At 45.6% G+C, this 109,262-nt stretch overlaps 1 protein-coding gene across 1 annotated transcript; it reads left to right on the top strand.

The window, feature by feature from the left end:
- The first annotated feature begins 2,515 nt into the window (after nucleotides 1-2,515).
- LOC145335783 (mucin-5AC) lies at nucleotides 2,516-61,025 on the top strand. The gene is made up of 15 exons (XM_080181513.1): nucleotides 2,516-2,538; nucleotides 16,165-16,195; nucleotides 20,263-20,296; nucleotides 20,395-20,415; nucleotides 24,129-24,303; nucleotides 24,409-24,506; nucleotides 28,721-28,895; nucleotides 30,856-30,953; nucleotides 34,099-34,273; nucleotides 36,280-36,377; nucleotides 41,075-41,249; nucleotides 41,345-41,442; nucleotides 58,986-59,160; nucleotides 59,246-59,343; nucleotides 60,787-61,025. Exons 2-15 carry the CDS (start codon nucleotides 16,187-16,189, stop codon nucleotides 60,798-60,800), a joined length of 1,443 nt encoding a protein of 480 aa, XP_080037639.1. The 5' UTR covers nucleotides 2,516-2,538; nucleotides 16,165-16,186; the 3' UTR covers nucleotides 60,801-61,025.
- Nucleotides 61,026-109,262: the final 48,237 nt, after the last annotated feature.

Genomic DNA, 109,262 nt, shown 5'->3' with positions numbered 1-109,262 from the left:
CTCCCTCGCCTTGGGTAGGGAGGGATTATTCTGGAGGGCATTTCTGTCCAAAATCTAACGGAAATTATCAGTAATGATCCACTCTGTGACTGCCCAAACAGTGGGATTTAGGGGGGAGTCTGCACTGAACTCCACAGCAGCTGGTGGGCAGCTCTGATCCACTGAATGCAGCAACTGGCCTTTCCTACTGGATAACTGGAGCTGGAAATGGGAGGAAGCTGGACACAGAATCAATTCTGTAATCACACAGCAATAAACACTGAAATATTCCACAATCAGCAGCTCTGCGGGCTGGGCTGGGCTGGCTAGGCTCTCCCTGCCCCTTGCCCTCTGCCCCTTGCCCCCTGGCCCCTTGCCCCTTGCCCCCTGCCCCTCACTGACCGGCCCCCGCTCCTCCGCTCCGGCATCAACGAGCAGCCAGCCGGCACCCACACTCAAACCACTTCCGGCCGCCTGGACCTCTGAACCGGAACCACCTCCTTCCGCAGTCACCACACCAATCCGGCAGCTCACTCTCAGTGCGCAAGCTCAATGCCGGCAGCTCTCTCTCAGTGCGCAAGCTCAATGCCGGCAGCTCTCTCTCAGTGCGCAAGCTCAATGCCGGCAGCTCGGTCTCAATACACACGCTCAGTACCGCCAGCTCGGTCATGCAGTGCACAGGTGAAATGCTGGCAGCTCGGTTATAGTGCGCAGGCTCATTCTTGGCCGTTCAGTCACAGTGCGCAGGCTCATTCTTGGCCGTTCAGCCGCAGTGTGCAGGCTCAGTGCCGGCAGCTCCGTGTCAGTGCGCAGGCTCAGTGCCGGCAGCTCGGTTTCAGTGCGCCGGCTCAGTGCCGGCAGCTCGCTCTCAGTGCGCCGGAAGCAGTCTCCCAGCACCAGGTTAAAGTCCAACCAGTTTATTTGATATTAAACGCAGAAGCTTTCGGAAACTCTGTTCCTTCGTCAAATGTGTAGAAGGTTCTGATCAGAGAAGGGTATATCAGGTCACACACAGTTTACAGAATATTGATTAGAATGTGAGTCTTTCCAGCTGACCTGCTATTCGAGTCTTAAAGGTACAGACAATGTGAGTGGAGAGAGGCTTAAGCACAGGTTAAAGAGATGGGTATTGTCTCCAGACAGGACAGTTAGTGCGATTTTGCAAACCCAGGCAAGTCACGGGGGTTACAGATAGTGCGACAGGAACCCAAGATCCCGGTTGAGGCCGTCCTCATGTGTGCGGAACTTGGCTATCAGTCTCTGCTCAGCGACTCTGCGCTGTCACGTGTCATAAGAACATAAGAAATAGGAGCAGGAGTCGGCCATCTAGCCCTTCGAGCCTGCCCCGCCATTCAATAAGATCATGGCTGATCTGAAGTGGATCAGTTCCACATTCCCGCTTTCTCCCCATAACCCTTAATTCCCCTGTCTATCAGAAACCTATCTACCCGTGACTTAAATATATTCAGCGAGGCAGCCTCCACCACTTCAACGGGCAGAGAATTCCAGAGATTCGCCACCCTTTGAGTGAAGAAGTTCCTCCTCAACTCCATTCTAAACTGCCCGCCCCTTATCTTGAGGCTGTGCCCTCTAGTCCTGCTATCTTTTCTAATCGGGAAGAATCTCTCTACCTCATTCCCTATCCATCCCTTTCATTATCTTATACGTCTCTATAAGATCCCCCCTCATCCTTCTAAACTCCAACGAGTACAGACCTAGTCTATTTAGTCTCTCTTCATAGTCCAACCTCCTCATCCCCGGTATCAGCCTAGTGAACCTTCTCTGCACTCCCTCCAAGGCCAAAATATCCTTGCGCAAGTGCAGCGACCAAAACTGCACACAGTACTCTAGCTGCGGCCTCACCAGTGCCCTGTACAGTTGCAGCAAGACCTCCCTGCTTTTATATTCTATCCCCCTCGCTATAAATGTCGTGAAGGCCACCTTCAAAACACACGCCAACACAGAGTCGCCAGGCAAAAACTGATAGCCAAGCTCCGCATACGTGAGGACGGCCTCAACCAAGATGTTGAGTTCATGTCACACTATCTATAACCCCCACAACTTGCAAAATCTCACTAATTGTCCTGGCTTGAGACAATTCACACTTCTCTAACCTGTCCTTAATCTTATCTCCATTTGCATTGTCTGCACCTGTAAAGACTTGATTACCAAAGACTTGCATTCTAACCATTATCTTGTGAATTGAGTTTGTGTCTATATATGCCTTGTTTGTAAATCCAATCCTCCACTCACCTGATGAAGGGGCAGAGCTTTGAAAGCTCATGCTACTAAATAAACCTGTTGGACTTTAACCTGGTGTTGTAAGACTGCTTACTGTGCCTATCCCAGTCCAACACCAGTATCTCCATATCATTTATTAACCTCATAAGTGGCTTATTAAGTCTCTTTGAAAACATTTAATGCATCTTTGATTTGATTTATTAATGTCACATGTATTAGCATGTGGCGAAAAGTATTGTTACTTTCGTGTCCGAGGTGGACTGGGAGCAGCTACTATTCAGAAAACCTACGGAAGAGCAGCGGGGGACATTTGGAAAGGTAATGGAGAAAGTGCAAGCCCAGCATGTTCCCACTTGGTTGATAAGAGTAACAAACCCAGAGAACCATGGGTGACCAGAGAAATTCAGGATATGGTGAGAAGGGAAAAAAAGGCTTTTAACAAGTTAAAGAGGAGCAAATCAGTGGAGACATTAGTGAGGTATAGAATGTGCAGGGTGAAGCTTAAGCTAATTAGGAAAGCAAAAAAGGATATGAGAAAACCCTCACTGGTAAAAGTAGGGAAAATCCCAAGCTATTCTCGAGCATATCAATGAGAAGTGGAGAACCAGGGAAAGAGTGGAGCCCATTTGGGACTAAGGGGACAATCTGTGGGTGGAACCAGAGGACATTAGTAGTATGTTGAATGAATACTTCACATTTGTTTTTAGCCAAGAGAATGAGGATGAAGATATGGAATTTAGAGACAGAGACTGTAAGGTTCTTGAGCAAATTGATATCAGGAAGGACAAGATATTGGAGGCTTAGAAGTGGACAAACCTCCAGGTCAGGATGATTTGTGCCCGAGGCTATTGCGAGAGGCAGGGGAGGAGATTGCAGGGACTTTGACCCAAATTTTCAGTTCCTCTCTGGCCACAGGGGAGGTCATGATGTGGAGATGCTGGCGTTAGACTGGGGTAAGCACAGTAAGAAGTCTCAAACGCCAAGTTAAAGTCCCTGCAGCACAAGCTTTCGGAGTCTCAGGCTTCTTCATCAGGTGAGTGAGGACAATACAGGAGTTGGGACATCTTGTTGAAGTTGTACAATGATGTGGGTATGCCGGCGTTGGACTGGGGTAAACACAGTAAAAAGTCTGACAATACCAGGTTTTAGTCCAACCGATTTATTTGATAGTAAACTCACAAGCTTTCGAGGGGACTTTTTACGAAGTTGTACAAGACATTGGTAAGGCCACACTTGGAATACTGTGTGCAATTCTGGTCACCCTATTATAGAAAGGATATTATTAAACTAGAAAAAGTGCAGCAAAGATTTACCACGATATTACCATGACTTGATGGATTGAGTTAGAAGGAGAGGCTGAATACACTGGGACTTTTTTCTCTGGAGCGTAGGAGGCTGACGGGTGATCTTATAGAGATCTATAAAATAATGAGGGACATAGACAAGGTAGGTAGTCAATACCTTTTCCCAAAGGTAGCAGAGTATAAAACTAGAGGGTTTAAGGTGAGACTGGAGAGATACAAAAGTGTCCAGAAGGGCAATTTTTTTACACAGAGGGTGGTGAGTGTCTGGAACAAGCTGCTAGTAGTAGAGGCGGGTACAATTTTATCTTTTAAAAAGCATGTAGATAGTTACATGGGTACGATGGGTATAGAGGGGTATGAGCCAAATGCGGGCAATTGGGATTAGCTTAGGGGTTTTAAAAAAAGGGCGGCATGGACAAATTGGGCCAAAGGGTCTGTTTCCATGCTGTAAACCTCTATGACAAACAGGTCATATACAGACACAAACTCAATTTACAAGATAATAGTTGGAATGTGAGTCTTTACAGGTAATCAAGTCTTAAAGGTACAGACAATGAGAGTGGAGAGAGCATTAAGCACAGATTAAAGAGATGTGTATTGTCTCCAGACAGGACAGTTAGTGAGATTTTGCAAGCCCAGGCAAGTCGTGGGGGTTACAGATAGTGTGACATGAACCCAAGATCCCGGTTGAGGCCGTCCTCATGTGTGCGGAACTTGGCTATCAGTCTCTGCTCAGTGACTCTGCGCTGTCGTGTGTCGTGAAAGCCACCTTGGAGAACGTTTACCCGAAGGTCAGAGGCCGAATGCCCGTGACCGCTGAAGTGTTCCCCGACTGGAAAGGAATGCTTCTGCCTGGTGATTGTCGTTCAATTGTTGTCGTAGCGTCTGTATGGTCTCCCAGGTGTACCATTCCTCGGGACATCCCTTCCTGCAGTGTATCAGGTAGACAATGTTGGCCGAGACGCAAGAGTATGTACCGTGTACCTGGTGGATAGTGTTGTCATGTGAAATGATGGCATCCGTGTCGATGTTCTGGCAAGTCTTGCAGAGGTTGCTGTGACAGGGTTGTGTGGTGTTGTGGTCACTGTTCTCCCGAGGGCTGGGTAGTTTGCAGTGAACAATGGTCTGTTTGAGGTTGAGTGGTTGTTTGAAGACAAGAAGTGGGGGTGTGGGGATGGCCTTGGCGAGATGTTCGTGTTCATCAATGACGTGTTGAAGGCTCCGGAGGAGATGTCGTAGCTTTTCTGCTCCGGGGAAGTACTGGACAGTGAAGGGTACTCTGTCCACCGTGTCCCCTGTCGTCTTCTGAGGAGGTCGGTGCGGTTTTTCGTGGTGGCACATTGGAACTGTCGATTGATGAGTCGAGCACCATATCCTGTTCTTATAAGGGCGTCTTTCAGCATTCGTAGGTGTCCGTTGCAATCCTCCTCATCTGAGCAGATCCTGTGGAAATGGAGGGCTTGTCCGTAGGGGATGGCTTCTTTAACGTGTTTAGGGTGGAACCTAGAGAAGTGGAGCATTGTGAGGTTATCCGTGGGCTTGCGGTACAGCGGAGTACTTCAGAGGGTGGTCATGACCAACAAATTTGATTGAATTTTTTGAGGAGGTGACCAGGTGTGTAGATAAGGGTAGTGTAGTTGATGTAGTTTATCTGGATTTCAGCCAAACCTTTGACAAGGTCCCACATGGAGACTTGTAAAGAAAGCAAATGAACATGGGATACACAGTAACTTGATAAAGTAGATTTAAAATTAGCTCAGTTGTAGAGATAGAGGGTGATGACAGAATGCCGCTTTCGTGACTGGGAGCCAGTGTCCGGTGGTGTACCACAGGGATCAGTGTTGGGTCCCCTATCATTCATCATTTATATAAACGCCATTAATGACTATGTGGGCTGTAGAATCAGTAAGTTTGTGGATGATATAAAGATTGGATGGGTGATAAACAGTGGAGGTTGAGTTTCTTGGCCTACAAGAAGATATAGCATGGGCAAATGGGCAGATAAGTGGCTGGTGGAATTTAATCCTGAGAAATATGAGGTGATACACTTAGGAAGGAGTAATTTGATAATTCCTACCCTATTGGGTGTTGAACGCTGCTTTTGGGCAGGGTTCAAAGGCACTCAGTATATGATCGAGGACCCTGGCATCAGGAAGGGGAGGAGAATGCTGAGAGCCACCAATGTGCTCTTGCAACCTCCATCTCCCTTTGCAATCTACATCCCACAATCATTCGCTTGTGGCCTGTGTTCATTTCGTGATCCTGCACCTTTTGTGGGTACATTACCGGCAGCTACCACCACACTCCCAGTAGCACTGCTGAGCAATGCAGAGCTACTAGCCTCTGATTGGCTGGTAGCCCTCTAGAGTGGGATTTTGCACCTGATCTCCTTGATCCAGCTCCAACCGTCTGAGAGGTAATCAATTTGGTGTACTTTCCGAAAAAGAGGAGAAAGGGGCTGGTGGATGAGACTCCTGTCACCTCCAATAAATGTCATGATGTGGAGATGCCGGCGTTGGACTGGGGTAAACACAGTAAGAAGTCTGACAACACCAGGTTTAAGTCCAACCGATTTATTTGATAGTAAGCTCACAAGCTTTCGGGGTTTCCCTCTTCATCAGGTGAATGAAGAGTTCTGGCCTCGGACAGAGCATATAACAGCACAGACAGTTTACAGATTACTGATTAGAATGCGAATCTTTACACCTAACCTGCTGTTCAAGTCTTAAAGTAGCTAACAACATGAGTGGAAGGAGCACTGAGCACAGGTTAAAGAGATGTGTATTGTCTCCAGACAGGACAGTTAGTGAGGTTTTGCAAACCCAGGCAAGTCACGGGGGTTACAGAGAGTGCAACATGAACCCAAGATCCCTGTTGAGACCGTCCTCATGTGTGCGGAACTTGGCTATCAGTCTCTGCTCAGCGACTCTGCGCTGTCGTGTGTCGTGAAGGCCACCTTGGAGAATGCTTACCCGAAGGTCAGAGGCCGAATGCCTGTGACCGCTGACGACACACGACAGCACAGAGTCGCTGAGCAGAGACTGATAGCTAAGTTTCGTACACATGAGGACGGCCTCAACCGGGACCTTGGGTTCATGTCACACTATCTGTAACCCCCACGATTTGCCTGGGTTTGCAAAACCTCACTTACTGTCCTGTCTGGAGACAATACACATCTCTTTAACCTGCACCTCCAATAAATACCACCCACTGATTCATTTCTATTCCATAATTGAGTTACAGTTTTAATAGACATTGGACGTCAGAACACTACGAAGGAGTTGATCTTTATTTGTCCTTTGGATGTAGGCGTAACTGACTCAGCCAGCCATTTCATTGCCCATCCCTATTTGCCCTTGAGAAGATAGTGGTGAGCTGCTTTCCTGAACGGCTGCAGACCCTGAGGTGTAGGTATGCCCACAGTGCAGTTAGTTCATCATATAAAACCCTTAAACACTACTAAAAAAAGCAATATATTCCTGAGCTGCACTTCTATGTGTTTCTGATATGTGCTCCCACTGGGTTAGATTTCATTCTGCAATATGAACACAAAGCTTATCCTGGGATTTATTGGAGTCCAGTGTTAAAGACAGCAGACAAGAGGAAAGGCTGAGTTTAATTGTTAAGACCCCCCACCCCCAGCTGTAAAGCTATTGCTTCATGCATCGTTCCTCCAACAGTTCTGAGGTATTTTTTACTGATTTGTGGGACATGGGTGTCGCTAGCATTTATCCCTAGTTGCCCGAGCACATTGAGACTCAACCACATTGCTGTGTCTCTGGAGTCACATGAAGGCCAGACCAGATAAGGACAGCAGACTTCCTTCCCTAAAGGACATTAATGACGATCAACGATGGTTTCATCAGTAGATGCAAAATTCCAGTCTTTTCTTATTGAATTCAAATTCCACCATCTGCTGTGGTGGGATTCGAACCCGGGTCCCCTGAACATTAGCTGAGTTTCTGGGTTAATAGTTGAGTGATAATACCACGAGCATGCCAGCGAGATCATCAGGACCCTACTGGTCAAAATGCTGCTTACGTCAACAAGGCTGTTGTGTTAAGAAATAAACAAATGAAGCAATGAAGTTTTGCAAGGCAAAGAAATCGAGGTTAAATAGCAGTAGGAAACATGTAGTAACATACAAATTACTATTGCTGCGTCTGCCACACAGTTTGATTTAACCCTTATATGGTGGACAAAGAATTGCGAGTAGGCTTCTTGTTAGAACATAGAACACTACAGCACAAACAGGCCCTTCGGCCCACAAGTTGCGCCGATCACATCCATACCTACCAAGCCATAGAACTATCTGTAACTCCCAATCCTATTAGATCCCATATACTCATCCAGAAGTCTTTTAAAAGACCCCAGCGAGTTCGCCTCTACCACCACCGATGGCAGCCGATTCCACTCACTGTTGTAACACCAATATTTATTACACACAATTAATAATCACCCCCCCCCCCACCAATCAAAAATAAGTTATTGTACAGAATACTAAAGTTCAAGTCCAATACTAGACTTTGACTTAACTGTTGCAAGTAGCTAAAAGATATTGGCCTTTATCCATGTGTTGGTCTCTAGTCCTCGGCGTAGTCTCATTCTTTGGTCTGGCTCTGGTCTTCCTTCCTTCTCCGGTATGGTGGCTCTCCTCGTGCTGGTCGTTGCTGGTGATGGTCACTGTTGTTGTTGCTCGATCATGCGTCAGAGAGAGAAAGGGAGCTTCTCCTATTGTTCAGCACCTTTTATCCCTCCTTGCTTTCGTGTTCTTTTGGACGGTCTCCTGATTCTTGCCAACCAGTCGATCAGGGCCTGATCCCCCTGATCAATAAGAGTTCAATCAGGTGCTGCTCACACCGATTTCTGGCTGTGTACCCAACGGCCATGCCTGTAGGTGCTGGAGGCACGTAGGTCACTTACCCCCTCCTCCGAGATAAAGGACTAAGTGCCCCCTTTATCTGGTAAACAAGTATGTTTGACCAGAGAGTGTCCATTGTCTTTGGGATGGCCTATTTCCTGTGTATTCAGTTATCTGAGCGGCAGCCTTCTCTCTGTTTCTCTCTGTCCTTTTCTTTTGAGGTTGCACCCTGCCTGTTTCAGTGCTTGTCCAATTATCCCAGCATGCTCCGTAAATCATCATTTTAGGTGGTCCGTTTTGCCACAATATCAATAATGGAATCTGAAACCAAAGATAGCCTCTGAAAAGGTCTTTGCATCTTTAAGGATCCGTCTTCAGTTGCCACTCGTCCATAGATTAAGTTGCAGTTTGCAAGAGGAACAACATTGGAAAACTGGTGTGAGAACAAGATGCTTTTGTGTTAAGACTAAAATAAAACTTGGGCTGTGTTGGCACCTAGGAGGGGTGGTATTAAATGCACCCCAGGACTGCGCATTTATCTTTTCATTAAAGGAGATTAGCTCTGATGGTTCAGCATTTCCTTAATACTACACTGAGATATGTACTTAAGTCAGTGGAGTAGAATTGAATCTATAAAATCTGACCCAGAAACGAGGGTGTTGCCACTGACCCACGGCTAAACTGGTTCTTTGCACATATTAGTTTATTTCTTTCCGTAATGTTAGCACTGGAATGCCGTCACTGTTTATTGTCCTCCGATTGCAAAGCTATTTCATCAATTTGCAAACAGTTCACTTTCCCAACCAATCTGTTTGCTCTGACGTGGTGATATTTATAAGGAATTTGCTCCTTTCCACCTGCCACCCACTTTCCACCGAGGCAGTTCACAAAACTGCAGCTTTGCGGAAGGAGCAGAAATCACAATTTGCAAAGAAAACTAAAAGAAGATTAAGGGAAAGCGTTTGGAGTCTCCGGGAGGTTTCCAGGAGCTGTAACAGTGTATGCCTGTGTAAGGTGTGTACTATAGACACTAAAGGTGACTATCCAGTGATTAACAACCAGGACTTAAATCTGAACTGTTTTGTAAAGCTAAATAGCGCTTTATCAAATTTTGATGATCATTGTGTTGTATTCTTAGTATAATTTTCTGAACACAATAACTAAGAAAATGATGCTGCTTATTGACTGGAACATTGGTCTACTAAACCTTCCTATTTAACCTTTACAACAATCGTGGTAATTTACAGTAAAATGTTTACATAACTAGAACTCTTTGAACACCTCCTATTCCACTTTTGGTCTCAATCTTGAAGAGAGAAACAAAGTTAACTTTTCAGGTCTGTGACCGGGAGATATAAAGGTGTTTTAGAATAATAAAGGAAAGGGTCACAGGTGCAGTATACCTGTCCAGTTTAGTAGGATCTGATCTGCATGGCTTGTTGTGAGTAATACGGCACGCTGGTTAGCACTGCTGCTTCACAGCTCCAGGGATCCGGGTTTGATTCCTGGCTCGGGTCACTGTTTGTGCGGAGTTTGCATGTTCTCCCCGTGTCTGCGTGGGTTTGCTCTAGGCGCTCCGGTTTCCTCCAAAGATGTGCAGATTCGGTGGATTGACCATGCTAAATTGCCCCCTTAACATTCTAACATAGCCAATGCGTGGGGTTACAGGGATAGGGTGGTGGGGTACCCCTGAATAATATAATGAGTCAGTGCAGGATCAATGGGCTGAATGACCTCCTTCTGCACTGTACGGGTTTGATGGATTAATAATTAATGGGTAGGACTGTAGTTTTAGAGGTAAGTTATAAAATTGTGTGTTGTATATTATATTAATCCTGTCCAATAGCATTATTTATTTGCCAGGGAAAAGAATCCTATTTATTAAGAAATGTTAGCAAGGTTCTTTAAATAGAAACTGGAAGCAGGAGCCGATCGTTCAGCCCTTCGATGCTGCTCCACGATTCATTTTGACCATAGTTGATCATCAAATTCAATATCCTGATCTCGCCTTCCTCCCATTTCCCTCGATCCCTTCAGCCCCAAGAGGTATATCTAATTTCTTCCTGAAATCAGACAATGTTTTGATCTCGTAGGAGAGAATGAACGAACTGAGTCTCCCAAGACCATGTAGAATTTCAACAAAATCGGCTTCATTCAACATACATGAGGGAAAGCAGGACTCACGGCTGTAACTATAGCTTGCTTCCGAGCTGCTGTACTGGGCATAGGCTGTTACAGATTCTTACACCCCTTTCTGTTATATTACAAAAGCATTATATTTACATCAGGTTATCATATTGTTACTTTGAATTGGTTCTGTTTTTGATAACATTATACTGTTCCATTGTCCTGTGTGCTTCAGTTTTTAATCATTTTTTGGCCATCTCCTGTCTACCTGTTTACAATATCAAAGCGTTGTTTATGTCAAACTGATTTTGACGAAGTGTTAACTGCCCTGGACAAATGATTAAGATTTCAGAGGCACAATGGTTCCTCTAGATCTTTTGGAGCATTGATTAGTGATATCAATTCTCATATAGTTCCTGTAACCTGGAAGTGATACCACCTGGGGTGTAGCTGTTTTGGTGCCGTCCGAGATATAGTTATTTGTATTTTGCCCTGTCTGCCTGCAGTGGTGTGGATGCCGCAGTGCCGTCCGTTTAACCCTTCCCATACATCTCTCTCCTGCTGCAGCCCACACTCCCTGGGTTTGCCCAACTGTTTCCTTAGCTACTTTCTGTGGGAGTGAATTCCACACATTCACCACTCTATGGGTGAAGAAACTTCTCCTCACCTCAGTTCTAAAAGGCGTACCCCTTATCCTCAAACTATGACCGCTAGTTCTGAACTCCCCCACCATTGGGAACATTCTTTCTGAATCTACCCTGTCTAACCCCGTTAGAATTTGATAAGCTTCTATGAAATTCCCTCTCACTCTTCTAACCTCCAGTGAATACAATCCCAACTAACTTCGTCTCTCCTGTTATGACAGACTTGCCATCCCAGGAATTAGCCAGTAAACCTTCACTACATTCACTCTGTAGCAAGGACACCCTTCCTCAGATAAGGACACCAAAACTGTACACAATACTCAGATGTGGCCTCACCAACATCCTATACAATTGCAGCAAAGTATCCTCCTCCCTATTCTCAAATCCTCTTGCTATGAAAGCCAAGTGTGTTAAATGTTATAAATGTGTTAATGACTCAATACAATCCAAGACTAAAAAGCATTTAATGAGTTCTTCATATGTAAAAAGGATCTGGAAGCTCGGTTCCTGTATGGGAGCTAACCCTGAACTCTGTAAAAAAAAAAAAAAAAATTTATTGTACAGGTAAATTCTATCTTGCAGTAACTCTTGATATTTATTCCTCCAAATGACAGCTACAGTCCTTCGAATAGTTGTCTTTGAGTCTCACCCAGAGAATGGAGCCTGTAATCCAGGCTGATATTGCTATCGTCATATCCACTGAGAAACAGCTCAGTGTGCAATATGAAATGTTTCAGCCAGTTAGCAGCTTCCTCACTGGCCTGGTGTAGGGGCAGCGAGACAGCCACTGAAGCATAGCTCAGGCACTTGTTGATTATATGTACATGGTTTACACTTCTCGACAGTTGTGCAGGGGTTGAGTCAGCGTCCCCAGTTGAAGAGAGTGTTACAGTGGGTCCGACCCCAGCACGCGGGAGGTCAGAGCCTAGGGTTTCCAATGTGGGATCATCAAGCAGGTGCTGATTTTGGGCTGTGTTGTTGGTGTCGTGCTACAGATCCTTCCACAGGTCTGCAGCAGAACCGCCTGGCTCGGGCAGAACAAAGAACAAAATCAGCCTGGGAAACAGACCCTTCGGCCCAACGAGCCCACGCCGCCATCTCAACACCACCAGTCCACCTCTCCACCCACGACCCCTGTCTAATGTTTTATGGCCATCCAGATTGAGGGAAACTGATTTAGGGACAATTTATTCCTGCCAATCAGCCTAACGGCACATCTTTGGGGTGTGGGAGGAAACCGGAGCACCCGGAGAAAACCCACGCAAGCACGGGGAGAATGCGCAAACTCCCACAGACACCGGCCCAAATCCATGTGTCTGCACAGCAATCAGCGATAGTCACTGAGCTGTCGTCTGGCCCAGTATCTTGTCCAGTTTAGGCACACACTAACGATGTGAAGCACGAGGCCAATCTCAAACAACTAAGAGCAGCCCCAGTACGACCCATCGCGTGTATGCCCCTCATTGGACACGAGGTGGACCGACTTAAAACCTGTGAATGAAAAGAGAAAAAAAAACATTATTATCATACTATATCCATTTACCTTACCAGGGACGCCCCAATGCTAATGAACCTTATTTAAACAATCTCCTATATCCACCCATCTCCAACCCACTCATGTTCCTGTCTAAGTTACTCTTAAAGGACTCTAGCGTGTTTGTCTCCACCACCGTACTTGGCAGAGCATTCCATACCCCCACTACCCTCTGTGTGAAAAACCTCCCTCTAATATCTGTGTTGTACCTCCCCCCTCACCTTAAGTCTATGACCCCTTGTCCTACGTGTCTCTATTATAGAAAATAGCTTACCTCTGTTTACTCTATCTATACCCTTCATAATCTTATATACCTCTATTAGATCCCCCCTCAGTCGCCGTCTTTCAAGGGAAAAGAGCCCCAATTTCTTCAATCTTTCCTCATACCCCAGTCCTTCCATACCAGGCAACATCCTGGTAAACCTCGTCTGCACTCTCTCCAGAGTCTCCACGTCCTTCCGGTAGTAAGGTGACCAGAACTGGACGCAGTACTCCAAATGCGGCCTAACCAACGTTCTGTACAGGTTGGCCCTTTGCCGCTGTTTCGCTCCTGAAGGAGCGGCGCTCCGAAAGCTTGTGATACCAAATAAACCTGTTGGTCTTTAACCTGGTGTTGTGAGACTTCTTGTTGTGAACACCCTACTAAGATGCCCTTCAGTCTTCAGAGATCTTTGGACAAACAGATCCCCTGCTCCACAGAACCTCCTAGTGCCATGCTGTTCATTGAGTTCTTCCTTGTCGAATTACTTCTTCCAATCACCTTTCACTTTTCAGGGTTAAATTCTATCTGTCATTTATCCGCCCATTTGACCATTCCGACTATATCTTTTTGTACTCCAAGATACTTCGCCTCGTTATTAACCACCCGGCTTATCCTTCTGACACCCACAATCTTACTAATCCTACCCCACCCTCTCCCCCACATTATCACTTATGTCATTCATATATATAGTGAACAGTAGTTAGCACTGCTGCCTCAGTGCTAGGGGCTGGAGTTCGATTCCAGCCTTGAGATACTACCTGAATGGAGTTTGCATATTCTCCCTGTGCCTGCGTGGTTTTCCTCTGGGTGTTCCGGTTTTCTCCCACAGTCCAACGATGTGCAGATTAAATGGATGGGCCATACTAAATTGCCCCTTAATGTCCAAAATTTTGTAGGTTAGAATCATAGAATGCTACAGTACAGAAAGAGGCCCATCGAGTCTGCACTGACCACAATCCTATCCAGGCCCTACACCCATATCCCTCCATATTTTACCCGCTAACCCCTCTAACCTAAGCATCTCAGGACACTAAGGAGCAATTTCAGCATAACCAATCAACCTAACCCGCACATCTTTGGACTGTGGGAGGAAACCGGAGCACCCGGAGAAAACCCACGCAGACACGAGGAGAATGTGCAAGCTCCACACAGACAGTGACCCGAGCCGGGAATCGAACCCAGGTCCCTGGAGTTGTGAAGCAGCAGTGCTAACCACTGTGCTACCATGCCGCCCCTAGGTTAAATCCACAAGGATATGGTATGATACTCTGAGAGTCAGTGCAGATTCAATGGGCTGAATGGCATCCTTCTGCACTGTAGGGATTCTATGATTCTATGTAGAGGGGACCCAGCACTAAACCCGTGATACGCCACCTGTCACTGGCTGCCATTCACTAAATCAACCTTCTGTAATCACCCTCTGTCTCCTACAACTAAGGCAATTTTGAAACAATTTATCAAGTTACCTATTTCCTATGTGAAGTTACCTTCTTTGTAAGTCTCCCATGTGGGACATTGTCAAAAGCTTTTCAGAAATCCATATAAGTTACATCGACTGCACTACCCTCATCTACACACCTCAAAAAATTCAATCAAATTTGTTAAGCATGACCTCTCTCTGCTGAAGCCATGGTGATTATCCCTGATCAAGCCATGCCTCGTCAAGTGGGAATAGGTGCGCTCTTTCAGAATTTTCTCTAATAGTTTCCCTACCACTGATGTGAGACTCACTGATCTGTTGTTCCCTGGCTTATCTCTACGACCCTTCTTAAATAGTGAAACCACATTTAGCTGTTCTCCAGCCTGGCACGTCCTCCATTAACTGAGAGGAGTTGAAGATGTGTTTCAGTCCCTGCAATTTCTCCCCTTGCCCCCGCACAGCAGCTTGGAACACAATTCTTGGGATTTTCCCTACTTTTACCAGCCAGAGCTGTCTCATTGCTTTCCCAATTGCTTTCTTAAGCTCCACCCTGGACTTCCTGCACCTCACTACTTCCCAATCTATCAGCATTTAAATAATACTCGGCTTCTCCTTCTGAAGTGGATAACTTCACACTTAACTATCATTCATTTGGCCTCTCACTCAACTTGTCTAAATCACCATTCTCTTTATTTCCTCCTCACTTTTTTAATCTTGTTTTGAGTCATCAGCAAACTCAGAAATATTAGTTCCCTCATCTTTCAGAGAGTGGGTACAGACTTGATGGACTGAATGGTCTCCTTCTGCACTGTAGGAATTCTGCTGGGCGAATGGGCCAGGAACTGGCAAATGGAATTTAATGTTGGCAAGTGTGAGGTGGTCCACTTTGGTAGGAATAATGGTAGGAAGGACTATTACTTACGGGGCGAAAAACTGCAGCAGGCGACGGTGCAGAGGGACCTCGGGGTCCTTGTGCATGAGTCGCAAAAACCCAGCTTGCAGGTGCAGCAGGTGGTCAGGAAGGCGAATGGGATGCTGGCCTTCATAGCGAGGGGGATTGAATATAAAAGTAGGGAGGTCTTGCTGCGGCTGTATAGGGCATTGGTGAGGCCACAGCTGGAGTACTGTGTGCAGTTTTGGGCGCCGCACCTGCGCAAAGATATTTTGGCCTTGGAGGGAGTGCAGAGGAGGTTTACTAGGCTGATACCGGAGTTGAGGGGGTTGAGCTATGAGGAGAGGCTGAATAAACTAGGCTTGTACTCGTTAGAGTTTAGAAGAATGAGGGGAGATCTCGTTGAGACGTATAAGATGATGAATGGGATGGATAGGATAGAGGTGGAGAGACTCTTCCCGCTCAAAAAAGACAGTAGGACTAGGGGGCACAGCCTCAAGATAAAGGGGGGGCGGTTTAGAACGGAGTTGAGGAGGAACTTCTTCACTCAAAGGGTGGTGAATCTCTGGAATTCTCTGCCCGTTGAAGTGGTGGAGGCTGCCTCGCTAAATATTTTTAAGACGCGGGTTGATGGGTTTTTGATAAGAGAGGGGAATTAAGGGTTATGGGGAGAGGGCGGGAAGGTGGAACTGAGACACGACAGATCAGCCATGATCTTATTGAATGGCGGGGCAGGCTCGAAGGGCTGGATGGCCTACTCCTGCTCCTATTTCTCATGAGTCTTATTTCTTACATTGTGATATTGACCATCCATACCAAATCCACGCGGGGATGTATTCTCACAATGTTTATGCCACATTTTTATTTTCATGGATTGTGTTAATGAATTTTGTTTTCCAGAATTGGAGGGGAAATTGTCAGAATGATTTTGGTAAGTTCACCAACATCCAACTTAGATAAACAAACTGTTCCCTCTTCACTGTGAGTATAGGTTACAGAAGAATTTTCTGTGAATCTGTTTGAAGGTGTGAATGTTATAACTGGTTCAGTTTTCTGTGTGACTTGAATTTATATCTTGCTGCAGTGTTGTCACGTTTGGAAAGCGTAAGAACATAAGAACATAAGAAATAGGAGCAGGAGTAGGCCATCTAGCCCTTCGAGCTTGCCCCGCCATTCAATTCGAGAGATTTAGGTGCCTGAGAACTTCACATCGGGGAGTAAAAAGACAACATCGAACCATAGAATTATAGAATGCTTATAGCATACATAAGGAGGCCATTTAACACATTGGGGGCAATTTTACCATCAAATTGCGCCCGTTTTTGGGCGTGACGCGAGTAGCACGATCCGTGCCCGCGTCTGTGCCAATTCCCACTTTACCAAGGCCTGAAAATGGCCACAATCGGCATCCCGCTCAAAATGGGCACAATGTCCATTTAAATATATTTCCGATATCCAATTTGCACTGATCTTGAGTCTTGTAGATGCTGCTGGGTCCTTGTCCACATATCACTCTTCCAGCTGAAGGGTGTGCGTAAAGCCCTTGGAAATTACACTGCTGCAGCTGCAGAACTTTTCAAGGAGCTTTGTTGCTGGGGGGGGCATCTGGGTGGGGAATGGGGGATCTGTGTTGCTAAGGGGCCTATGGAGGGCAGTGTGTGTTGCTGGGCTAGGGGCAAAAAACGTTCCTTAACCTCTCCATGTGTCTCTCCCCTTCTCCAAATCCCCTTCACGTTGGCAAGCTGGCTTTTGCATTGAAACTGATTGATTTTGCCGTTCTTTCGGAGCTGAGGAGGAGGAGCAGGAGGAAGAATTGTGGGCACAGGAGGCCTGGGCCTTATCATTCACAGGAGTAGAGGAGGATGGCCACCAGAGGCAGCAGGTGGCAGCCATTTGCCCAAAGTGCAGGGTGAAGGAAGAGAGAGCGGAGACCCTGGCAGTTCTGCACACGAGTGTCATTTGAATAGATGTTGGACACCATGTGCTTCTGAAGGCTCCGGCTCCAAAATAAGTACATAAGAAATAGGGGCAGGAGTAGGCCATCTAGCCCTTCGAGCCTGCCCCGCCATTCAATAAGATCATGGCTGATCTGAAGTGGATCAGTTCCACTTTCTCCCCATAACCCTCAATTCCCTTGTCTATCAGAACCCTATCTACGGGTTAGGTGGATTGGCCATGCTAAATTTTCCCTTAGTGTCAGAGGAGCTGGCTATGGTAAACGCATGGGGTTATGGGGATAGGGCCTAGGTGGGATGGTGGTCAGTGCAGACTCGATGGGCTGAATGGCCTCCTGCACAGTAGGATTCTATGATTCTAAGTGAAACCCCCAGCGCAGGAAACAGGCTGAAAAGATGTAAGCAAACTCACATCTGTAAGTAAGGGTCTGCTGTTTTTAACACTCTATGCTCCTTAACATCACTCTCCAATATACAGCAGGCTTCTTTACTTTAAATCAAAGAATCGCAAGGTTTGTTAATGCCAATGAGCGAATGGTGTCAGATTCAGTGTTGTGATAGCTGGGTGTGTTGTGGCTGTTAATAATGTCACACCTCGTGATCAGACCCACCCTGTGCCAATGTCCTGATCGCCCCAGGACACCTCGTTTTGTTCTGAAGTTAGTTATACAAAGCTCACAGCAAAGCTCAAGAATTCTCTGCTCATTCTCATTTATTTTTCCCAGGCTGGGATTTCTGAGGCAGGAGGCCTTGGCTTCATGTTCTGTGACCACTCCGACGTTGAAATCCCCCAGTAGGGAAAAATATTCTGCTTTAGGGATTCTGCTGAAAGCAGCATCAAGCTCTTCACTGAACTGAGCTTTTATGTAGTGGGGCGCAGCGTTGGAGTATCGATGAGGTGAACTGGCCCTGTTTGAATTGAGAATAGGATGGAGAGAGAACACATTCTGAAACATTTGTGCGAGTTGGGGTTAGATACTCACCCTTACTGCCGTGCTGAGGTCAGTGGCCTTTTCATTGTCCTGTGGGCCAGTGCCAAGGCACTAACCAAAGGGTCTTATCATTGAGTAGTTGACATCTTCTTTCCTTTTTGTTTGACTGGTCTGATTCCGTCAATTTTCATCGAAATGCCGACTGAAGCCAATGGAACAACAGGACAGCACCTTACCAAGTGTGGGTCTGTCTGATTTAAGAGGTGTTGGCTGACCAATGGAACACAGTGGGACATCGTCTGAGATATGCTTGCTTCAGCAGCACGTATAATAAAATTGGAATGAGACGGAGAAGATTCGCATGTCAAAGAACAAAGAACAAAATCAGCCCGGGAAACAGGCCCTTCGGCCCAACGAGCCCGTGCCGCCATCTCAACACCACCAGTCCCCCTCTCTACCCACGACCCCTGTCTAATGTAATGTCCCCTGCGCAAAGCATCCTATTATCTAAGGCATTCCGTAGCACCTGATCTCTTTGCCAGTTGGGTGGAGTTTTTCCCTCTTAACTGCTGTTGGCTGAGTTGTGTTAACACCATGAAGTGAAACTGGAGTTTCCTCTCCTGGGCATCATTTATGGAGATCCTGTTCAGGTTCCTCTCTCAACCTCCCTTACCTGGGTCCAGAGGGATGCAAAGAATGTCATTTGGCATTGGTTTGTTGTCAGACTTGTCTGAAAGGTGAGTTCACCTCTGGGCTCCACTCCAGATTTTTTATCAGGGCTTACTCCCTTAACCATCAACTCTCCCGAGGCACCCATAAGATGGAGGAATGACTCCCTCATATCTGTGAGGCAGCAGTGCTAATCACAGTGCCACAGAGCCTGAATGCTGCTTGTCTGGGATCGACCAACCTCCAGATTCCTCAGAAGGTTTAGCCTGAGGTTGTGAGTGACCCATTTTGTGTTTGTCAGGAGGCAGATCGGAGAACTTGCTGATGCAGACATTGTGTATTAACAAAGAGAGATTGAAACATTTTTTTTGCATTGCTGCTTTCCAATGGTGTAAGCTGGAAGTGAGAAACAAACTAGCACATAAAGAGTGGGAAGCACATTAACTCCCTTCACCTTCACATTGACCTGTTGCTCTCGCTGTGCAAATCTTTCACAGCTTCTCATATAAATGCTACTATATAAATGCAAAATATTGTTGAGAATTTTGCAAGTATGCAACTAATGAACTGTACAAATGAGAGTCCTCTGTCTTTAATCAATGGGGAAATATTTCAGTTGAAATATAGGGAGGTAATGCCGCAACTTTATAAGACCCTTGTCAGATCCCACTTGGTCTGTATAGTTCTGGTCGCCTCACTACAGGAAGCTATTGAAAGGGTGCAGAGGAGATTTACAAGGATGTTGCCTGGATTGGGAGGCATGCCTTATGAAGATAGGTCAAGGGAGCTGGGACTCTTCTCCCTGGAGAGACAAAGGCTGAGAGGCGACCTGATAGAGGTTTATAAAACGTTGAGAGGAATAGATAGGGTGGATTCTCGGAGGCTATTTCCCAGGGCTGAAATGGTCACTACGAGAGGACACAGGTTTAAGGTGCTGGGGAGCAGATACAGAGGAGATGTCAGGGGTAAGCTTTTCACTCAGAGGGTGGTGGGTGAGTGGAATCGGCTGCCGTTGGTGGTGGTGGAGGCAAACTCACTGGGGACTTTTAAAAGACTTCTGGATGAGTATATGGGATTTAATGGGATTGGGAGTTACAGATAGCTCTATGGCCAGGTAGGTATGGATATGATCGGCGCAACTTATGGGCCGAAGGGCCTGTTTGTGCTGTAGTGTTCTATGATACATGTTGGTTTGCTGATGTAGTGAATAATAATTACTTGTCTACAGAGATCCTTTGTGGAACCTCCTCTGTGTGAGTTTGTTAATTATAGTAATGTGGATATTCTGTCAGATCTTATAGAAAGAGATCTGTATATCCGTTATGCACATTGCAAGTTGTGTTTCATTGGTTTAACTATCACTCTCCACAATGAATATTTATTAGTCAGTAATATTTATTATTACCTGAAATGTTTAACTGAATGTTTATATCTAATTCTAGATATTCATAATTACTTCCATACTTTGCACCAGCAGTAAGTGTTATTATTTATGTTTTGATTTTAAGATCTTTTTATTCATTTTGGATAATGTTTAAATGGCATTTAACTGAGCTTTTTGTTTCCATTTCCAGGTGATGCTTTTGAATGCCGAGGTATCTCTCCAAATAATTTGCTTTTTGATCCATTCTAGTTTATATAAAAATTGACAGCAATATCCAAGGTACAATCTTCAATCCTTCATCCAGTAATTTAAGTTCTGCTGCAAGTTAGTTCATATATTGGCAGCGCTCAGTGCCGCCTGGCTCTGGTATCACATTTTCGTTAACATGTTCATTGGTGTAGAATTCTGATCAGGGCCAAGATGGAGAGTTGGTGGATCTCCATCGAGCTTTCATCGCTCAAAGTACACTCGGATTGGCTGACTTCTTTGTGGAACGCCTCCATCATGTCCCTGAACTATGTATTGCTCTCCATATTAATTGGCCAGCTTGCTCTCACACTGATATTTTTGTCCTCCGTCGACTTCCATCTTCGAGTGAAGCTCCAAACAAATTCAAGGAATAGCACCGACCCTTTCGATTAGGCACTTTGCAACCTTCCCTACTTACTGAATTCAACAATTTCCGACCGTAATCACCTCTGTGAGGGTTAATCGGAAGTAGCTGTTCCCCTCAGTTGAGGGAGTCAATCACGAGGGGGCATAATTTTAGGGTACGGAGCAGGAGAATCAGAGGCGATTTGAGGGAACTATTTTTTTTACTCAGAGGGTGCTGGGAATCTGGAATGCACTGCCCGAGAAGGTAATGGGAGCCAGAGACCATACAAACTTAAAAAAGTATTTGTATGAGCACTTGAAACATCAGAGCATTCAAGGGTATGGGGAAGTGCTGGAAAATGGGATTAGAGCTACTTTAGTCGTTATTGTCAGTGCAGACTCGATGGGCCGAATTTTCCGCACTGTATGACTCTATAACTCAGTGAGTGCGATGGCGCTTTCCGTTAATGGAAAATTATTGAAATGATGAGAACAAGATCACCCATCCTTAAAACAATTGTTAGCACAACTGCCTCACAGCGCCAGGGACCCAGGTTCGTTTCCCGGCTTGGGTAACTGTCTGTCTGGAGTTTGCACATTCTCCCCATGTCTGCATGGGTTTCTTCCAGATGCTCCGGTTTCTTCCCACAATCCAAAGATGTGCAGGTTAGGTGGATTGGTCATGCTAAATTGCCCCTTAGTGTTATGGGGACTAGCTAGGGTAAATGCATGGGGTTGTGGGAATAGGGCCTGGGTGGGATTGTACTCGTGCAGACTCAATGGGCCGAATGGCCTTCTTCTGCACTGTAGGCATTCTATTCAATGAAAGAATCTACAATCTACCTGCCCCTTCATTCTACATGTTCTTAAAAGCTTGCTTCCAATAGTCATCAGCGTTGAGGTGAGATAGTGGTAATATCATAGACTCTGAATCCAGAGACCCAGGCTAATGCTGAGAAAAAGATTCTGACTGTCAATCCTATCTATGCCTCTCATAATCTTTACAGACTTCTATCAGGTCTTCCCTCAATGTCCTCCAGAGAAAATAACCCTAGTTTGTCCAGCCTCTCCTTATAACACATACCTTCTAATCCAGGCAGCATCCTGGTAAACCTCTTGTGCACCGTATCCAATGCCTCTACATCCTTCCTTTAATGTGGTGATCAGAATTGAATGCAATACTCTGAGTGCAGCCTAACTGAAGTTTTATAAAGCTGCAACATGATATCCTGACTCTTGTACTCAAAGCCCCAACCAATAAATGCAAGCATGCCGTATGCCTTCATTACCATCCTATCTACTTGTGTGGTCACTTACAGGGAGCTGTGGACTTGAACTCCAAGACCCCTCTGCACATCAGCGCTGTTCGGGGTCCTGCTATTAACTGTATACTTACCCCGAACATTTAATCTCTCAAAGTGCAGCACCTCACACATGCCCAGATTAAACTCCACCCATCATTTCTCCATCCATATCTGCAGCTGATCTATATCCTGCTGTATCGTTTGACAACTTTCTATACTATCCACAATTCCAGCTATCTTTGTGGTGTCTGCTGATGGGAATCACTAATTGACCTCCCTGTGGGACTTGTTGAATACAAGCTACCTTGGGATTGGTAATTAACCAACAAGGTGGAGCTCGTATACTGAGCCTGTATAAAGCAGGACCCGAGTGGTTCCTTTTGTCTTGGTTGGGACCAATTATGTTCACCACAGAATTGTGGTTTTGTTTTACTTTATTTTGTGCAATAAAAGTACTGTTCGTACACAGCTGATTCCTGGAGTTATTATATCTCCAAATTTACTAACCCACCCATCTATGTTTTCATCCATTTATATCTACCACAAACAACAGAGGTCCCAGTATGGATCCTTGTGGATTACCATTATCACAACCTCCAGCCAGAAAAACACCATTCCCACCACTACTCTCTGAATTCTTTGGGCCAGCTCATTCTGAATCTAAGCAGCCAAGTCATTGCAGATCCCATACATCTTAATCTCCTGGATGAACCTACCTTGAGGGACACTGTTGAAAGCCTTACTAAAATCCACGCAGGAAACATCCGTTACTCTACCCTCACCTTCATAACCTCCTCCAAACAAATCAATCAAATTCGTAAAACATGATCTGTCCCACACAAAGCCACGCTGACTTTCCCTAATTTGGCCACGCTTTTCCAAATGTGTATAAACCCTATCCCTACAAGTCCTCTCCAATAGTTTCCCAATCAGTAATGTGAAACACACTGTTCTCTAATTTCCTGGATTATCCCTATTTCCTTTCTTGAACAGAGGAACAACTCTGCTACTGGCCAGTCCTCCAGGACCTCTCTGGTGGCTAATAAGGATACAGTGGTCTTTTGTCAGGGTCCCGGCAATCTCCTCTCTTGCCTCTCTCAATAAACTGGGGTAGGTTCCATCAGGCCCTGTGGACTTATCCAGCTTAATGCTCTTCAAGAGACCAGATCACTAATAACCTTCCCTGGTCCCTCCATACCGACACTATATAGTTAAGAAAGCCCATATCAACATCTTTACTTTCTCAGGAGGTTAAGGAAATTTGGCATGTCCGCTATGACCCTCACCAACTTTTACAGATGCACCATAGAAGGTATTCCTTCTGGTTGTATCACAGCTTGGTATGGACTCCTGCTCTGACTAAGAATGCAAGAAACTACAAAGGACCATGAATGAAGCCCAGTCCATCACGCAAACCAGCCTCCCAACCATAATCTCTGTCTACACTTCCCGCTGCCTCAGAAAAGCAGCCAGTATAATTAAGGACCCCATGTACCCTGAGCATACTCTCTTCCACCTTCTTCTATTGGGAAGAAGATACAAAAGTCTGAGGTCACATACCAACCCTCAGAAGAACAGCATCTTCCCTGCTGCCAGCAGACTGTTGAACTGACCTACCTTGCATTAAGTTGATCTTTCTCTGCACCCAGGCGATGACTGTAACACTACATTCTACACTGTCTCCTTTCCTTCTCTATGAACAGTTTGCTTTGTCTGTATACAGCGCAAGAAACAATACTTTTCACTGTATACTAATATATATGACAATAATAAATCAAATCAAAATTCCATTTCTTCCTTAATCTCAAAATACCCTTGCATAGTAGCGTGCTCCACACTAATCTCCCTAAGCTCTATGTTCTCCTTGGTGAATACCGATGTAAAGTACTCATTTAGGATCTTGTCCCCATCTTCTGCCTCAAACCACATATTACCTCCTTTACCCTTGAGTAGTCCTACCCTCTCCCTAGTTATCCTCTTGTTTGAAATGCAATTTTATCACTAAATTTGTTACTACTTTATCCAGGCACTTACAAAACTGACTGGTTTGACCGTGACAACCCATCAGGGAAAGGGGATTACGAAAATCTTGTGAATCTCCGGAATGAATATCCCGGTCAGATCTGCAGCAACCCGATTGCCTGCGAAGTGGAGACAACATCAGGAGTTCCTGCCTCTGACACCGGAGACAACATCCCTCAGTTAGTAATGATTCGTCTCCGCTTCTTTTGATGCTATGACTTGATTTCAGATCATAAGAGTTGTTTTAACAATGACATTACCAGTGCCTCTGCTTTATTAATCAGGTGTACCATTTCTGGGGGGTTTGCTTGCGTGAATGCACAGCAAACTGACAGGATTTGTCACGACTACAGAATTCGATTTACCTGCCCCGAGTCTATCTGTAAGTATTTTAAAAAGTCGATGAATTGAATTTTAATGCTGCAGGTTTTTATATTCTTCTTGCACTATTTTTTTGGCTTCTCTTTCAGCGAGTCAAAATCCAAAAACCTTTGGGAAATTTGCATAATTTTTTTTGTGTGTTGAACCTTCTTGTGGAAGATCAGAACAACCCCAAATTTTAACTTTTTTCTGCGTTGTTACATTCCTTCACGCAAGGCCAATTATGATGAATCTTTGCACATACGAACAAAGAGCAGGAGTAGGTCATTTAGCCTCTCGATCCTGCTCCATCCTTTTAATAGAACTATGGCTGATCAGATAGTACCTTCAAATCTGCATCCCATCCGCCCCCGATAACCTATCGACCTCTTGCTTCCTAGGAATCTATCCACCTCTGCATTAAAAATATTCAGAGACTCTGCTTCCACTGCCTTTTCAGGAAGAGAATTCCAACTCTCTGAGAGACAAAAAAAATGCTTCACCTGCATTGTCAACGGGAGACCGTTTATTCTTAAACAGTGACCCATAATTCTAGATTCTCTCACAAGAGGAAACATCCTCTCCACATTTATCCTGTCATGACCCCTCAGGATTCGTTATAGAACATAGAACATAGAACATTACAGCGCAGAACAGGCCCTTCGGCCCACGATGTTGCGGCGACCAGTTAAAAAGCAATGACCCTCTAACCTAAACCAATCCCTTTCCATCCATAAACCTATCCACGGATCTCTTAAACGCCCCCAAACTAGGCGCATTTACAACTGCAGCAGGCAGGGCATTCCAATCCCTCACCACCCTTCACCTGTTTCAATCAAGTTGCCTCTTACTCTACTGAGCTCCTGTGACTACAAGCCCAGTTTGTCCAACCTTTCCTCAAAAGACAACCCACCCATCCCAGGTGTTATCTTCTCCGAACTCCTTCTAGCAGATTTATATCCTTACGCAAATATGGCCTCACCTGTACAACTAAAGCAGAATCTCCCTACTTTTCTATTCAATTTCCTCACAGTAAATGTTAACATTCTCTTCACTTTCCTAATTACTGGCTGTACCTGCGTACTGACTTTTTTTGATTCATGCAATAGGACACCCAGATCCTTCTGCTTCTCAGAGCTGTACAATTTCTCACCATTTTAATAATATGTGTTTTTAGGTTTCATGGACTATTTCACATTTTCCCACTTATGCTGCATTTGCCAGATCTTTGTTGGCACGGTAGTACAGTGGTTAACACAGCTGTTTCACAGCTCCAAGGACCTGGGTTCAATTCCCGGCTCGGGTCACTGTCTGTGTGGTGTTTGCACATTCTCCTCATGTCTGTGTGGGTTTCCTCTGGGTGCTCCAGTTTCCTCCCACTGTCCAAAGATGTGCAGGTTAGGTTGATTGGCCATGCTAAGAAATTGCCCCTTAGTGTCCAGGGATGTGTAGGTTAGAGGGATAAGTGGGTATAATATGTAGGGATATGGGGGTAGGGCCTGGGTGGGATTGTGTTCAGTGCAGACTCGATGGGCCGAAGGGCCTCTTTCTGCATTGTAGGGATCTATGATTCCATTATTCTATTTTATCAAATACCTTCTGGAAATCTAAGTGCAGTACAATCACTGGTCCCCCTTATCCACAACACAAGTTACTCCTCAAACAACTCCAATAATTTGGTTAAACATGATTTCTCTTTCACAAAACCATGTTGATTTTGCCGGATGAACTTGAATTTAGCCAAGCAGCCTGCGGAAACTTCTTTTGATAATACTTACATTTTCCCGACATTAACACAGACATTAAGCCACTGCCAGCAAGGGGAATTTTCACTTTGAGATCATTAATTCCTCTAATCTGATAGCCCGGTACCAGGTCTAGTGTAGCCTGTTCTCTGACTGGCCCAGGACACACTGTTCTAAGAAACTATCTGGAAACAGTCTGAGATATTCCTCTTCTAGGCTACCTTTGCCTGTCTGACTTTTTCTGTCTGCGTATAAATTAAAATCTCCCACAATTATCACCATATCTCTCTGACAAGCTCCAATTATTTCTTTCTTTATGCTCCACCATACAGCGGGATTACTATTAGATTTTAGAAAAATAAAGCAGGATCTGGCCAAAGTTGACTGGGAACAGATACTTTGCGGGAAAGTCTGCAATGGAGCACTGGGTGGGGGGGGAACGTTGAAAAATGGTATGGGGAGAGTGCAGCTCAAGCATGTTCCCTACATGGAGAACAAGAAGTTCAGGGAACCCGGGATGTCGAGGATAATTCGGGACTGGGTGAGGAAGAAGAGAAACATTTTTGGCAAGTTCAAAGGGAGCAAATCAGCTGTGGCCCTAGAGGAATATAAGAAGTGCAAGAGGTAACTTAAGAAAACAATTAGAAGGGGATATGAAAAATGGTTTGTGAACAAGATTAGGGAGAATTATAAGATATTCTGTAACTATATTATGGGGAAGAGGTTAACCAGAGGAAGAATAGGGCCCATTAGAGACCAAGGGGAAATCTGTGTGTAATGCCACAGGACATTGGGAGGATGTTTAATGAACATTTCTCATAGGTCTTCTTGAGGAAAAGGAGGATGCAAGTACAGAATTCAGGAAAGGGGGACATGAGGAACTTGCACAGTTTGGCATAGAGGATGTCAAGATGTTAGAGGCCTTAAAAATGGACAAATCCCCAGGCCCAGATGAATGTCATTCGAGGCTACTGTGGGAGGTGAGGCAGGAAATTGCAGTGACCCTGACACAAACTTTTACTTCCTCTCTGTCCACAGGGGAAGTACAGTAAGAAGTCTCACAAGTCTCACAGGTTAAAGTCCAACAGGTTTATTTGTAGCAAACACCACTGGCTTTTGGAACTGGCTGTTCCTGCGTCAGGTGGATGAGAGTCCGTATCAGAACCAGTTCCAAAAGCTAGTGGCACTTGCTACAAATAAACTGTTGGACCTGTTCTGTCAAGTATATGTAAATAGTAATGTACAGTTAGCTCCTTCAATCTGTATGTGACAGAGTGGTTTGTACAGAGTTTCTGCTTGCACACGTTACACTTTCACATCTCACGTGTCAGGAGCGTGCGAGCTCTCCCCGGGGAGTGTGTGAACAGAGTATAAGCAGGAAGTAGCTGCTCATCAACTGAACAAAGTATTGTTTGCGATAAGTCATAGAAACTTTACAGTACAGAAAGAGGCCATTCGGCCCATCGAGTCTGCATTGACCACAATCCCACCCAGGCCCTACCCCCATATCGCTACATATTTTACCCACTAATCCTCTAACCTATGCCTCTACGGTCAATTTAGCATGGCCAATCAACCTAACCCACACATCTTTGGACTGTGGGAGGAAACCGGAGCACCCGGAGGAAACCCCCACAGACCCGAGGAGAATGTGCAAACTCCACACAGACAGTGTCCCAAGCCAGGAATCAAACCCAGGTCCCTGGAGCTGTGAAGCAGCAGTGCTAACCACTGTGCTACCGTGCCACCCAGATCAGTATCCAGTCTGGTTCTCACTTGTATTATCAATCTGTTGTGTGCCCCTATTTTCAGCTGCATCTTATTCTCTGTCTTTTCTGTCATCCGGAGCGCTCTGGCTGTTTGTCCTACCTTTCAGTCTCGGAGCACATCCCAGTGTTCCCTTCCAGTTTTGTCTGCCTATTACCAATTCCAATTTACCCGCGCAGACACGAGGAGAATGTGCAAACTCCACACAGACAGTGACCCGAGCCGGGAATCGAACCCAGGACCCTGGAGCTGTGAAGCAGCAGTGCTAACCACTGTGCCGCCCCTTGTTGTCAGTGTTTGGGAACCCAGCACATGTACAATTATTATTAACTTCTTAACTGGAATTGGGGAAAATCGAAAGGAAGAACCCAACAGAAAGCAGTGTTGCTTTTGGGCAAAGAAGCAATGACCAAATTTCCCAGAAACAACCAAACCCGAAGGTTTTGTTATAGAATTACACACAGCTATCAATTTCACTTATCATCAAAGATCATAATCTGCAGATCATTGTACACACCCAATATTACTGTCAGTAATAACATTCATCGGAATTCAATGTTTTGAGCTCACGATTCTTTTCACAGAGTCATTCAGCAGAATTTATTCCAATTTGATACAGATTGGTTTTCCAGTCTCATTGTCCTGCAAGGGATATGGTTATATACTTGTTATTCGCCCTTAAAGTATTCTTTACATTTTGTATTTTATTTGCTCCTTTCACCAGGTAATTGTAAAACCCAGTGGTTTGACCGTGATAATCCGTCAGGCAATGGGGATTATGAAGATCTGGAGAATCTCCGCAGACAATATCCTGAGCAGATCTGCATCAACCCAACTGCCTGTGAAGTGGAGACAACATCTGGGACTCCAGCTTCAGAGACTGGAGACAACATCCCTGAGTAAATAGATTCCCCTCAACATATTTTCCAGTTGTCACTTTATTCCAAAGATCACAAGTTGTTTTGCAAACGATATCACAGACAGGATTCTTCAGCACTGACACAGCCCCAGAGCAATGGGAATATCTGTGGCGTGGTGACATAGCGGTTTAGCAATACTGCCTCACAGCGCCAGGGACTCGGGTTCGATTCCAGCCTCGGGTGACTGTGTGGAGTTTGCATGTTCTCCCCATGTGTGCATGGATTTCCTCCAGGTGCTCCAGTTTCCCACAGTCCAGAGATGTACAGGTTACATTGATTGACAATGCTAAGTTACTCCTTAGTGTCAGGGAGGCTCGGGTAAATGCACGGGGTTATGGGGATAAGGCGTGGGTGGGATTGCTGTCAGTCCTGGCTCCATGAACCGAATGGCCACCTCCTGCACTGTAGGGTTTCTATGATTTCGATGATATGGGGAGCTGTAATGCAGACCCCCCACTGTCAGGGTCAGTATAATAATTGCTCAGAGATGGAAGTCCCTTCACCAAAATTCCTTTATTTCCAAGATCCAACAACATTCTCCAGAGTGCTCTCTGCATGCACTCTCCATCCAGAGTGCCAGAGGAACTGACTGAAATATCAATTTGACCTTTGATTAAGGGCATCTTTTTGTGGCCTTTAATCAGGGAGTTCATGTTAAAGCAGACCAACCTCAATTGCCTGATTAAAATCGTTTAACTCAGAAAATCTCACCTTATGTTTCCTGTATCACAATAGTGAGTACAGTAAGAAGTCTCACAACACCAGGTTAAAGTCCAACAGGTTTATTTGGTAGCAAAAGCCACCAGCTTTCGGAGTGCTGCTCCTTCATCAGGTGAGTGGGAGTTCTGTTCACAAACAGGGCATATAAAAACACAAACTCAATTTACAGAATACTGATTGGAATGCGAGTCTTTACAGCTAATCAAGTCTTAAAAGTACAGACAATGTGAGTGGAGAGAGGGTAAAGCACAGGTTAAAGAGATGTGTATTGTCTTCAGACAGGACAGTAAGTGAGATGTTGCCAGCCCAGGCAAGTCACGGGGGTTACAGATAGTGTGACATGAACCCAAGATCCCGGTTGAGGCCGTCGTCATGTGTGCGGAACTTGGTTATCAGTCTCTGCTCAGCGACTCTGCGCTGTTGTGTGTCGTGAAGGCTGCCTTGGAGAATGTTTACCCGAAGATCAGAGGCTGAATGCCCGTGACCGCTGAAGTGTTCAGTGGTCATCCATTGTCGTAGCGTCTGCATTGTCTGCATGGATGAATGAACACCGCTTGACAATCACCAGGCAAGACTGTTCCCTTCCTGTTGGTGAACACTTCAGCGGTCACGGGCATTCGGCCTCTGATCTTCGGGTAAGCGTTCTCCAAGGCTGCCTTCACGACACACGACAGCGCAGAGTCGCTGAGCAGAGACTGATAGCCAAGTTCCGCACACATGAGGACGGTCTCAACCGGGAGCTTGGGTTCCTGTCACACTATCTGTAACCCCCGTGACTTGCCTGGGCTTGCAACATCTCACTTACTGTCCTGTCTGGAGACAATACACATCTCTTTAACCTGTGCTTAATGCTATCTCCACTCACGTTGTCTGTACCTTTAAGACTTGATTAGCTGTAAAGACTCACATTCCAACATTATTCTGTAAATTGAGTTTGTGTCTTTATTTGCCCTGTTTGTGAACAGAATCCCACTCATCTGATGAAGGGGCAGCGCTCTGAAAGCTAGTGGCTTTTGCTACCAAATAAACCTGTTGGACTTTAACCTGGTGTTGTGAGACTTCTTACTGTGTTTAACCCAGTCCAACGCCGGCATCTCCACATCATCACAATAGTGAGAATCGCTCGGAAAAGTTCGTCATTGGCACTTTGAAAAATGTGGTGCTTGTAAAAAGTGTGATGAAAATACAAATCTTCTTTTCTTTATTATCTGTTAAACAGCTGCAGCATTTCGGGTGGATTTGTTTGTGTCAATTCAAAGCAGGATGACGGGAGATGTGAAGATTACAGAATACGATTCACCTGTCCTGAATCTTTTTGTAAGTACTGGACATCTGTAAGAGTGATTTATTGAACTTTACAAGATCACTTTGGAAAGAGTGACCCTGTTGTGAATGCAATGGGAAGAAATCTCACAACACCAGGTTACAGCCCAACAGGTTTATTTGGAATCACGAGCTTTCGGAGCACTGTTCCTTCATCAGATGAGTAACTCCTTCTACCAATCACCTTAAATCTAGGTCCCTTGTAACTGGCCTCTCAGCTGGGGGAAAACAGGTCTTTCCTATCTATCGAGGTCCCTCATAATTTGTACCCCTCCATTTGGTAACCCCTTAGCCTCCTCTGATCCAGGAGTGTGGCGACGAGGGCATTTTCACAATAACTTGATTGCAGCGTTAATGTAAGCCTACTTGTGACTCTAATAAATAAACTTTAAACTTTAGAACAAGAGGTCACAAGTATAAATTGCGAGGCAGTAGACTTAGAACTGAGATAAGGAGGAACTACTTCTCACAGAGGGTGGTGAATTTGTGGAACTCGCTGCCCCAAAGCGCGGTGGAATCTGAATCATTAAATAGTTTCAAGAAGGAGATAGATATATTTCTGATGAAAAAAAAACATGTTAAAGGAATATGGGGAACAGGCAGAGAGGTGGATTTGAGACCAGGGAGAGATCAGCCATGACCTGATTGAATAGTGGAACAAGTACAAAGGGCTGAATTTATCTATTTCTGCTCCTAATTCCCATCGGTTTCAATAAGATGGAATGATTTTGGTCTTTGAGATGGCACAGTGGTTCGCACTGTTGCCTCACAGCACCAGGGACCCGGGTTCAATTCCTAGCTTGTCTGTGAGGAGTGAGCACCTACCCTCCGTATCTGCGTGTGTTTCCTCCGGTTTCCCCTCCACAAGTTTAGTGAAGACATTGGCATGGGCTTGGAGGGCCAGAACGCCTGTTCCTGTGATGTACTTTTCTGTGTTGAATGGTTTCATGGTCGTCAGTAGATGTTTAATTCCAGATTTTTTTTATTGAATTGAAATTCCGCCGTCTGCCGTGGCGGGATTTGATCCTAGGTTTCCAGAACATAGCTGAGTCTCTGGATTAATAGTCTAGGTCATCACCTCCCCTCTGGCCTGGCAGGTTACAGCATTTCACTTATAGATCCAACTACCTCTTAAATGGGCTGAGCATTTCAGTCTCAACCAATAACTGAGGCAGTGAATTCCAGACACTCACCACCCTCTGGATGGAACAGATTTCCCTCATGTCCCCTCTACTCCTTCCACCAATCGCCTTAAATCCAGGCTCCCTGGTGACTGACCTCTCAGTGAGGGGAAAACAGGCCTTTCTTATCTATTGAGCTCCATCATAATTTTGTACACTGCAATTTATTCACCCCTTAGCCTCCTCTGTTCTAAGGGTAACAACCCCAACCTATCCAATCTCTCCCCAAAGCTGCAATTTTCATGCCCCAGTAACATTCTTGGAAATCTCTACACTCTCTCCAGAGCAATTTAGTCCTTCCTGTAACGCGCCAACCAGAACTGCACACAGAATTGAAGCGAGGCCTCACCCACATTTTATACAGTTCCATCGTTACATCCCTGCTTTTGTATCCAATATCTTGTCCAATCACGGAAAGTTGGTGGAGGGGAATCTGAGAGACATGATGCATTTGGAAAGGCAGGAACTGATTAGGGATAAACAGCACGGTTTTGTGTGTGGGAGATCGTGTATTAGAAGAAAACAGATGAAAGGAGTGCAGTACATATTACGTACATGGACTTTAGCAAGGCCTTTGACAAGGTACCGTATGGTAGACTGGTCTGTAAGGTTAGATCACATGGGATCCAGAGAGAACTAACTAATTGGATACAAAATTGGCTTGTAGAAGACAGAGGGTGGTGGTAGAGGGTGTTTTTCAAGCTGGAGGCTTGTGACCAGCGATATGCCACAGCGATCAGTGTTGGGGCCACTATTGTGTGTTATTTTGGCTTGGGTCATTGCCAGTGCGGAGTCTGCATGTTCTCCCTGTGTCTGCGTGGGTTTCTTCCGGGTACTCCAGTTTCCTCCTACAGCCCAACGATATCTGCCTGTTATATTTCCTTTTTCACTTCTGAATCATAGAAACCCTACAGTAAAGAAAGAGACCACTCGGCCCATCGACAACCACAATCCCACGCAGGCCCCACCCCCATATCCCGACATATTTTACCCACTAATCCCCTAACCTATGCCTCTACAGTCAATTTAGCATGGCCAATCAACCTAACTCGCACATCTTTGGACTCTGGGAGGAAACCGGAGCACCCAAAGGAAACCCACGCAGACACAAGGAGAATGTGCAAAGTCCACACAGACAGTGTCCCAAGCCAGGAATCGAACCTGGGTCCCTGGAGCTGTGAAACAGCAGTGCTAACCACTGTGCTACTGTGCCACCCAGATCTGTATCCAGCCTGGTTCTCACTTTTATTATCAATCTGTTGTGTGCCCCTATTTTCAGCTGCATCTTATTCTCTGTCTTTTCTGTCATCCGGAGCGCTCTGGCTGTTTGTCCTGCCTTTCAGTCTCGGAGTGCATCCCAGTGTTCCCTTCCAGTTTTGTCTGCCAATCACCAATTCCAATTTACCCGCGCAGACACGAGGAGAATGTGCAAACTCCACACAGACAGTGACCCGAGCCGGGAATCGAACCCAGGACCCTGGAGCTGTGAAGCAGCAGTGCTAACCACTGTGCCGCCCCTTGTTGTCAGTGTTTGGGAACCCAGCACATGTACAATTATAATTAACTACTTAACTGGAATTGGGGAAAATCGAAAGGAAGAACCCAACAGAAAGCAGTGTTGCTTTTGGGCAAAGAAGCAATGACCAAATTTCCCAGAAACAACCAAACCCGAAGGTTTTGTTATAGAATTACACACAGCTATCAATTTCACTTATTATCAAAGATCATAATCTGTAGATCATTGTACACGCCCAATATTACTGTCAGTAATAACATTCATCGGAATTCAATGTTTTGAGCTCACGATTCTTTTCACAGAGTCATTCAGCAGAATTTATTCCAATTTGATACAGATTGGTTTTCCAGTCTCATTGTCCTGCAAGGGATATGGTTATATACTTGTTATTCGCCCTTAAAGTATTCTTTACGTTTTGTATTTTATTTGCTCCTTTCACCAGGTAATTGTAAAACCCAGTGGTTTGACCGTGATAATCCGTCAGGCAATGGGGATTATGAAGATCTTGAGAATCTCCGCAGACAATATCCTGAGCAGATCTGCATCAACCCAACTGCCTGTGAAGTGGAGACAACATCTGGGACTCCAGCTTCAGAGACCGGAGACAACATCCCTGAGTAAATAGATTCCCCTCAACATATTTTCCAGTTGTCACTTTATTCCAAAGATCACAAGTTGTTTTGCAAACGATATCAAAGACAGGATTCTTCAGCACTGACACAGCCCCGGAGCAATGGGAATATCTGTGGCGTGGTGACATAGCGGTTTAGCAATACTGCCTCACAGCGCCAGGGACTCGGGTTCGATTCCAGCCTCGGGTGACTGTGTGGAGTTTGCATGTTCTCCCCATGTGTGCATGGATTTCCTCCAGGTGCTCCAGTTTCCCACAGTCCAGAGATGTACAGGTTACATTGATTGACAATGCTAAGTTACTCCTTAGTGTCAGGGAGGCTCGGGTAAATGCACGGGGTTATGGGGATAAGGCGTGGGTGGGATTGCTGTCAGTCCTGGCTCCATGAACCGAATGGCCACCTCCTGCACTGTAGGGTTTCTATGATTTCGATGATATGGGGAGCTGTAATGCAGACCCCCCACTGTCAGGGTCAGTATAATAATTCCTCGGAGATAGAAGTCCCTTCACCAAAATTCCTTTATTTCCAAGATCCAACAACATTCTCCAGAGTGCTCTCTGCATGCACTCTCCATCCAGAGTGCCAGAGGAACTGACTGAAATATCAATTTGACCTTTGATTAAGGGCATCTTTTTGTGGCCTTTAATCATGGAGTTCATGTTAAAGCAGACCAACCTCAATTGCCTGATTAAAATCATTTAACTCAGAAAATCTCACCTTATGTTTCCTGCATCACAATAGTGAGTACAGTAAGAAGTCTCACAACACCAGGTTAAAGTCCAACAGGTTTATTTGGTAGCAAGCGCCACCAGCTTTCGGAGTGCTGCTCCTTCATCAGGTGAGTGGGAGTTCTGTTCACAAACAGGGCATATAAAAACACAAACTCAGTTTACAGAATACTGATTGGAATGCGAGTTTTTACAGCTAATCAAGTCTTAAAAGTACAGACAATGTGAGTGGAGAGAGGGTTAAGCACAGGTTAAAGAGATGTGTATGGTCTCCAGACAGGACAGTTAGTGAGATGTTGCCAGCCCAGGCAAGTCATGGGGGTTACAGATAGTGTGACATGAACCCAAGATCCCGGTTGAGGCTGTCCTCATGTGTGCGGAACTTGGCTATCAGTCTCTGCTCAGTGACTCTGCGCTGTTGTGTGTCGTGAAGGCCGCCTTGGAGAATGTTTACCCGAAGATCAGAGGCTGAATGCCCGTGACCACTGAAGTGTTCACCAACAGGAAGAGAATAGTCTTGCCTGGTGATTGTCGAGCGATGTTCATTCATCCATTGTCTTAGCATCTGCATGGTCTGCATGGATGAATGATCACCGCTTGACAATCACCAGGCAAGACTGTTCCCTTCCTGATGGTGAACACTTCAGCGGTCACGGGCATTCGGCCTCTGATCTTCAGGTAAGCATTCTCCAAGGCTGCCTTCACGACACACGACAGCGCAGAGTCGCTGAGCAGAGACTGATAGCCAAGTTCTGCACACATGAGGACGGCCTCAACCGGGTTCTTGGGTTCATGTCACACTATCTGTAACCCCCGTGACTTGCCTGGGCTGGCAAAATCTCACTAACTGTCCTGTCTGGAGACAATACACATCTCTTTAACCTGTGCTTAATGCTATTTCCACTCACGTTGTCTGTACCTTTAAGACTTGATTAGCTATAAAGACTCACATTCTAATCATTATTCTGTAAATTGAGTTTGTGTCTTTATTTGCCCTGTTTGTGAACAGAATCCCACTCATCTGACGAAGGGGCAGCGCTCTGAAAGCTAGTGGCTTTTGCTACCAAATAAACCTGTTGAACTTTAACCTGGTGTTGTGAGACTTCTTACTGTGTTTAACCCACTCCAACGCTGGCATCTCCACATCATCACAATAGTGAGAATCGCTCTAAAAAGTTTGTCATTGGCATTTTGAAAAATGTGGTGCTTGTAAAAAGTGTGATGAAAATACAAATCTTCTTTTCTTTATTATCTGTTAAACAGCTGCAGCATTTCGAGTGGATTTGTTTGTGTCAATTCAAAGCAGGATGACGGGAGATGTGAAGATTACAGAATACGATTCACCTGTCCTGAATCTTTTTGTAAGTACTGGACATCTGTAAGAGTGATTTATTGAACTTTACAAGATCACTTTGGAAAGAGTGACTCTGTTGTGAATGCAATGGGAAGAAATCTCACAACACCAGGTTACAGCCCAACAGGTTTATTTGGAATCACGAGCTTTCGGAGCACTGTTCCTTCATCAGATGAGTAACTCCTTCTACCAATCACCTTAAATCTAGGTCCCTTGGTAACTGGCCTCTCAGCTGGGGGAAAACACGTCTTTCCTATCTATCGAGGTCCCTCAGAATTTGTACCCCTCAATTTGGTAACCCCTTAGCCTTCTCTGATCCAGGAGTGTGGCGACGAGGGCATTTTCACAATAACTTGATTGCAGCGTTAATGTAAGCCTACTTGTGACTCTAATAAATAAACTTTAAACTTTAGAACAAGAGGTCACAAGTATAAATTGCGAGGCAGTAGATTTAGAACTGAGATAAGGAGGAACTACTTCTCACAGAGGGTGGTGGATTTGTGGAACTCGCTGCCCCAAAGCGCGGTGGAATCTGAATCATTAAATAGTTTCAAGAAGGAGATAGATATATTTCTGATGAAAAATAACAGGTTAAAGGAATATGGGGAACAGGCAGGGAGGTGGATTTGAGACCAGGGAGAGATCAGCCATGACCTGATTGAATAGTGGAACAAGTACAAAGGGCTGAATTTGTCTATTTCTGCTCCTAATTCCCATCAGTTTCAATAAGATGGAATGATTTTGGTCTTTGAGGTGGCACAGTGGTTCGCACTGTTGCCTCACAGCACCAGGGACCCAGGTTCAATTCCGAGCTTGTCTGTGAGGAGTCAGCACCTACCCTCCGTATCTGCGTGTGTTTCCTCCGGTTTCCCCTCCACAAGTTTAGTGAGGACATTGGCATGGGCTTGGGGGGCCAGAACGCCTGTTCCTGTGATGTACTTTTCTGTGTTGAATGGTTTCATGGTCATCAGTAGAGGCTTAATTCCAGATTTTTTTTTATTGAATTGAAATTCCGTCGTCTGCCGTGGCGGGATTCGATCCTGGGCCTCCAGAACATAGCTGAGTCTCTGGATTAATAGTCTAGGTCATCACCTCCCCTCTGGCCTGGCAGGTTACAGCATTTCACTTATAGATCCAACTACCTCTTAAATGGGCTGAGCATTTCAGTCTCAACCAATAACTGAGGCAGTGAATTCCAGACACTCACCACCCTCTGGATGGAACAGATTTCCCTCATGTCCCCTCTACTCCTTCCACCAATCGCCTTAAATCCAGGCTCCCTGGTGACTGACCTCTCAGTGAGGGGAAAACAGGCCTTTCTTATCTATTGAGCTCCATCATAATTTTGTACACTGCAATTTATTCACCCCTTAGCCTCCTCTGTTCTAAGGGTAACAACCCCAACCTATCCAATCTCTCCCCAAAGCTGCAATTTTCATGCCCCAGTAACATTCTTGGAAATCTCTACACTCTCTCCAGAGCAATTTAGTCCTTCCTGTAACTCGCCAACCAGAACTGCACACAGAATTGAAGCGAGGCCTCACCCACATTTTATGCAGTTCCATCGTTACATCCCTGCTTTTGTATCCAATATCTTGTCCAATCACGGAAAGTTGGTGGAGGGGAATCTGAGAGACACGATGCATTTGGAAAGGCAAGAACTGATTAGGGATAAACAGCACGATTTTGTGTGTGGGAGATCGTGTATTAGAAGAAAACAGATGAAAGGAGTGCAGTACATATTATGTACATGGACTTTAGCAAGGCCTTTGACAAGGTACCGTATGGTAGACTGGTCTGTAAGGTTAGATCACATGGGATCCAGAGTGAACTAGCTAATTGGATACAAAATTGGCTTGTAGAAGACAGAGGGTGGTGGTAGAGGGGTGATTTTCAGGCTGGAGGCTTGTGACCAGCGATATGCCACAGCGATCAGTGTTGGGGCCACTATTGTGTGTTATTTTGGCTTGGGTCACTGCCCATGCGGAGTCTGCATGTTCTACCTGTGTCTGCATGGGTTTCTTCCATGTACTCCAGTTTCCTCCTACAGCCCAACGATATCTGCCTGTTATATTTCCTTTCTCATTTCTGAATCATAGAAACCCTACAGTAAAGAAAGAGACCATTCGGCCCATCGACAACCACAATCCCACGCAGGCCCCGCCCCCATATCCCGACATATTTTACCCACTAATCTTCTAACCTATGCCTCTACAGTCAATTTAGCATGGCCAATCAACCTAACCCGCACATCTTTGGACTCTGGGAGGAAACCGGAGCACCCGGAGGAAACCCACGCAGACACGAGGAGAATGTGCAAACTCCACACAGACAGTGACCCGAGCCAGGAATCGAACCCAGGTCCCTGGAGCTGTGAAGCAGCAGTGCTAACCCACTGTGCTACCGTGCCACCCAGATCTGTATCCGGTCTGGTTCTCACTTGTATTATCAATCTGTTGTGTGCCCCAATTTTCAGCTGCATCTTATTCTCTGTCTTTTCTGTCACCCGGAGGGCTCTGGCTGTTTATCCTACCTTTCAGTCTCGGAGTGCATCCCAGTGTTCCCTTCCAGTTTTGTCTGCCAATCACCAATTCCAATTTACCTGTGGTAGGTGTGTTCTCAGCCCACTGAAATTAGCCCGCCTCCAAACATTACATTCGAATGCTCCTTAACCTTTCCCTTGGCTAACTAAACTTTATGATACTATGACCCCATCCCCTAAAAGTTCACTACTGACACCTTATCTGCTTTACAGAACCAGTGCTTTTCCAGTACGGAGTATGAACCCTGAGTGCCAGTAACTCAGACACTTTCTACCTCTGCAGGGTTCCCAGACTGACACCATTAACTGCCTCAATCAGGAAGCTCATATTCTAATGAGGTCCACCTCGTTAAAGTCATTACATCCAGTATTATTGATGTATAGAACTTTCTCCTCTCTGTAATTCCCCCGCCAGTTTTCTCTCCTGCATCTTTTCCACCAGTTGGTGCTCTGTTGAATATAGCCAGGAGCACAATCATACCTTTATTTCTTTATTAGTTCTAACCAAATAGATTATGTTTTGACCCCTCCAGGACATCCTCTCCATCCAGCACTGTAATATTCTCCAGACAGTGATCCCTAATCCTTCTTTTACTTTCCTATCTTTCCTGAATACTTTTTCTCCAGGAATATTTATTACCCACCCATTCTTGACCTTTACTGAGGCAGGTCACCATTATTTCAGCAACTGTGCTGGGGGTAAAATTGCAGGAAAGTCCTCTTAGGCTACTTGAAACAAGCGTCGAGCTCGTTCAAACTCTTTACAAACTTACAACTCAGGCCCCATGTTATAGCGAGGAACTATTTGCAAAGTGCAATCACTGTTCTGATACAGGAAACGTGTTGCCAATTTGCACAGAGCAAGGCGTACGAACAATAATTCATTCATTCATTTTCGGTGTTGGTCGAGGGATAGATGTTGACCAGGACACAAGGAGAACTGTGCACCTTTGTATAAACAGTGATGTCGGATTTTTATCTCCCCTTGAAAAGTTTAAAGAAAGGCTGAAGTGGGGAACAGAAATATTATCTGTCTAAGCCTGAAAGGGAGGACAAACAGTCAGAGAAGGTGGTGAAAAAGTTGAATTTGTGCTGTGGAGCAGAGAGTGTTCTGATCCAAGACATCTGAGAATGCTTGGTACCAACACTGGATAATTGATCATAGAGAAGAGTTACATTTCTCACACAATACTTATACACAGAAATAACTATTTCTATGACTAGCGACTTCCTTTATTTCTCTTTCACCTGGGTTTTTTCAGCAAGTATTTGATGAAACTAATTCTGATTCCATTCAATTGCTTCAGACAACAGGAGGAATCCAATTATTAACATTTTCTCCTTTCTATTCTGCACATAGCACTTTCAATTATAGCTTTATAGATAGGAACTTTAGCGATGTGGTCACACCAAGGTGCAGACAGATAGATGGGTGACCACTACAAAGGGCAGGCAGCCAGTGCAGGAATCCCCCTCTCTAACAGATATACCACTTTGCAAACTGTTGGGTGGAATGGCCTATCAGGGGAAAACAGTAACAGCTAGGACAGTGACACAAAATGGCTCTGTTCCTCAGCAGGGAGTGTCAAGAGGTCAGAAGAACGATATTATTATTATTACATGTGGATGCTTTGGAGATGGTACAGGAGAGGTTTACCAGGGTGTTGCCTGGTCTGGTGCGGGGTGGGGGGGGGAGGTGGGTATTAGTTATGAGGAGAGGTTGGATAAACTTGGTTTGTTCTCACTGAAACGATAGAGATTGAGGGGCAACGTGATAGAGGTTTACAAGATAGAGTGGCCTGAACAGAGTGGATAGTCAGATGCTCTTTCCTAGGGTAGAAAAGTCAAGTACTAGGGGACATAGGTTTAAGGGACATGGGGAAAAGTTTAGAGGCGAATTTTTGAGACAGAGGGTGGTGAATGCCTGGAACGCGCTGCCCAGAGAGGTGATGGGAGCGGGTATGATAGCGATATTTAAGAGGCAACTAAACAAATACATGAATAGGATGGGAATGGAAGGATGCAGACTCTGCGAGTACATATAGACGTCATGATCTGCACAGGCTTGGAGGGCCGAAGGGCCTGTTCCTGTGCTGTACTGTTCTTTGTTCTTTGTTAAAAGTGTGCTAAAAGAGCAGAATTTGTTTTGTTCCTTAAACAAGGCAACTGCAAAACCCAATGGTTTGACAGAGACAATCCATCAGGCAACGGAGATTTTGAAAACCTGGTGAATCTTCGGAAAGAGTATCCCGGTCAGGTCTGCAACAGCCCGACTGCCTGTGAGGTGGAGACAACATCAGGAATTCCAGCCTCAAACTCTGGAGACAATATCTCTGAGTAAATATTGATCTGATTTTGATAATGTGACTTTATTTGAAGAGTTTGGTTCTTGTAGCTTTGACATTATTCTCCTCCTATTCCACATTAACCAGGTGCAGCATTTCTACTGGATTTGCCTGTATCAATGATCACCAAAATGATGGATACTGTGGAGATTACAAAATACGATTCAGCTGCCCTGGATCTTTTTGTAAGTGTTAAGCACTTGAAAATGATGATTTACCATACATTGCACTTTCAACTTCTTGGCTTTGGTTCAATGTTACAGTTTTAATGTATAGAATGGTAGGAAGAGGCCATTCAGCCCATCAATTCTCTGAAAGAGTATCCACCCAAGCCCTCGCTTCTACCCTATCCCTGCAACTCCCCGCTATTTACCATGTCTAATCCACCTACCCCACGTATCTTTGGAGACTAAGGGGAAATTCAGCATGGCCAATTTCTTCTCTCAGAGGGTTATGAGTCATGGGAATGTCTTTCCACAGAGAGCAGTGGGGAGCAGAGTCCTTGTGAATCTTTAAAGCTGAGATACATAGATTTTTGGTCATTAAGGGAATCAAGAGTTATGGGGAAAGGGCAGGAAAGTAGATGTGAGGAACGACAGCTCAGTTATGATCCTACTGGAGCAGGTTCAAGGGGTCAAACATCATACTCGTGTTCCTATTTCTTATGGTCACTCACCCTGTCATCCCCTCCTTACTAACATCTGGGTGCTTGTGGAACGTTGGAAGAGCCATTCTACAGACTAGGACAACAATAACCCGACACAGTCAAACTCACAGAGTCATAACTTCCAGACAATGTTCCTGATACTATTTTCACCATCCCTGTCAACTGGAAGGTCAGGCCCAGCAGAGGTGGTGGTACGTTGGTATACAGTCGGTGCGGACCTCGGAGTTCTCAACATTACTGTGGAATTCTCATGGTATAAGGTCTAACGTGGGCTGATTACCACATATCACCCCTGTGCAGCTGATGAATCATTAATCCTCCAATGTTGAACAGCACTTGGAGGACAAAGAACAAAGAACAAAGAACAACAAACAACAAGCCCGTGCCGTCACTTTAGCATTGTGTTTTTCCTCTTCCACCCTTGACCCGTGTCTACGCTTATGGCACTCCACATTGGAAACCAGATTGAGGGGAGAATAATTTAGGGGCAATTTGTTACACCAACCAGCCTAATAGCACATCTTTGGGGTGTGGGAGGAAACCGGAGCACCCTGAGGAAACCCACGCAAGCACGGGGAGAATGCGCAAAATCCCACAGACACCGGCCCAAATCCATGTACCTGCACAGCACAGAGGAAGCAGTGAGGCAGGCACTGAGAATGAACTCTGGGTGGGGGGACTTCAATCTCCATCACCATGAGTGGCTAGGTCAACCTACTACTGACTGCGCTGGCTGGGTCCAGAAGCATCACATCCGCTGGACTGGGACCGTAACAGGTGGAGGTGGAACCAATAAGAGAGAAAAACATATCCGACCTCATCCTCACCACCTGCCACAGATACATCTGCCCGTGACAGTACTGTGCAACCACTGCACAGTCCTTCTGGAGATGGAGATCCACCTTCACACTGAGGATACCCGCGATCCTGTCGTACGATACTGTCACAGTGCTCAATGGAATTGACGTACAACAGCTGTGCTAACTCAAGACTGGTCAACCATGAGGAGCAGCATTGTACTCAGCCTCATGGTCTGGCATATCCCCCACGTTTACCATTTCCACCAAGGCAGTGGATCAAACCCTGGGTCAATGAAGAGAGCAGGAAGGTGTTCAGTTCAGGTTTCTCCAGGGCCATTCAGCTCCTAACTTCATAACAGCCTTGGCTCAAACTTGGGCAAAAGAGCAGAACTTAAGAGTTGTGGTGAGAGTGACTGCCCTTGACAGCAAGGCAGCATTTGACTGATCTCACTGTCACTTTTACTTCATAGAATCATAGTGCAGAAAGAGGCCATTCAGCCCATTGACCACAATCCCACCCAGGCCCATATCCCTACATATTATACCCACTAATCCCTCCAACCTACACATCCCTGGACACTAAGGGGCAATTTCTTAGCACGGCCAATCAACCTAACCCGCACATCTTTAGTCTGTGGGAGGAAACCGGAGCACCCGGAGGAAACCCACACAGACACGAGGAGAATGTGCAGACTCCACACAGACAGTGACCCGAGCCGGGAGTCGAACCCAGGTCCCTGGAGCTGTGAAGCAGCAGTGCTAACCACTGTGCTACCGTGCCTTGATTTGAATTTTTTTAAAAATGGGAAAACTTTCCAAGTGAATGGAAAATATAAACTGATGCAGTGGAAGCTCAGCTGCCGATTTGATATCAGCCCATTCCACGTGACTAATGTAGATCAGCTTCACCCCTTAATGTTTAACAAATGAATGCACTATTTTAATTGTCCATTTCAGTAACAACTTGATAGCTTCATTCTCCCAATTGAAGTTGTGCATGCAAAACTGGGATATTGTACAGTAGTGGGGTATGGGACAGCAGTGGGGTATGGGACAGCAGTGGGGTATGGGACAGTAGTGGGGTATGGGACAGCAGTGGGGTATGGGACAGTAGTGGGGTATGGGACAGCAGTGGGATGTGGGACCGCAGTGGGATGTGGGACCGCAGTGGGATGTGGGACCGCAGTGGGATGTGGGACAGCAGTGGGATGTGGGACCGCAGTGGGGTATGGGACAGCAGTGGGGTGTGGGACCGCAGTGGGATGTGGGACCGCAGTGGGATGTGGGACCGCAGTGGGATGTGGGACAGCAGTGGGATGTGGGACAGTAGACAGATATTAGAATTGTAGAGTCATACAGCTCAGAAAAGGCCCTTCAGCGTATCAAGTTTGCACTGACAATAACTACCTCTAAAAGCACACTAATCTCATTTTCCTGCACTTGTTATGATACTTAAAGTGCTCATCCAAATATATTTTGAAGTTTGTAAGATTTTCGGTCTCCTCTACCTTCTCAGGCTGTGCGTTCCAGATTCCCCACCACCCTCTGAAAAGAAATTCTCAATCCCCTCTGATTCTCCCATCCCTTACCCTAAAACTATGGAACGCAGTGAGATATTTTACAGTGATTGGATACTGTACATTAGTGGATAAAACATAGAACATAGAACACTACAGCACAAACAGGCCCTTCGGCCCACAAGTTGCGCTGATCATATCCCTACCTACCGGGCCTATCTATAACCCTCAATCCCATTAAATCCCATGTACCATGGATATTGAGCTAGTGAGACGGAAAGCTACATGAAACCCAGAAAGCTAGCCTACAGTTGCAGAAGGTATTAAGGAAATCAAATGGATTTCTGGCTTTTATTTCAAGAGGGCTGGTATAGAAAAGTAAAAGGATGTTGCTGTAACTGTACAAGGCACGAGTGAGGCCACTTTTAGAATACCGTGTTCACCTACAATACCCTTATTGAAGGAAAGAGACATTATAATTGGGCACAGAACACAGGAGGTTTACTGGGGTGATACCAGGCACAGAGGGACTGCAATATGAGGAAAGATTTAACAGCTTGCGGGGAGGGGGGTGGATTCTCTGGTCCTGCCCGCCACGGGAATCATAGTGGGTGTGGAGCGAACCACGCAAAGGGCCACTGACCTTGAGTGGGATTGTGCGGTTTTTGGACAAGTGTAGCCAGAGAATCCCACCCCCCTGTATCTATACTCCTTGGAGTTCAGAAGAATGAGTGGTAATATGATTAAAAATAGACAATTGTTAGAGGGGTTCGACAGAGTTAATGGTGGGGGGGATGTTTCCACTCAGGGGACACCAGAGGGCACAGTTGCAGAATAAGCGAGTGCTCATTTAAGGATGGATTTGAGGAGGAATTTCTTTTATAGAGGCATACAGCATGGAAATAACAGCCCAACTTATCAATGATGCCTTTCTTATAACCACTAAGCTAGTCCCAATTGTCTGCATTTGCCCCATATCCCTCTATACCCATCTTACCCATCTGTCTAAATGTTTTTTAAAAGACAAAATTGTACCCTCCACTACTACTTCTTGTTCCAGACACTCACCACCTGGACCCTTTTGTATCTCTCCCCTATCACCTTAAACCTATGCCCTCTAGTTTTAGACTTCCCTATCTTTGGCCAAAGATGTTGACTATCTAGCTGATCTGGATAGCCTCTCATTATTTGATAGATCTCTATAAGATCTCCATTAAGCCTCGTAATATCCAGGGAAAAAAGTCCCAGTTTATCCAGCTTCTCCTTATAACTCAAGCCTCCAAGTCCCAGTAGCAAAAGAGAAAATGCTGGAAAATCTCAGCAAGCCTGGCAACATCTGTAAGGAGAGAAAAGAGCTGACGCTTTGAGTACAGATGATCTTTTGTCAAGTGTTTTTTGTAAGCCTTTTTTAAAGCCCTGGTAGTGTCCCAATAAATCTTTTCTGCACAGGATTCCAAGTGTGGCCTTACCACTCTTATCTCACCTTTCCCAAAGGGTGGTGAATCTCTGGAATTCTTTACCATAGAACCACAGAATTACAGCTCGGAAACTGGCCTTTTGGCCCTTCTTGTCTGTGCCGAACCATTTTTTGCCTAGTCCCACTGACCTGCACCTGGACCATATCCCTCCACACCCCTCTCATCCATGTATCTGTCCAAGTTTTTCTTAAATGTTAAAAATGACCCCACTTTCACTTACCAGTTACCCCAAGAAGCCAAATCCTTGTCATTTTCAAGACTGAGATTGAGAAGTTTTTAATCAAGAGGGAAAATTAAGACAGGGAAGTAAGGCTGGAAAATGGACTTAGGAAGTGTTAGCTAATAATAAAATCATAATGAGGTATTAAGGAAATCAAATGGATTTCTGGCTGTTATTTCAAGAGGGCTGGTGTACAACGTAGAACTAGGAGCAGGAGTCGGCCATCTGGCCCCTCGAGCCTGCTCCGCCATGCAATAAGATCATGGCTGATCTTTTTGTGGACTCAGCTCCACTTACCCGCCCGCTCACCATAACCCTTAATTCCTTTACTATTCAAAAACTTATCTATCTCTGCCTTAAAAACATTCAATGAGGGAGCCTCAACTGGGCAGGGAATTCCACAGATTCACAACCCTTTGTGTGAAGAAGTTCCTCCTCAACTCAGTCCTAAATCTGCTCCCCCTTATTTTGAGGTCATGCCCCCTAGTTTTAGTTTCACCTGCCAGTGGAAACAACTTCCCTGCTTCTATCTTATCTATTCCCTTTATAATCTTATATGTTTCTGTAAGATCTTCCCCCATTCCAATGAGTATAGCCCCAGTCTACTCAGTCTCATAAACCAACCCTCTCAACTCTGGAATCAGCCTAGTGAATCTCCTCTGCACCCCCTCCAGTGCCAGTATATCCTTTCTCAAGTAAGGAGACCAAAACTGTACACAGTACTCCAGGTGTGGCCTCACCAGCACCTTATACAGCTGCAATATAATCTCACTTTTTTAAACTCCATCCCTCTGGCAACGAAGGACAAAATTCCATTTGCCTCCTTAATTACCTAAACCAACTCCTTGTAATTCTTGCACAAGGACACCCAGATCCCTCTGCACAGTAGCATGCTACAACTTTTAACCAGATAAATAATAGTCCATTTTGCGGTTATTCATACCAAAATGGATGAGCAGATATGATCTTACTAAATAGTAGAGCAGGTTCAAAGAACTAAATTGTCTACTCCTGTTCCTATTTCTTATGGTCTTATTGGACAATAGTTAGATATTGCTCAGCAGTGGAATAATGGCTAACGATGGGATATTGGACAGCAGTGAGAGATTGTACAGTTGTGGGATACAGTACAGGAAGTGGTAGGGTGTTGGAGGGTAGAGAAATATCGGATGATGGTGAAATAATGTACAGTGCTGGATTATTGTACAGTGATGGAATACTGGATAGAACATAGAACAAAGAACACTACAGCGCAAACAGGCCCTTCGGCCCACGAGCTGCGCCGATCACATCAACACCTACCAATCCATAGACCTATCTATAACCCCCAATCTCATTAAATCCCATATACTCATCCAGAAGTCTTTTAAAAGACCCCAGCGAGTTCGCCTCCACCACCACTGACGGCAGCCGATTCCATTCACTCACCACCCTCTGAGTGAAAAACTTACCCCTAACATCACTTCTGTACTTTCCTCCCCGCACCTTAAATCTGTGTCCTCTCGTAGCGACCATTTCAACCTGGGGAAATAGCCTCTGAGAGTCCACCCTATCTATTCCTCTCAACATTTTATAAACCTCTATCAGGTCGCCTCTCAACCTTCGTCTTTCCAGGGAAAAGAGTCCCAGCTCCCTCAACCTAACTTCATAAGGCATGCCTCCCAGTCCAGGCAACATCCTTGTAAATCTCCCCTGTACCCTTTCAATAGCTTCTACGTCCTTCCTATAGTGAGGCGACCAGAACTGCGCACAGTACTCCAAGTGAGGCCTGACAAGGGTCTTATAAAGTTACAGCATTACCTCCCGATTCCTAAACTCAATCCCTCGATTAATGAAGGCCTGTACACCATACGCCTTCTTGACCACATCCTCCACCTGCGAGGCCGATTTAAGAGTCCTGTGGACCCGGACCCCAAGATCCTTCTGCTCTTCAACACTACTAAGACTCCTGCCCTTGATAGTGTACTCGTTCATCCCATTGGTCCTGCCAAAATGGACCACTACACATTTATCCGCGTTGAAGTCCATCTGCCACTTCTCCGCCCTGTCCTGCATCCTATTTATGTCCTACTGCAACTTTTGACATCCTTCCAGACCATCCACAACACCACCGACCTTCGTGTCATCGGCGAACTTACTAACCCATCCCTCCACTTCCTCATCCAGGTCATTTATGAAAATGACAAACAGCAAGGGTCCCAGAACAGATCCCTGGGGCACTCCACTGGTGACTGACCTCCATGCAGAAAAAGACCCATCCACAACCACTCTCTGCCTTCTGCAGGCAAGCCAGTTCTGGATCCACAAGGCCAAAGCCCCTTGGATCCCATGCCCTCTCACCTTCTCAAGAAGTCTTGCATGGGGGACCTTATCAAATGCCTTGCTGAAGTCCATGTACACCACGTCCACGGCACTTCCTTCGTCAATGTGTTCAGTCACATTTTCGAATAGTAAGATATTGTACACTAGAATAATAAGTAGTGAGATATTGTATAGTAGTGGGATATTGTACACTAGTGAGATGTTGGACTATGAGGAGATATTGTACAGTAGTGGGGTATTGTATAGTATTGAGATAATGTACAATAATGGGATAATGGCCAGTGAGGTACTGTATAGTGGGGTATTCTACAATAATGAAATGTTGGACAATGCTGGGATATTGGACCGTGAGTATTGTACAGTAGTGAGATAATGTACAATAGTGTACCATAGTGAGATATTTTACAATAGTGGAATATAGTACAGTAGTGGGACATTGTACCAAAGTGAGACATGGTAAGGTTGTGAGATTTTGGATAGTTGTGAGATATGTTACAACTTATAACATATGGGGTGGGGGGGGTGGGGTGCACTGGCTTGTCTTCATAGAGAAGCCCAGACAATGTCTTACAGTCTGACACAATGGTGAAGTGCTGTCTGTAGATGGACTGGTGACATTTCTTCACAGCATAGGTGGCTGCTAAACTCTCTTTGTTGATTTGGGAGTATTTTTTCCCCTGTGTCTGACAAAGTCCTCAAAGCAATTACCGTTTCCACCATATCTCAGAGTCATAAAGTCATATAGTACTGAAAAAGGCCCCTTGGCCCATTGAGTCTATACCGACAATAACTACCAGTAAAGTCACACTAAGCCCATTTCCCAAACTTGTCCCATATTCTTGTTCATCCAGATATCTTTTGAGGTTTGTAACATTTCCAGCCTCCACTACCTTCCCAGGTAGTACATTCTAGATTCCCACCACCCTCTGAGTGAAAACAACATTTCTTAAATCCCTCTGAATCTCCAGTCACTCATCCTAAAATTATGTCCCCTCGTGATTGACCTCCCAACTAAATTACTTCCTATCCTCCCTTTCCATACAAATTGAGCCAGAGGGCCTGTTTCAATGCTCTAAGACTCTATGGCTCCAATCCAATTGGGATCTAATGGGATTGGGGGTTATAGATAGGTCTATGGCCTAGTAGGTATAGAAGTGATCGGCGCAACTCGTGGGGCGAAGGGCCTGTTTGTGCTGTAGTGTTCTATGTTCTACGTAATCCATTCCTGCCCATTCACCGCTGTACAAAGCCACAACCCATCCCTGCCCATTCACCGCTGTACAAAGCCACAACCCATCCCTGCCCATTCACCACTGTACCCACCCATAACCCATCCCTGCCCATTCACCGCTGTACCCAGCCATAACCCATCCCTGCCCATTCACCGCTGTACCCAGCCATAACCCATCTCTACCCATTCACCACTGTATCCAGCCATAACCCATCCCTGCCCATTCACCACTGTATCCAGCCATAACCCATCCCTGCCCATTCACCACTGTACCCACCCATAACCCATCTCTACCCATTCACCACTGTATCCAGCCATAACCCATCCCTGCCCATTCACCGCTGTACCCACCCATAACCCATCTCTACCCATTCACCACTGTATCCAGCCATAACCCATCCCTGCCCATTCACCACTGTATCCAGCCATAACCCATCCCTGCCCATTCACCACTGTATCCAGCCATAACCCATCCCTGCCCATTCACCACTGTACCCACCCATAACCCATCTCTACCCATTCACCACTGTATCCAGCCATAACCCATCCCTGCCCATTCACCACTGTATCCAGCCATAACCCATCCCTGCCCATTCACCACTGTATCCAGCCATAACCTATCCCTACCCATTCACCACTGTACCCACCCATAACCCATCCCTGCCCATTCACCACTGTATCCAGCCACAACCCATCCCTGCCCATTCACCACTGTATCCAGCCATAACCCATCCCTACCCATTCACCACTGTATCCAGCCACAACCCATCTCTACCCATTCACCACTGTATCCAGCCATAACCCATCCCTGCCCATTCACCACTGTATCCAGCCACAACCCATCCCTACCCATTCACCACTGTATCCAGCCACAACCCATCCCTGCCCATTCACCACTGTATCCAGCCACAACCCATCCCTGCCCATTCACCACTGTATCCAGCCATAACCTATCCCTACCCATTCACCACTGTACCCACCCATAACCCATCCCTGCCCATTCACCACTGTATCCAGCCACAACCCATCCCTGCCCATTCACCACTGTATCCAGCCATAACCCATCCCTACCCATTCACCACTGTATCCAGCCACAACCCATCCCTACCCATTCACCACTGTATCCAGCCACAACCCATCCCTGCCCATTCACCGCTGTATCCAGCCACAACCCATCCCTGCCCATTCACCGCTGTACCCACCCACAACCCATCCCTGCCCATTCACCGCTGTACCCACCCACAACCCATCCCTGCCCATTCACCGCTGTACCCACCCATAACCCATCCCTACCCATTCACCACTGTATCCAGCCACAACCCATCCCTGCCCATTCACCGCTGTACCCACCCATCACCCATCCCTACCCATTCACCGCTGTACCCACCCACAACCCATCCCTGCCCATTCACCGCTGTACCCACCCATAACCCATCCCTGCCCATTCACCGCTGTACCCACCCATAACCCATCCCTACCCATTCACTGCTGTACCCACCCATAACCCATCCCTGCCCATTCACTGCTGTACCCACCCATAACCCATCCCTGCCCATTCACCGCTGTACCCACCCATAACCCACCCCTACCCATTCACCGCTGTACCCACCCATAACCCATCCCTGCCCATTCACTGCTGTACCCACCCATAACCCATCCCTGCCCATTCACCGCTGTACCCAGCCATAACCCACCCCTGCCCATTCACCGCTGTACCCACCCATAACCCATCCCTACCCAATCACCGCTGTACCCACCCATAACCCACCCCTACCCATTCACCGCTGTACCCACCCATAACCCATCCCTGCCCATTCACCGCTGTACCCACCCATAACCCATCCCTGCCCATTCACCGCTGTACCCACCCATAACCCATCCCTACCCATTCACTGCTGTACCCACCCATAACCCATCCCTACCCAATCACCGCTGTACCCACCCATAACCCATCCCTACCCATTCACCACTATTTGCAGCTGTGGTGCATGCCCCTTTAAGGATCAACCGGCAGAGTAAGGGCCACATGACCTAGGGAACCATCTGGGGAACATGCCTTGTTCCAGAACATTCTTGGGACCTAGTTGCAGCTTCAGGTGGCAAGTCTCTGGACAATGTAAATAAATCTGTGAATAATTTCCTCAATGATTACGTTGGCGACCTGGGTTAAAGTGACCCTTGAACTGTGACTGTGCAGTTTCTGTTGAGATTGAATGAAGTTGAGAGGAAGAAAAATATTGACAAAAATCCTTCTATTTGAATGGATCGATCCTTTTGGTGCCTCTATCGAGGACCGGACACAAAATATAGAGGGTTTGGGTTCTTGCTTTTAGACCAACATAATAGAGGAGGAATTTGAGAATTAGACAGTGCAGTAAGGCCATTCGGCCCCTCGAGTCTGCACTGACAATAACTACGACTAACGTCATGTTAACCCCACTTTCCAGAACTTTTCCTATATCCTTGAATGTTATGATGTCTCAAGAGCTCATTCAAATATTTTTTAAAGATTGTAAGCTTTCCAGCCGTCCACTCCGTCCCAGGCAGTGCATTCCAGATCCTCTGAGTAAAAATCTTCTTTCTCAAATCCTCCTGAATCTCCTGCCCATTATCCTGAAACTCAGTCCCCTTGTGATTGAGCCCCCAACCAAAGAGAACAGCTCCTCCCTACTCACCCAGTCCATACCCCTCATAATCTTATACACCTCAATCATGAACATATAAACATAGAACAGTACAGTACAGGCCCTTTGACCCTTGATGTTGTGCCGAGCTTTGTCTGAAACCAAGATCAAGCTATCCCACTCCCTATCATTCTGGTGTGCTCCTTGTGCCTATCCAATAACCGCTTGAAAGTTTCTAAAGTGTCCAACTCCACTATCACAACAGGCAGTCTATTCCACACCCCAACCACTCTCTGAGTAAAGAATCTCCCTCGGACATCCCTCCTATATCTCCCACCATGAACCTTATAGTTATGCCCCCTAGTAACAGTTACATCCACCCAAGGAAACAGTCTCTGAACGCCCACTCTATCTATCCCCCTCATCATCTTATAAACCTCTATTAAGTCGCCTCTCATCCTCCTCCGCTCCAAAGAGAAAAGCCCCAGCTCCCTCAACCTTTCCTCATAAGACCTACCCTCCAAACCAGGCAGCATCCTGGTAAATCTCCTCTGCACTCTCTCCAATGCTTCCACATCCTCCTTATAGTGAGGTGACCAGAACTGCACACAATATTCCAAATGTGGTCTCTCCAATGTCCTGTATAGTTGCAGCATAACCCCACGGCTCTTAAACTCAAACCCCCTGTCAATAAACGCTAACACACTATAAGCTTTCTTCTCGGCTCTATCCACTTGAATGGCAACCTTCAGAGATCTGTGGATATGAACCCCAAGATCTCTCTGTTCCTCCACATTCCTCAGAACCCTGCCGTTGACCCTGTAATCCGCATTCAAATTTGTCCTACCAAAGTGAATCACCTCACGCTTATTAGGGTTAAACTCCATCTGCCACTTTTCTGCCCAGCTCTGCATTCTATCAATGTCTCTTTGCAGCCTACAAGAGCCCTCCACCTCATCCACTACTCCACCAATCTTGGTGTCATCAGCAAATTTACTAACCCACCCTTCAACCCCCTCTTCCAAGTCATTGATAAAAATCACAAATAGCAGAGGACCCAGCACTGATTCCTGTGGTACACCGCTGGTAACTGGTCTCCAGTCTGAAAATTTTCCCTCCACCACCACCCTCTGTCTTCTAAGAGACAGCCAGTTACTAATCCAATCGGCCAAATTTCCCTCTATCCCGCACCTCCTTACTTTCTTCATGCCCACCATGGGGAACCTTATCAAACACCTTACTAAAATCCATGTATACAACATCAACTGCTCTACCTTCATCTACACACTTAGTTACCTCCTCAAAGAGTTCAATCAAATTTATGAGGCAGGACTTACCCTTCACAAATCCATGTTAACTATCCCAGATTAAGCTGCATCTTTCCAAATGGTCATAAATCCTATCCCTCAGGACCTTTTCCATTAACTTACCAACTAAGCTTACTAACTGGCCTATAATTACCAGGGTCATCCCTATTTCCTTATTTGAACAGAGGAACAACATTCACCACTCTCCAGTCCTCTGGCACAATCCCTGTGGACAGTAAGGAACCAAAGATCAAAGCCAAAAGCTCTGCAATCTCCTCCCTTGCCTCCCAAAGAATCATAGGATGTATCCCAACAGGCCCAGAGGACTTATCGAACCTCAGGTTTTCCAAAATTGCTGATACATCTTCCCTCAGAACATCTACCTCCTCCATCCTATCAGCCTGTATCACACTCTCGTCCTCAAAGACATGGTCCCTCTCCTTAGTGAACACTGAAGAAAAGTATTCATTCATCGCCTCTCCTATCTCTTCTGACTCCATGCACAAGTTCCCACTACTATCCTTGACTGGCCCTAACCTCACCCTGGTCACTCTTTTATTTCTCACATAAGAGTAGAAGGCCTTGGGGTTTTCCTTGATCTGAGCCGCCAAGGACTTCTCATGTCCCCTCCTAGCTCTCCTAAGCCCTTTCTTTAACTCATTCCTAGCTACCTTGTAACCCTCAAGCGACCCAACTGAACCTTGTTTTCTCATCCTTACATATGCTTCCTTTTGCCTCTTGACAAGACATTCAACCTCCTTCGTGAACCATGGTTCCCTCACTCAGCCATTTCCTCCCTGCCTGACAGGGACATACCTATCAAGGACACGCAGTATTTGTTCCTTGAACAAGCTCCACTTTTCATTTGTGCCCATACCTGACAGTTTCTGTTCCCATTTTATGCTCCCTAATTCTTGCCTATCCACATCATAATTACCCCTGCCCCAATTATAAACCTTGCCCTGCCATGTGACCCTATCCCTCTCCATTGCAATAATGAAGGACACTGAATTGTGGTCACTATTTCCAAAGTGCTCCCCCACAAACAAATCTAACACTTGGCCCGGTTCATTCCCCAGTACCAAGTCCAATGTGGCCCCACCTCTTGTCGGCTCATCCACATATTGTGTCAGAAAACCCTCCTGCACACACTGTACAAAAAGTGTCCCATCTGAACTATTCGACCTTTGAAGGTTCCAATCAATATTTGGAAAGTTAAAGTCACCCATGATAACCACCCTGTGACCTCCACACCGATCCATAATCTGCTTTGCCATTTCCTCCTCCACATCTCTATTACTATTTAGGGGCCTGTAGAAAACTCCTAACAATCATGTCCCCTTCAGCCTCTCTGCTCTAAAGAAAACAATCCAAGCTACCCAGTCTGTCCTTATAGCTCAAATGCTCCATCCCAATAAATCTCCTCTATACCCCTTTTAAGTGCAATCACATCCTTCCGATAGTGAGGCAACCAGAACTGCATACAGTACTCCAGCTGCGGCCAAACTAACATTCTGTATAGCTCCAATATTACCTCCTTGCTCAGTGATGACCTCCTTTGCCATGACTAATAAATATCCCCTATGCCTTCTAAGGCATCTGCCATTCTATGGGATAGAGCTGCTCCAACTCCATACAGCGAAGTATCACAACTGATTATGAATGACTTGCTTGGGTTGAAGTGTATGAACAATGTTGCTGAGTGTAAAACCTGTCTCTGCACCTCCTGAGATGATTCCCTTCCCTGTCCCACTCGAGGACAGGGAAGGGAACTGTGCATGGAGCCAGAGGAAATGGGTGAGGTCCGCCTTGTGTCCAACGAGGGGCATACACGCGATGGGTCGTACTTGGGCTGCTCTTGGTTGTTCGGGATTGGCCTAGTGCTTCGTGTCGTTAGTGTGTGCCTAAACTAGACCAGATACTGGGCAAGACGACAGCTCAGTGACTATCACTGATTGCTGTGCAGACACATGGATTTGGGCCGGTGTCTGTGGGAGTTTGCACATTCTCCCCGTGCTTGCGTGGGTTTTCTCCGGGTGCTCCGGTTTCCCCCCACACCCCAAAGATGTGCTATTAGAACATAGAACATTACAGCGCAGAACAGGCCCTTCGGCCCACAATGTTGCGCCGACCAGTCTTATTTTTTTAAAAAAAAACATTGACCCACTAATCTAAACCAATCCCTTTTCGTCCATAAACCTATCCACCAATCTCTTAAACGCCCCCAAACTAGGCGCATTTACAACTGCAGCAGGCAGGGCATTCCAGTCCCTCACCACCCTCTGGGTAAAGAACCTGCCCCTGACATCCGTCCTATAACTACCCCCCCTTAATTTAAAGCCATGCCCCCTCGTGCTAGATTTCTCCATCCGAGGAAACAGGCTATCACCATCCACCCTATCTAAACCTCTAATCATCTTATATGTTTCTATAAGATCCCCTCTTAGCCGCCTTCTTTCCAGTGAAAACAACCCCAAATCCCTCAGTCTCTCCTCATAGGACCTCCCCTGCATACCAGGCAACATCCTGGTAAACCTCCTCTGCACCCTCTCCAAAGCCTCCACATCCTTCCTGTAATGTGGGGACCAGAACTGCACACAGTACTCCAAGTGCGGCCGCACCAGAGTTGTGTACAGTTGCAACATGACGCTGCGACTCCTAAATTCAATCCCCCTACCAATAAACGCCAAGACACCGTACGCCTTCTTAACAACCTTATCTACTTGATTCCCAACTTTCAGGGATCTATGTACACATACACCTAGATCCCTCTGCTCCTCCACTCTATTCAAAGTCCTCCCGTTAGCCCTATACTCAACACATCTGTTATTCCTACCGAAATGGATTACCTCACACTTCTCCGCATTAAACTCCATCCGCCACCTCGCGGCCCAGCTCTGCAACCTGTCCAAGTCACCCTGCAAACTTCGACACCCTTCCTCACAATCTACCACACCTCCGACTTTGGTGTCATCAGCAAACTTACTAATCCACCCAACTATACCCTCATCCAGATCATTAATAAAGATTACAAACAGCAGTGGCCCCAAAACAGATCCCTGAGGCACACCACTCGTGACCGAACTCCATGATGAATAATTACCATCAACCACCACCCTCTGTCTCCTATCTGCTAACCAATTCCTGATCCAAGTACCTAAATTACCACCAATCCCATACATCTGCATTTTCTGCAGAAGCATACCATGGTGAACCATTAGGCTGATTGGCAGGAATAAATTGTCCCTAAATTAGTTTCCCTCAATGTGGATGGCCATAAAACATTAGATAAGGGTAATGGGTGGAGGGGGGACTGGTGGTGTTGAGATGGCGGCGCGGGCTCGTTGGGCCAAAGGGCCTGTTTCCTGGGCTGTTTTTGTTCTTTGTTCTTTGTTATTAAATGAGTTCTTTGCATCAGTATTCACCAAAGAGAAGCTCTTAGTGGATGATGACTCTGGAGAAGAGTGTGCAGATAGTTTGCATCATGTTGAGATCAAAAAGGAAGAGTTATTGGGGTTGTTGAGAAACATTAAGAACATAAGAACATAAGAAATGGGAGCAGGAGTAGGCCATCTAGCCCTTCGAGCCTGCCCCACCATTCAATAAGATCATGGCTGATCTGTCGTGGCTCAGTTCCACATTCCCGCCCTCTCCCCATAACCCTTAATCCCCTCTCTTATCAAGAACCCATCAACCCGCTTCTTAAAAATATTTAGCGAGGCAGCCTCCATCACTTCAACGGGCAGAGAATTCCAGAGATTCACCACCCTTTGAGTGAAGAAGTTCCTCCTCAACTCCATTCTAAACCGCCTCCCCTTTATCTTGAGGCTGTGCCCCCTAGTCCTACTGCCTTTTTTGAGCGGGAAGAGTCTCTCCACCTCTATCCTATCCATCCCATTCATCATCTTATATGTCTCAATGAGATCTCCCCTCATTCTTCTAAACTCTAACGAGTACAAGCCTAGTTTATTCAGCCTCTCCTCATAGCTCAATCCCCTCAACTCCGGTATCAGCCTAGTAAACCTCCTCTGCACTCCCTCCAGGGCCAAAATATCCTTGCGCAGGTGCAGCGCCCAAAACTGCAGGTAGACTTAAGGTAGACAAGTCCCCAGGGCCTGATGGGAAATATCCCAGAATACTTAGAGAGGCAAGGGAGGAAATTGCTGGGGCCTTGAGAGAAATCTTTGTATCCTGATTGGCTAAGAGGAGGTCCCAGAGGATTGGAGAAAAGCTAATGTTGTTCCTTTGTTTAAGAAGGGTAGCAAAAATAATCCAGGTAAAATAATACAGGCTGGTGAGTCTTACATTAGTGGTAGAGAAATTATTGGAAAGGATTTTTCAAGACAGGATTTACTCCCACTTGGAAATAACTGAATTAGCGAGAGGCAACTTGGTTTTGGAAGGGGAGGCTGTGTCTCACTAACTAGATTGGGTTTTTCGAGAATATGACAAAGATGAAGGTAGGGCAGTGGATGTTGTCTACATGGACTTGAGTAAGGCCTTTGACAAGGTCTCTCATGGCAGACTGGTACAGAAGGTAAACCACATGGGATCAGAGGTGAGCTGGCAAAATGGATACAGAACTGGCTCGGTCATAGAAGACAGAGGGTAGCAGTGGAAGGGTGTGTTTCTGAATGGAGGGCTGTAACAAGTGGCATTCTTCAGGGATCAGTGCTGGGACCTTTGCTGTTGGTAAAATGTATAAATGATTTGGAGGAAAATGTAATTAATTTAATTAGCAAGTTTGCGGACAACACAAATGTTGGTGGATAGCAATGAGGACCATCGGAGGATACAACAGGATATAGAGCAATTGGAAATTTGGGCAGAGAGATGGCAGATGGAGTTTAATCCAAACAAATGTGGGGTAATGCATTCTGGAAGGTCAAATACAGATAGGAAATATACAGTAAATGGCAAAACCCTTAAGAGTATTGATAGGCAGAGGGATCTGGGTGTACAGGACCATTTCTTAGAGGAGCCAAGCTACTACATTAACACTGGATACTAAAACAGATAACAGTTCCAGTCTTCTCAATAGTTATATACAGAAGCAAGTGTTAGTTTCTGACATTAGAAGCTTCCCCATCCCCCTTCCATTCAGATCTCTCAGTAGGTGTGTAGCACGGTGGCACAGTGGTTGACAGCGCTGCTTCACAGCGCTAGGGACTTGGGTTCAATTCCAGCCTTGGGTGACTGCGTGGAGCTTGCATGTTCTCCCCATGTCTGCATGGGTTTCCTCCGGGTGCGCTGGTTTCCTCCCACAGTCTGAAGATCTTGTGGGTTGGGTGGATTGGCCATGCTAAATTTACCCTAACATCAGGAGGATTAGCAGGGTAAATATGTGGGGTTACGGGAATAGGGCCTTTGTGGAATTGTGGTCCATGCAGACTCGATGGGCTGAGTGGCCTCCTTCTGCACTGTCAGGATTCAATGATTCTATTCTAAGCACTTGTTGAAACTAGTTAAAATTCGATTTAAATTCTCTGTCCAATTATTAAAGTTTTTCTATTCCTCAACCACCGTTTCTCCAAACTATTTGATTTTTACTCCTGAAATTAGGCAGCTGTAAAACCTCGTGGTTTGACCGTGACAATCCATCAGGAAAAGGGGACTATGAAACTCTTGTGGATCTCCGGAAGGAATATCCTGGTCGGATCTGCAGCAACCCCATTGCCTGTGAGGTGGAGACAGCGTCGGGGGATCCAGTTGCCAGCTCTGGAGACAATGTTTCTGAGTAAAATAATGATTCTCTCCATCTGAGTTTGATCTTGTCACGTTGTTTTAGCAATTCCATTAACCTCCTATTATCCTTTGAACAGCTGTAGCGTTTCCTCTGGGTTTGTCTGTGTGAATGCAGAGCAGGATGATGGCAGATGTGAAGATTACAGAATCCGGTTTACCTGTCCCGAATCTTTTTGTAAGTGTTGAACATCTGTAAAATTTGATTTATTGACTGTTAACGTTCCACTTTGTGGTTCTACATTCAGTGCTGCATTTTGCTATTTTTGATTGAAGCAAACAAAATATGTGATACCATTTGCTAAAAACCTGATTTGCGCCTAGTGTGAAATGGTTTGCGATCTTCCCAGCAACTTTCTAATGGGGCAAAGCCGATTAGCATATTAAAAGTAACATTTGAAACCCATCGCATGGAATCTTCCAACCATGACAGTGCAAATTTGTACGGTTCTCCAGTAGTGTAGACCGGGCGCAGTGGTCATGCCAGATGCCACAGAGAACATTGAAGCCCATCACATGGTCAGGGGCATTGAATCATAGAATCCCTAAAGTGCTGAAGAGGCCATTCGGCCCATTGAGTCTGCACCGACTATCTAACCTGTCTTAGCTAGGCGCTCTATGCTGTCCTAGTCCCAGAGCTCCCAAACATTGCCCATAGTCCACCTAACATACACATCTTGGGACACTATGGGGCAATTTAGCATGGCCAATCCACCTAACCTGCAGATCTTTGAACAATGGGATGAAAGTGGAGGATGGGTGTCACGATAGCACAGTGGGTTAGCACTGCTGCTTCACAGCCCCAGGGTTCTGGGTTCGATTCTCGGCTCGGGTCACTGTCTGTGTGGAGTTTGCACATTCTCCTTGTGTCTGCCTGGGTTTCCTCCGGGTACTCCGGTTTCCTCCCACAGTCCAAAGATGTGCGGGTTAGGTTGATTGGCCAGGCTAAGAAATTGCCCCTTAGTGTCCAGGGTAGCAGAGGTTAGCGGGATTAGTGGGTATAATATGTAGGGATATGGGGGTAGGGCCTGGGTGGGATTGTGTTCGGTGCAGGCTCGATGGGCCAAAGGGCCTCTTTCTGCACTGTAGGGTTCTATGATGACTTGGAGGAAACCTATGCAGACATGGGAAGAACGGGCAAACTCCACATGGACAGTGACTCAAGGCTGGAATTGAACCCGGGGACCTGGAGCTGTGAGGCAGCAGCGCCACTGTATGGGGTCATCGAGGAGGGGGATCATAATGCGGGGGCAGTTAGGGGGTCATGATGGGATTTTTTGGCCAGGTGAGAGACATGGTTTCAGGATGGTCATGACCAGGAGTATCAGACTGTTTGGAGGGACTGACAGGAAGGTAAGGGAGGGGGTGTAGCTCTGATATTTAAGGATGGTACCTGGGCAGTAGTGAGAGATGATATAGATTCTATGGAAAAAAAAAGGTTGAATCCATTTGGATGGAAATTAGAAATAGTAAGGAGAAAAAGTCACTGAAAGTCTTTAGGCCATCAAATAATGACATCACGGTGGGGTGAAAAATAAGCAAAGAAATAACTGATGCATGTAAAAATGTTACAGCAATTACCATGGGGGATTTTAATCTACATATCAATTGGTCAAACCAGGTACACAGCCTTGAGGAGGACTTCACAGAATGTATCCGCGACAGCTTCCTTGAACAGTATGTAATGGAACTACGAGGGAGCAAACTATCCTACATCTGGTCCACTCACATTGTCTGTACATTGATTACCTGTAAAGACTCGCCTTCCAACCATCATCTTGTAAATTGAGTTTGTGTCTGTATATTCTCTGTTTGTAAACACAACTCTTCACTCACCTGAAGAAGGAGCGACACTCTGAAAACTTGTGCTACCAAATAAACCTGTTGGACTTTAACCCGGTGTTGTGAGACTTCTTACTGTGTAATGAGACAGGAATAATTAATGATCTTGCAGTTAGGGATCCTCTTGGAAGCAGCAATCACAGTATGGTTAAATTTAAAATACAGATAGAGCGTGAGAAGGTAAAATCCAATCCCAGTGTCTTGTACTTAAACAAAGGAGATAATAAAGGGATGAGGGGGGAGTTGGCTAAGGTAGACTGGAGCAAAAACTTTATGGTGGGACAATTGAGGAGCGGTGGAGGGGTTTCAAAGTGATTTTTCACAGTGCTCAGCAAAAGTATATCCCAGTGATAAGGAAGGATTGCAGAGAAAGAGATAATCAGCCATGGATTTCTGAGGAAATAAAGGAGGATATCAAATTGAAAGAAAATGCATATAAAGTGGCAAAGATTAGTGTGAACCAAGAGGATTCAGAAATCTTTAAAGGTCAATAGAAAGCCATAAAAAAAGCCATAAAGAAAAGTAAGATGGAGAGTAAACTAGCTCAGAATATAAAAACAGATAGCAAAAGTTTCAACAAATATATAAAGCAAAAGAAGAGTGGCTAAAATAAACATTGATCCTTTAGAGGACGAGAAGGGGGATGTAATAACTGGAAATGAAGAAATGGCTGAGGCATTGAACAGGTATTTTGTGTCAGTCTTCACAGTGGAAAACACAAATAACATGCCAAAAATTGATGACAGGAAGGCGATGGCAGGTGAGGACTGAGAAACTATCATTATCACAAAAGAGGTAGTGTTGGGAAAGTTAATGGGTCTAAAGGTAGACAAGTCTCCTGGTCCTGATGGAATGTATCCCAGGGCATTAAAAGAGATAGCGGAGAAATAGCAAATGTACTAGTGGTAATTTACCAAAATTGGCTGGATTCTGGGGTGATTCCCACAGATTGGAAAACTACAAATGTGACGACGCCACTGTTTAAAAAAGGAGGCAATCAAAAGGCAGGTATTTATTAGCCATTTAGCTTAACTTCTGTCGTAGGGAAAATGCTTGAATCTATCATCAAAGAAGAAATAGCGAGACATCTGGATATAAATTGTCCCATTGGTAAGACGCAGCATAGGTTCATGAAGGGCAGGTCATTTTTGAGTAATTTGGTGGAATTCTTTGAGAACATTACCTGTGCAGTGGACAATGGGGAACCTGTGGATGTGGTGTATCTGGATTTCCAGAAGGCATTTAACAAGATGCCGCACCAAAGACTGCTACATAAGATAAAGCTGCACAGTGTTACAGGTAAGGTATTAGCATGGATAGAGGATTGATTAACTAACAGAAAGCAAAGAGTGGGGGTAAATGGGTGTTTTTCTGGTTGGCAATCAGTGACTAGTGGTGTGCCTCAGGGATCAGTGTTGGGAACACAATTGTTTATGATTCACATAGGTGATTTGGAATTGGGGACCAAGTGTAGTGTGTCAAAATTCACAGATGACACTAAGATGAGTGGCAGAGCAAAGTGTGCAGAGGATGCTGAAAGTCTGCAAAGGGATATAGATAGTCTAAATGAGTGGGTGAGGATCTGGCAGATGCAGTACAAAGTTGATAAGTATGAGGTCATCCATTTTGGTCGGAATAACAGCAAAATGGACTATTATTTAAATGGTAAAAAATTGCAGCATGCTGCTGTGCAGAGGGACCTGGGTGTCCTCGTGCAGGAATCTCAAGGAGTTGGTTTGCAGGTGCAGCAGGTAATTAAGAAGGTAAATGGAATTTTGTCCTTCATTGCTAGAGGGATGGAGTTTAAAAACAGCGAGGTTATGTTACAGCTGTATAAGGTACTGGTGAGGCCACACCCGGAGTACTGTGTACAGTTTTGGTCTCCTTACTTGAGAAAGGATATACTGGCACTGGAGGGGGTGCAGAGGAGATTCACTGGGTTGATTCTGGAGTTGAGGGGGTTAGTTTATGAGGAGATACTGAGTAGACTGGAGCTATAGTCATTGGAATTCAGAAGAATGAGGAAGATCTTATAGAAACATTTAAGATTATGATGGGAATAGATAAGATAGAAGCAGGGAAGTTGTTTCCACTGGTGGGTGAAACTAGAACTAGGGGGCATGGCTTCAAAATAAGGGGGAGCAAATTTAGGACTGAGTTGAGGAGGAACTTCTTCACACAAAGGGCTGTGAATCTGTGGAATTCCCTGCCCAGTGAAACAGTTGAGGCTCCCTCATTGAATGTTTTTAAGGCAAGGATAGATACATTTTTGAACAGTAAAGGAATTAAGGGTTATGGTGAGCGGGCAGGTAGGTGGAGCTGAGTCCACAAAAAGATCAGCCATGATCTTACTGAATGGCGGAGTAGGCTCGAGGGGCCAGATGGCCGGCTCCTGCTCCTAGTTCTTATGTTCTTATGTTAAGTGTCCACCTAGTGGTGCCAACTGGACACCTTGGCAATACCACCAGACATCCTGGTGGTGCCCCCATGCACCTTGGTAGTGGCTGCCAAGCACTGCCAGTGTGTCAGGAGCAATGCCTGGTGATAGGGCCTGGATAATTGTCATGACAAAAGTTGGGGGTGGGGGGGGGGGGGGGGGAAGCGGGGAGTTGCTGTGTGAGGAGTGCAAGAGTGGATCATGCAGTGCGACCAGCAGAGGCACCTGTTGGGAGGGCCCTGATGCACTAATGTGGGTGGCCTGTGTTGGGGACAGGGAAACATGCCATCACTGGGAGGGGGTGGGGTCCTCATGTCTGTGGGTGGTGGGTGGTAATGTCCAAGTGCAGTGTGAGATCAGGGTGCCCTTAAGAAATGTTGCCTGAGCTCTCTGCAGGCTCACTGGTATGTTTAGGCCCTGCCTCGCGCAGTACCAATGCACAACACACCATTCTTTAAAGAAATGACTTTGAGTGTGAGAGGATTGGGACGCGGAGCGAGCCTGAGAGATTGGTGTGGATCACTCCACTATTCTCACTGTCATAACACTTTGAATTATTGGGGAGAAATTCCACCCATAATTTCAAAAAGATAAAACAACTTACAACCTCCAGCTTTACACTAGCATTCAGGGTAAACCTGAAGTACCGAGTCAACCAATCTCCCTGAAACTTCATCTTTCTATAGGAGTTTCCAACCTTCAAAGAGCTTGTCTTGGAATTTTCTCCAACTTGCAGGGCTTTAACCTCTTCTTTTGGATCTTGTCATCCTGCATTCTCACGTACCAGAGGGGAACAAATATCCTGGGGGGTAAATTTGTGAAGGCTATGCGGGGTGGTTTAAACTGATTCAGAGGGGGGGTGGGATCCTGAGTAGAGGGGGTGAAAGTGAGGGGGGCATAGATGGGGACTGCAATGCACGGCATTGTGGGGGTGGGGCGGAGCAGGGTTTGAAATGCGTATACTTTAATGCAAGGAGTATTCGCAATAAAGTGGATGAACTTGCAGCGTGGATCAGTACCTGGGACTTTGATGTTGTGGCCATTTCAGAGACATGGATAGAGCAGGGGCAGGAATGGTTGTTGCAGGTCCCGGGGTACAAATGCTTTAGTCGGAGTAGAGAAGGAGGTAGAAGGGGGGGTGGGGTAGCATTATTGGTCAAGGACTGTATCACAGTGTCAGAGAGGAAGATTGGTGAGGACTTGTCTGTTGAGGTAGTATGGGCTGAGATTAGAAATAGGAGAGGAGAGGTCACCCTGCTGGGAGTCTTTTATAGACCTCCAAAAAGTTCTAGAGAGGTTGAGGAAAGGATTGCGGAGATGATCCTAGTTAGGAGCGAAAGTAATAGGGTAATTGTTATGGGGGACTTTAACTTTACTAATATTGATTGGAATTGCTATAGTTCTAGCTCGCTAGAGGGGTCAGTTTTTGTTCAAAGCGTGCAGGAAGGTTTTTTGACTCAGTATGTAGATAGGCCAACTAGAGGTGAGGCTATATTGGATTTGGTGCTGGGAAATGAGCCAGACCAGGTGCTAGACTTGGAAGTTGGTGTGCATTTTGGTGATAGTGACCACAATTCGGTTACGTTCACCTTGTGAGGGAAAGGGATAGGCATGAACCTCGGGTCAGTAGTTTTAGCTGGGGGAAGGGTAATTATGAGGCTATTAGGAGAGAATTAGGAAGCATAGGTTGGACTAGGAGATTACAGGGACTGGGAACGTCCGAAATGTGGAATTTTTTCAAGGAACAGCTACTGCGGGTCTGCAATAGGTGTGTCCCTGTCAGGCAAGGAGGATTTGGTAGGGCTAGGGAACCGTGGTGTACTAAAAAAGTTGATTCGTTGGTTAGGAAGAAAAAGGAGGCTTATGTTCGGATGAGGCTTGAGGGCTCAGGTAGTGCATTAGAAAGCTTTAGATTGGCTAGGAGGGAGTTGAAGAGGGAGTTAAGAAGGGCTAAAAGAGGACATGAGATGACTTTGGCTGATAGGATTAAGGAGAATCCTAAGGCGTTCTATAGGTATGTCAAGAACAGAAGGTTGGTTAGGGCAAGATTAGGGCCAGTTATAGACAGTAGAGGGAAGTTGTGTGTGGAACCGGAAGAGATTGGAGAGGCATTGAACCAATATTTCTCTTCGGTGTTCACGCAGGGGGACATGAATGTAGCTGTGGAGGACACTGGGGTGCAGGGGTGTAAAATAGATAGTATTGCAGTTGATACGGGGGATGTGCTGGATATTCTAGAGGGCTTGAAAATAGATAAGTCCCCTGGTCCGGACGGGATTTACCCTAGGATTCTCTGGGAGGCTAGAGAGGTGATTGCAGAGCCTCTGGCTCTGATCTTCAGGTCGTCGTTGGTCTCTGGTATAGTACCGGAAGATTGGAGGACAGCAAATGTTGTCCCATTGTTTAAGAAGGGGAACAGAGACTTCCCCGGGAATTATAGACCGGTGAGTCTTACTTCTGTTGTGGGCAAGGTTTTAGAAAGAATTATTAGGGATAGGATTTATAGTTATTTGGAGAGTAATGAATTGATTAGAGATAGTCAGCATGGTTTTGTAGCAGGTAGGTCGTGCCTTACTAACCTTATTGAGTTCTTTGAGAAAGTGACCAAAGAGGTGGATGGGGGCAAGGCAGTAGACGTGGTATATATGGATTTTAGTAAGGCGTTTGATAAGGTTCACCATGGTAGGCTTCTGCAGAAAATGCAGATGTATGGGATTGGGGGTAATCTAGGTACTTGGATCAGGAATTGGCTAGCAGATAGGAGACAGAGGGTGGTGGTTGATGGTGAATATTCGTCATGGAGTTCGGTTACGAGCGGTGTGCCTCAGGGATCTGCTTTGGGGCCACTGCTGTTTGTAATTTTTATTAATGATCTGGATGAGGGTATAGTTGGGTGGATTAGTAAGTTTGCTGATGACACCAAAGTCGGAGGTGTGGTAGATTGTGAGGAAGGGTGTCATAGTTTGCAGGGTGACTTAGACAGGTTGCAGAGCTGGGCCGCGAGGTGGCGGATGGAGTTTAATGTGGAGAAGTGTGAGGTAATTCATTTCGGTAGGAGTAACAGATGTGTTGAGTATAGGGCTAACGGGAGGACTTTGAATAGTGTGGAGGAGCAGAGGGATCTAGGTGTATGTGTACATAGATCCCTGAAAGTTGGGAATCAAGTAGATAAGGTAGTTAAGCAGGCGTACGGTGTCTTGGCGTTCATTGGTAGGGGGATTGAATTTAGGAGTCGCAGCGTCATGTTGCAACTGTACACAACTCTGGTGCGGCCGCGCTTGGAGTATTGTGTGCAGTTCTGGTCCCCACATTACAGGAAGGACGTGGAGGCTTTGGAGAGGGTGCAGAGGAGGTTTACCAGGATGTTGCCTGGTATGGAGGGGAGGTCATATGAGGAGAGACTGAGGGATTTGGGGTTGTTTTCGCTGGAAAGAAGGAGGCTAAGAGGGGATCTTATTGAAACATATAAGATGATTAGAGGTTTAGATAGGGTGGATAGTGATAGCCTTTTTCCTCGGATGGAGAATGCTAGCACGAGGGGGCATGGCTTTAAATTAAGGGGGGGTAGTTATAGGACGGATGTCAGGGGTAGGTTCTTTACCCAAAGGGTGGTGAGGGATTGGAATGCCCTGCCTGCTGCAGTTGTAAATGCGCCTAGTTTGGGGGCGTTTAAGAGATCTGTGGATAGGTTTATGGACGAAAAGGGATTGGTTTAGATTAGTGGGTCAGTGTTTTTTTTTAAAAAAAAACTGGTCGGCGCAACATTGTGGGCCAAAGGGCCTGTTCTGCGCTGTAATGTTCTATGTTCTATGTTCTATGTCCTACATTTAGTTCTCCAATGTTCAGGAATTCTCTTGAGCTTTCTTGACGGCTCCATCATTGTGAAGTACTTTGGAACTTTGATCGTGGTACAAGTCAACTCTGGTCTCCCAGAGAACTTAGCACGTCTCCATTTACTGCAACAGGACCGGAGAATCCCAATAACAGCTGAGGTCGGAGAATTTGGTCTTTTGTCTCCATAAGCTCTGTGCAGTGGTCATTCTTATCAATATTAACAGGTTAACTAAAGAAAGTGAGGTGAAGGAAGTTTTTCTCTTGAGTGGGTTCTCTCACACTTGCCACACACTCAGTCTGACAGGTTTAGGATACAGGTTTAGTGATGATAGCACTGAGCCACTCTAGCTAAAGGCAGTGTACATCAAACTACATCTAAAGTACATTCCGCACTGACTCAAAATGTTGTTCAACATGAAGGAGTTCCTGATTGATTCGCTGAGGAAGGCAGTGGTTTAGCAAGAGGTTTCCTTGCACCTGTTTGACTTTGATGCTGAGACTCTGGGGTCAATGTTGAGGACTTCCATAGCCACTCCCTCCCAACTGTATTGATGTAGCCAGGAATAGTGATGGGAGGATTGGAAGACATTGTTTGTAGTGTATGATTCACGGACTGTGACTATGTCAGTCTGTTGCCGACTAGTCTTGTGCCAACTCTCCAAATTTTGGCACAAGTCCCTGGATTCTAGTGAAGAGAACTTTGGGTTAGAACAAAGAACAACACAGCATGGGAAACAGGCCCTTCGGCCCAACGAGCCCACGCCGCCATTTTAACATTGTGAGTTCCTTTTTCCACCCACGTAGTACCATATGGCTGACGGAGATAGAGCTATTAATGATATGTGCATGGTCTTAGAATCATAGAACCCTACAGTGCAGAAAGAGGCCCTTCAGCCCATCGAGTCTGCACCGAACACAATCCCACCCAGGCCCTACCCCCCATATCCCTACATATTATACCCACTAATCCCTCTAACCCCCGCTACCCTGGACACTAAGGGGCAATTTCTTAGCACGGCCAATCAACCTAACCCGCACATCTTTGGACTGTGGGAGGAAACCAGAGCACCCGGAGGAAACCCACGCAGACATGAGGAGAATGTGCAAACGCTACACAGACAGTGCCCCGAGCCGCGAATCGAAGCCAGGGCCCTGGAGCTGTGAAGCAGCAGTGCTAACCACTGTGCTACCGTGCTGCCCTGTTGATGACAGATGTCCATTACCCATTTTTCTTTGATTATTTTTCTTTGCTCAGCCATTTCAGAGGGAAGTTGAGAACTGTCTGCGTTTTATAAGTCTGGAGTCACGTGTAGACCAGGCTCTGTATCGACAACAGACTTCCTTCCCCTGAAGGGTATCAGTGATGCAGAGTACAGACCCAGTCTATTCAATCTCTCTTCATAGTCCAAACCCCTCAACTCCGGTATCAGCCTAGTAAACCTCCTCTGCACTCCCTCCAAGGCCAAAATATCCTTGCGTAAGTGCGGCAACCAAAACTGCACACAGTACTCCAGCTGCGGCCTCACCAGTACCCTGTACAGTTGCAGCAAGACCTCCCTGCTTTTATATTCAATCCCCCTCGCTATAAAGGCCAGCATCCCATTCGCCTTCTTGATCACCTGCTGCACCTGCAGGCTGGGTTTTTGCGACTCGTGCACAAGGACCCCCAGGTCCCTCTGCACCGTAGCATGCTGCAGCTTTTCACCCTTTAAATAATAATCCCTCCTACTATTATTCCTGCCAAAGTGGATAACCTCACATTTGCTAACATTATACTCCATCTGCCAGGTCCTCGCCTACTCGCTCAGCCTATCCAGATCCCTCTGCAGGTGTTCCACACCCTCCGCACAATTTGCTTTTCCACTCATCTTCGTGTCATCAGCAAATTTTGTTACCCTACCCTCAGCCCCCTCCTCCAGATCATCTATGTAAATGGTAAATAGCTGAGGCCCCAGCACCGATCCCTGGGGCACTCCACTAGTCACCAACTGCCAACCATAACAGCACCATTGATACCAACTCTCTGCTTCTTGTTAGATAACCAATCCTCTATCCACGCTAACACCTTATTCCCAACTCCGTCACCCTAACCTTCTGTAGCAACCTTTTGTGAGGCACCTTATCGAACCCTTTCTGGAAATCTAAAAACACCACATCCACCAGTTCCCCTCTGTCTACTGCACTAGTTACATCTTCATAAAAATCCAGTAAATTTGTTAAACACGACTTCCCCTTCACAAGTCCATGCTGCGTCTGTTTGATCAAACCATTCTTTTCTAGGTGTCTTCCTATTTCTTGTTTGATGATGGATTTGACTACGGGCATTAAGCTAACTGACCTATAGTTCCCTGCCTTTTGTCTGCTACCTTTTTTAAACAGCGGCATAACATTAGCTGTTTTCCAAACCGCTGGCACTTCCCCAGAGTCCAGCGAATTTTGGTAAATAATCACTAAGGCATCTGCTATTACTTCTGCCATTTCTTTCAGAACCCTGGGATGCATTCCATCTGGTCCCAGGGACTTGTCTACCTTCAGTCCCGTTAGTCTTCCAGTTTTCCCTCAATCTGGATGGCCATAAAACATTAGATAGGGGTCATGGGTAGAGAGGTGGTGTTAAGATGGCAGCGTGGGCTCGTTGGGCCAAAGGGCCTGTTTCCCAGGCTGATTTTGTTCTTTGTTCTTTGTTGTTCTTTGTTAGTCTACCAAGCACTACCTCTCTCGTAACAGTAATTGTATTAAGAACCTCATCTGCTCCCACCAACCCTCTATCTTTAATATTTGGTAAGCTATTTGTATCCTCCTCTGTGAAGACCGACACAAAAAACTTATTTAAAGCCTCAGCCATTTCCTTGTTACCCACCGTTAAATCCCCCCTCTCGTCCTCCAAGGGTCCAACATTCACTCTAGCCAGTCTCTTCTTCTTTGTAAAATTGTAAAAACTCTTACTGTCATTTTTATTATTTAGAGCTGGTTTAGCTTCACAGTCTATCTTTTCTTTCTTTATCGCTTTCTTAAGTTATTCATACCACCTCGCCCGCTCCAACTCTGTGGCAGGCGAGGGCCCAACAATGGAAATCTCTGTTGACCTCGGGTAGAAATTTTGCCCGAGTAAGGCCATAAAATCCTGCCTGAAATCTTAGAAATTGAATATCCTCGGGAACTCTGAATACTCAGTCTTTTGACCAGCTTGTAGCTTTGGTCATTATAAGCGTCAACAGTTGGCTATCATGCAGCATTTTAAGTTTAACTTTGCTATAAGTGATCCAGGGGCGGGAATTGCGAAATGTACAGCAAGACTAAGAAAAGTGAGAATTTGGACTTGGTTAGGCGACACGCTGCGAGACCGATTAGTTTGCGGCATAGATTACTGAAACACAGAAAATACTCCCAAACTGAGAAAAAGTTTTTTTAAAGAATGCCACCTGTATGTTTATGGGTGTCAACTCATGATCATCACTGATCACAAACCACTTAAGATTATTCCACAAAGACAAGCCAATTCCTACTAATGTATCAGCCAGAGTCCAACAGTGGGTTTACTTCAAGGAGCATACTGCAACATAAACAAGGTACCAACGTAACAAACACAGATGCCCTGAATTGCCTTCCACTTCTTTGAATAATATCACCACCAACAATACCACTAGAAATACAGTTAGCCCTCAAACTCTTGGAAACGCTGCTGTTGTCATCAAAACAAATCCGGAATTGAACTCAAAGGGACCCAGTCCTGTCCAGAGTGAACTGGATGGTTTTCCATGGCTAGCATTTCAACATGTCAGACCAATTCAAACCTTTCCAGCTCTGTAAAGATGAACTGAACTATGAGGAATATCAGAGTTAGGGTCAACTCTAGGGTTAAGGATTGTTACAGTGGGGGTTTACAGTAGTTTTTCCTGGCCCAGCTAGAGCAAAGAACAAAGAACAACACAGCCTGGGAAACAGGCCCTTCGGCCCAACGAGCCCGCGCCGCCATCTTAACATTATGAGTCCCCTCTCCACCCATGACCCTTGTCTATGCCTATGGCATTTCATATTGAGGGGAGACTAATTTAGGGACAATTTGTTACACCAATCAGCCTAAGAGTGCAACTTTGGGGTGTGGGAGGAAACCGGAGCACCCGGAGCAAACCCATGCAAGCACAGGGAAAATGCACAAACTCCCACAGACACTGGCCCAAATCCATGTGTCTGCACAGCAATCAGCGATAGTCACTGAGCTGTCGTGTTGCCCAGCATCTAGAACATAGAACATTACAGTTCTATGCATCATCTATGCATCATACAGTTCTATGCATCACCAGACAGCATCTGGTCCAGTTTAAGTGCACACTAATGACATGAAGCACTAGGCTATTCTCAAAACAACCAAGAGCAGCCCTCATACAACCCATCACGTGTATGCCCCTTGTTGGACAACAAGGTGGACCGAAACACCTGTGGATTAAAAGAGAAAAACATCAATACCATGCACATCCTTATACAAACATTCAAGGGAATCCCCAGAAGCTCAAAAGTAAAACAAGTGAGCCGGAAAATATGTTGGAAGGTCCATAGGAAACAATTGATTCCCAGGGACGTCCCAAGGCTCCTGAACCTTATTTAAAATAGTCTCCTATATCCTCCCATCTCCATCCCGCTCATGTGCCTGTCTAAGTAACTCTTAAACAACTCTAGCGTGCTTGCCTCCACCACCTTGCTTGGCAGAGCATTCCATACCCCCACAACCCTCTGTGTGAAAAAACCTCCCTCTAACATCCGAATTATACCTCGTCCCCCTCGCTCACCCTAAGCCCGTGGCCCCTCATAATGTGCATTTCCAATCTAGGAAAAAGCTTACCACTGTTTACTCTATCTATACCCTTTATAATCTTATATACCTCTATTAGATATTAGAGGAATATTATTGCAGGAATTACAAAACACTCATCAGGAATTGCTGCCTCAGATACCAGAGACAACATTAACAATAAATAACAATTCTTATTTTGATATTGTCATTTTATTTCAAGTGTATGAATCATTTTTGCAACAACATTATCACACACACCAATTCTGTGTTAAACAGCACTTTGACTGGGTTCACCTGTGAGAATGCAGAACAGGGTGACGGGAGCTATGAAGATTACAGAATATGATTTACCTGTCCTGAATCTTTTAGTAAGTGTTGGACATCTGTCAAAGTTGATTTATGGATATCTATCTGCCACTTTGGAAAGAATTGCTCTATGATCAGTGCTGTTATTTTACTGTGTTTTCAAAATGATGTCAGTCTATTGTTGGAAATGAATTTATTATTTATTATTTATTTATATAAAATAATTTATTATTTATTATGTAACGCTATTAGTGTTACATATAGAGAACCTATAGTGTACTATAAATGATAGGAGACCAACATGCAGAGGGCATGAGTCATAATAATGTTGTTATAGGAGGTATAGAACGCGCGCCGAACAACTGAATTCAGGAGAAACAGCTGACTTGCCACTGACCTTGATCCTTGAGAACAATTTAAAATGAGACAATGCTAAAAGCAAAATGTAATTGTCCGGCTCTGGCTGGAACTCTGTTAAATAATTTAGGTGTGCCTTTGAAACTATGCAACATTTTCTGTTTTTTTTCAATCCCTCATGTTCCTTATTTATTGATAGTTACTTTTCATTATTAATGAGTAAATTTCAAAGGGGCAAACATCATTGGATGTGTACAGTAGTTCATTCATTCTTACTTTACACTTTAGTTTGTAATGTTTTAAAAAACTGCTGTAATTTTGATTTGCATTTTTATAACACCGAATAGTTTAATTGCTCAAGATGTAATTGTATTCCAGATTTGGAGAGGCAAGAACTGACTTTGGACAGTCGGCATGGCTTTGTGAGTGAAAAATCGCATCTCACACATTTGATGGAGTTTTTTGAAGGGGTAACCAAGAAGGTAGATGAGGGCAGTACAGTTGATGTTGTCTACATGGACTTTAGTAAGGCCTTTGTCAAGATACTGCAGGGTAGGCTGTTACATAAAGTTAAATCTCATGGGATCCAGGGTGAGATAACCAATCGGATACAAAATTGGCATGTGATAGAAGACAGAGGGTGTTTGTAGACGGTTGTTTTTCAAATGTGACCAATATTATGCCTCAGGGATTGGGGCTGGGTCCACAGTTATTTGTCATTTATATTAATGATTTGGATGAGAATATAGGGGGCATGGTTAGTAAGTTTACAGATGACACCAAGATTTGTGGCATAGTGGACAGTGAAGAAAGTTATCTCCAACTGCAATAGGATCTTGACCAATTGGGCCAGTGGGCTGACGAATGGCAGATGGTGTTTAGTTTAGATAAATGCGAGGTGATACATTTTGGTAGACTGAACCAGGGCAGGACTTACTCAGTTAATGGTAGGGCATTGGGGAGAGTTATAGAACAAAGAGATCTAGGGGTACATGTTCATAGCTCCTTGAAAATGGAGTTACAGGTGGACAGAGTGGTGAAAAAGGCATTCCGTATGCTTGGTTTCATTGGTCAGAACATTGATTATAGAAGTTGGGATGTCTTGTTGAAATTGTACAAGACATTGGTAAAGCCACACTTGAAATACTGTGTACAGTTGTGGTCACCCTATTATAGAAAGGATATTACTAAACTAGAAAGAGTGCAGAGAAGGTTCACAAGGATGTTGCCGGGACTTGAGAAGCTGAGTTACAGAGAGAGATTGAATAGGTTAGGACTTTATTCCCTGGAGTGTAGAAGAATGAGGGGAGATTTGATAGAGGTGTATAAGATTTTGATGGGTATAGATAGAATGCAAGCAGGCTTTTTCCACTGAGGCTAGGGGAGAAAAAAACCAGAGGGCATGGGTTAAGGGTGAAAGGAGAAAAGTTTAAAGGGAATATTAGGGGGGGGGGCTTCTTCACACAGAGAGTGGTGGGAGTGTGGAATGAGCTGCCGGATAAAGTGGTAAATGTGGGGTCACTTTTAACATTTAAGAAAAGCTTGGACAGGTTCATGGATGAGAGGGGTGTGGAGGGATATGGTCCAAGCGCAGGTCAGTGGGACTAGGCAAAAAATGGTTTGGCACAGACAAGAAGGGCCAAAAGGCCTGTTTCTGAGCTGTAATTTTCTATGGTTCTAAGAGATTTACTGGGATGCTACTTAATGGTTTGAGTTATAAGGGGACTTTATAGGACCCTAGTCAGACCCCACTTGGAGTACTGTGCGCAGTTCTGGTCGCCTCACTATAGGAAGGACGTGGAAGCTATTGAGAGGGTGCAGAGGAGATTTACAAGGATGTTGCCTGGATTGGGAGGCATGCCTTATGAAGATAGGTTGAGGGAGCTCGGTCTCTTCTCCCTGGAGAGACGAAGGTTGAGAGGCGACCTGATAGAGGTTTATAAAATGTTGAGAGGTATAGATAGGGTGGATTCTCAGAGGCTATTTCCCAGGGCTGGAATGGTCGCTACGAGAGGGCACAGGTTTAAGGTGCTGGGGAGCAGGTACAGAGGAGATGTTAGGGGTAAGTTTTTCACTCAGAGGGTGGTGAGTGAATGGAATCGGCTGCCGTCAGTGGTGGTGGAGGCGAACTCGCTGGGGTCTTTTAAAAGACTTCTGGATGAGTATATGGGATTTAATGGGATTGGGGGTTATAGATAGGTCTATGGATTGGTAGGTGTTGATGTGATCGGTGCAACTTGTGGGCCGAAGGGCCTGTTTGTGCTGTAGTGTTCTATGTTCTATGTTCTAAGGGGAGGCTAGATAGTCTGGGACTTTTTTCTCTGGAGCGTAGGAAGCTGAGGAGTGATCTTATAGAGGCCTACAAAATAATGAGGGGCAGAGATCAGCTAGATAGTCAATATCATTTCCCAAAGATAGAGGAGGTCTAAAACTAGAGGGCATACGTTTAAGGTGAGAGGGGAGAGATACAAAAGGGTTCAGAGGGGCAATTTTTTCACACAGAGGATGGTGAATGTCTGGAACCAGCTGCCGAGTAGTAGTAAAGGTGGGTACAGTTTTGTCTTGTAAAAGGCATTTAGACAGTTATGTGGCTAAAATGGTATAGTGGAAAATGGGCCAAATGTGGGCAATTGGGACTAGCTTAGGGGTTGAAAACAAAAGCATGGACAAGTTGGGCTGAAGGGCCTGTTCAATGCTGTAACCCTCTATGCCTCTAATAAGTACGATGTATTAGATATTTTAGCGGTCATGAAGGTGCATGGGATGCATTAATCCACAGGGTTTAATGAGATGTAGTCCAGGCTGCTATGGGAGGCAAGAGAAAAGATTGCAGAGGCCCTGGATGAGATATTTAAATCTCCACTGGCCACAGGAGAAATGCCAGATGACTAGAGGATAGCTAATGAGCTTCTATTATTTAAGAAAGTCAGCAGGGAGAAACCAGTTAATTACAAGTCAGTTAATGTTGTGATAGGAAAATAATTGGAAAAAATTCTGGGGGAACAGGATTAATCAACACTTGGAAAGGCAGGGGTTGAGCAGGGATAGTCAGCATGGATTTGTTGGTGGGAGATCCTGTCTAGAAATTTAATTGAGTTTTTTGAAAAGATAACTATAAAATAGTGATGAGGGTGGCGGAGCTGATGTGGTTTACATGGACATCAGCAAGGCTTTTGACAAGGTCCCACATCAATGGCTGATCGAAAAGGACCCAAGGCAAGTTAGAAAATTGGATTCAAAATTGTCTTGTTAATAGGAGACAGTAGCTGATGGTGGAGGCTGCTTTTGTGATTGGAAACTTGTGACCAGTGGTGTACCACAGGGATGGATTCTGGTACACTTGCTGATTGTTATATACATCACCCACATGGATGTGGATGTGAATGTATAATTAGTAAGTCTGCAGATGAGACAAAAATCGGTGTTTTTGATAGTGAGGAGGATAGACTGAGACCGCAGGCTGTTATTGATCAGCTGGTAAATTGGGCAGAAGCATCATGCTGCAATGTGGTCAGAGATGAATGGCCCTGGTGGAATCCAAACTGAGCATCAGTCAGCAGGTTATTGCTACGTGCTTCTTGATTACACTATCAACAACTCCTTCCATCACTTTTTTGATGATTGAGACGAGATCTATGGTGACAGAGCGATAACTATTCTTCTAGATAGAAGTAGTCATGGGTTTGGAAGGTGTTCTCCTTTGGTGAGTTCCTACAATGCCGTTTTTTAGATGGCATACACTGCTGCTACTGCGCCTTAGAGGCAGAGGAAGGGAATGTTTGTGGATGAGGTGTCAATCAAGTAGGTTACATTGTCCTGGATGGTTTTGAACCTTTTGTGTGGTTACGTACAAATTAGCAGTAGGAGGAGGCCACTTGGCCCTTCAAGAAGATTATGGCTAATCTTGGGGATTCCCTTGAATGTTTGTATAAGGATGTGCACGTTATTGATGTTTTTCTCTTTTAATCCACAGGCGATTCAGTCCGCCTTGTTGTCCAACGAGGGGCATACACGCGGTGGGTCGTACATGGGCTGCTCTTGGATGTTTCAAGAGTAGCCTAGTACTTCACGTCATTAGTGTACGCATAAACTGGACCAGATACTGAGCAACACGACAGCTCAGTGACTATCACTGTTTTCTGTGCAGATACATGGATTTGGGCCGGTGTCTGTGGGAGTTTGCGCATTCTCCCCGTGCTTGTGTGGGTTTTCTCCGGGTGCTCCGGTTTCCTCCCACACCCCAAAGATGCGCTCTTAGGCTGATTGGTGTAACAAATTGTCCCTAAATTAGTCTTCCCTCAATCTGGTTTCCAATGTGGAGTGTCATAAGCATAGACAAGGGTCATGGGTGGAGAGGAGACACATAATGTTAAGATGGCGGCGCGGGCTCGTTGGGCCGAAGGGCCTGTTTCCCGTGCTGTGTTGTTCTTTGTTCTATGAATTTCACATTTCTGCCTTTCACTGATAGCCGTTCAGCCCCTTGCTCATGAGGAATGTGCCTACTTTTGACTTAATGATATCCCAATACTCTACTTCAACCATTTTCTGAGGAAGTAGTTTCAGAACTTTCTGCAAGAAAAAGTTATTTCTCATCTCTGTTATTCTGGACAGGAGGGGGATTAATTTAAACAACTGATATTTCTCCACTCTCTACCTGTCAGTAAGTAGAAAAATGGTTTTTATTTCTCCCTTTATAAATTTTTCCCAACACTTAAGTTTTGACCTTCTGCGAATAACTTGAACAGTAAATTTGGGATAAGATCAGATGAAAGGATTGGTTTATTTCACATACACACAAAAGACAGAAGAGGGGTTTTTGCACTCATAGGATTGAAGAAGGATAAGGGAATACAGAGGTACAGAGCTAGGCCAAGGTAAACATACATGTTGTGGTTTTACTTGAATGCAGAATCAGCAGTATAATGAGCTGTTTCTCCACAGTGTTGACTGTCGCAGGGTGATCTATCTTTCCAGCAGTGAGATTTTCATGAGGTGCATAGCTTTGAAGTGGGCTGGAAGATGCCAGTTCCACTGTTTGAGTAGTTCAGTGTAGATGAGAGCCAGGTGATTGTAGCTGGACAGAACTCCTTCTGCTGCTACCTGTTTGATGGCTGGAGTTACTGTTCCCTTTGGGTGCCAAACAGTGAATGACAGTAAGATCCAAAGCTTATTAATTAAAGGAATTGAGACAGCCCAGATCTCAGTCATGTGACAGCACTGTTTTGGGTTGACTAACCAGGCCTCTGAATGCAGCATGTTGGGTGGAAGTTTCTTGTCCTGCTCACCACGTGAATTGCAGCGGGCGGGACAGGGGATTCAGTGGACCATTGACCTCGGGTGGGAATTCTCGGTTTTGGGGCTCCCATTGTGTTTTGGAACATGTCACATTTGGGCCATTAACCCTCTTCAAGTAACAGGAGTCACAAACTGCTGTAGGTAGTACACCTAGGGCCAGAATTCATCATTAGCAACGCAGAGAAGCTTTGTGCAGCTGCAAGAAGAGGCATTAGTGCCCTTTAGAGATAACGAGACTCTGTGGATTTGTCTGAAGGTTAGAAATTCTGCTTGTGTGAGTCATGCTGGTCAAGGAAAACTTAAAAATAACAAAGATAATTTTCCTGAGTAGCCCAGTGACATGGATATTGATATATGTTTCCCTCTGTCTCAACCAGGGCAACTGCATCTCAATGGTTCTACCTTTCAGACATAACCATGATAATAGAATCAAACACTCCCCACACAGGGAGGGAGAGCAACCCCAACACCAGACCTTGCATACCTCCTCGTGGCCAGTTGGCCAACATCTCACTTGTAAATGCTGAAAAGACTTCCATTCCTGCCTAACACTTGATCTTGTCCTCATGATGTTCCAGAGTGCCAACGAGTTACACTGAAATTTTATTAACAGTTCTTAATAAGGTGAATATTGATGAGGAGAAAACAAAATTATGTAGAAATAGTCTGGATGGGGGTGGGTTTGGCGGGGGGGGGAGATGTCAGGAAAACCCAGAGGGTGGTGACGGTCTGGAATGCACAGAGGTGAGATGCCTCAAATCCTTTAAAAAGTACCTGGATGGGTACTTGACACATCATAACATTCAAGACTATTGCCGGCAAGTTGGATTAGGTGGGCAGGTCAGGGCCTTGGTGTACACTCGAAGGGCCTTTTCTGCACTGTAATATTCTGTCTGCTGCTTTAATTAATTCTCCGCATGTAGGATCTGACAAAGTGTGGTATCGTCACAAGTCTAAGCTCAATTTCGAATCCAAGGGAACCACAACAAAAGTCAGGCTTGTGAAACTTGCATTCTTGTTCAAGTGGGCAAGATCCTGTATCCTCATCTATAAGACCATAAGAAATGGGCGGCACGGTAGCACAGTGGGTTAGCACTGCTGCTTCACAGCTCCAGAGACCCAGGTTCGATTCCCGGCTCGGGTCACTGCCTGTGTAGAGTTTGCACATTCTCCTCATGTCTGCGTGGGTTTCCTCCGGGTGCTCCGGTTTCCTCCCACTGTCCAAAGATGTGCGGGTTAGGTTGATGCTAAAATTGCCCTTAGTATCCTGAGATGGATAGGTTAGAGGGATTAGTGGGTAGATATGTAGGGATATGGGGGTAGGGCCTGGGTGGGATTGTGGTCAGTGCAGACTCAATGGGCCAAATGGCCTCTTTCTGCACTGTAAGGTTTCTATGCAATAGGAACAGGAGTACACTGTTCAGCTCCTTGAGCATGCTTTGCCATTCAATAGGATCATGGCTGATCTCACATCCACTTTCCTGCCCTTTTTCTGTAACCCGTGATTCCCTGCCTCATCAAAGATCTATCTATCTCAGCCTTAAATATACACAAGGACTCTGCCCCCACAGATCTCTGTGGAAAGATGTCCCAAAGACTCACAACCCACTGAAAGAAGAGATCCCTTCTTATCTCAGTGTTAAATTGATGCTCCTTTATTCTCAAACTCTGCCCTCTAGTCCTAGACTCGAATATCCCCCCAGTATTTACCCTGTCAAACCCCTCAGTGATCCTATGTTGCAATGAGATCATCTCTCATTCTTCTCAATTCCTAAAAGTAGAGTCCCAATCTGTTTAACCTTTCCTCATAAGACAATCCCTCCACACTGGGGGTCATCCTAGCGAGCCGTCTCTGAACTGCCCCCAGCGAAATAACATATTTCCTTAAATAAGGGGACCAGAACTGCTCACTGTATTCCAGATGTTGTCTCACCAGTACTTTGTACAGCTGCAGCAAGATTTCCCTACTCTTATACTCTAACTCTTTTGAAATAAGAGCTGATATTCCATTAGCCTTCCTGATTATCTGCTGCACTAGCTTTCTGTGTTTCATGTGCCCCCAAGTCCTTTTGTGTTGTAGCTTTCTACAGTTTTTCTCCATTAAAGAAATACTTTTGTTCTCCCTTCCAAAATGAACATCACATTTTCCCACATTATACTCCGTTTGAGAACAATTTGCCCGCTTATATAACCTGGCAGTATCTCTGTAAGTTGTTACTTAAACTCTCGTATGTCAATGGCAAAATTATTTTGATATCTTATTGAACTGACATGAAGGTGCTTCCGTGGATCTGATTGGATGAAGTGAGGAGATTGGCTATAGATGTGCAGAAAATAATACCAGAGGGGTGGCCATTCAGCCCATCAGATGTCTGCAGGCTGAATGAAATTCAATTTTCAGTCCCGCTCTGTCAAGGCTCCCTCGTTATTTTATGCACTTCAATTAATTCTTCCCTCGGTCTCCTCTATCTCAAAGGTAAACACCCCAGCCTATCCAATCTGGAAGCTTTGCAGAGTTTAAAAAAATCGCAAGTGAAAGAAAATCTGTAATGTATAGCTGATGGGTTCAGTGAGGAGCTTTGCAAGCATGCGAAAAATCCAATGGGGAGAAAGAAAACTGTGTTAGAAAGTATATCTGCTTTAGAACATAGAACATAGAACACTACAGCACAAACAGGCCCTTCGGCTCACGAGTTGCGCCGATCACATCAACACCTACCAATCTATAGACCTATCTATAACCCCCAATCCCATTAAATCCCATATACTCATCCAGAAGTCTTTTAAAAGACCCCAGCGAGTTCGCCTCCACCACCACTGACGGCAGCCGATTCCACTCACTCACCACCCTCTGAGTGAAAAACTTACCCCTAACATCACTTCTGTACTTTCCTCCCCGCACCTTAAATCTGTGTCCCCTCGTAGCGACCATTTCAACCCGGGGAAATAGCCTCCGAGAATCCACCCTATCTATTCCTCTCAACATCTTATAAACCTCTATCAGGTCACCTCTCAACCTTCGTCTCTCCAGGGAGAAGAGACCCAGCTCCCTCAACCTATCTTCATAAGGCATGCCTCCCAATCCAGGCAACATCCTTGTAAATCTCCTCTGTACCCTCTCAATAGCTTCTACGTCTTTCCTATAGTGAGGCGACCAGAACTGCACACAGTACTCCAAATGAGGCCTGACAAGGGTCTTATAAAGTTGCAGCATTACCTCCCGACTCCTAAACTCAATCCCTCGATTAACGAAGGCCAGTACACCATACGCCTTCTTGACCACCTCCTCCACCTGTGAGGCCGATTTAAGAGTCCTATGGACCCGGACCCCAAGATCCTTCTGCTCTTCAACACTACCAAGACTCCTGCCCTTGATAGTGTACTCGTTCATCCCGTTGGTTCTGCCAAAATGGACGACTACACATTTATCCGCGTTGAAGTCCATCTGCCACTTCTCCGCCCAGTCCTGCATCCTATTTATGTCCTACTGCAACTTTTGACATCCTTCCAGACCATCCACAACACCACCGACCTTCGTGTCATCAGCGAACTTACTTACCCATCCCTTCACTTCCTCATCCAGGTCATTTATGAAAATGACAAACAGCAAGGGTCCTAGAACAGATCCCTGGGGCACTCCACTGGTGACTGACCTCCATTCAGAAAAAAACCCATCCACAACCACTCTCTGCCTTCTGCAGGCAAGCCAGTTCTGGATCCACAAGGCCGAAGGCCTTTCTAGAAGGCTCAGAGACTTGAAAAAGAGGATGAAAATGGAGCTGGACGGAACAAGTGTGGTGAAAAGACGAAGCACTTCAGGCTTAATGGAGATGTACTGATTCTATCAATGATGAACCGTTTAATCTACTCTGGAGCTGTCAATCAAAAAGCTTTTATGGACCATCAGTTCCTTGAGTAAACAAACCTAGCTAATCCCCTCTTTGATCTGCTCTGGACCTGTCAATCAAAGTAGTTTTAAAGGTTTCAGAGTAGCTGCGGCTTGAGAGAAAGCAAGAACAAAGAACAAAGAACGAAGAACAAAGAACAACACAGCATGGGAAACAGGCCCTTCGGCCCAACGAGCCCGTGTCGCCATTTCAACGCTGTGAGTCCCCTCTCCACCCCTGACCTTTGTCTATGCTTATGGCACTCCACATTGGAAACCAGATTGAGGGGAGAGTCAGAAACGCGATTTCCTTTGTGAAACTGATAGTTCCTGTCAATCAAAGCACTTCAATGAGGTCTGGTAACACCTTGGGCTTCTTAAATCAACCAAGGGCAATCCCTACTGTAGAATGGAATGCTGCTGTGATCTTGAAAGCCTCCAAGTGTGCAGGGGGCACGGTTTTTACTGAGACCAGGCCATGGTTTTACATAACACAGACAATAATTAAGGTTTTTATCAGAAAGAACCATTCTGTGAGTGATTTTCACATTTTCCAGAGGAACGGGAAGTCCAGCCACAAGACCCCCATTTGTGAGGGAGAGCCCTGAGGTCATCCCCTTCCCTCAAACTCAAGCCCCCCAACCCCCAAATTCTTCAAGGATTCCTCCTTTTTTGCAGCCTGGCATTGAATGAGGAGCCATGATGTAGAGACATTGGACTGGGGTCAACACAGTAAGAAGGATTTTGACCTGGGGTTGTGAATGAGGAGCCCATGGGCACAGTTGGAGGCAGCACTTACCCCCTTGCCCCTCTCTTGGAGTCCATGGCATCTCGTCCCCAGTTGTAATCAGGCTCGCGCCCTCCCCGGGCAAGAACCTGATCTGGCCCAGTCCAGCGGACCGTGAGACTCGCAACGGGCTTGAGAACCATCTAGAAACTCGATTCAATAGGCTATTGGGAATCCCAGTGGGGGCTAGCGATCCCCTCCCATGTGGTTACTCATAGGGAGTTTGAGTACCACTTTAACAAGTGACATTGTTTGGTGTACACTCATCCAGGCAATTTTCCAGCCTGTCCAGTAGATGTCAGTGTTGTGCTGGCAATGACAATTTAAAAACATTGTACAGTAAACGTGAGGTTACATTTTGAAACTATGGAGGTGCATTTGGGTGACACAGTGGTTAGCACTGCTGCCTTACAGCTCCAGAGACCAAGGGCAGCACAGTGGCACAGTGGTTAGCACTGCACCATGGACCCAGGTTCCATTCCTGGCTCAGTTGACTGTCTGGGTGGAGTCTGCCTCTTTTCCCCATGTTTGTGTAGGCTTAGATCATAGAACCATAGAACCCTACAGTGCAGAAAGAGGCCCTTCGGCCCATCGAGTCTGCACTGAACACAATCCCATCCAGGCCCTACCCCCATATCCCTATACCCACATATTACACCCACTAATCTCTCTAACCTTTACATCCCTGGACACTAAGGGGCAATTTCTCAGCATGGCCAATCAACCTAACCCGCACATCTTTGGACTGCGGGAAGAAACCCGTGCAGACACGAGGAGAATGTGCAAACTCCGCACAGACAGTGACCCGAGCCAGGAATCGAACGCAGGACCCTGGAGCTGTGAAGCAGCCGTGCTAACCACTGTGCTACCGCGCTGCGCCTCTGGGTGTTCTGGTTTCGTCCCACAGTCCAAAGATGTGCAGGTTAACTGCATTGGCCTTGCTAAATTGACCCTTAGTGTCCCGGGATGTGTAGGTTAGAGGGGTTAGCGGGGTAAATTGAGGGGCTGCGGCCTGCATGGGATCATTATCAGTGCAGACTCAATGGGCCAAATGGCATCTTTCTGCTCTGTAGGGATTCTAAACTGGAGTTTCTGCTGTTCTAGGAACACAGAGTCTTTTATGAAGCTTTGATGGATCAGTTGTAGAATCCCCTCTGACATTCAAACCTCCTCCCCCTAGTAATTATAAAACTGATTTTGTAAAAAGATATTTATCAATGAATGAAGTGTTTTCTCCCAATGATCTGGGTTAGAACATTTTTACTCAGCTCTGACTCCATTTTTGTCTCTCTTCCCTGCTACTTTAGTGTCACGTAATTAAAAATAATTCAATCAGTTTTAGCATTGATTCAAGTGGGTCGATTCAAACTCAGATTGTTCATACAACTTAAGTAAAGGGCAGCACGATGGCACGGTGGTTAGCACCGCTCCCTCACAGCGCCAGGGACCCAGGTTCAATTCTGGTCACTGTCTGTGCAGAGTCTGCACATTCTCCTCGTGTCTGCGTGGGCTTCCTCCGGGTGCTCCGGTTTCCACCCACAGTCCAAAGATGAGTGGATTAGGTTGAAAGGCCATGATAAATTGCCTCTAAATGTCTGGGGTAACAGCAGGATAAATATATGGGGTTACTGGGTTGGATTGCTGCCAGTGCAGGCTCGATTGGGCCAAGTGGCCCCCTGCTGCACTGTAGGGATTTGAAGTAGAAAAGGAAATATAAGACTGTGTCACAAACCTTCTTGGTCTGTGTATACCTCAATACTAACAAACAGAAGATTTTCTGCATCACTTTTCTCGGAAATCACAGGAACTTTTGATTACGCCTTCCTTTTAATTAATCACTCAGTAAGTTTCTCCTCAAATTTAATATTGCTTTAAGCAGGAAATCTCCTTCCTCTTTCTCTGCTGCATCCTCTTCACTTCCATCTGGAAAAGTGTTGTTTGGAGGGTGCTTTTTGTTCATTCCTTTCACCAGGTGATTGTAAAACCCGATGGCTTGACCGCGATGACCCACCTGGGAATGGGGATTATGAAGACCTGGTGAATCTCCGGAAAGACTATCCGGATCGGATCTGCAGCAACCCGACTGCCTGTGAGGTGGAGACAACATCCGGAATTGCTGCTCCAGACACCGGAGACAACGTTACCCTGTAAAAAAACACACAGTCGCTGCCATTTGCTGCTCGCCTGTTATTCCACGCAGAGCGAACGATTTTAGATTTTCACCCTCTCCCATTTTCTGTGGGAAACAGGTGCACCATTTCCACTGGGTTTGCCTGTGTGAATGTGGATCAGGATCATACGAGCTGTGAAGATTATAAAATCCGCTTTACCTGTGAGTTTTGGAGTTAGGGACAACTGTGTTTCGTTTGGAGACAGAGGGGGGGATTTTATCAGAACAATTCTAAGTGCCTCGCTAGCACGGAAAAGAGAGAGTTTCGGATCGTTTTTTTGGGAGAGTGCGAATTGCATATCTCATGCACTCAGAGTAGGGAGAAGCGGACGAGACTGTTTCTAGCTGCTAGAGGAAGTGGGCAGGGTTTAACTCCTAGGATGGCTGCTGGGGGTCACCGTGCAAATACAAAACTATGTGGCTGGACAATGGCAGCCAGCAGAAAGCTGGACAGGTCTTAGAGAGAGAGAGAGATCTCTCGATGGGCCGAAGGGCCTCTTTCTGTACTGGAGGGTTCTGTGATTCTATCTGCCATCTGCCTGCTGTGGCAGCCAGCCTCATTAAAGCACCCCCCCCCCCCCCCAAGATATCTCGGGGGCCTATGGCTGATTGGAGCGCTGCCCGCTCAGAAATATTGACCCCACCTCCACACCCCCAGACTGGTCCCCCCCGCTCCCCACCTCCTGACCGATCGTGTGCTGGCTCCACCTGATCTCTAGCTGCTCTAGCATAGTCGCACCCTGACCTGCCCACGCCCCTTTGGAACCATCTGGCCCTACCCCCCCTCTGTCACCACCCCTTGGCACTGTCCAGTGGGTAGACCAAGGCTGGCACTGCTAGGCTGACAATGCCCCCAAGGGATGCCCACCCTTGTCCTTGATCTCACAGGGTTCCTAAATGGCCTCTGGTCCCTTCGACGAGGCCATCCTGACCGGTTCCCCGTTCTTGGAACCTCACCTGGCAAGGCCTGGAAGATTGTGTGTGCTGAGCTTGCTAATCTCATTTAAATTAGATGTACCATACATTTAAATAATTCCTTCAGCTGCTGGCCAGAAATATGCGGGAGGCTGAATGTGTCGGACATCCAGGGCTAGTAGATCGTGAGAGGTGAGAAATTAGGCACAAACCTGATTTGGTGTCTCACCCCTGCCATTGATGGAAATGGGAAAATCGGTGAGTGGATCTTGGGCAGGTTCTCAGCGCCCGATTCCCCAGTGAGATATTCCCACAAAATGATGGCAGTGCCATGAGAGCGTTTTTAGAGTGTGGGAGTGAGACCGCCACCCTCCCCACATCACCCCCCCCCCCTCAGTGTCTGTTCACACCCCTCATTATTAGAGCAATGGGAGTTGAAATCACCTACTGTATTTACCCTATTGCTATTTTTACGCACCTCAGCGAATTGTGCACATTTGTGGGTGGAATGTTGTCACAGGGACCCGGGTTCAACTCCGGCCTCGGGTGTCTCTGTGGAGTTTGCACACTCTCCTTGTGTCTCACGTCGTTAGTGTGCGCTTAAACTGGACCAACTGACGGGCAACAGCTCAGTGACTATCACTGTTTGCTGTGCAGATACAGAGACCCGGGTGGGATCTGCGGCTTGGGCCGGCGTCCGTGGGAGTTTGCGCATTCTCCCCGTGCTTGCGTGGGTTTTCTCCGGGTGCTCTGGTTTCCTCCCACACCCCAAAGATGTGCTCTTAGGCTGATTGGTGTGAATAAATTGTCCCTAAATTAGACCCCCCCCCCCTTAATCTGGCACGCTTAAAATTCTCTAAATTTGCACCCCCTTTATTGTGAAGTCCAGGAGGCGTAGACAAAAATCGTGGGTAGAAGAAGGATTGGCATGGGGCACTCACTGAGTGTTAAAATGGGCAGTGCGGGATTGTAGGGCCAAAGGGCCTGTTTCCTGTGCTGTGTTGTTCTTTGTTCTGCATGGGTTTCCTCCGGGTGCTCCATTCTCCATACACACTCCACAAAAGTGCAGGTTAGTTTGATTGGCCAGGCTAAATTGACCCTTTACCTGAGGGGGACTGGCCAGGGTATGTGGTTTACAGGGATAGGGGTTTGGGTGGATTTGTTGTCAGTGCCAGTTCGATGAACCGAATGGCCCTCTTCTGCACTGTAACGATTCTTTGATTCTATATTTTGCTGCTTAGTTTCCCGCTGACTACCTGGGGGCCCGTAAAACCATTGCATTTTCCAAAAACTATCTGAATTTATGTCGAGCTTTCAAAGAGGAGGATTCTCTTTCCAGCAGAGAAAATGAAGGCAGCTCATAAAAAACCTGTTTCCACTGATAATTAGACTTGGTTTTAAGGTAAACAGCAGAAGAACCAGTGGGGAAAACGAGGAGATTTTCTTTACACAAAACAAGATAAAGATCAGAAACGCCTTGCCGTGAAGGGTGCTGAGAAGAGGTTTAATAGTAACCTTTCAAAGCGATTTTGATATATAATTGAAATGGAAAATTGTGTTGGGCTGTAGCGTCACAGCAAGGGACAAATTAAAAAGCCTTTTCAAATAGTTGGCATGCGTGTGGTGGAACTGAAGAGCTTCTGCGCTTAACGACTGAATAATTAATCTCTCAGCAATCACACAGTAAACCATGCCATTATTCTGCATCAACTCAGCCATGATATACCTTTTCAAATGTAGAAGTGTTTTACACAGTGTGAAATTGCATTTTTAGAAAGAAGTTTGTTTCTTTTAATCAGGCAGTTGCTTAACCCAATGGTTTGACCATGACGACCCATCAGGAACAGGGGATTTTGACGTTCTCCTAAGTCTCCGAAAAGACTACCCTGATCTGATCCGCAGTGATCCAACTGGCTGTGAAGTGGTGACGATATCAGGAATTCCAGTCTCAAGTTCGGGAGACAATATTCAACAGAATAAAGTCATTACTGTTAATTTATCTGAAACTAACAACATAGAGAAAGTCAGGTCCTATGGTCAGATTTTCTGGAGCTAGGGAGGCAGTTAAAAATTAGGGCCTCAAAATTCCCTGGATTATTCCATGCGACACCATTAGAAGGAACATGGGGATGATATATGTGTGGCTCGCAGGAGAGAGGGCTTCAGATTCCAGAGGCATTGGGGGTTCTGGGGCAGGACAAGATGCAATTGTTCAGAAGGGGAAGAGTTGCATGGGATCCTCAAAGGGAGGTCGCTGGGCAGGTTTAACTTTAATTAACAGGGGGTCAAAAAGAAATCAAAAAAGGAATAAATCAGGAGAGGAGTTTTGGATAATAATAGGGGATGAAGTAACAAAGAACAAGTAATCCCATATTAAACAGGAACAGACCAAGAAATACTACAAGGGAGACAAAGACAAAGTTAGAATTTGTAAACACAGCAAGTGTGGTGAATATGATTGGTTACCTACTAACAGCCAGATGCAATACAAAGTTGTGGCAATAATTGACAAATGGTTTATAAATAGTATAATGTTCAAGAATTACAAACTGGTCAGAAAATGTAAGACTGAAAAAATGGACACTAAGTGTTGAGAAGAGGAGCAAGCAAGGGCAGAATCCATAGGAGTAAGCAATTTAACCTCCTGATCCTGCTCCTCCATTCAATATGATCATGGCTGATCTTGTTTTGATGTGGAAATGCCGGCGTTGGAACGGCTGCTAGCCGTTAGAATGGCTAGTGAATCTACTATCAAATAAATCGGTTGGACTGAAACCTGGTGTTGTCAGACTTTTTACTGATCTTGTCTTGGCATCAACTCCTTTCTGCCCCTTCTCCATAACCTCCATAATTCTCCATACAGGAGCAGAATTAGACCATTCAGCCCATCGAGTCTGCTCCGCTGTTTAATCATTGCTGATAAGGTTCTCAGTGATATTTTCCCGCTTTTTCCCCATAACCTTTGATTCCTTTACCAATCAAGAGCCTATCATTCTCTGTCTTAAATACACTCAATCATCTGGCCTCTGTGGCAATGAATTCCACAGATTCACCACCCACTGGCTGAAGGAATTCCTCCTCACCTCAATTCTAAAGGGTCACCCCTTCACTCTGAGGCTGTGCCCTCAAATCCTAGTCTCTCCTACTAATGGAAACATCTTCTCCACGTCCACTCTATCCAAGCCTTTCAGTATTCTGTAAGTTTCAATGCGATTCCCCCTCATCCTTCTAAATCCCATCAAGTAAATCCTCCGACGCTCCTCATATATAAAGCTTTTCATTCCCGGGATCATTCCCATGGATCTGCTCTGGAATCTCTCCAAGGCCAGCACGTTCTTCCTTAGGTACAGGGCCCAAAATTGCTCACAATGCTCCAAATGTAGTCTGACCAGAGCCTTATACAACCTCAACAGTACATCCCTGCTCTTATATCCTAGCCCTCTCAAAATGCTTTGATTTGATTTATTATTGTCACCTGTATTAGTATACAGTGAAAAGTACTGTTTCTCGTGCACTATACAGACAAAGCATACCATTCATAGAGAAGGAAACAAGAGAGCCCAGAATGTATTGTTATAATCATAGCTAAGGTGTAGAGAAAGATCAACTTAATGCAATAGGTCCATTCAGAAGTCTGCTGGCAGCAGGGAAGAAGCTATTCTTGAGTCAGTTGGTACGTGACCTCAGACTTTTGTATCTTTCTCCAACAGAAGAAGGTGGAAGAGAGAATGTCCAGGGTGTGTGGGGTCCTTAATTATACTGGCTGCTTTGCCGAGGCAGTGGGAGCTGTAGACAGAGTCAATGGATGGGAGGCTGGTTTGTGTGATGGACTGGGCTACATTCATGACCTTTTGTAGTTCCTTGCGGTCTTGGGCAGAGCAGGAACTGTGATATAACCAGAAAGAATGTTTCCTATGGTGCATCTGTAAAAGTTGATGAGAGTGAAATGAATGCTAACATTGCATTTGCTGTCCTAACCACCAAGTCAACCTGCAAGTTAACCTTAAGAGAATCCTGAACTAGAGCTCCCGTGTCCCTTTGCGCTTCCCATCCTTTCCCCATTTAGAAAATAGTCTATGCCTATTCTTCCAAGCAAAGTGCATAACCTCACATTTTCCCGTGTTGTATTCCATCTGCCTCTTCTTTGCCCACTCTCCTAATCTGTCCATCTGCAGGTCCCCGCTTCCTCAATACTACCTGTCCCTCCGCCTATCATTGTACCATCTGCAAACCTCGCCACAATGCCCTCAGTTCCTTCATCCAGATCATTGATGTATAAAGTGAAAAGTTGTGATCCCACCACTGAACTCTGCAGAATTCTACTAGCCACCAGCTGCCATCCTGAAAAGGATCATCTTTCCCCACTTTCTGCCTTCTACCAGTCAGCCAATCCTCTATCCATGCTGTTCTAGAGTGAAACATTTCTCATTATTTTCCCTGTCCGTACCCCTCAGGACCTTGGATAAGGAATCATAGAATCCCTACGGCCCATCGAGTCTGCACCGACCACAATCCCAGCCAGGCCCAATCCCCCTGCAATTACCCTGGCTTGTGCCTCTGACACTAAAGGGCAATGTAGCATGGCCAATCCACCCAACCTGAGCATCTTTGAACTGTGGGAGGAAACCAGAGCATCAGAGGAAACCAACGTAGAGACAGGGCGAATGTTCAAACTCCACACAGACAGTGACTCAACCAGGAATCGAACCTGGGTCCCTGGTGCTGTGAGGCATTAGTGCTATCCACTGAGCCACTATGCTGCCCACTGTGCCACCTATATGAATGGACCTACCTCGCATTAAGTTGATCTTTCTCTACACCCTAGCTATGATTGTAACATTCTGCACTCTCTCCTTTCCTTCTCTTTGAATGGTATGCTTTATCTGTATAGCGCACAAGAAACAATACTTATCACTGTATGTTAATACATGTGACAATAATAACTCAAATCAAATCATCAAGTCTCCTCTCAGTCTTCTTTTCTCCAAGGAAAATAGGTCCTTCATCCCTGGAATCATTCTTGTGAATCTCCTCTGTGCTCTCTCCAATGCCTTCACATTCTCCTCAAATATGGTGCCCAGAAATGGATGCAGCAATCCAATTTAGGCCTAATTAGTATCTCACACAAGTTCAACATGACCTGCTTATTCTTGTACGTAATGCCCCTGTTAATAAAACCTAGGATATTGAATTTCATGGTCAGCCATGATCAAAGTGAATGGCGGAGTAGGGCCAAATGGCCTACTTCTTCTTCTATGTCTCTATACACTTTAACTGCTTTCTCATTACACCTGCTGCCTTTAATAACTGATTCACACGTACACCGAGGTCCCCTTCATCACTTCCTTTAGAGTTTGCCCCTTCATCTGTTCAGATGAAGCAACCTTTTACAATAATGCTTTTGAGATGGCCTCCCAATTTCCTGTATTTTTGGTGTCTCCCCATCGCCTCCTTTGCAGAATCATGGGAAGGTTCCTCTCATTCTCACCTTCCATTGCACCGTCCTGTGATCATCCTCCCCCATTTCCACCACCTTATGCCACCACAACACACATCCACCCTGCCTTTTTCCTATTCAGCATTCTGATAGGACCCTGCTCCACACCTCAATCATTCCACTCCTGTCCCGTCCCCACAGCATCTTTCTTCGTAAGAACAAGAAATATAACAGCTGACCTTTTACCTCTCCTCTAACTCACCATCCTACATGCCAAACATTCCTTCCAGATGAAGCAGCAATTTACACGTACTTTTTTCAATTTAGAATACAGCATTCATTGTTTAAAGTACACTCAGACTGGGTGACTTGCACCATGTCCCTGAACTATGTATTGCTCACAATTTTAATTGACCAGCTTGCTCTCACACTGATATTTTTGTCCTTGGTCAACTTGCAGCTCTTGTGAAGCTCAAAACAAATTCAAAGAATAGCACCGGCTCTTTCAATTAGGCACTTTGTAACCTTCCCGGCTTACTGAGTTTGCGAACCTTTAAGAATTTTTTTTTTAATCGTGTTCTCTGCAGTTGTAAACATGCCTTTTGGTTTCATTGTTGCCGGGTTGTCTCCTCCAAGTCCTTTGATTGATGCTTCAATGGTTTAAATGGGGTTTTGTTAATTTTACTCTGGCATATAGACACTTTCTGGGATTTGTTTGATTACCCTGCATTGTTAGCTGGAAGACTGGTTGGCAAGTGATGTGTTTTGGACAGTTTTTTTTCTTCATAGTGAATTCAAGGATTCGCTTTCAATTTGGCTGCTGGCTGCAGTTTTAGTTTAGAAGGGGATGGACATCAGACTGAAAAGCAGTGTTCCCCTCTCTCTCCCTGATATTGGGAATTCTGCTGGCTAGCTGGGAGAAGGTCTCCTGGCCTCCTTGGAGTGGAAAACCTGCTGTTAGTGGTTGGCTTGCCAAGAGTCTCTCTCTCTCTCTCCCTCCCTGGTGTTTTGGGAAGACGTTCTGAGTCTAAGCTTGTCTGTGTGTGGCATCAAGAGAACTGCAGTATCCAACCAAAGGATTAGGTTTCTCCATCATGTGAACATTTGTACTGTCTCTGCTAAACCTGTGGCAAGGATTTTGTTCAGAGAATTTTGTCTGATTGGAGCATTTTATGTATGTTCATTATGGGTTAGACAATATCATGGTGTTTTTTTGTTTGTAACGAGTAAAGGTTATTGCTAATCTTCTTTCTATACGTGTTAACTGTATTCTTAAATAAACCTAGTTTAATAAAAGCTCTGTGGTGGGTCAGTTGGATCATACCTGGAGTGAAACATCTTACGCTTCCCCTGGCCACATTCAAATTGCAGCACTTATGATCCATGCCGGTTTCATAAAATACTTCGGAGTTTCTGACCTGAATTGTAACAAATTCAACAATTTCTGATCATAATAACCTCTGCTAGCCTCCCCTCCCTGCCCTCCCCCCCAACCCCCATCCTTCCTCTCCTATTCTGTCTCATTTCCTTTCCAGATTTTGTGTGATTTTTCTGACTTTTGTCGTTGGATATCAGCTGCTCATTATTCTGCCATTAACACCTCCTCTGGCCATGGCTTTTGTTTCTTTCAGTTTCTTTTTGGGCTTTCTTCCCCCTCCCCTCCCCCCGATCATTTCCACTCTTTTTTTTTAACCAACTCTTTTGTCATTTAATTTATCCCTTCTTCCATTCAAAGACCACCCATGTTGTTTTTCATACCATCTCCATTTTCAGTTTCTTCAAAGCCCAGCCATTTCTAACTTTCCCCAAATCTGCTGAAAACTTATGACCTGAAAACTTTGTTTCTGTCTCCACAAGTGTGGCCTGACAGACTTCATATTTCCACGCTCGTACTTTCTGTTTTTATATTAACTATTCCCATTTTTGGGTTATTTTCATTTTATAAGAACATAAGAAATAGGAGCAGGAGTCGGCCATCTAGCCCTTCGAGCCTGCCCCGCCATTCAATAAGATCATGGCTGATCTGTCGTGGCTCAGTCCCACATTCCCGCCCTCTCCCCATAGCCCTTAATCCCCTCTCTTATCAAAAACCCATCAACCCGCGCTTTAAATATATTTAGCGAGGCAGCCTCCACCACTTCAACGGGCAGAGAATTCCAGAGATTCACCACCCTTTGAGTGAAGAAGTTCCTCCTCAACTCCGTTCTAAACCGCCCCCCCTTTATCTTGAGGCTGTGCCCCCTAGTCCTACTGTCCTTTCTGAGCAGGAAGAGTCTCTCCACCTCTATCCTATCCATCCCATTCATCATCTTATACGTCTCAATGAGGTCTCCCCTCATTCTTCTAAACTCTAACGAGTACAAGCCTAGTTTATTCAGCCTCTCCTCATAGTTCAACCCCCTCAACTCCGGTATCAGCCTAGTAAACCTCCTCTGCACTCCCTCCAAGGCCTAAATATCCTTGTGTATGTGCGGCGACCAAAACTGCACACAGTACTCCAGCTGCGGCCTCACCAATGCCCTATACAGCTGCAGCAAGACCTCCCTACTTTTATATTCAATCCCCCTCGCTATGAAGGCCAGCATCCCATTCGCCTTCCTGACCACCTGCTGCACCTGCAGGCTGCGTTTTTGCGACATTTTACCCTCTGATTTAAAAATTTTGCTTTGTAATAAAATTCTACAAGGTATAATTTTATCTGCATTTATTTACTGACCTAAAGTTGGTGAAAATGTTTTCCATTACGGCTCCAACATGTTCGCCATAGGCGGAAATGTAGGACCAGTGAGTTCAAGGAACTATATCTGAGATAATTCAGGACTGGTTAAGAAAGAAGAGAAATGCTTTCAGCAAATCCAAAAGGAGCAGTCAGCTGCAGTGCGAGAGGAATATAGGAACTTAAGGAAGCATTTAGAAGAGTAAAAGGGAGAGGAAGGCTGTGGGAGGCGTGCAAGTGGGCTTGCAAACAAAATTAAGGGTAAGCCTATATTTTATAAATGCTTTCTGGGGAACAAGTTAACCAGGCAAAGTGTAGGGTCCACCAGAGACCAAGGGGGCAATCTGTGTGTGAAGCCACAGGACATTGAATGGGTGTTAAGTGAATACTTTTCACTGGTCTTCATTCAGGGAAAGGAGAACTTAAGTACAGAATTCAGGATGAGGAACTGTGAGGCACAGTTTGACATAGGTGCGTCGGTCCACCTTGTTGTCTAACGAGGGGTATGCACACGGTGGGTCGTGCGTGGGCTGCTCTTGGATGTTTCGAGAGTAGCCTAGTGCTTCAAGTTGTTTGTGTACGCTTAAAACTGGACCAGCAGATGGGCACCACAACAGCTCAGCGACTATCACTGTTTGCTGTGCAGATACATAGATTTGGGCCGGTGTCTGTGGGAGTTTGCGCATTCTCCCCATGCTTGCGTGGGTTTTCTCCGGGTGCTCCGGTTCCCTCCCACACCCCAAAGATGTGCTCTTAGGCTGATTGGTGTAACAAATTGTCCCTAAATTAGTCTCCCCTGAATCTGGTTTCCAATGGGGGTACCATAAGCATAGACATGGGTCAAGGGAGGTGTAGGAAAAATACATTGTTGAGATGGTGGCGCGGGCTCGTTGGGCCGAAGGGCCTGTTTCCCGTGCTGTGTTGTTCTTTGTTCTTCATAGGAAATGAAGAGATATTGGAGGCCCTGATGGGTTTAAAAATGGACAAATCCTCAGGCCTGGATGAATTAATCCCAGGTTGCTGTGGGAGGTGAGACAGGAAATTGCAGGGATACTGACACAAATTTTCAATTCCCCTGTGTCCATGGGGGAAGCCATGATGTGGAGATGCCAGCGTTGGACTGGGGTAAACACAGTCTCACAACACCAGGTTAAAGTCCAACAAGTTTATTTGATAGTAAACCCACAAGCTTTCGGGGTTTGCCCCTTCATCAGGTGAATGGAGAGTTCTGGTCACAAACAGAGCATATAAAGGCGCACGCAGTTTACAGAATACTGATTAGAATACGAGTCCTTACAGCTAATCAATTCTTAAAGATGCAGACAATGTGAGTGGAGAGAGGGTTAAGCACAGGTTAAAGAGATGTGTATTGTCTCCAGACAGGACAGTTAGTGAGGTTTTGCAAGCCCAGGCAAGTCATGGGGGTTACCGATAGTGTGACATGTTCTTATGTTCTTATGTTCGAATGACATGAACCCAAGGTCCCGGTTGAGGCCGTCCTCATGTGTGCGGAACTTGGCCATCAGTCTCTGCTCAGCGACTCTGCGCTGTCGTGTGTCGTGAAGGCAGCCTTGGAGAACACTTACATGAAGATCAGAGGCTGAATGCCTGTGACCGCTGAAGTGTTCGCCAACAGGAAGGGAACAGTCTTGCCTGGTGATTGTTGAGTGATGTTCATTCATCTGTTGTCGTAGCGTCTGTATGGTCTCCCCAATGTACCATGCTTCGGGACATCCTTTCCTGCAGCGTATCAGGTAGACAACATTGGCCGAGTTGCAAGAGTATTTACCATGTACCAGGTGGATGGTGTTCTCACGTGAGATGATGGCATCTGTGTCGATGATCCTTGCAGAGGTTGCTGTGGCAGGGTTGTGTGGTGTTGTGGTCACTGCTCTCCTGAAGGCTGGGTAGTTTGCTGTGAACAATGATCTGTTTGAGATTGTGCGGTTGTTTGATGGCAAGATGTGGGGGTGTGGGGATGGCCCTGGCAAGATGTTCGTCTTCATCAATGACATGTTGAAGACTCCGAAAAAGATGTTGTAGCTTCTCCGCTCCTGGGAAGTACTGGACGACGAAGGGTACTCTGTCCGCCGTGTTCCGTGTTTGTCTCCTGAGGAGATCAGTGCAGTTTTTCACTGTGGCGCATCGGAACTGTCGATCGATGAGTTGAGAGACTTCTGGTGTTGTGAGACTTCTTACCATGGGGGGAACGTCAGAGGACTGGATGATGGCGAATGCGGTTCCACTTTTCAAGAAAACTGGTAGGGATGAACCAGGAAATTACAGATCGGCGAGTCTTACATCAGTGGTAGAAAAACTATTGGAGATGAGTCAGATTTGTTCAATGTGATCTCCCTCTGTCAAAGCCTTGACTGGAGATAGTCAGCAAGGCTTTGACAGAGGGAGATCACATTGAACAAATCTGATAGAATTTTCTAAAATGTAATTGAATGTGTGGATAAGGGAAGGGAACTTGATGTAGTTCATATGGATTTGAGCAAAGCTTTTGATGGGAGATTGATTGAGAAAGTTGAAGCGCATGGAATTCAGGGAAACTTGGTGAGTTGGACCTGGAACTGGCTCAGTAATAGGACAGTAATAGGGTAGCATTAACAGGCTGTTTGAGTGACTGGAGGCCAGTGTCCAGTGATGATCCACAAGGTTCAGTGCTGGGACCCTTATTGTTTGTTAGGTACATAAATGATTTAGATGACAATGTGAGGGGAACGATTAGCACGTTTCGTAGATGACACCAAGATTAATAGGGTGGTTAATAGTGAAGAAGAAGATCGATGGTTACAGGAAGATATAGATGGGTTGGCCAGATGGACAGAGCAGTGGCAGATGTCATTTAACTCTGATACGTGCGAGGTGATGCACTTTGGAAAAAGAGAAAAGATGAGGGAGTATTTAATGAATGGCAGGACACTGGGAAGCTCAGAGAAACTGATGGATCTCGGGTAATTAATCACAGATTCCTGAATTAGCAGAGCAGGTGACGAGGATAGTTAAGGAGGCATATGGGACACTTGCTTTTATGAGTTGAGGCACAGAGTAGAATCATAGAACCCTACCGTGCAGGAAGAGGCCCTTCGAGTCTGCACCAACCACAATCCCACCCAGGCCCTACCCCCATATATTAGACCCACTAATCCCTCTAACCTACACATCCCTGGATACTAAGGGGCAATTTTTTAGCATGGCCAATCAACCTAACCCACACATCTTTGGAATGTGGGAAGAAACCAGAGTACCTGGGGAAACCCAGACAGACACAAGGAGAATGTACAAACTCAACACAGACAGTGACCCGAGCCGGGAATCGAATGCAGGACCCTGGAGTTGTGAAGCAGCAGTGCTAACCACTGTGCTACCGTGCCGCCCACGTGGCATAAGTGCAAGGAGCTAATATCGGAGTCGAACAGAACATTAGTTAGGTCACAGCTGGAGTACTGTGTGGAGTTCTAGTCATCTCACCATCGGAGGGATATGATTGCACTGGAATTGGTACAGAGGAGATCTACCAGGATATTGCCTGGGATGAAGCATTTGAGCTACAAGGAGAGATCGGATCAGCTTGGATTGTTTTCTTTAGAGCAGCGAAGGCTGAGGGGGGAGATAATTGAGGTGTGTAAGATGATGAGGGATATGGACAGGGTGAATAGGAAGCAGCTGTTCCCCTTGGTTGAGGGGTCAATCATGAAGTTTTGGGAAAAGGGGCAGAATATTCAGAGGGGATTTGAGAAAACATTTTTTTCACTCAGAGGGTGGTGAGAGTCTGGAATGTGCTGCCTGAGAAGGTAGTGGAGGCTGGAAAACTTACAACCTTTAAAAGGTATTTGACGAGCACTTGAAACATCATTAAATTCAGGAATGTGGGGAAAGTGCTGGAAAATGGGATTAGAGGTAGTTATTGTTGGTGCAGACTCGATGGGCCGAAGGGTCTTTTCTGTGTTGTACGATTCTATGACTATGTCAATGCTACAGAAATTTTCCTTTGCTGGAAAATTATTAAAAAGATGAGAATGAGATCCAGTGTCAATCAGCCATTCTGAAACCATCTACAATCTCCCTGACCCTTCATTCAACATTTGCTTAAAAGATTTCAGGAAACTTGCTTCCAATAGTCATCACTATTGAATAGAGGTAGTGGTCTAGTGGTAATATCACCAGACTCTGAATTCAGAGGCTCAAGTTAATGCTCTGGAGATGTGGGTTCAAATCCCATCACTGGTTTAGTTTAAATTCAATAAATAAATCTGGGAAAAAAAACTGTCTCAATAATTGTGACTTTACAACTATCAACGATTGATTTCAAAACACATCTGGCTCAGTAATGTCATTTCGGGAAGGAAATCTGCTGTCCTTATCTCATCTGACCAAATGTGACTCCAGACCCACAGCAATGGTGTTGACCCTTTAACTGCCCTCTGGGAAATACCCTTACAAGCCACTCAGTTCAAGGGCAATTATGGACAAGCAACAAACATTGGCCCAACCAGTGACTCCCATGTCCCATGAAAAGAATATTTTAAAAATCAGTGGATTCACCTCAAGCGTGAAAAAGATTTGATGTTAGTCTTTGCCTTCCTAAGCTGTGTAAGTTATTTTATAACCATTCCAATCTTCTCCATTCTCTTTCCATTGTACTGATTCCCAGTCTCTAGCTTTCCCTATTTGAAAATCTTTACATCTAATTTTATTAGAAAATATTTAAAGTTTCACAATTCATAACCCAAAACCTAATTTTCTTTCTCCCCTTCCTGTACTTCCTGAGAAGTATCAACCACCGATTTAATTTCACTTCAACCCAGGTTGTCTGTCAGTGTGATATTTCTCTCTTTCTACTCTTCATGCTGCACCTTCCACTCCTATCAGCAAATATATTACTTTTCCTGATTACGGAGACACCTACGGTGGTTTGATTGTGATATCCTGTCAGGGGATGGGGGCTATGAAGGTCTGGCGAATCTCCATCTTCTGTATTAATCAGGTGTAGCCCTACTGAAGGATTTTCTTGTCAGAATGCAGACCAAACTGCTGGGTTTTGTGCAGATTACAGAATTCGATTTACCCACCCATGTGAGTGAACGTTTTTCCTCAGATGGTGATGGCTAGTACCAAGAGACATAGCTTTAAATTGAGGGGTGGTAATTATAGGACGGATGTCAGAGGTAGGTTCTTTACTCGCAGAGTAATAAGGATGTGGAATGCCCTTTCCTGCAATAGTAGTGGACTCGCCAACATTAAGGGCATTTAAATGGTCATTGGATAAACATATGGATGATATTGGAACAGTGTAGGTTAGGTGGGCTTTAGATTGGTTCCACTGGTCGGTGCAACATCGAGGGCTGAAGGGCCTGTACTGCGCTGTAATGTTCTATGTTTTATGTTTGCCAAAGACTTTTCATGACCCCTTTTTGCCCTCCGAACTCAAAAAACAAAGAACAAAGACAGCCCGGGAAACAGGCCCTTTGGTCCAACGAGCCCGCGCCGCCATTTTAACATTACCAGTCCCCCCCCTCCACCCATGACCCTTATCTGTGCTTATGGCATTCCACATTGAGGGAAACTAATTTAGGGACAATTTATTACTTCCAATCAGCCTAACAGCACATCTTTGGGGTGTGGGAGGAAACCGGAGCACCCGGAGAAAACCCACGCAGGCACGGGGAGAATGCGCAAACTCCCACAGACACCGGCCCAAATCCATGTGTCTGCACAGCAAACAGTGATAGTCACTGAGCTGTCGTCTTGCCCAGTATCTGGTCCAGTTTAAGCACACACTAACGACATGAAGCACTAGGCTATTCTCGAACATCCAAGAGCAGCCCTAGTACGACCCATCGCATGTATGCCCCTCGTTGGACAACAACTCCATCCTTAAGTCTTTACATTTTTCAAGGTCTTCATCTGTCCTAAGCTTTTTAGACTTTACAAATGCTTCCTTTTTCCTTTTTGACAAGGCTCAGAATATCCTCATTATCCAGGGCTCCCAATACATTCTACATCCTCCCCAAATCCTGCCTAATGTTGTTGTAGTTAGTCTTCCCCCAGTTTAACACCTTTGCCCAAGGACCGCTCTTGTCCTTATCCACAGGCACCTTAAAACTTACAGAATTATGATTACTGTTCTCGAAATACTCTCCGACTGAAACTTCGATCACCTGGCTGGGCTCATTCTCCAGTACCAGGTCTAATACGGCTCCTTCCTGATTTGGGCTATTTACATACTGTTTCAGGAAACTCTCCCATCCAAGCCCCGAGCAGTAGGTGAGTCGCAGTCAACATAGGGAAAGTGAAAACCTTCGACCACAGCAACCCTCGTTGTTTTTGCATCTTTCCAAAATCTATCTGCTCCTCTCTCTCCCGCTGGCTGTCGGACGCCTGTAATAAACCCCCAACCTTGTGACTGCACCCTTGCTATTCCTGAGTTCTACCCATATTGTCTGGCTGCCTGAACCCTCTGAGCTGTCCTCCCTCAGTACAGCTGTGATATTCTCCTTAACCAGTAATACCACCCCCCCATCCCATTTTACATCCCCCTCTATCCAGCCTGAAGCATCTAAATCCTGGAATGTTTAGCTGCCAATCCCGTCCCCCTTTCAGCCAAGTCTCTGTAATGGAAACATCATAGTTCCAAATACCAATCCAATCTCTAAATTCATCTGTTTTACCCGTAATGTTCCTCATGCTGAAACAAGTCCACTTCAAACCTCTCGGTCCTGCCGTGTTCAACAACTATCCCCGCCTGCTCTTCCTCTTAATCTCACTGGCCTTAGTCGGCAAATTGTGCGGAGGGTGTGGAGAGTCTGCAGAAGGATCTAGATAGGCTGGGCGAATGGGCCAGGAAATGGCAAATGGAATTTAATGTTGGCAAGTGTGAGGTGGTCCACTTTGGTAGGAATAATGGTAGGAAGGACTATTACTTACAGGGCAAAAAACTGCAGCAGGCGACGGTGCAGAGGGACCTCGGGGTCCTTGTGCATGAGTCGCAAAAACCCAGCTTGCAGGTGCAACAGGTGGTCAGGAAGGCAAATGGGATGCTGGCCTTCATAGCGAGGGGGATTGAATATAAAAGTAGGGAGGTCTTGCTGCAGCTGTATAGGGCATTGGTGAGGCTGCAACTGGAGTACTGTGTGCATTTTTGGGTGCCGCACCTGCGCAAAGATATTTTGGCCTTGGAGGGAGTGCAGAGGAGGTTTACTAGGCTGATACCGGAGTTGAGGGGGTTGAGCTATGAGGAGAGGCTGAATAAACTGGGCTTGTACTCGTTAGAGTTTAGAAGAATGAGGGGAGATCTCATTGAGACGTATAAGATGATGAATGGGATGGATAGGATAGAGGTGGAAAGACTCTTCCCGCTCAAAAAAGACTGTAGGACTAGGGGGCACAGCCTCAAGATAAAGGGGGGGGCGGTTTAGAACAGAGTTGAGGAGGAACTTCTTCACTCAAAGGGTGGTGAATCTCTGGAATTCTCTGCCCGTTGAAGTGGTGGAGGCTGCCTCGCTAAATATTTTTAAGACGCGGGTTGATGGGTTTTTGATAAGAGAGGGGATTAAGGGTTATGGGGAGAGGGCGGGAAAGTGGAACTGAGCCACGACAGATCAGCCATGATCTTATTGAATGGCGGGGCAGGCTCGAAGGGCTGGATGGCCTACTCCTGCTCCTATTTCTTATGTTCTTATGTTCTTATGTAGCTTTCCCTCAGTTATTTCTCCTGTTGACCTCCTGCTCTCATTCCCATCCCCCTGCCATTCTAGCTTAAACCCACCTGAGTGACCGTGTCAAATCTACCTGCCAGGGTATTGGCCCCTCCTGTTAGGTGTAGCCCATCCTTCTTGTACAGGTCCCACCGGTCCCAGAAGAGATCCCAATGATCCAGATTACTGAACCCCTCCCTCTTACACCAGCTCTTTAGCCATGTTGCACTATCTTCCTATTCCCAGCCTCATTGGCACGTGGCACAGGAAATAATCCTGAGATTACAACCCTGGAGGCCCTCTTTCTTAATTTACTACCTAACTCCCTGAACTCACCTTGCAGGATCTTGTCACCCTATGTCGTTAGTACCAATGCACACCACAATCTCTAGCTGTTCGCCCCCCTCTTTTAAAATGTGCCATGCCCGTTCAGAGACATCCTTGGCCCTCGTACCAGGGAGGCAACATACCATCCTGGAGTCTTTTCCCCAACCACAGAAAAGCCCGCCTTACGCTCCAAAGAGTGACCTGATCGAGGTATACAAGGGGCTCGGACAGAGTGGATAAGGAGCAGCTGTTCCCCTTAGTTGCAAGGTCGAACATGAGGCGTAGGTTCAAGGTGAAGGACAGGAGGATTGGGGGGGATTTGAGGAAAGATGTTTTTACCCAGAGGGTGGTGACGGTCTGGAATGTGCTGCCTGGGAGGATGATCGAGGAGAGTTGCCTTTAAAAAGAACCTGGATGAACATTTGATACATCATAACTTGACTATGGACCAAGTGCTGGCAAATGGGATTAGGAAGGTCAGGTGTTTCACATTGGGCTGAAGGCCCTCTTCTGCACTGTATGATTCTATGATTCTCGGAAGCAGGGATTATGGATAAATGGGCCTTTTGCAGGTTAGCAATCTGTAACTAGTGCAGTGCCACAGGATTCAGTCTTGGCTCCTTGTGTCTCCCTAGCTTTTTACAGTTTTGTTGATGACTTTGATGGAGGGACTGAGTGTATAACCGCTCAATGCCAGCAGGAGGCATAAATCCAACCCATGAGAAATCAGAAGCTCTGGATCTAACAGATATCATTATCTTCAGTTTGGGTTCAGGGCCTCTCAGCTCCCGACCTCATCACAGCTTTGGTTCAAAATGGATAAAAGAGCTGAATTCCAGAGGTGAGCAGAGAGTGACTGCCCTTGAAATCAAGGCAGCACTTGGCTGAGTATCAGTAGGACTAGGGGGCACAGCCTCAAGATAAAGGGGAGGCGGTTTAGAACGGAGTTGTGGAGGAACTTCTTCACTCAAAGGGTGGTGAATCTCTGGAATTCTCTGCCCGTTGAAGTGGTGGAGGCTGCCTCGCTAAATATTTTTAAGACGCGGGTTGATAGGTTTTTGATAAGAGAGGGGATTAAGGGTTATGGGGAGAAAGCGGGAAAGTGGAACTGAGCCACGACAGATCAGCCATGATCTTATTGAATGGCGGGACAGGCTCGAAGGGCTAGATGGCCTACTCCTGCTCCTATTTCTTATGTTCTTATGTTCTTATGACATCAAGGATCCGTAGTAAAACTGGAGTCAATGGGAATTGGGGAAAACTCTCAGCTGGTTGGATTTATCCCTGGCACAAAGGAAAATGGTTGTAGTTGTTGGAGGCCGATCATCTCAGTCAAGGACATCACTACAAGTGTTCTTCAGGGTAGTGTCCTACACCCAACTATCTTCAGCTGCTTCTTCAATGATCTTCCCACCATCACATGGTCTGAAGTAACGATATTTACTGATGACTGCACAATGTTGACCCCTCAGATACTGGAGCAGTTCGTGTCCAAATGCAGCAAAACATCAGGCTTCGGCACACCGATGGCAAGTAACGTTCACACTATACAAGTGTCAGACAATGACCATCACCCTTTAATGTTTAATGGTTGAATCGCCACTATCATCATCCTGGGGGTTACCATTGATCAGAAACAGAATTGGGCTAGTTATATAAATACTGTGGTTACCAGAGCAGTCAGGATGTGGAGATGCCAGCGTTGGACCGGGGTAAACACATTAAGAAGTCTCACAACACCAGATTAAAGTCCAACTAATTTATTTGATAGTAAACTCACAAGCTTTCGGGGTTTTCCCCTTCGACAGGTGAATATAGAGAACTCTCCATTCAAATTTGCTCTATCAAGTAAATTGGTTGGACTTTAACCTTGTGTTGTGAGACTTCTTACTGTGGTTACCAGAGCAGGTCAGAGTTAGGGAATTCTATAAAGTCTAAGTCACCTGCTGACTCCCCAAAACTTGTCCACCATTGACAAGGAACAAGTCAGGAATGTAATGGAATACTCCCCACTTGTTGTTGCTCCAACAACACTCAAGAAACTCAACACCATCCAGGACAAAACAGCCCGTTTGATTGCTATCCCTTCCACAAACATCCACTCCCTCCACCACCGACACTCAGTAACAGCAGGGTGTACTGTCTACAAGATGCACTGCAGAAACTCACCAAGGTTTCCTAGACAGCACCTTCCAAACCCACAACCAATTCCATCTGGAAAGACAAGGACAGCAGATACATGGGAACACCACTGCTTGGAAGTTCCCCTTCAAGCCACTCACCATCCTGACTTTATATAAATGTTTATTTATTGTCACAAGTAGGTTTACATTAACACTGCAGTGAAATTACTGTGGAAATATATCGCCACTCTATCTCTGTCACGGGATCAAAATTCTGGAACTCCCTCCCAAATAACACAGCAGCACGGTAACACAGTGGTTAGCACTGTTGCTTCACAGCTCCAGGGTCCTGGGTTTGATTCCTGGCTCGGGTCACTGTCTGTGTGGAGTTTGCACATTCTCCACGTGTCTGTGTGGGTTTCCTCCGGGTGCTCCAGTTTCCTCCCGCAGTCCAAAGACATGCGGGTTAGGTTGATTGGCCATGCTAAAGAAATTGCCCCTTCGTGTCCAGGGATGTGTAGGTTAGAGGGATTAGTGGGTATAATATGTAGGGATATGGGGGGTAGGGCCTGGGTGGGATTGTGTTCAGTGCAGACTCAATGGGCCGAAGGGCCTCTTTCTGCACTGTAGGGTTCTATGACTCTGTGAACAGTGTGGGTGTACCTACAGCACATGGATTGCAGCGGTTCAATCACCACCTTCTCAAGGACAGCTAGGGATGGGTAATAAATGCTGGCCCAACCAGCGAGGTCCATAACCCATGAATGTATAAAAAACTGCTCAATTCTAACTGTCCTGCAGCATGCATTACATAATATGATCTATGAGCTTAACAAATTAAGCTGGTGTTGTTGGAAATGCTGTCACTCAAATCTGCTGCAAACACACAATATGGAAACAATAACCAAAGAAATAAAAGGCATTTCCTTACTCTACATCAACAAACCTCCAGGGGGCAGAGTAAGATAAGGTAAAAGATTCTCCAGCTCAATAATATTAGAGCAAACTTTTGTTGTGGGGGGTCTGGGAGAATCTCCTGTGAATTTCACTGTGACACTGCCACTTTCAGCCTGAGTGGGATTTCGGTCTGACCTTTTGGAGAGCAGCTATCACAGTTCATTCATTACCAAAGTGGTGCCATTTGAATCATGGCAAATCTCCACCATGTGCCTCAAAGAACACACAGCCTGAATATATAATGGCTGGCATGGCAGCACAGCGGTTAGTACTGCTGCCTCACAGCACCAGGGACCCGGGTTCAAGTCCGACCTCAGGTGTGGGTTTTGCATGTTCTCCCCATGTTTGCATGGGTTTCCTTCGGATGCTCCAGTTTCCTCCCGGATTCCAAAGATATGCAGGTTAGGGCCATGATAAATTGCCCCTTCGTATCGGGGGATTAGTGGGGTAATTGCATAGGGCCAGGGTGGGATTGCTGTCAGTGCAGACTCAATGGGCCGAATGGCCTTCTGCACTATAGGGATTTGATACTTCTTTGATTTTGATTTGATTTATTATTGTCACATGTATTAACATCCAGTGAAAAGTATTGATTCTTGTGCGCTATACAGACAAAGCATACCGTTCATAGAGAAGGAAATGAGAGAGTGCAGAATGTAGTGTAACAGTCATAGCTAGAGTGTAGAGAAAGATCAACTTAATGCAAGGTTCAAAAGTTTGACAGCAGCAGCGGGAAAGAACCTGTTCTTGAGTCAGTTGGTACATGGCCTCAGACTTTTGTATCTTTTTCCCAATGGAAGAAGGTGGAAGAGAGACTGCCTGGGGTGCGTGGGGTCCTTAATTATGCTGGCTGCTTTGCCGAGGCAGTGGGAAGTGTAGACGGAGTCAATGGATGAGTGACAGATTTGGCTACATTCACAACCTTTTGTAGTTCCTTGTGGTCTTGGGCAGAGCAGGAGCCCATACCAAGCTGTGATACAACCAGAAAGAATGCTTTCTATGGTGTATCTGTAAAAGTTGGTGAGAGTCGTAGCTGATACGCCAAATTTCCTCAGTCTTCTGCGAAAGTAGAGGCATTGGTGGGCTTTCTTAACTATAGTGTCGGCATTGGGAGGATGAGGACAGGTTGTTGGTGATCTGGACACCTAAATACTTGAAGCTCTCGACCTTTTCTACTTTGTCCCTGTTGATGTAGACAGGGGCATGTTCTCCTTTATGCTTTCTGAAGTCGATGACAATCTCCTTTATTTTGTTGACATTGAGGGAGAGATTATTGTTGCCGCACCAGTTCACCAGATTCTCTATCTCATTCCTGTACTGTCTCATCATTGTTTGAGATCCGACCCACTATCAGCAAATTTGAAAATCAAATTGGAGAGGAATTTGGCCACACAACCATCGGTGCATAAGGAGTATAGTAGGGGGCTGTGAACACAGCCTTATGGGGCATATGTGTTAAGGGCATGGTGGAGGAGGTGTTGCTGCCTATCCTTACTGATTGTGGTCTGTGAGTTATTAAGTTCAGGATTCAGTTGCAGAGGGAAGAACCGAGGCCCAGACCACGGAGTTTGGAGATGAGTTTTGTGGAATAATGGTGTTGAAGGCTGAGCTGTAGTCAATAAATAAGAGTCTGACATAGGTGTCCTTGTTATCTCGGTGTTCCGGGGTTCTATGATATTGTGAAGTGTTGATGCACATACAAAAGTTTCACATGCAACAAAATTACTCCAGTGAGTGTGTTAAATAAAGTGTAGGTTCATTTGCATGGGGATTCTGGCAAGTTCATGAAATGAAAGTCAGCGCTGCCCCTATTTTGAGACAGAGAGAGTTGATTGGTGGTGACTTAACTGCGGGTCACTACACCTTCAGTGAAGGCCAAGATTAAGAAGTTCATCAGTAACCTCAGCCAGTACAGGAATTGAACCCATACTGCTGACCTTTCTCTGCATCACGAACTAGCTGTCCAGCTAACTGCTCGAACTGTGGTGCAGTTACAGTGAAATATCACTGGCCTCAGAGTCCCCAGCCTGCAGAGAGTAAACCTATTTCTTATCATTGGCCAAAGGCTTATTCTGGAAAAAGGGTGAGATTATAAATTTCATGGGTGGCAGGGTAACACAGTGGGTTAGCACTGCTGCTTCACAGCCCCAGGGTCCTGGGTTCGATTCCCAGCTCAGGTCACTGTCTGTGTGGAGTTTGCACATTCTCCTCGTGTCTGCGTGGGTTTCCTCCGGGTGCTCCGGTTTCCTCCCACACTCCAAAGATGTGTAGGTTAGATTGATTGGCCATGCTAAAATTGACCCTTAGTGTCCTGAGATGTGTAGATTAGAGGGATTAGTGGGTAAAACATATGTAGTGATATGGGGATAGGGCCTGGGTGGGCCTGTGGTTGGTACAAACTCTATGGGCCGAATGGCCTCTTTCTGTACTGTAGGATTTCTGTGATTTCTTTCTATGATAAATAATACACAAAGAAAGAATTTCCTCAGAGTCCTGCAATTAATTTGCCTATCGATATTTATCCAATTTCCTCCATCCATTGCACCTTTCGGATAATTTATTCCAGATCATAACAACTTAAAGCAGAAAATAATTCTTTAACTTCTTCATTTACCAATAAACATTAAATCTGTCTCCCTGGTCACCTGTCAGTGGTAAACCTCTCCTCTTTATTTACTCCAAGATCTTAAACATCTCTACCAAATTTTCCCTTCCCTAAAGAGAACTCCAGCTTCTCTCATCTCACAGAATTCCTGCAGTACAGGAGGAGGTCATTCAGCCCATCGAAACTGGTCCCCCTCCCCATACTGACATTATAGTTAAGAAAGCCCTACTTTCACAGACTAAGGAAATTTGGCATGTCAACTACCAATCTCACCAACAGATGCACCATAGAAAGCATTCTTTCTGGTTGTATCACAGCTTGGTATGGGCTTCTGCTCTGTCCAAGACTACAAGAAATTACAAAACGTCATGAATGTAACCCAATCCATCATTCAAACCAGCTTTCCACCCACTGACATTGCCTCCACTTCCTGCTACCAGCAGCCAGTGTAATCAAAGACCCCACACGCCCCAGACATTCTCTTTTCCCACCTCCTTACGTCTGGGAAAAAGATATAAAAGTCTGAGATCACTTACTAATCAACTCAAGAACAGTTTCTTCCCTGCTGCCATTAGGCCTTCGAATGGACCTACCTCGCATTGAACAAAGACCAAAGAAAATTCCAGCACAGGAACAGGCCCTTCGGCCCTCCAAGCCTGCACCGACAATGCTGCCCAACTGAACTAAAGCCCCCTACCCTTCCAGGCACCATATCCTTGATTAATACATATTCATGTACTTATCAAGACACCCCTTAAAAGTCACTACCGTATCCGCTTCCACTACCTCCCAAGCAACCAGTTCCAAGCACCCACCATCCTCTGTCTCATACATCTCCTTTAAACCTTGCCCCTCGCACCTTAAACCTGCGCTCCTCAGTCTCTTCCACCCTGGGAAAAAAGCTATCAACTATCCACTCTGTCCATGCCTCTTATAATCTTGTAGACTTCTATCAGGTCTCTCTTCAACCTCTGTTGTTCCAGTGAGAACAAACCAAGTTTCTCCAACCTCTCCTCATAGCTAATGCCCTCCTTACCAAGCAAAATCCTGGCAAATCTTTTCTGTACCCTCTCCAAAGCCTCCACATCCTTCTGATAGCGTGGCGACCAGAATTGAACACTATATTCCAAGTGCGGCCTAACTAAGGTTCTATAAAGCTGCAACATGACTTGCCAATTTTTAAACTCAATGCCCAGCTGATGAAGGCAGGCATGCCGTATGCCTTCTCCACCTGCATTGCCACTTTCAGTGACCTGTGTACCTGTACACCCAGATCCCTTTGCCTGTCAATATTCTTAAAGGTTCTGCCATTTACTGTATATTTCCTATCTGTATTAGACCTTCCAAAATGCATTACTTCACATTTGTCTGGATTAAACTCCATCTGCCATCTCTCCACCCAAGTCTCCAACTGATCTATATCCTGCTGTATCCTCTGATGGTCCTCATCGCTATCTGCAAATCCACCAACCTTTGTGTCATCCACAAACTTACTAATCAAACCAATCACATTTTCCTCCAAATCATTGATATAGATTACAAACAGCAAAGGTCCCAGCACTGATCCCTGAGGAACACTACTTGTCACAGCCCTCCATTCAGAAACAC

Source organism: Carcharhinus amblyrhynchos, unplaced genomic scaffold (genome assembly GCF_965287045.1).
Source record: "Carcharhinus amblyrhynchos unplaced genomic scaffold, sCarAmb.v2.hapA scaffold_41, whole genome shotgun sequence".
NCBI classification, from domain to species: Eukaryota; Metazoa; Chordata; class Chondrichthyes; order Carcharhiniformes; family Carcharhinidae; genus Carcharhinus; species Carcharhinus amblyrhynchos.
This window is presented reverse-complemented; position numbering and strand designations above follow the sequence as displayed.

What these genes read in the sequence shown, in the direction of transcription:
- LOC145335783 (XM_080181513.1), top strand. An exon ending in TGATGCTTTTGAATGCCGAG is followed by an intron (nt 20,416 to 24,128) that starts GTATCTCTCCAA and finishes TACTTTATCCAG; the next exon opens with GCACTTACAAAACTGACTGG. An exon ending in TCTGGAGACAATGTTTCTGA is followed by an intron (nt 59,161 to 59,245) that starts GTAAAATAATGA and finishes TCCTTTGAACAG; the next exon opens with CTGTAGCGTTTCCTCTGGGT.